Source organism: Caretta caretta, chromosome 13 (genome assembly GCF_965140235.1).
Source record: "Caretta caretta isolate rCarCar2 chromosome 13, rCarCar1.hap1, whole genome shotgun sequence".
NCBI classification, from domain to species: Eukaryota; Metazoa; Chordata; order Testudines; family Cheloniidae; genus Caretta; species Caretta caretta.
The window spans coordinates 8,031,360-8,175,538 of record NC_134218.1 but is presented as its reverse complement, the minus strand read 5'-3'; the positions used below and the strand labels follow the sequence as shown (position 1 = coordinate 8,175,538).

At 43.3% G+C, this 144,179-nt stretch overlaps 1 protein-coding gene and 1 long non-coding RNA gene across 3 annotated transcripts; one reads left to right on the top strand and one right to left on the bottom strand.

Moving 5' to 3' along the window:
* Positions 1 to 49,314: 49,314 nt before the first annotated feature.
* GATA5 (GATA binding protein 5) lies at positions 49,315 to 72,857 on the bottom strand. Of its 2 annotated transcripts, none has more exons than XM_048820538.2 (6): positions 72,332 to 72,857; positions 67,997 to 68,172; positions 54,135 to 54,260; positions 52,693 to 52,780; positions 51,475 to 51,599; positions 49,315 to 50,059 (listed from the first exon to the last, which is right to left on the bottom strand). In XM_048820538.2, exons 1-6 carry the CDS (start codon positions 72,855 to 72,857, stop codon positions 49,904 to 49,906), a joined length of 1,197 nt encoding a protein of 398 aa, XP_048676495.1. In that variant the 3' UTR covers positions 49,315 to 49,903. The 2 variants fall into 2 exon arrangements, with proteins under 2 accessions (XP_048676495.1, XP_048676497.1); XM_048820540.2 differs by having other exon boundaries at positions 67,997 to 68,166.
* Positions 72,858 to 94,031: 21,174 nt separating this feature from the next.
* On the top strand, positions 94,032 to 128,947 carry LOC125622150 (uncharacterized). Its single transcript, XR_012664682.1, has 2 exons — positions 94,032 to 94,228; positions 122,833 to 128,947. It is a non-coding gene; the product is annotated as an uncharacterized LOC125622150 (long non-coding RNA).
* Positions 128,948 to 144,179: the final 15,232 nt, after the last annotated feature.

Here is a 144,179-nt window from a genome sequence, read left to right as displayed (position 1 = left end):
TATTCTCATAAGTCTTTTTGTTCTATCCTTGTTCCTCACACTGACAACATCCTTATTTTCATTTACTCTCAGGACTATAAAGTAATCGTAATGTATCCCAATACCACAACTGAGCAAGATTCTCCAGTCAGGAACAGTCTGCCTGAGTAAACTCTGAACAACAACACTGCATTCTACTCAGAGCATGTAGAAAGTTCCTTTTACTGCATCTCTGTGTGTATAAGCTAGAGATTAATGCAGTGTTGCCAAGACCTGTAATTTTTCTCATGAGTCTCACAATATTTGCTGTTTACCATAATGCCCCAGTTCCTGGAGTCATGTTATTGTGAGGGACCCTTGATTTTTTAATATAGCAAGATTCTAATCCCCACGGCTGCAGAGAAAAACTTGAAAACTTTTAAATCTCATAATTGTCAAGGCAGCCTGATGACTTTTTGGGGCCCAAGTCATCGGACTTCTTGAGGCTGGGTGGCAATGCTGCACTATGTGATGATCTAAATGGTTAGGCTTGATTGACGCTGTCACCTGACATCAGCAATACTATTCCGCCCCTCCCAAGAGTGACGAGGAGCCTTAAAACTTGCCCTAGGAGATGGGGTAGAGCAAGCTACTCATGCTATCGGGTTTTTTTATTATTAAGATTTACATTTCAGGAGTTCTAGAGGCCTCAGGCAGGTCAGTGCCCCCACTGTGCTAGGCACTGTACAAACCACATGGCAGGTGACACGACTCCAGATCTGAATCTGTTTCCTGAGCAACCCTCCCACCCCCACCCCAAGAAAGTTCATATCCAGATCCAAACTTGGTGATTCAGGGTGATTCAGGGTGAAGTTTTCAGAAGACCCAAAGTTACACTTTCATAAGGGACATAGGTGCTTAAGTCATCTAGGTGCTTTTAACATTTTCTCTTCAGTGTCATTTCTAATATGTATTTAAGTTAGCTGGGGAATAGATGAGCCAATGACTGGGATAGTATAACCCTTATAAGAAAATAGCCACTGCTCACGACAGTTTCCTCAAAGAGGATAAGCTTAAAAGTTCCCCAGTCAACGTGAGAGGATGAAAGATCCCCAGACAGCCCTTATCCAGGATGCATTTCAATGGACGTCACCGTGGAAAATGGGTGTACCAGTCACAAAGGCTGATAGACTTTCCTCTGGCTAGACATGGAGTCTTTAAATAAAAACTATCCAAGAGTGTGGGATTGTTAAACACCTCCAGATTCTTTCCCTGCTGCCAGCAGGATCAGCAACCTCCCTTTCTCATGGCGTCTCTTCAGTCCATTTTGAAACCCTCCCAATTTATCACAGCTCAGAGAGATCCTGCTGAGACCACTGGAGCCTGCTGGTTGTCAACAGGGCACCTTATCTTCTAAAAACATTTACTTAACCCTTTGTCTTATAGCCCATGGAACAATGGAAGTGGAGGCTGTGGAATAACAGTACCTCACTGAATGGGTGCCTCTTGCTAACCATACATTAGAACTCCTTTTCTTATTACATGTACTGTGTGTGATTGCTAGCATCTGATTGTTCCTAGGGATTACCCATGTTGGGCCTTTTAATTGTCTTTCTGGGCAGTGACCACTGTTCCCTGGTGAGGAAAGACAATGGCATAGAGGGGTGCACTACAAACAGGAGAAAGGAAAACATACAGACTGCAAACAGACACTCAGAAGCACGTTTCTGTCTTCAGGACTCCGTAGTAAGAAGAGCTGCGAGGGGAAGTTGCTGTATAGATTTGGATATTAAATAGACATTTTGTCAGTGGGCCAAAGTGTCTGTTGTTCCCCCCACACTATAATATGTTACATTGTCTAATGTTAAATCACACTCTATTAGTCTCTAAATTCATGGGAAAGGTCATCTGTGCTACAGTGTAGCCGACTAAAGACCTGTTAAAAAGAACAAGCCTGTTAAAAACATTTGCTTTACCGGATCCACATTGGGGAGAAGGGGGTGGAGGGAGTTTAGTTGTATTTGATCACCTGAAAAAGGAATAAAGTGCAACAGAAAATAATGCAACTGAAGAGCTCTCTGATATAGGAATATGGAGGATCAGATCCTCCGCTGCAGTAGCTCCACAGAAACCATGCCTGTTTACACAAGCTGAGAATCTGGCCTGTGCTGTTTATGCCATGCGCAAAGTGTTCTTTAAACTACTTTATATATTTATTATCATGGAGAGTGGAGATCTTTGCAATATGAAGACATTTCCTCTGTTCCATTTCAGGATAGCAGAAGTTTCTTAAAAGGAACAGGCCCTTTGAAAGAATTACATTTTGATGCAACAAGATGGTCAATTTCACAGGTATCTAGTGAATAATTGGTCTGTAGCTATACAACTGTTCTGAAGTAGTTGTCTGAACTCTTGACCTTTACTTAACAGGCATGGGACCACTTTGCCTGCAGTACTTTACGGTAGCATCTTGCTATCTTAGCCATCCACCTTTAAAGAATAAGATAGTAGAATGACCATTCAGTTCCATGTTGTCAGAGAGGACTCTCAGGTTATGACATTGTGGCTGGGTCCTCTGAAGCGTTCAGCATCCTCAGCTCCCACTGTCTCACAGAATGCACTCAGCCCCTGGAAGGAGCAGGTGCTCACTTACTTATAAAACAAGAGCGTGGTTCGAAGACCAGTGAAGTAAGTATGAGTCTATTGATTTCAATAGACTTGGGATCAGGGCACAAGATACAATAATCTGCTTGGACCATCTGAAGTATCATTAGACCTGGAAGCAAGAGAGGTCGCTGTAGCAAACATGTTTGTCAGCAATACTAGCCTTATTTATTATTAGAGCAGGTCAGCATTTGACAAATCAGACAGACACCAAAGTTTACATTATACAGCTAATAAGTTGTTTGAAAAACCACCGGCCTGAGCGACACAAGTGGTAGCTTGCACAGTGACTGACATCGCTACCACCGCTGTTTGGGGGTGCTTTAATTATGTTGATGGGAGAGCTCCCTCCCATCGGCATAGAGCGGCCACACAAGACATCTTACAGCGGCACAGCTGCATTGGTATTGCTATGCCGCTGTAAGATCTCTAATGTAGACATAGCCCGATTCTTGAGAGCCGCATACTGACTCTACCCGCTGGTTCAGAGTCCAGCTCTGTTAGGTTCGACCCAGCTAAATCCAAGATACTTGTAGCCAGTTCAGCTGAAACTCATTTTAAGGGAGTGGCTCTTCTCCTCTTTCTAGGGAGGTGTCTGTTCTACATCCTGACCTGTAACTAACTCTGTAGTCACTTGACATACAGAACTCCCACTGAAGTCAGGGTATGGCACAATAGAATTGGAGACAACGAAAGGTTGAGCTCATCTGTGTAGGAGACTCCGCTTTCTCAGGGGCCAGTCCAAGAGCGTGGAACAGACTCGCATGGCAACAAAGAACCATCCCAAACCTCACCACCTTCAGCACCAAGTGCAAGGTGAACTTTGACCTCCCTTCGCTAATATAGACCTAGCAGCATGTACATCTAAAAAGTACACTGCATTGCACACACAGTTTGTCTCGGGGAGACAATGAGTCACACATAGCAGTTGTTAGACACTTACTACACTTCTGAAAAGTTCTCAGATACTACAGTGAAGAAGGCAGCATCAGAGCCAGAATAGCACAGAGTCCCAGGTGCCCATAGCTGAGCAGTTCTTTATCAGCGTAGGCAAGTCTTGTATATGATTTGTGTCCAAGTTAACTAAGAGTTCAATGCGTGACAGGCCTCAATCTAATGATGCAGCAGGAATAGCCAAAGAAAAGCAGAATATGACTGAGTTACCGTCAGATGCATTTTCACAGCAACTCATTAATAATCAATATCCTGTCTTCTGTTTTGCCATTAGATTGCAAATATAATGGACAAGCGGCAACATGTTTGAATTCATAAATTGATGCAAATGCTTTGGATTCATTACTGTAATACTGTGACTACATGTGGCTGGGATTTTACATTTTTATATGCATTCATGTGTCTTAACATAGCACTTCATGTTCTCCAGACTATGGCAACCTCAGGGAACTTGGAATAGAGTCAATAATTAACAAAGAGCCTCTTCCATTACAGAGACATAAATTAGAGAGCTGACTCTTTCCTCTGTTTAATTCCAACCCATATTGCTAATGTCTTTGAAGTGGTTTAATTAACCTGCCATGCTGTCCTTGATGATCAATATGCTTTCTAATTCTTCAGCTATATCTTCCATAGGCTATGAAATATTTGTTAAACAAGTGGTAATCCTCCTCTTGACAAGTCCTTCCCACCCTCTTTGGAGGGAAACCATCCAGAGCCAGGGGAAATAGGAGGCTAGAGAAGAGAGTGCGATCAGTCTGCTTTGGAGTTCCACACTTCCAGCCTCTTTGTTACAGTGGTCATACAAAAAGAGCTCCTTAACCTTCCCCAGACATTGTGCATACAGGCATAGACCGGGCAGAATCTGGCCTGGAGCTAGTTATCAGAACACTTTGGAACTTCTGGAAGGCTTCACGGTGTTTGGTTGGAGTGTTGGATGATAGCATTCTTTTAGTTCTTCTTATATTCACACCAGCTGATTCTTACAGTAAGTTTGGATCCAAACCATCCCCTAGGTGCATTTTGACTTCCAACAAAATCTGTCATTGAATCATCATATATGTGCACTAGGCAGGGAAAGTGGAACAGAGACAAATAAGCTGCATCTTGAATAAGGAGGGGTAGCCCTTGTTTTTTTCTGTCCTTTCTAATTAAAGGGCTAAGATGGGCTAAATTTTCCAAGTGACTTTGGTGCTTCAATTTTTGACTGCCCACTGTGGCACCTTAGGGCGCCAGGTTTTCACAGGGTTAGTGCTCAGCACTTCAAGAATCAGGCCCCTTTAGGGTATCTTTAGTTGGGTGCCAAAGAACTGATGCATCCAAAAGTCACTATTCTCTTTGGAAAATTTAGCCTATTTTAATAAGGGAACTGTACTCCCCTAAGAATTTCCCCTATTCAGTCCAGGTCCTACTGATCTTGGATTTGACTCAGGTGGCAGAACCAAGATTTACAAGTTCTTGAATGTAAAGAATAAAAGAAGACTTAATAGATTTTAATTGGTTTCACTGTATGCACATAAACTGACAAAACCACATTTCCATTGATGATAATCAACATTTGCAGACAGAAAGCAAGAAAAATGCTGCTTGGGAACTTATTGGTTTGATTTAAGGGTATTTGCGTTGTATATTTTGACTTGATGTTGACAACATGTGTGTTCTAACAGTTACCAGGCTTTAACTTTTTGAGGACTACATTGGTGTGAACTTGGGACTTTTAAATTTGTGCCTGCAGCATCCACACAGTGGAGTTACAGCATAGCACTTTGGTACACGCTGCTAGTCACACCTCCTTAATCCAAACTGCAGGGCACAGTGGACATGACCTTAGAGACATGGGGATGGAGGAATTCTAGTGCCCAGCCCTCTTCCTTGTTTAGTGTTCCAGGCACCTTTAAACATACAGCTTACAGACCCAAACAGGGCACACCAAAAAGAGGAACCAACGTGGATTTTCTCTATATGCACGTTCATTTTATCTTTTTAGGTGGGCACTAAAATTATGCAAGATGAACATTTGTAGTTTTCAAATGAAGATTTTAAAACTTTGATTACTTTTAATGGGACACTCCAAGAACTATTACAGAAGGAGATGTTATTTAAGCTGCAGCTGAGAGAGTTCTTACCACTGTTCATGTGTTACAGCAGTTGTGTTTGTGTGATGTCAGGCAGGCCAACATGGCCTTCTGGATACCACACTATTCTTAGTAAGACACAGGCACGGAAGGAGGAGGAGACTTTTCAACTATAGTTTTGGAGGCATCTGTGAACCAGTAGAAAGATGAAACTTAGCATTGCACAAGAACAGAATGGTCTCTTAGCAGTCACTCAGACCTGAAGGCCAAATCACTACAAAACTATGATTCAGCCAGGTACTTAAGCATGTGTCTAATCTTAAGCAAGTGAGTAGTGCCAGTGAAGTCAGTGCATTAAGCTTGGATTTGCCACATTGCAGTGGAGAGAAGTACAGGGTCTCTTCAGCGTGCTAAAGTCAAGAGAAAGCATTTCTAGTTGTGATCCAACTCTATCGGCATTGAGAGCTTGTCTAATATGAGCTAATGAACCATGTAGAGGGGTATAAATTCTAGTGCACACTAGCGTGGTATGTACTAACTAGCCTGTATGGACCCTGCTAGTGTGCACTAAAAGTTCTGTAATACACATTGATGTAGTACTGTTTGAAATAGGACTACATTAATACGTCCAAGGGAACTTTTAGTGCACACCAGCAAGGTCCATATGGGCTAATTAGTGCCTAGCATGCTAGTGCACACTAAAAGAAAAGGAGTACTTGTGGCACCTTAGAGACTAACCAATTTATTTGAGCATGAGCTTTCGTGAGCTACAGTTCACTTCATCGGATGCATACAGTGTATGAAGTGAGTTGTAGCTCACGAAAGCTCATGCTCAAATAAATTGGTTAGTCTCTAAGGTGCCACAAGTCCTCCTTTTCTTTTTGCGAATACAGACTAACACGGCTGTTACTCTGAAACCAGTGCACACTAAGAGTTACATCCTTCAAGTGTGGGCCAACACACTATGTAGCCCCGATTTTATGCCATTTCCCGAGCCCCAAAGATTGCTATCATGGCTGGGATTTAATCAGAAGGATAGCTAATAGATATTTTATGGGTTTTGAATTTTAAAAAATACATTTTATTTTTAGGGCCTGTCCTAACTCCCATTGAAGCCAACTGGAATGCTCCAATAGGAGCTGGATTGGACTAGTATTCACTTAACTCTTTCCAAATATATCAGATATTTTCAATGAAAACTGAATTTCTCAATTTACAGAAGAGAACACTTTAGAATTCCAGAACTGTACATTTATCTACTCATGGAACTAATGTTTAGAACTGGCAAAAAGAACATGGGGGAAAAGTTACACAAACATTTAATTCCCCTCTCCCTTCCCCCATATACTGGGTTTTCATTGAAATTCAAAACAAACCTGTGACCCACTCCAATGACAATACTTGTCTCTTACAGCGCTTTCCAGTCAAGGCTTTCCAAGTGGCAGATGGCATACTCACACTGCATCTGGAAGGGAGCCTCCCAGCGCAGATCCACAACATGTATCAATAGGGCTCATGCTAGCATGCTAAAGATAGCTCTGATGTTCCATCAGATGGTCCAGGGCTATACAGGCAACACTTTTTCTGGGTTTGCCACAGACCTTGGCCAGGTCAATGCCTCTGTTCCCCATCTGTAAAATGGGGCTGACATGTCCTTATTTCAGAGAGGTTTTTGGGAGGATGAATTCATTAGTGTTTGTGACGTGCTTAAGACGCTATTGTGATGAAAGGTAAACGGACAACAGGTTACATTCTGAAAGAGGAGCGAGAAATAAGGACATATCTTCATTAATGTACTCTTTTAAAGAGAAAATTGCACTCCATTCTCTCTCTGAGATGGCCTCATATATAGCAATATTATGAACCTAGAAGCGACATTGTTATGGGGGAGGGATGTGAACCGTGGATGTAGCTTTTACAGAGCTCATCCTAAAAAGCTATAAATGTTGACATGCATTTCGTCAATATGCCTTGAACTAAAGAGGACATCAATGAGGAAATCAGGACTCATGAATTACAAGCCCTTTTTTATTGAGAAAAGGTTCCATCAACCTGTTGAAATACCCAGACACATCTGATGTGTTAAACTGTTTGCTGGGAAATGGTCCTTTCCATGTGTAATATGTAATCTTTTATTTTTAAAAATGGCATTAGTGAACTGACTGGTGAAATGGCTGTCAGATCACATCTGGGCGCTCTCACTGTGTTTTGAAGTGACATTCCCACACCCTGGGTAGTGGAAGACATGACTGCACTATGAACATTCCCAAAGACAAACACCACAGGAAAGTCCTGCATGCTTTGGCAACACCATCAGTGTGCCTGGCAAAGATCACTCAACACTGCCTGTCCTCCTTCCATCTCTGCTTTACCTTTTAGTGCCTCTACGATAATGCGAGCTAGCAAGCATGCTCATCGTAATCCTGGCAAGGCAAAGCCAAGTAATATAAATGACTCTTGAGAGAGAAGAACAGATTCCACATTCCAGACGGGTATGATCAAATGTGTCACTCCTAATTTTAAAAGGAGGTGGTCCTAGGAGTCCAGTATAAATCAGAAACAAGATTAGAATGCTCTCCTGCATGTACATCTTATATAATTGGATGGTTAAAAAACATTACGTAAAAGTTGTTTTCAAGTGAAACAAGCCACCTTTTGAGGTTCTTAGGGTGTGGAGTTTCAAAAGACCATATGTGATTTAGGAGCACAAGTCCCATTGAAAAACCAAAGCTTTTGCAAATCCCATCCTTAGTGTTAGAGTGCTTGTACAGAAGACTCCCACACATATAGACCCCTTTCCTCCATTACTAGGAGCTCTCTCTACAGCTATGTCCTACAGGATCAATGAAACCACCCACCAGGAGGATACTCGTCTGACTGGGAAGGATGAGAGGGATATTACTGCTTATTTCAATACCTAGGAGCTGTGTGGGTACTATGGTAAAGAGCACCTACAGACAGGCAGACTCTCTTTTTAATCCTTTGTTCTCCTTCAGGAAGAACTGAGTGGGAACAGAATTATGTAGATTACAAAACTTTCATTTTCTCTAACAGTCAATTGGTGGTCATACAACGCTAAGTTTAAACACACGTCAATTTCACATGAATTATTTTTATCTAAATTAAACAGTGACTGAGAATTGCAAAGAAGGAAAGGCCATTCCACTGGATGTTTTATAACATGCATAAATTAAGCCCTTCATCTCATAGTAGATGTAGGTAGGCCTTATTCAAATGAGCAGATCCAGTGATTTAACTGGGAATATCCATGTGAGCAAGGGCTGAAAGAGGTGGCCTGTAGCGTCAGTAAAGTAATAATGATCACGTCTAAATTTGCTAACCATTATTATATTGCTGCTGTATGGTAAGAGAAGTGCGGAAGCACACCAGCTTGGGGCAATTTTTTGACGTGCGGTTTGATTGGCCGGCCTAGAGAGGGCTGGGGCAATCGCCAACGGAGTTTTTAGCTCTATAGCTGGCACTAGAATCCCTAGGTCCTTACCCATTAGGAATTCAAGGGCTAAGACTGTGCCTGGTTCCTGTGCAGTGGTGCATGGCAGGAGAAGTTTCCATATGCCCTCTTCCTCTTGCTCATCCACGGTTCAGTGTAATCTGGCTCAACAAAGGAGACACAGTTTAGGTAGGTGGTAGCACTGGCTATGTGTAATAATGCTGCTCTGCGTGTGGATTTTCCACACCCCTGATCAAAGGAGTTAAATTGACCTAATTTTCTAGTGTAGGCCAGACCTTTGTAACACAACACCAGACATCATGAGATTTCTCCAGTTGGTAATTAGCTGCCTATTAAAGAACAAACATTAAACACAACTGTATAGGATACCTACAAGTGACGGCTGTTCCCACCTGGCCTATATCCCTGTCACATGAATAAAAGTGAAAGAAGAAACATGTGCTTGAGAAACTTGCACTACAGAAAAGAAATTCCTTGGTATGCTTTATATACTAAGAATTAGGAATTTTGATTGGTAGAAATTTGATCATGAAATGACAGGAAACAAAAATTAAATATATAAGATTGGCAATAGCTTGTAAAAGAAATAATCCCCTCAAAATCAATTGTTATTGCAGCAAATAACAGTGGTTTATTAACTAATCAAATAGTAATTAAATGTCCCATTGATTCCCTAAGGATTGCTGGATGAAATAACAAGGAAGTCTGTAATGAAGCCGGCTTACCCCCTCCCCCCCCAACTCCACTGGGGAAACATCACCCCTCACCTCTGTAAGACAGGCCCCAGGTTGCCTTTGAGCAGAGCTCTTTCCTGAACAGAGACAGTGACTTGCGCCATATGATGTGTGAAGGAATTGTGTAACTGGAGCTGTCAAGAGAGGGGAAACTAGGACATCACTGCATGAGACTTGGATAACGTCCAGTGTTACATCTCTCATGGCTACAGAAACAGGCACCGAGAAAAAAAAAAATGCAGGACATGGGTGAAATTCACTGACTACACAGGGCCACCACAAAGGCTATGAACCACTTACATCCCATCTGAGCTGCGGGCTTGGCTCACCATCTCTGAATATAGTAGCACTTGTATCATAACACTTTTCATCTTCCGTACTCCTCACAAGCGTTAGCTAACTCACCCTCACTAGCCTGCTGTGCTGTTTTGCGGAGATTGCGATCCAAGCTTTTTGTAGAACAATCTGTAGGCTTGCAGGGAAAGATACACCATGCTGATTAAATACCAATGGCCACGTATTCAAAATTCAGTCTGTTTGTACATTTACCCCTTTGCACATGCATGCATTTTCATGAGCAGAGACACTGCTGAAAAACTTGTGAGTGCAACTGGTAGAATTTCCACGTGTATGTCATTGAAACTGAAGCTAAGCACAAATGGAATGCGCATGGGTTGTGTGCGTGTAACCCCTTTAGAGGATGCTACTGAAATAACACGCAGCTCATCCCTGGACTATACAGCAATGGCTACAGAGGTGCAGGACTCCCTTTCCCAGATTGCCTAGGGTGGAGATAGGTTCTGGTAGTGTTACTACCCAATTCTATCATAAGCCACAAGTCAGAGACAAAAGGTTTGGTTTGGCTGTTGTTGGAGCAGAGCCGAGAGAGACTGAAGCATCACAGCCCAGGAGGACCTTTCAACCCTCCACATTTCTACTCAAGGGGAGACTGCATTCTTTTGGGATTTCTGGGACATTGAACAGCATCATCTCAGCAGAGGACAGAAACCCAGGAGCCTGAGAGGGTGATGGTTAGGCTACCAAGAGCCAGCTTAACTGCACATTAGAATCCAGACCAGAGAGCCTCAGGGACAACCTAGCCATCCTTGGGGTGGATACGTTGTAAGAACACTCCCATTTATTTATTTTGATATTGTGCTTTCAGCGCTGCACCACCCATCGGAGACTGAGCCTAAACTCACTATTTGCCTAGGCAGGTGCTGGGACGGCACGTAAGGTGGCTTGCGCTGGCTGTAAATGTTGGGCGGGGTAGAATTTATGTATTGCTGTTTTTGTATTTTATTATCCTGACCCTTTTCCGGTTGTCCCTCATCCTGAGTTCCTCAGATCTAATAAAGCCCGGAGTCCTGTTTTCTCACTCTCGGAACAGGGATAGCTATTTTATTTTGGGGCTCTGTGATTAACACTCTTCTGTGTGAGATTGGGTGTTGAAAATTATCCCAAGGGCCAGGGCCTCTGTGCTCTCTGCACTAGGAGGGGCTTCTTTGGATGGAGGCACCAGACACCCTTATAGGGGAGTCCAGGACTTATGCCACTAAGGAGAAAAGGGAGGAGGCTATGGCCATGTCTTAGTTAAACACACCACATGCAGTAATTACTTCCCACAAATGGCCAGGTTAAGTCCCCATGGAGAGTTTGGCACTTGACGTTCTTACCACTTATGTTATTTACCCCAGTCAAAGTCCACTTTCTGCATTGGCTCATTGTGATGCGAACACAATAATACAAGGACTCCGATCTGAAAGTGCAGCAGCAGCTGACAACAGAAGATCTCTTCTGAACTCAGCCCTTTTCCAACAGGAGGGACATTTACAGGAAGACACTGTCACTGGGTTACGCTAGTACAGAATTGAAAACTCAGTCTATCACATAGCTCTGTGCTGAAAGGTTTTATGTAGAACAGAAATACCGAGGTAAGTAGCATACATTGTTCTGTGTACCTTAAAAATACTACGCTAGAAGGATTAAGATGAACAAAAACCAACATTAAGAACATGTAGCTGACTCCACCCATCTCCAAATTTTTGGACTTGAACAAAAGACAGGTCCTGCCTCGAAATCTGGGGGTTTTGTTTTTGTTTTATCTTTTCCTTGTTTGTATAGCAAGAGGATTTTATATAAGAAAAAATTTGCCAGTTTTTAAACCACCTTTTTTACCCATCTTTATTTTTTTTTAATTTAATAATTTTAAATGTAATCTAATTGTAGAGCCTACGAGCCATGCTCATGGAGGAGACCACAGTGTGCTAGGTGCTGTAGAAATGAATAAATAAGATAGGTCCAAACAAGCCAGTACTTTAGGGTTTGGATAAAATGAGACCTAGGATCCAAATCAGCCCTAGTTTCCGTTTGTATTTCACAGAGTCCCACACTGATGAATTAAACACCTCCTGTTTAGTCCAGGTGTCTGCTACTGCAGCAGCATCACAGAGGCATCACACAGTTTGACACATGTTGTGGTTTTCTGTTGGAGAGAGAGGCCCATGGCTGGAGTGGTCAGATTCTGCTGAGAAGGCCTGAGGTGAATCTACTATGTTAGGGTGGGTGAGTAGAGATTATGCAGCGCCTGCATGCCCAAGGCCTGGTTTTCACTTTTATGAACAAAGTAGTCACTCATTAATGAAAACAAAATGATAACAACCAACTTAAAACTGTAGCCTGAACTCCCTAGCTTGTCATAGCCCTGCTGGGAGCAGCGAAGGCAGTGTATGTGAGAAAGAAATGTCACATTACCTGCTTGGGTAAGTGTAACCACAGCTTACCTGGCCCAACATCAGGTCATATGTTCCTCAGTTTCCCTTCTCATAGTATTTAGTGGGTTCAGGAAGTTGGAGGTTTTAGTGCTTTGGCCAGTTTAGAGCCATCTTCTTCTAGGAGAAGGGAAGTCCAAAAATCTTCCTCCCAGTCTCTTCACTGGTTGACAGGCTTCCCTCAAAAGCCTACTCATCTTCTCCCCTCTACAAGGCACAACACCAATTTATCATCCCCCACCTACATCTCTCTCTCCAAGTCCTTCCCTCATTTGAGAGTGTTACCACACCCCCACAGGGAAGCCCAGGTCAGTCTTCCTTCTCCTCCAGCCTCAAGCCCTGGGACTTTATATCTCCAAGCCCTGTTTCAGTCCTCCAAGGCCTGCTTCCTACATTGCCTGTCTCCAGGCCTTCTTCCCTGCAGGCCTCCATTGAACATCAGGAGCCCTCTCCTGAATTCAGGTTTTTTCTCCCACCTCTTTCCAGCAGACCTTTGCCAGATTGCTACTCTCCCACAGGCCACGTCCCTGAGGAGAGCCACATCTTGCCTCAGCTCTCTCACAGTCCCCAGCTAACCACAAAGCTGGCCTTATATAGTCCTACCCCTATCACCCAGCAGGGCTTGCATCCAACTTGATCACATGATCCTTCTGGGGCCTCCAAGTCCCAGAATGGCTGTCCTTAAAGAGGCAAAACCTTGGCGCAAGGGTGGCTAGGCCTGGGCCTGCCCTTAAAGTGACAGATTTCCTTGGTTTTTTTTTTTCTGGCTCCTCACTTTCATTGGCAAGGTGAATATATGGCAGGCGACACTGTGAAGTTCACCATTCACATACAAAAGCAGGTTTTCCTTAAGAACTATCCCTTCACATGGTGCCGTCGAACTTCTTCCTTCACCACCAGATGGTACAATCTCATTTTTTGAACCAGCTGGATGTATTTGGCTTTGAAGGACAGTTTTTCCCTCCCTCATTAGCTGTTAGTGGTACAGTCCATTACCTCCCCTGACTCTCACCCCAACTCCACTTGGTACAGTCCATCCTTGGTTTGGAGTTGAAAAGCAAGAGATTCAAGTTCTCCCCTCATACACTACTGTCCTCCAGCAGGGGCTTCTTGCTATCTGATCCTCCAGCCTGTGAGCTGTGGGTGTGGGTCTGGGCTCCATTGCTGTGTTTCTTATGGCTGCCTGATCTCAATGCAAGATTGTGGTTCCTGGAATGAACAAGGCCACTAGGAGCAACAGCAGGACCGAGCATGCTCCAAACCCTTGGTTCCATCTCTGTAAGTATGTGTGTAATTGATAATGGTGCACTCCAGTGAACACAGAGGGCTCTTAATGAGATGTAAGCAAGGGAAGAATGAATCTCTTTTTTTCCTTTGTTGTTTCTGTAGGTAAGAAAGCATAGAGGAGCAAGATCTTTTCTAGTGTCTATTAACTTCAGGGAAATAACACCAACCAACAAAGAATTTGGCCCAATGTAAGTAAAAAATAATCTTAAATTCTTATATGGTGTAGCATTACTCCAGATCTCCCTCTTAGCCTTTACTCTTAAGTTGTTTGCTTTAAAAAAAAAATTAAGAAAAAACATTGATATTGCTGGATCTTGAGAATTGTTAGATTAAAAAAAAAGTCATGGAGAAACCCAGCCAGTGAAATTGACTGGAGACAGAGAGGGATCTAGGGTCTCTCACCGCCCCAGGGCCCCACATATAGCATGAAAATGGCAGACACAATTTCCTGACTATCAGACAAAGCAGAACATCTTGAGAAACTAATTAAGTAAATGTGTTGAAACAATACAAGTTTGATTGGGTCTTTGCTCACTTTCCATAGGCAGGCTACTGGCTATTCGCTCTAATAGCTGTTCACCTAACAGCAGGAAGCCTTTTGGCTGCTAAATTAATCCCATTCTCCTGTTTCCATGGACAGCATATTGTTAAGGATTAAACCATCCTTTCAGTGAAATGGTGAAAGAGGAGCCAGAGGATCTTTTATCTATAAAATGATGAGTGCTCCAGGACACTGAAAAATTGCTAAAAATACAGCGATTGACCCCGCTGCAGGGAGATGCTGTAATTGTGTTGGACACCAGTCCCCTATATGGTGGTACCATATTGGATATACCATGCACTCAGAGGTATGCCCTGTTGGGGCTCCAACCACAGGGTCCTTTAGGCTCTGGTCCCCAGGTTCCCATAAACAGTCACGGAGTCTGGTGAATAGCAAAGGCTTGCTTTATTGGGGCTGTCTCACATAAACAGTGCAGTTCCCTCAGCAGGATGGTTAAAAGTTGCTAACAAAAGAAGTGAGCCCAACACTTCACCAGTTCCCAGTCCAGCCCCTTGGGATGTTCCCATACAGAGGAATTAAGGTGGGGCTCCTCGGACCTAGCACCCGGACTACTTGCCGCTGGAGGCAATCAAGGCCCAGCTGGGAGATACCCCAGGCAGAGTTCAGTTCTTTTGTCTGACCTGTTTGAAGCCATCTACATGACCCTAGTATTTGTAGCCTGCTTCTGCTCCAGTCCCCTGGACTCAGCTCTGCGTGAAATTTGGGCCTGCAACCTTTAATTGCCTCAGTAGTTATTACTCACACAAGTAGCACCATTGAGTTCTGTGGGACTACTCACTTACGTAGGGGCTGCTGGATCAGGTCCTACGTTCTTTGCCTTTGTTCTTTTCCTGCCAATTTATGGGAGGCCAACAGATCACCAAATTCTGAGCAAAATGGCCCATGGTTTGCAGCTTTGCGAAGACCTCACAGAGCTTCCAATGCTACTGCAGAATTAAATGATACTGAGTCAGGAGAGCAAAAAGTTGGTATCTGCAGCGCTCTGATTGCAATGCAGAGAACCCTCCCTCTCCCCCTGTAGACAGAAACACAGTTTTGGGCCTGGGGGGTCTCCACAGATAACATCTGGTGAGGAAAATCAAGAGAAAAGAAATGCAAATAAGCATAAACAATGTACATAGAATAAAGGACATGGTCATATTCTAATTAGCTTTCTCTCCCCCCCTCTCTCCCTCCTTCTGTCTTGCTCATCGAGGGCAGGTCTGAAATATCACAAGATCATATTCTAAGAAACGTCCTCTCAGACATGGCACCCTGGACTTGACCCCTGCGGTTCTGGCTCCACAGAGCCTTCTGATCACTTCAAGCAACAGGAACTTCTGTCAGCGGCCGTGACAGATAGTTGCAGTGGGAGGGAAACCTACAGACCAACAGTCTCACAAACACAATGACAGCAGAAATAAAAAGAAGCCAGATCTTTAAGTGTCTCAGAAAAGCCACTAAAAGCGGAATGGAAAAAAGAGCCACTTGGTGTTTAGCACCCAACTGGGAGTTTGCTGTAATAATGGAACATAGTGACAAAGAGCTCTTTCTCCAGGGGATCTGGCTGGCATGCATGTTCTTCTTTATGGCTTATGCTCGAGGATGTGGTACCTCTCTCTTGCACTAAGTACAGAGTTAACCAGTTCTCAGGGCTTCCATTGCCCTGATGTGGATTGAAGAAGTGCTGTAAAGCTTAATCATTCCATAGCTGAAAATAAGCCAATAAATAACCATGAACTTTCTCTCCTCGCTTCATGAAATAAGGAGGAAACCATGGCCTTCCAGACTGACTGAATGCCATTTTGGTGCAGGAATGGGAGGATGCTAGAAAGAGAGAATAAGACTGGCAGACCATTGGCTACATAGTTTGATAGTATTGTCGCTGTTAAAAGCCTCCTAGCTGTCAGCTACTTCCTCTCAGGATGTGCAACATTCCCTAAGAATCTTTTCATATGCTGTATAGTTATACTTGCCTACTGGATTTTTCACTCCATGCATCTGATGAAGTGGCTGATAGCGCACGAAAGCTTATGCCCAAATACATTTGTTAGTCTCTAAGGTGCCACAAGGACTCCTCTTTGTTTTTGCTGATACAGACTAACGGCTACCCCCCTGGAACCTAAGAATAGAGACTAATGCAAATACCCAGCTTGTCTTTTCTTTTTATCTGAGGCAGAATCATTACAGTTCTAAGAGTGAGCTCTGTAGATAAGTGGCCAGAGACAGACATGCTAGATATTTTGAGTCAGCTCCTTTGGTCTGGCTTTGATGAACTCAGGATGGAGGCTAGTTTAGCTGCCAGAGTATCTTTAGAGCAGTAACCATCCTCTAGAGACCATTCTACTTGCTGGGGGTCACTGGAGTCCAAGGTCATCTAGACTGGAGGACCTGAACCAGGGGGAATCTCCAGCTGACCAAATGAGGCAGCCTTCCAACTGTTCTGCACAGTCTGAGCAACTCAAAGCTGCCAGAAAGGGGAAGAACCTGGCCCTCTATTTCTAATTTTATCTCCTATTCCTAGGAAGTGTTCTCTTTACAAGGGCCCCACCCTGCTGTCCATATGTGAGCAAAGCCTCCATTTAACTCAGTGCCTGCACAAGGCCTATGTGATGAGGCCCAAATATGCACTTGCATTCGGTTTTATTTTGGTGACTCTTTAACACAAGGAATATATATATATATATATAAAAAAAGTAACCTCTCTTATTTGTACATCCAAGGAATAAGTCTCCAAGCCCATCAGAAGAATAAATTGCAAGCCCTGTTAAGCAGGCAGTTAACCATGATAGAGCTATCAGGCATGACTCCAATGTAACCCAAAATGTGGCTCTGTGGTTATTAGCATCATGTTATTACATCATTAAGGGAAAAGAGAGCTAAAGGGACAAGTAATAGGACTTTTCCTGTCGAGAAATATGTTAGAAACAGGAGCAGAGAGAACCAAATGCATATTCTTGTTTAAAGAGACACTCACGTATCTTAGGCCTAAAATTTGACCTACACTTACTAAAATTTGTATAGTCTGATGGGGGAAGCTGAAAAGTTTCTTAATTGGCTCAGGCATGCTTCTCTTGGAAGTTAGCCATGGTTTTCACAAAGAGTAAAACTGGGTACAATGACTTTTCTTTCAATTCCTATTTCTCTGTTGCTGAGAAATGGACAAAACCTTCGAAGAAGATATATTAACAAACAGCAACAGGTTTTTGGCATTTCAAGGCAGATCTCCACCTAGTGTAAACTTTCATAGCTCATTGTCATTGACTTCAGTGGAGCTAGGACAATTGATATGGGTTGAGGATCTGTCCCATCACTTTAACATCTAATCTATCTATCTATCACATGTGAATAAGAATTAATGATGGTATTATAGTGAAAATAAAGGAGTATGACACAAGACATTTTTTTCTCTAGTATCGCTGTGAAACAAAGGTCATACAGCAGCAAAAGGAATCGATGAAGATGTCCCAAATGAAAACAACAGATTATAAAGCAGAACAGTGATATGAGGCAAGTTACAGGAGAGATTATAGGGAAAACTATCTATAAGGTCCCTGGTTTATGTCTAGGTTTGTAAGGATTAGATTTTTATCAGTAAATGCTGGTAAACATCAGTGTCACCATGCACATGCAGTCCCATGAAAAAATATTTCCAGGGAAAATAATAGAGATTTACTGACAGGGTAAATAAGAAAAATGCTGCTTGAGAATTTATTAGAGTTTGATTTAAGGATATTTACTTTGTATATTTTCACATATGATGTTGACAATTTGTGTATTAACGGATACAAAGCTTTAACTTTTGAATCTGTGTCTGTCATTGAATAATTATTGTCTGACCCCCGCAATGGTTCCTCACAAATGTGAAAAATATAAATCAATACAAATCTAAACAAAGGCATAAACCCCATAATTTTGTGTAACTGTGAAAATTTAAACTGATAAAAATAAAAAACGCTTCAAATAAGCACTAATTGCCGTACTAATTAAAATCAGACTCTAACAAGTCTGTTTATAACGCTGCCTAATCTATAAGGCTAGACAATAGTCAGTCTCCACCATTTGTCACTGCAATTTAAGTGAGTGTGGGTAGCAGATGAGTCCAGTGATTTGAGGTGAGGCCTGAGAGTCAGGCAAGCCCAGTTCCACCCCCCCACCTCTGCCAACGACTTGCTGTTTGATCTTGGGGAAGCCATTTACCTGCTCTGTGTCCCTTATCTAAGGAGAAACTCCAGTGTCAGTTCTACAGAAGTAGCAAAGGGCAAAAAATGAGCAAACAGGGTTTCTTTCAAGTGTGGTTATAATGATCAGGAACAAAGACAAGTCCGTTGGAGATACTGACCATGACCAGTGAATATGGGTTAGTAAAATACAGTGACTTATGCTTGCTTCTCTGTCTTGTCCCCATTGTCTGTGCCTGTTGCTTCACTATATGCCAAGATGGGCTTTATGATATGTTAGCATAAATGAAATTTAATTTCCTGTTATTAACCCCCCCCCCCCCACGAGCCTATCGCTGTTTTAACAGTAATTTACATTGCTTCCAATTAGCGCTGCCCTTTGGTTTATGGTATGTTGTTTTTCTCAAAAACCTTTGAACTAGTTTATATACCAGTTGAAGGACATTCTCGGGGCTGTTAATAAAGATTAACCCTTTTGAGCAAAGCTGCCCTGATTGTGGCCTGAACCTTTAGCGGATGAGAGCGAAATGGATTCTGTTAAATGATCCTTGGCTCCTTGCTCTTCAAATTTTTCAAGATAATTTTTTGCCCTTATCCCTTCCTTGTCCCCATTTTCCAGCCTTTCCCAAGGAGACAATATCTCCCTGCCATTGCCTTAACTGAGGTGAACTATGTAAGGTCTGTAGTTAAGCAAACATTTTTAGAAGTCAACATAATCTAGAGTGGGCTGTAAAGTGCTGTACAGGTATCAAGTATTATTCTTACTTCGGCACTTGGAACAAACCCCCCAGGTACAAAATAATCCTTTAACCACTTTCAGGAATAAGTCACTTAGCAGCTGCCCTTTCTCTGGTAGATCAAGTATTTGGAGTACCTGAATCTAATACCTCTATATACCAATTGAAAAGAGGAAGATCAAGAGACCAACAGAAGGAGAGAAAGTCCATCAGAACTTCAAAACAGGTGGATTTGAGTGTATTTGCCTACCCCTTCCAATGCTGACTCCCACTGTGTGTGCCCCTTCATCACTGTCATGAACTCTTATGCCCCTGTGTTAGCTTTAGTCCTCCTCTTGTTTGTCTGGGGTCATTGGCTCACCTGTTTACCTACAATAGCTTTAAAAATACTGGCCAAAAAGACGGAAATGTAGAACAGATGATAAAATCAAGTAAGCCCTAGGTGCGTTCCATCTTCCTTTTATTATTACATGTATGTTTTTATTATGCTGTCAAGAAGAAGGGTTATTGCCCTTTTCTCTAGGTTATTTGTTCTCTGTCTTTTTCTAAAATTGGACTTTTTTTTCCCAAACAATTTGGGGGAGAGGGAATTTGACTTTTTCTGCCTTTCAGCCAAGAGCACAAATGTCTTCTCCAAGCTCACAGATCCACGTAGGATTCAAAAGAGAAATGGGCTTTACAACGCAAGTGTTGGTATCAGTATTTTTGCATACAAGGTATGATGATCCAGAATACTATATAGCGTCTTATTAAACAAGGTCACTTTAGCCAGCAATGTGCTGCAGTTTCACACACAACAACAGCAACAGTGAAGTGGTCCAAGCTTCACACAGCATATATATCTCTGTTAAATATTGCAAACATCTTAGTGTGAGGTCTGGCTCTGAATTTCAGAGTCCAGGTTAAATATTACTGTATGCGATGGGGCATGTGATAAGGTGCTATAGGGAACAGACTGCAATGTATAAACACCTTGTATTCTCAACAGCTGGCAAAACCTGCAGCCCACACTCAGGCTCCGATCCTGCAAAGGCTTATGCATGTTAGCTTTACGTGCTGTAAGTAGTCCCATTGTCTACTCTACTTAGTATAATGACAGGTTTCAGAGTAGCAGCTGTGTTAGTCTGTATACGCAAAAAGAAAAGGAGGACTTGTGGCACCTTAGAGACGAACCAATTTATTTGAGCATAAGCTTTTATGAGCTACAGCTCACTGCATCCGATGAAGTGAGCTGTAGCTCACAAAAGCTTATGCTCAGATAAATTGGTTCATCTCTAAGGTGCCACAAGTACTCCTTTTCTTTCTACTTAGTATGTGTAAAATCAAGCATGTGCTTAAGTTTTTGCAGGATCAGGGCCTCGGTCAAAAGTCTCAATGAAATCAGTGGGAATTTTGCTTGGGTAGAGTCTGTATGATCTGGCCTATCGCTTTTACTGCAAAGAACTGTGATAACAATTCAACAATTGCTGGCAACGTTTTTGCTTTAAGAGTTACACATTTCTCTCTAAATGGCTTGAGGTAACACCAGCAAACCATTTATAATGAAGCAAGTGGCCCTTAAAATAGAGCAAACACAATTCTAGAAGCTGTTAGCCATCTATAACTGTAATAAACCATTCCTAATAAATTTCACCAACATATAAATATTATAGAACTCTTTAATAAGCCATTAACAATAAAATGTGTAACTCTTAAGCTCAAGTAAAATCACTAGCTGTGTGGCACCATTGTCTTTTCCTGATTTGTTGTTAGGTAACCCTTAAATTCAGGCATTATTCCAGTAGAAGAGGCTATTAAAGAGGCTGCAACAGCTATCACCACTTAACCCTCAAAGTGTGACACCTTCTTGGATATTGGTACCTTACCTCCCAAATTATGACTGGGTACTGGGCAGTAAAGGACAGAGATGAGCCAAATCTCAATAGCTAAACACCTCGGTCTATGGGAAAGTCTGTATGAGTCTGAACTTCACATACAGTCTTCCCCATCTCTCGGACCTAATATTATTTTGTGGTTTTCAGATCAGATCCCTTTTTGATCCTTGAGTCCCATTTCTATGTGTAGGGGCCACACCTTCATTCTATATCCAGTGCTCCCTTCTATACAAGACTGGGCTAATATTGGATAATTGCCCTGGGTCTTCACTCTCCACTGTGTGAAGGGAGGGGAGAAAAATAAGTAAACAGAAGCAAAACGGTCCCTGAAGCTTCAGCAAGAGAGGAGCAGAGTTAACACTGAATGCTGCCCCACTTCCATAGGCGTCTACAGAAGACCCTCCATATGGCCACCACATGGCCAAGTCTCTGTGGGTATGGGGAGGCACGTAGGGGTGGGAGGAGGCTAGAACCAGGGGAGCAGCCCTTCTAGTCTACAGATATCTTGGTGGCTATCCAAGCAGAAATTCATGCTGCTCCTATTAGCATGTTATCAGGCTTAATTAATTCTTGTTTATAAAGCACTCTGAAATCCTCAGGTGGAAGGAGCTATAGAAGTGCACATTTGTTACTGGCTTGGTGAAATCTAATTATAGAACACATTACCAGTTTGGGGTGTCTTCCCTGCTTGGACAGTCTGCCCTGAGGTTGGTACTCATGGCTGTGAGCTGCTCCAGACAGCATGACAGAAGCATCCTTGATTCTTCAGTGGTGTAGACTAGTTATAGGGGCTCCTACGTCACCCACCTTCCTGCTGATGGCGGAAGGGGCTTGGATAGACTGAAGGAGACATGGCTTCCTTTTGTCCCTTGACTGCTCTTGTGACCCCTTACACGCTCACAAGTCAGACACTCACAAATTTACACTTTTAGGGTTCTGATCCTGAGAGAAGTTGGGTGCCTTTATCTCTCGTTAATATCCGCTTAATTAAACTTACCTCCTTTGTCAAGTGCTTGAAGATCTACAGCTGAAAGGGGCTCTGGAAGAGCTAGGTATTATTGTATTATCATTATTATTATTATGCAGTGGGCTCTCAGCCCTTTTCCAAACCCTAGATGAACTACAACGTGAACCAAATGATCAGGGGTCAGTACATCCCACTAGCTCTCTCATTCCATATTGAGGTGGATGTTTACATCTTGACCTGTTTGCACGGGCTTATTTAGTCCACTAACACAGGCGATTGCTTTGCCTGTAAGGTGGTATATAAAATGACAAGAGTGGTATCCTAAGTGGTAAATACATTGCACATAGCTGTTTCCGTAACTCCCATATATCTGCAAGTGAGTGGAATGGCTGCAACTCTAGTGGCTCTGTGGATATTTATTGTGAAAAAACAGCAGGGGAACAATCAAAGTAATTGCTCTGGGCTGATGTACATGTTTCTAATGAGTTCTGCTGCAGAGGGACTGACTCAGTGTGTCTCCATTATTTACACAAGACACCCATTATCAGTAAGAGGCCTTATTAGCTACTTTATATTGGTTTCTATATCTTTCAGCTCAGGGAGTTTTTGGATTTTCTCTCTTTCTTCTCAGTTAGTGATATGATCTTGTAGTCAATAAAAATCCTTATCCATTTGGTCCTTATCCATCAGATTCTGCTGGCTGCACTATTCATATTTCTGAAAATGCCTCCAAGCAAATATAAAAGTCTGTTTGAATCAATTGGGTTTAGTATTGCCATATGTACTGCCATTCATTAGGAAATAAAATAAGCTCTATTTTATATCACTCATAATCAAAATGTTACAGTCTGAACACAAAGCTTTCCAAATGGGGAGCCTGAAATTGGACTCTTCTTTTTTGATAGGCACAGCAGAAAAGGAATTAGGAGATTTTAATTCAAAAATCATGGCCCAGATCTTCACCCATATATTCATGAGTCTAAACTGTGAGCATAGTCACCATGACCATGCATGCAGTCACAGTGATTTCACATGCAATTTTGTAGCTAGATATCTAACTGGGCATTCACACGTTTCTGCTGCAATTGCATAATCACACTAATTATGGTAGTTGACCAACCTGTAATTATTAGTTCAGTTCCTAGTTTATCACAAACACCACTCCCGCAGCTGGTATTAAATGATGCCCTTTTAAGTAGAGCTGATTAATAGATTGCAATTTAAAGTTTGTTGTTTTTTTCACCACTGTGGAGAATGGCTTTTAGATTAAATGGCAATTTTTGCCCCAAAAATTTTGTGTTACCAAAAAACAAAATTGTATTGAAAAAAGAAAACAAAATCTGCAGTTTTTTTTATTTTTTTCAGTGAAAAGCCAAACTATTTCCAAGCAAATTTTCAATGAGGGCCAAAATAATTTTTTTCAGGGGGAAAATTACCCTAACCAGCTCTATTTAAAGAATCCAAGGAATGAATGAGCCATGATGGTTAAACTATCTTTTTACCCTCTTAGAATGCTGGTAAGATGCTTTGTGCTATTGTTAACCCAGAACTAGTCTGTAGATAAACAGAGCTCTCCAGTTACCAGTGCTGAGTATGGGATATGTTTCATGAGCACTGCATTGACTTTAAATATAAAAGCAAGACAAGAGAGGGCAAATCAGCTTGTATGTTTCGTTTGGATTCAGGGGCCAGATTTACAAAGGGATTTAGGCACCTAAAGATGCAGATAAGTGTCTAGCAGAGTTTACAAAAGCTCTAAGCAAGGTAATCTGGCGAGGTGCTTTTGTGAATCGTACAGGGTGCTTATTTGTCTCTTTAGGTGCCTAAATCCCTTTGCAAATCTGGCCCATACGAACAAATTGGTGGTGGAAACATTTTAGAAGAACATTTGCCATCTGCATGATTCAGATACCCAGACATGTACATAACCGAAGCAAAGATTAACCATGTCTGACGGAGCTGATGTGTCTCCAGCTTTGTGTATGTATAAGCGATAATGAATCAAAACTCTGTTTGCCTTCGAATAATGCATAGCATGATTAATTATATGGAGGAGCGTGAGTAATAACAACAATATTGTATGCTCCACCATAATGGAAACCTGCTCTCTTCTTGCTTTGTTCCTCTAATCTTTGAGAGCCAAATATCCACAGGGTGTTGCTGATTGAGTGGCAAGGAGATTGCAGATGGCTACAGTTTATAAGGAGTATTTCTCTTCCATTGTGTTCTCACGCTGAGTGGATTTAGACAAAAGCTTTTTAGAAAACACAGATTGTTGCTAAAGGATTAAAGGGATCTATAGAAAAAATACAAAGAACCGAGCTAGACATTATGAGCTTGAAAAAAGAAAAGGAGGACTTGTGGCACCTTAGAGACTAACCAATTTATTTGAGCATAAGCTTTCGTGAGCTACAGCTCACTTCATCGGATGCAGTATGAAGTGAGCTGTAGCTCACGAAAGCTTATGCTCAAATAAATTGGTTAGTCTCTAAGGTGCCACGAGTACTCCTTTTCTTTTTGCGAATACAGACTAACACGGCTGCTACTCTGAAACCTATGAGCTTGAACTTACCCCTAATAAACGCAGTGGCAAAACTCCCATTGATATCAATGGTACTGTGCTGGACCATAGTTGATCATTATTGATTGGCATTGGGACACTCTCAGGTAAATATCTATCACTTTGTCACTAAGAGACTTTTAAAAAACCTCTGTAGGCAGGTTAATCATCTCCTCCTAAGACAGGCAAAATCGCACCTTATGAAAACCTAACACAGTGTTCAACAGTAATAGCCTCCAACCCAAAGGTAACAGCTGCAGCAATTTGAACTGCTTCTGTAGGTTACTCCAGCAATCTTTCCAAAGAAGCCCAACACTTACTTCAGTGGGCGCAGGGAGGGTACCGGCAGAAGACCTGCAGGGTGAAATTGTGAAAGACTGGGGCCTCATTTGCAGGCTGCAATAAGCACAGGCTGCTCATTGTGCATGTGTGAGCAAATCTAGTACATGCTTGCGAAGCCATTCGCACACACGGATGGCCTGACTGGCATGGGCATATGTTGCACCTGCGATTTAGGCCTCATTCATGTGGAATTTGCCCCTTGCAATTTCACTCTTTCAGACAGAGTCAGCAGAGGGAGCCGTAGACCCTGTTTGGTTGGTTCATTTTTTGTCCATGGGATTCTCCTGTGTTTCCAGCTAAGCATCCAACGCTTGCTGAAGGCTGAAAGGTGAGTCCAGTCCACAAGACTTGCTGTACGTGCTGTGGGGCAGAAAGGAAAGGAAGTGGAACAGCTAAGAAATCTGAACTGGGAAGAGAAATGAGTCTGAGTGACACATCCTCGTCGAAGTTTCCTGACTTGCTTTCAGAATCAAAGTCCTGGGCACCCCTTTCTCCCACACAATTAAATGGGAACTACAGAGGGGGCTAAGGGAGGGAAAATACTTCCAATTAACAGGTCAGTTCCCCTTGGAATTATATTAGTGTTTTCCTCTATTTATCCTTGTGGATGTCTGTCATAAATATAAAGGGAAGGGTAAACACCTTTAAATCCCTCCTGGCCAGAGGAAAAACCCTTTCACCTGTAAAGGGTTAAGAAGCTAGGATAACCTTGCTGGCACCTGACCAAAATGACCAATGAGGAGACAAGATACTTTCAAAGCTGGAGGTGGGGGAGAAATAAAGATTCTGTCTGTGTGTGTCATGCTTTTGCCGGGAACAGAAAAGGAATGGAGACTTAGAACTTAGTAAGTAATCTAGCTAGATATGCGTTAGATTCTGTTTAGTTTAAATGGCTGATAAAACAAGTTGTGCTGAATGGAATGTATATTCCTGTTTTTGTGTCTTTTTGTAACTTACAGTTTTGCCTAGAGGGATTCTCTATGTTTTGAATCTGATTACCCTGTAAGGTATTTACCATCCTGATTTTACAGAGGTGATTCTTTTACTTTTTCTTCAATTAAAATTATTCTTTTAAGAACCTGATTGGTTTTTCATTGTTCTTAAGATCCAAGGGTTTGGGTCTGTGTTCACCGATGCGAATTGGTGAGGATGTTTATCACGCCTTCCCCAGGAAAGGGGGTGTAGGGTTTGGGAGGATTTTGGGGGGAAAGATGTTTCCAAGCGGGCTCTTTCCCTGTTATATATTTGTTAGACGCTTGGTGGTGGCAGCAATAAAGTCCAAGGGCAAAAGGTAAAATAGTTTGTACCTTGGGGAAGTTTTAACCTAAGGTGGTAAAAATAAGCTTAGGGGGTTTTTCATGCAGGTCCCCACATCTGTACCCTAGAGTTCAGAGTGGGGAAGGAACCTTGACAATGTCTATAGAGAAATCCTATAGAAATCTTGCACAATGTACTTAACACATACAGCACCATGGAGCTTCCACAGGAATCTTTAGAAATCCCTCAGGAGATACTTCCCAAAAGCACATGGAGGAGGTGTAGTGCACAGCAATAAATATTTGTGTTAACTAGTTTAACCTATTTAAAATTTTATCTGGCAAAATGTTGCTAAAAATATGAGTTTCATTCATATAACTAATCCCATTTGCCTGTATATACTATATATAACTTATCCATCTACCGAGCTTAAAAATATTACTGGCAAATTCCTGTCTTTGGGATATTTTTAGTTGCTATTGTCTCCTCTGTCATTTTGGTGGATAGTATTGACGAGGACGTGAAAAGGTTTAGCAAAGCTTTTAGAATGAATGATTTTCAGTAGGAAATGAATGTGGAATGTTAACAGTGATATATTTTTGCATTTTATTTCATGAGTTAATTAGAACTCAATTCAAAAAGAGCTATTATATGCTAGTAAGATATGCACTTTATCTCCTTCTTTAAAGTTCCTTTGGTTTTAATGGAATTACAAAGCAGAATTAATGTATCAGTTCCACTAACTATGCACCAAAAAATCATTTTATTGTGAGTAGAGCTGGGCAAAGAATACATAAGGAATAATTTATCAAGGATTTTGCCTCTTTTGCCAATATTCTGAAATGTCTTTTACTATTCAAAATTATGCCCCATATAATTTCCGCAAATAAACCTTGGTTTATGGATTGCTTGTGAGTTGTTCACACCCCCGGTGCATCTACCAAGCTCCCCTACATGTTTCATGGTGTCCTTGGGGCTCCTGCTCCACAAAAGGAGTTTCATTTCTGTGCTCCGGCTGTACTATTTGCACATGGGCTCCTATAACTGACCTCTCTAGAGTGAGAGTCTGATGCAGAAGGGAAAATATTCCCTTCACTTGACATACCGTACGTGTTAAAATGAAACGGACTGGTACAGAAAAAAGTCTCCGCTTGTCAGTGACACATTATACTGTGTAATGACCATAATCCAATATTAGCGTAAGATAGCGATCCTGGCGTTTGTACAGAAGGTGCTGGAGGTGAGGCTGCACCTTGGGAGTGACCTCTTCTCTGCCCCCACGTTTCCTTTCACCTACTATAATGATTCTTAACACTTTCCAGCTCTGGTCTACACTGTCTGACTGGGCTATTTTGGGGGGGGCAGGGGGAGGAGTTTGTACCCCAGTAATTCTCCCTCCGAGTTTTGCATATGGATAAATGGCGCACATGTTTTCCCTAACGAGAGAAAGGAGCAGTCCAGCAAGAACTAGCCAGATGCTGGCTTCATAGAAGAATGACCAAGAAGGCCAACAAGAGGGGGAAAGCGCCTTGCTGGGGAATTGCAGAGCTGCCTAGGGGGAGGAGATGTGTGTAAATGAATTCTCCTATATCTCACCACACCGTCTTCTACATCTCCCTCGCTCTTCCTTTTCCCTTGCTGAGTCTCAATGGAGCTCCTGCTATCTATCTTTGGTACTTATGTGGCCCCCTATTACCATAGTACCTGAGCACAACCCAAATCTTTTACTGGATTTATCCTCACAGCCCTCGTGTGCGATAGGAAGTGGTTTTATCTCTGTTTTTTTTAATAGTTGGGGAACTGAGGCTCAGAGGGGCTAAATGACTTACCCACAGTCACAGAGGGAGTCTGTGGGGGAAGCGGAGACTTGAACCCAGATCCCCCCGGGTCTTAGCCTAATGTCTTAACCAGTGGATGGTCCTTCCCATTACCACAGTAGGACCCCTGCCTAGCGTCAAGAAAGCCTGCCCTACAGTGATCTCTCTCTCTCTCTCTCCCCGTACCACTGCTGCCCCTTTAAATTAAAAGCAAGAGAACAAAGAAAATAAACATTGATGTTGGAGGAGCCTTTTCCCACTCATTCCAATCCTCACTAATTAGGGACGGGGGAAGTCTTCTGCCCAATAGACCACTAGCTTCATCTCCTTCAGTGCCAAGAGGCCTGCTGTCAGGAAGGGAGATCCGGCTGCACCAAGGATTCCTGCCACCCATATGGAAGCCTCCGGGGGCATAATGACGTTCCCCCCCATGGTCATTCCGATGCGTCTGGCTTATCAGGCTGAGTGTGAAACTTTGGGCCACACTCTGCTTTCACACTGGTGTACGACGAGAAGGGATTGCTAACCTCGGGTGTTCAAAGATCATGCGCCACGTGCCAGAAAGAACAGCAGCCCTACTCCAGCATCCAGCCTCCCGGCCAACGAGGCATGGTGGAAGGATGCTGAGATATATATTTTTTAATATATAAAGCTATCTGTCAAAGTGTTGTATTTGGACATGAATCCGAAATATCCCGCGCCGCATGATGAACTTATAAACATTAAAGCCATATGCCCCGGTGAGGGACGCCGGCAGCCAGCTCATTGCTGCATTCCAGCCCCAGCCTCGTTTACCCAGGGAGCTCTGCTTTAGAATTGGCAGCCAGAGCAGAGAGCGGCAGCACTGGTGACCTTCTGTGCATCGTTAGCTGAGCAGCAGGGTCGGGGAAGGAAATCCAAACCATTTACATGTGCCTTTTAATATTTATCATCCTATAATCTCTTTGGCTCAAGTCAGGATATTTAACGTGTCAGTCACATTACTGTAGCTATTCATTATTACAGTGGAATGAATGCTGAAGAAACTCCTGACCGGGCGGGGAAAGCAGTGTGGGTTGCACAAGGCTAATTCACTCTGCTGGTTTTTTTTACTTTTAATTCAAGTAAAATTTAATCAAATTGGCCAAGCATTTCTAACCAGAAAGTGAAATATGTCAGGTGCTGATATACTGCAGGAGTGGATGGAGGGGGACTAAAGATGGATCAGAACTGCAGTAAGGAGAACCAAAACTGGATCTGAATTCTTCCAAAGGTTGGGTGAGGGGAACTGAAATGCTTAGGAACTGGCTGGTGTCCCTTACAATAGTTATGACCCCTTAGTGAACCTATGCACCACTTGAGCCCTATTGTGAAGGCTTAATGGGAGGTAAGCAGTACATAGGCCTCATGGATAAATGTCACCCTAAATGCATTTTTGGGGCTTCTGAGCTTTAGCTTGTGTCTGCCTGTGAAACAGAGAAACCCTCCCCTGAAATACTGCAACATCTCTGAGCCAGCACTGTAAAATATTTGCAATGAAACTCACCCATTTCCACTGCATGCATCCGATGAAGTGGGCTGTAACCCACGAAAGCTTATGCTCAAATAAATTTGTTGGTCTCTAAGGTGCCACAAGTACTCCTGTTCTTTTCACCCATTTTCATGTGTCAGCATAAACTTGAAAATCAGACTTGTTCCTTGAAAGGCCTGTTGGTAAGGGTCAGCTAGAGCCCAGTCCACGTGCTATGTACCAGCTGAAGTACTTACTAGCAGGTGTGCTTACCGCTGGCTATTGAGCTGACTACCAATTAAAGACTTCTCAGACAGGTAACAGCTACACCTGGGATTAAGGGTTTGCAGGATTGGGTGAGTGCATGATAAGCTTATTGGGAAAAGAGATGCTGTCTCTGTTTATATTTGTCTCTCTCTCTCTCTATATGCCCTTATAGAAATGATAAATATGTGATAACAAAGTCAACAACATTTGGCTTAACATAAAAATTATGTTAAATTCATGATCTCCTGTGACTGCCATATAAAACCAGGTAAAACTCAGTTGTCTTGACTCTATTTAGATTTGTGGCCATTTGCACCCCAATTGCAAAATGAGATCAAAGGGTGTGAATCTCATATGGGAGGGACTGGAAGAAGACACGTAACTCACTCTACTAGGTTGTGGCTCCTTGTCCCCCTCTAGTGGCTACACCTTGAAGGTGTAACTGCCATGTCCTCAACCCCTGAAAGCAACATCATCATTCGTCGCAGGACTCTTAACAGGAGCCTCATGTTAAGATGTTGCAGAGAACACCAAGTTAAGGCAGAGGGACCATGGGGATCTTAGCACTATGTAAAGGTTTTTTTAGGTCATAAATTTTATTTAAAGGCTCTTTCAAGACGACAAGAAAATTTAAGAGGGCAGTTAGCTTCTGGCACGTAGCTGCATAACTTTATTTGAGTATTTCACTTCCTCCCTCGTTCATAAAGTAAACATCTCTGATTTATCTGAAAGTGGTTGTACCCTCCTGCAGTGTTTTCTTAAAAGAGTCAATAGGAGCAAAGAGACATAAAATGATTCAGAGAGCTTGACCCAGGAAAGCATAGGTTTTTCAATTATACACATTCAGGAAACGGTTGAATTCAGCATTTTAGATGGAAAGGTTAAAATGTTTGTGCTGAATTGTATTAAGTCTTTCACCAATAAATCCTGTAGGAAGCTGAAGGAACCTACTCATTCTCAGAACCACGGAAAGACTCCCATAGTTTCAAAGGAAAATGTCCATTAATCACACTGGACAAGCGCACTCTAATAAAAGCTGTTGTTAAATTAAGGCAACTTTTGTTATTAAACATTTTCCAAATTTAGTCTACTTTTTTTTTATAAAATCTCCTTTTTTTGCTACAAAATGATGGAGGATCTTTGTTGCCTTTTAACCCGAAACAGTATTTTTAGAAAGAAAGAGTGCCTGGCTGAGCATCAGGAAATCTAACAGCTTCATTTTTGACAGGGATTTCTTTGCTGCCAGTATGTTGGGGGTGTTTTAATAAGAACAGAATAGAACTTGACCTAAACATCACCTTTGTGTTTTTGAAACAACCCAAGGCACAGTAAGGGCCATGGAGAACTCCTGGTTTTTAAGCAGATCTCCCCATTCAGTCCAGGGAGAGTTCTGCTCCACAGCTGTTGGTACTAGGATAGGCTCCGGAGATACATGGGCTATAGGCCACTGACTGTACTGAGCAACAGCTCATACCCTGCATTCTAGAACAGTTTTTTGCCCTAAGGCAATGGGATTATTCCAGGCTCTTTGCTTGGCTGCTGAACTTCCATGTGCACAACTATGAACTGCAAAGCATTGAGCCCGTCCTAGCGCACCCCTGGAGCTATGCGCCACCTCCTACTGCAGGCTGCGTGCTTTTCAGAGCTCTTCTGGCCTGAGTCTTTGATTCAGTGCCTGGAACACAGCAACAGGCAAACTGAGCTCTGTTCCAATTCCTGCCACTGACTTACTGTTTGACCTTGGACAAGTCACTTAACCTCTCTGTGCCTCAGTTTACCTACCAGTAAAACACAGATATGATCGAGAACTGTCTGTGTCAGAAGGGTCTTGTGGCAAAACTCTGACTACAGTAGGGTCAGGATTTCATCCCTTGTGTGAAAGGTACTGGCCATCTCAAATTTTGGAGCTTGCTTTGAATTTTGAATGTCCCCCCAACTTTGGGGTGTGTTTAGAGATGGGGGTGTGGTTCAGGCCCATCTAGTCAGACACTGTGGTGGTGGGCTGCAATAGCAGAACCTGGACAGACAGGCAGGCAGAATGGAATTCTAGTGACATTTCACTTTATTTCTTGCCAGATGCTTAATTTCTTGCCAAGAATTCAAAATTCCCTTGCAAACCCCACTCTGAAATTATGGTGTCCAGGGCTGTGCAGAACACGGGGTTCTAGGGGAAAGTAATTGACTTTGACACTGTTATGTACCTTTGGCCTTGGGTAAAGATGTCTAACTCACATCATGGTCATTTACCTCAGGCCAGAGCCCTTGATGGTGGGACCATTGTGATAAAAACCTGATGCTCAGAAGTGAGTTATTCACATTTAATATTTTAAATGGCTAATTATTTATAGCTGTATTTTCATATGAGGCAAAATTTCCTGGTTTAAAACTGCTGCCAATTACACTCCTTGGTGTTGGAGTGGCTTGCGAACAAAAGCTGAGGGCTGGAATTCTGAAAAGAGTAAGATGGTAACTTTGGACCCAGGTCTGCAAGGTGCTGAGCATCTCTTAAAAGGTGCTGAGGGCCTTCACTCACTCCACTGGCTGCAGTGGGAATGGAGGGTTCTCCATGACTAACAGGGCTGGGCCCTTTGAAATTCTACCTTTATTACCACTAGAATGTGGAAATTCCTCGGTGGAGTTAATGGGGTCTGCTCTCCTCAGTCACTCTTGACTTGCCCAAGATTCTTACTGTATTTCAGAAAGAAGACAAACAAGAATAACTCAGTGCTGGGAACAGAGAATCAACCTATCCTGGTTCCTGATTCCTGAGAAGGTCTGAGAACCTGCAACCCCAGCTAAAGGCAAAGAGGTTTGTGGGTGCCCCTGGCTTGGAGGAGCTTGCAGATGGAACGATGATGAGCCTAAACCTCCAAGTTAAGATCCAAACCTGGGTCTATGTCTGCATTCGGACTTTGTTTAGTTTCAGATCTGGGGTTCTGGTTTTGATCCAGAATTGAGATATTCTGGGTCTGGCTTTGAGCCGTTACAGAGTTGCTATGGTCTGTGGCTCCAGAACTATTCCTAATTTAAAAGCAGGAGGGTTTTTTCCCAGCTGCTCCAGAACCATCAAGTAAATCCAGTTCAGACGGATGGAAAATTTTGCTATATTCCTCAGCTCAGCCTGCTGAGAACATTCAGCTCCTTTTCTAGCCAGGCATGGTACTGTGCATCCCAGTGTCTCCTGTCCACGGGGTGCCTGAAGTCACTCAAAAGACCACTGTCCTTGGAGCTGTAGAGGCACTAAGGCCCAGATCCTGAGAGGTATTTGGGCACCTAACTCCCATTGATTTTACTAGGCCTAATCCACATTATCTATCGCATGCACCAATCGAAGGCCAAATCCAGTGGTGTTCCATCAGCTGGCAAGTGCCAATGCAGCCATGGCCAACTGACTAGCGATGGGTTGCTTAATGGCCCTTAATCGCTGATGATATAATAGTTTTTAAATGCTCTCAGACAGCAGAAAAACAAACTTCTGCTCTTCTCAGTGAATTCCCGTGCAAGCTGGGAGGCTAAGAGGAGCACTACCATTTATTTTTAAATGCACGACATTAACAATCATCTACTGTAGAAATCTTCCACCCCTGTTTATTGCTGGAGAGTTACTAATCAGGGAAGAAAGATGACAAGGTCAGGCTCTGTGATCACATTCACACTGTGATCTCTGCATATAAATAATCACACTTTCTATAGACACAGCAGTGCGGGCTGGCACACAACAGAGTATTACCAGCAGCATACAGGTTATTCCCAGTGTCAATAGCACTCACAGGCCTATATTCGCCTACAAAACAAACAAAGGTGGATCCGAATGCGCTGCTCCCCCAAAAAGGCCAATTTATGGTGCCATATAAGCATTGGTTTTCCACATTTAAGGCTATATGCTTGTAGATCCTTATGCATACACCGCTTCTATTGCAGCCACTGTCCCAGACAGGGTAAATAATTAACCCCTTAACCCACCCCACCCCCGATCATAGATTTGACCTGTCTATTTCAACCTAGTCTTTCTGATCAAGTAAAGAGGGGTGTGCTTTTCCCTATCAATTATTTTAATATCAATACTCTGTAAGGAAATATCACTTAAAGGCATTTAAACACAGATCACAAGTCAGCTGTTACACTTAATTCCTGTAGTTAAATGCTTACCATTTACATTAATGTCACAATCAGGAGCCATTCGTTTTTATTACACAAGAAGAGAGAACAGATGGAAAGTGATATTTACACCTGAAATAACAATAGCTTTAGGGCTGTTTTCCCCGCCCCCTTTCTTTCCTTAATTGATCTTTCAGGTGGCTCTGCAGGGGTGTTCACTGCATGCAATCTTGCCCTGCAGCAGGGTGGAATACTAATTTAAGCATGGGATAGGGACACAGGCTAGAAATTTCCTCCAGGGTCTTGTTTTTAGGTTATAAAAAGGCTAAGTCTTAAGCTGCAAGATTCAGAACAGGATGCTGAACTCCTCAAAAATATAGGGAGGTTTCTTTTGGGTGGTGGTGGAGTTTGATTGGGGCCCATATCTAAGCACAAGTCAAAATCTGAGCAGGGACGATACTATAACAAATCAGAATAAAGTCTGAATTTCTTCCAGAGATAGTTTGGGTCAGTTTTGTTTGCTCTTCATGGACAGTTGGCTGAGAAAAATTTTCCCTGCAAGGTGTTCAACAAGAAAGGAAAAGTGCTGAGAACACTCATGAAAATATGTTTTGGCACATAAATGCTTGGGTGAATAGGGATTTACATAAGTGTACAGCCATCCTGCCATGGCTTTATGGGATTGGGATTAAGGCCACATCTACACTAGTTAAATTGACTTAAATTACGTTGACGAACATAAACCACTGTAGTTACATTGCTTGTGCATGTTCACACAATGTTCCTTGTGTCGGCGGAGCACGGCCACAGCTTTTAAACCACCATCTCTGCCTGAAAGCATGGATCCTGCACTGCTCACCAGTCTTGTGATAAGCATTATGAACACAACACAGCTGATCCTGCAGTATGTCATGAGCTACAAATCTGAACGGGAATCTGTGCTGTCTGCCCTGCTGTGTGCCATAGAAAGGAACAATTCAGGACGGATGTTGGCATTCACAGAGCAGCTGCGCACAGTGGACTGTCACTACTGGGCTCGGGAAACAAGCACCAAGTGGTAGAATTGGATTGTAATGCAGTTATGGGATGATGAGCAATGACTGCAGCACTTCCGTACATGCAAAGCCATCTTCCTTGAACGGTATGTGGAACTTGCCTCTGCCCTGCAGCACAAGGACACCAAAATGAGAGCTGCCCTAATGATGGAAAAGTGAGTGGAGATCACTGTGTGGTAGCTGGCAACTCCAGACTGCTATCCATCAGTCACAAATCAGTTTGGAGTTGGGAAGTCCACCATTGGGGCTGCATTAAAGCAAGTGTGCAGGGCCATTAATCACATCCTGCTACAAAGCACTGTGACACTGGGCAATGTGAGGAAAATAGCTGGTGGCTTTGCAGCAATGGGAGTCCCTAACTGCGGCGGGGTGATAGATTGCATGCATATCCCAATTTTGACCTTAGGCCATCTTGCGATGGAGTACATCAATGGAAAGGGCCACTCCATTGTATTGCAGGTGCTGGTGATTCACCGGGGTCATTTCACTGACATCAATGCGGGGTGGTCAGGGAAGGTGCACGACACACGCATCTTCGGGAATACTGGCCTGTATAGAAAGCTGCATGCAAGGACTTTCTTTCCAGACCAGAAGATTCCAACAGGGGATGTAGAAATGCCCATAGTGATCCTGGGAGACCCAGCCTACTCCTTACTCCCATGGCTCACAAAGCCTTACACCAGAAACCTTGACAACAGCAAGGAGCGCTTCAACAACAGGCTCAGCAGGTGCAGAATGACCATAGAATGCGCGTTTGGCAGATTAAAGGGTAGCTGTTGCTGCTTTTTTGGCATGTTAGACCTCAATGAGGAAAATATTCCCATGGTCATAGCAGCCTGCTGTGCTCTGCATAACATTTGTGAAGCCAAGGGGGAAAGGTTTCCCTAGAGATGGCGCGCTGAGGTGGATCACCTGGTATCTGATTTTGAGCAGCCAGACACCAGAGCTATTAGAGAGGCTCAGTGGGTGTGTGTGTGTGTATTTGTGTGTGTGAGCTATTCGAATCGGGGAGGCTTTGAAGCAGCATTTTGACAATGAGTCCCAGTAATGTGTCTTTCTGTAATGATTTGAGCCAGGCACTGCTTACTTGCCACCTTGAATGACCTTGTAATGATTTCTGTCTGAGTGTTAACTGCAGTCTGCAAATGTGGCAATTGCCTCTGTGTTGCAACCAGAATTTATGTTGCAACCACCCCATGTAGATCACAAATAGAGAATCACTGTCTTTGTAAGACTCAATTTTTATTGAACAGCAATACAGAGATGAACATTTCTTACAAGGGACATGACAATGAGTAGCACTCTCTGAAATGAGGATCTCACCGCTGTGTGTAAGTCCAGCTGTCATTATGGAAAATGTCCCTAAGGGTGAAGTGCAAGGGGTACTGCAGTGGGCCAAGAACATGAGAGGAATGTTTGGGGGTAGTTTAGCGAGGGCAAGGAAGGTCATACTGTAGGAGCTGCAGGGGGAGTTGAGCATGCATGTGTTCTGCCTGCAGTACAGTCAGGGACCTCAGCATCTCTGTTTGGTTCTCCATGAGATTTACTATCCACTCCTGATCCTGTCTGCTCCCCCAACTATCCATTTGTAATTTCTCAGTTATTGTCTCTCTCCATGCTTGGTGCTCACTATCATCCTGATCCAACGATTGCAGCAATTCCAGAGAAATGTCCTCCTTACTCCTTCTCGTTCACCTCCTGATCTGATGGAGGCGCTCTGCTGGTGTGTAGAAGCTGACCCTCAAGGGCACATCTGCGGAAGCAAAAGAAACAGTACACAGGGTCAGTATTGTGTGGGCACTCATGGTCTTGAATCATAAAAGTTACATGCACTTCTTTCTCATTTTTCCTTGGCAAATGCTCAACACGGTCAGAGCACTAAACATGGTGAGTTTGGCCCGAGTGTGTGTGCGTGCGTGTGTGTGCGCACATGTGCAAGACAGGACAAAGGCTCTGAGTGGTTTCAGAAGGGGATCAGTACAAGCACCTAGGGACATCATTCTGAATACTGGCACCGTTTTCCACAGATAGGGATGATCGAAGCTGAAATCACACTACTGAGGGTAATTGAAGATGCAAGGGTGCATCTCCTGCATATGTGTGACTTCAGACTGGGTCTGTATGGTGCTTGCCTGTGTGCTGCTTTGGTTCCTGCAGAAGTACTTGCCGATTGGCGCAGGAAAGTTTCCTACAATGGGGGAAGAAACAAAGCAGCTCTGCCAAGGAATCTTCGGCAGAGAATTGCAGAGTATCTGCAGGAAAGTTTCCTAGAGATCTCTGTGGAGAATTTCTTGGAGATCTCAGTGTGCATTAACAACTTTTCCGCAGGGGCCCCCACTGCGTAGCTGCACAGGGGAATGTGAAATGTGCAAAAAGTACCTAGTGTTGTTTATTTCGATCCCTTCTCCCATGTGCACCATGTAACAAAATAAAGGGCACCTCTATCTCATGTAACTGTGCACTATCAAATTAAAATGATTACTTACTGGAGCTCCCTTCTCCTGCTTCAAGCATGCCAGAGACAGACTGCTGGCACTGGCTAGACCCTTCCAGAGTCAGAAAGAGGTCCTGTCTTGCCAAGTCACCAGACGAGCCTGTCCCACATCCTGCTCCAACTGGACTTACTCATCCATCACTTTGTCCAGTCCTCCCGAAGGATCCACAGGGCTCTTGGCAGCGGAGATGGGGTGGCTGCTGAGGATGGCATGCAGCTTCTTGTAGAAGTGGCATGGTTTTGGGCACCGCACCAGAGCAACAGTCGGCGTCTCTTGCCTTCTGGTACACCGGCCTCGGCTCCTTTATCTTAGCACACACTGCTGTATGTTCCTTTCATGCCCCTTCTCATCTATGCCATGAGCAATCTGCTCATACATGTACGATTGGATTGGAGCTGTGACTACACAGCCTCCCCTCTCCACAGCCCCAACAGCTCCAGCAATGCAGCGCACTCCGTGCGGGAGCCTGTTTGCTGCAGCAAGCCGGCCTGGTCAGCTGGGAAGATGTGATGTGAGATGTCCACGCTGAGCAAAAAAATTTCCGCTGCTTCCCAGAGGAAGGGGTGTATGCCTGTGTACCTAGCTGCAGGGCAGCGGAGTAGAAACTGCTTACCAGAGTGGTCATGATGGGCATTGTGGGACACCTCCTGGAGGCCACTTAGGGTGACATGAGCAAGCGCAGTGTCTACACTGACACTATGTCGCTCGGACTTTGTCACAAAAAGCTCTATGGCACTTGTCGAGCTGGTAGCAGGAGAGTTCAATCGGCATGAGGAGCATTGTGTGTACACCTCCACTGTTTTGTCGACGAAACCTGACTTCTGTCGACAAAACTGTGTAGGGTAGACAAGTCCTTACCCTCTGAAACAACAGTAAATAAGCACTGGTGAGTGCTGAAGTCAATACATTTGAAGCCATAGTCAGGATGAATAGTCCAGGGACAATCCATAGGCTGAAACACATTTGCATAAACCATTTATCAGCTCATTTCAAGTAACAATTTTCTCCTCCTGGCACTTCCCTTCAACAGTGAGGACAAATCTAGCCCCAGAAGTTTCAATTCAATGAGACTTTATCACCATGTCAAGCTATTCAAGTGTCGCCAAAGTGTAAAAGAGACAGACCCCCAGATATCTGTCAGAGGTAGAAAAGAACTGCCCAGCATAGGGCTACACACTGGTGCTGCAAATGCTTAAGTACGTGTGTAACATTACTCACATGAGTAATCCCATTAAGTCAACGGGACTGCTCATAGTGCAGACAGTTAAACATGTGCACAAGTCTTTGCAGGATCAGGCCCTTACTTTGGAATCTGATCTCCTGTGTCCAGTTGTCAGCAGTGTCTGTTCCTGATCTGCTGGCAGGTTGCTACCCACTGCTATACCATCTCCGCCTTCCCCAAAGATGAGGAACGTGGAATACTCCTGAGCGTGGTGCCTGGCATATTACAAGAACACGGAGGTGGAGATAGAAAAATTTTTCTTGCTCTGTCCGCATTAAATATACTGGTGGGGGAAAAAAATCATTCCAAAAGATCTTTCCACTTGTCTTTTTCTTTCTTCCTGTCTACCTATATATGCTTCTATATTGCACATAATATTTGAATGCCTCCCTAAAGCTTTCAAAACCCAGAAAAGGTCAGTGGTTTAATATTTCTCTCTACTTCCCCTGAGACAATCGGGACTCTGCTTTTTAATCGTTTAATTCTTTATCCCTTTCCCTTTCATCCTCTATTCTTTTTCTCCCTCTCTCATCTCCCACAATCTTGAACAACACACACACAAAAGGACAAGATTAGATATTCGCTTCAGAGCAACATCCATTTACACTGGCCTCCCTTTAGGATTCTTATCAGAAGGTGAGATTTTCCAAAGCCCACAGGGTTGGTCTAACTGTGCTCCCAACTGAAAGGGAAATACAGACCGTCTTTCAAAATCCCACTGTGCCTATGGAAATCAGTCTAACGCCTATGCCTCCCTGGCCTTGATTAAGATTCCAACACTAATTTGTCCTTATTACACTGAAAAAATCCTACAAGAACAGCTTACCCATGCAAAAATATGGCCCTTTAACACTGTCAGGTTCAGTGAGACCAGCATGCCCTGTGTCCGAGATATCTGTATGTAGGTAATTGGGCACTTTCTCCCTTTTCCTAGTTTGCTTTAGATATATGTTACCTTAGGGGCATAGTAACTATCTGCTACACCACTCTTTTGGTTGAAAATAAACAAAAACCCAGGATCCTGAATACAGTAGGAAGGCAGAGCAGGGCTCTTCAGTGTGTACGACCTCTAGCAAATTTCCACTGGAGAAAGCTCAGGCTTGAAATAAAAGCACTTTTCTTAAGGTGCTGTGCGTGAACACACCTTCACTAAGTGCTTTCTGGGCAATTCAATGTAAATTCATGGCAAACAAGAGGTTCTTGGAGAAACACCCCCAGGAAAAAACAACAGTTGGTAAGAAGAATCCCGCCCCTTGCGGTAAAAGGACAATGCTGTTTATCTTCCTCAGCAGTGCATACAATGGCAGGAGTAAATATTCCCTTCAGGTTTATCAACAGCAGAAATAAATAGCTCTGACTCCTAATGGAGCCAATGCATTGGTTTAGAATGTAATGCTGCCTATTTTGCTTTCTTCCTCTCTTTTTGTGTGTGTTGTTTTTAGTTTTTTTGTTTAGCATAATATCCAGTTGAATAGTAAAAGCATCGGGGAAGAACAAGTCCACTGGGGGCTTTGGAAAGCAGGACACAGGCAACAGGAACACAGACCTTCTGGAACTGTCCTTTCTTTCGGACTTGCAGGGAATGAACCTTGGCATAAGTGCATATGTGAAGGCAGTGTGTGGATTTACAAACCATTCTTTTAGCAAAGTTAGGGAACGTGTATGTTAAAGCCCCAGCTCAGACACGCATTTAAAACAGCAGGGGTTCAGTCCAGCTGTGGTGGCCTGACATGAAAGATCTGCTCTCGCACCCATCACACAGGGTGATTGATTCATAATCAGGGCTGGCCTCTGTCTCTTTCCTGGAGCTGACAGAGGCTGAGGTGATGATGTATAGCCCTGTAGGAGATGATCAACAAATAATTAAGCCAAAAGAAAAGGAGTACTTGTGGCACCTGAGAGACTAACAAATTTATTTGAGCATAAGCTTTCGTGAGCTACAGCTCACTTCATCGGATGCATTCAGTGGAAAATACAGTGGGGAGATTTATATACACAGAGAACATGAAACAATGGGTGTTACCATACACACTGTAACAAGAGTGATCACTTAAGGTCACTTAAGAGGATATTCCAGCAAGGGGGGGGGGGAATGGGACATGACCTTTTGTAGTGATAATCAAGGTGGGCCATTTGGAGGGGCATTAGGATCTAAAAGGCAGGTTCATCCCGTGTAATGAGGGCTTCAGGTGAAAGAGGAATTAAAGTGTGAGTGTGTTCCGGGGGGGGGGAGGAATTGGACAGGGCCATCAGAACTCCATGCGGGGTAGACAGCCCCATCAGAGAAATGGATATGTAGTGTAGGTTCAGTATAGACAAACAGGTGGCAACTAGCAATACTAACCTTTGAGCTCTGAGATCCTGTTAGGCCCCTGGAAGTCTTGGGTTCATCAGGCCTCATCCATAGGCCACTGAAACCAATGCAAAGACTCCCACTGACTTCACTGGGCTTTGGATCAGGCCTGTAGTGCAAAAGGAAGTTGGGTGCCATGGTTTGGAATGGAATCCTGGCCCCACTGAAGTTGCTGGGACTTTTGCCGTTGACTTCAGAGTGGAGTCAGGATTTCTCCCAGGGCTGCTCTCGTCCATCTTTCTCAAACCTGCTGTAGTGTGAAAGACAGTTTGCCGGGTTTGTGCAACTTAACATTTCTGGCCCCCTCCTTGATGCCTGGCCTCGATGCCCCCATAACCCGATGCCTGGCCCCCTCCGAGTTTCTACAGACATTTGTCCAATTACAGCCCCACAGCAGAATGATGTCAGGAGAAGCCCAGACTAGGTGCTGCTGGGCAGTGAGAGAGCCGGGTGGGGCAGACTCTCCTGGGCCTGGCTGAGCTGTTCGGGCCCTAAGTCAGGCCCATTAATTCTGCCTTTCAAAACTGGCATGAAAATGTATCAGCAGAGATAGAAAAGTCCAGCTCCTTTGCCGGCTCTTTGCAGTTCAGAGGATGGGAATAAACACACCAAGCAGAGGATATTCCACTCACCTGTCCAGAACCAAAAAGCCTGGCCCAAGGAATGGTGGTTCAGGATTTGACAAGGCTGCATTAGCCCCTGATTTGGCACCCAGCTCCTAGGCTGAATAGCCGGGGAGAGGTGAATGAGCCGTGACAGAAGAAATTCATCTCTCTGTGCCACAGAGCAGCTCTGGAGCTATTCGGCAGCTGCTACTGTACCCTTGAGACAACTCCAGCCCCGCGGCACTAGTAAGCCCGTCCACCCTGCAGGGAGGGAGTGGCTATGGGGCCAATGGCCCTACTCCTTCCCCTCCCATGTTCATTGCTGGGAGAGGCCTCTGGAGATGACTCCAGCTCATACATGGGGCTGCACCTGGTTGTTTAACTCTCCCAAAGCCTGCACCTCTTGCCCAGCATGGCTCCTCTGGTCCCACTGCTAGGAACACCTCTGTAGCTGCAGAAGCCACTAAGCTAACCCACTTTGGAATATTATGGGCCAGATTCTCAGATGGTATAAATGACCATAACTCTCTTGTCTTCCATGGAGCTACACCTATTTACACCAACTGAGGATCTGGCCCTATTGATTAAATAAAGGCTGTCTAACGAGGAGCAAGTTTAACCATGCTTGTTTGTTGGCTAACTCATATTCTAAGTGCCATAGCCCTCAGACAGGCGTTGATTTACATTTGAACTGCCATACAGCTTGCAGTAAAGGGCTTCCTGATGCAAAGCAGTGAGATCATGAACCTCTAGGCCCATTGTAAAAAGTACACCCAATTAGAAAGTGGAAGGGAGTAAACCTTCCGATCAGAAATTTAGTGGCAACTTTCCATTTTCCACACAGAAGAATAAAGGAAACAATTAAAAGAAAGCAACCGCGCTGGTTAGCAATGATTTTATTGTGCTATTCATATGACCCTAAACAAGAACAACATGTGTTTAGCGGCTCGAGCGTGTCATTAGTTACTTGCTGACTTGGTGAAAACACCGTGGCATCTGCAGCAAGTGCAAAATGAAATGGATCGTTGCAGTCGTGTTGTAAACGCATCTGGCCAGGTGACCTTTGGACAATGGCAAGTGATAGTTCAAAAGCAGCTGTGCAACAACACTCAAACAGATGGTTACACACAGGATGACAGGCACACTGCAGTGCAGACACTCTCGCTACCTACCTCTTGGCTACAGCCCAAGCCAGCCAGGGGAACCAGCGATGCTTGTTTAAGAAAGGAAAAACCTACCTCTCAGGTGACTCACTGCACCATTGCAGGCTGGATTAAAATTAGACCATGGGACATGAGTGCCATGGGATAAGGAATAGATTTGCAACGCTTATTTTTGGTGGCATTACACAATGGTCTGGAGTCCTCAGCCAGGACTGGAGCCCCATCGAGTTAGACGCGGTACATACCTAGTAAGAAAATATCCCTGCCCTGAAGAGATTACAATCCAAACAGAAAATACGGATGGGGAATTGCAGGGGAAACAGCAGGAGAGAAGGGGGATGAGGCTTGTCCAAGGGCACACAGCATCAGAACTGGGACTGGAACTCCAGTCATCCTGCAAAGGCCAGCCCCAAATCCACGGGATAGGAGCAACATGCCCCATGGATCTTTAGCTGCATTGAATTCCAATGCCTGGCTCCTGCTCCCTCTGGGCGGCTGCAAACCCCTCCCACTGAAGCAGCAACTCTTCAAAGGTGAACTCCTGGTGAGATTCCTGCTTTTCCACTGGTGGAGATGGCTGCTTTTGACATCATCCACTGGCAACACCCAGGCCCAGACTGTCAAAGAAATCAAAGGGAATTACTTACCGTTGAGGACCTGGGCCTCATAATCCTCCTCCAAACTGGCCCTGTCCTGCCCACAATCCTCCACCGTCTTCCATGGTCTGATGGAGAGAGCTACCATGACACACTGCCCCACGGTCTGCATAGAGCATGGGTCTCTCTGGAGCATTTCCATGACCTAGTGCCCTCAATGCAGTGGCACAGAGCTGGCTGTGCTGCATTTCAGGTCTTGGCCCCCAGGCCTTTGACTTGGTGGCAGTTTTGCGTGCAGAAGGACTGCAGGACCAATTCTGCAAACACTCTGTGCAGGAGCAATTCTCTGACCAAAAGATCTGTTGTCAATGGAGGAAAAAATGTTAAACTCAGCTTAACATAAGCTCATGACTTATGAGGAGAGGCTGAGGGAACTGGGATTGTTTAGTCTGCAGAAGAGAAGAATGAGGGGGGATTTGATAGCTGCTTTCAACTACCTGAGAGGTGGTTCCAGAGAGGATGGTTCTAGACTATTCTCAGTGGTAGAAGAGGACAGGACAAGGAGAAATGGTCTCAAGTTGCAGTGGGGGAGGTTTAGGTTGGATATTAGGAAAAACTTCACTAGGAGGGTGGTGAAACACTGGAATGCATTACCTAGGGAGGTGGTGGAATCTCCTTCCTTAGAAGTTTTTAAGGTCAGGCTTGACAAAGCCCTGGCTGGGATGATTTGATTGGGGATTGGTCCTGCTTTGAGCAGGGGGTTGGACTAGATGACCTCCTGAGGTCCCTTCCAACCCTGATATTCTGTGATTCTATGATTCTATGAAATGTGACAAGGGAGCCTTGTGGAAGGTGTGCATCATTAAGTGCAGGGGACCAGCAGGAAAGGAAAGTTATATCGCACATCACAATTACTTAATTCTTGTCATATCATCTCATTTTGTCAGCCATCAAGCCAGAGAATATCCAGGTTTACGGTCAAAATTTACTGACAAGCAGGCAATAAATAACATTGCTGGAGCCATCGGTGTCAACATCTTGGCATTGTTCGGGTTCCCTTGCCTGCCTTTCAAGTGACACCCACTCGGGGTCTCACATGCACACAAGCAAAAGCAAGAACCCCTTTGCTATTGTCTGTAGAAGTTATCCTCTCGCAACGTCTCTTCAGATACCCCTCTTTTGTATACAGCTCAGGATTTAATTGGTGGTTTGACCATGTTACTAATTTTGCATATGGTGTTTTTTCCACTTGCTGCTTTCAATCAATGCCCAGCCAAATGCATTAGTTTGGGATCAGGAGTGCCTCCATTTTGTCTGAGGCAGGGCCATATGGGCAGTTTGCCAGGAGTGTGAAGGAAACCTTTAGGACTGGTGTAAATTAACTTAGCTGGTGTAAATTAACATAATGCCATTGACTTCAATTATACTGATTTACAGCAGCTGCAGCTATGCTCCATGCTGTGTGAAACTGACCAGATTGCTTCATTCTGTCCCCCTCTTTAACAGGGAAGTAGGACTCTTGCAGATCACAGCTCAGAGCACCAGTTCTCCCTTTTCATAGGAGCGCTTGGGTCAAGATCACAGAATCATAGAAGATTAGGGTTGGAAGAGACCTCAGGAGGTCATCTAGTCCAACCCCCTGCTCAAAGCAGGACCAACACCAACTAAATCATCCCAGCCAGGGCTTGTCAAGCTGGGCCTTAAAAACCTCTACGGACCAAGATTCCACCACCTCCCTAGGTAACCCATTCCAGTGCTTCACCACCCTCCTAGTGAAATAGTGTTTTCAAATATCCAAGATAGAACATTGCATGTTGGGAATCATAGAGTCAGTGGGTCATTGATCGAATGGTAGAATCCTGTCCACCAAACTTTGGCCGCCCCTCTGTTTGCAGTTTATCCAAGCTGCAGTGAAGACCGTCTCACCTACTTGCACGTGAGGGAGAGGGCGAACTTGCAGGGTTGGTACAACTCATCAGGTGAACTCTTCCTCCATCGCCAGGGGGAAGACGGAATCAATGGAAGCTCATGCCATTGGGTCAGTGGGCAATGTCATGAATGGTGAAGTACAAAAAAGTTTTGTGGGGAAGAGGATATTTTTCTGAACACAACTGGCCAGTGCTGAGGTCAAGGGAGTTGGGCTGGTGTTAATGAGAGCAAAAGCTCGCCAAATATTTCTGGGGAGAGGATAGTGGTGAGGAACCGTGGGCACAGCCTAGCAAGTGAGTTAGCCAGAGAGAGAGATAGGAACCATGGATAACGCTAAGGATCAAATTCTGACTTGGTGCAATGCCAGTGACTTCAGATGCCATGCACCTGCTCACACCAGGGCTCAAGCTGATGCAGATACTGCTCTGCCACCAAAAAGCCTCTTTCAGACCAAGAGGAGGCAAAGCAGCAGGAGAGGGAGCAGAAGGCCGCATCGTAGGTGTTTCAAAATGCATATAGACAGATACCCATGAAAAGTGGGGGAGCTGCAAACAAGAAAATCAGGAATGGGAAGGCGCGTCTGATTTTCATAACTCCATCTCGGTGCTCCACAAGAGGAGGTGGGATCAGTGAGTGTGAGTGAGATAGGGCTCACGCGAGGGCGAGTGAGTGCAGGTGGGCATATGCACAAGTGAAATGGTGAGATCTGAGCCGCTCACAGGAAGGTGCATGAGAAGCCCTGGTAGAACACTTTAGAAGAGCCCAGTGGGCCTGGCCCTCCTCTCTCGCACATCAGGGTTACATCAGTCTGATGTCATGGAGCTGAGTGCAATTGCCACTAGCTCATGCTACTGCAAGTGAGCAGAGACGCAAGCCCACTGAAAGGGGAACTCTTTGGCCCAGTCTGCGAGCTGAGTGAAACCAATCAAAAAAGACTAAAGCCTCTTGTGAGCCACACCCTGCTTTTACTGAGCCTCTAAGATCAGTTGGGGTCGGCCACTGGGTCACCTCTCAATTCTGAAATTGGACCAAAGACCAGCCCTTACAAAGTCCAACCAGTGATGACCCATGCCTGCCGATAGTGTGGGCAAGGTGTGTGGGGGTGGAGGCAGAGTGAGGGCAGCTGGCTTCGGCAGTGTGACTGAGCATGCTCAGTGCAAACCAACCAGCAAATCAGGAGGGGGCACGTGACCCAGCATTCCACCCTGCTCCCATCGCCTCCGACTCCCAACACAAAATAAATGACGCTTTGGGCCTATTGCACTTGAAAGCAGAGACCCAGGGATAGCTCACCACCACTACTTGCTCCTCAGCAGATAGAGTAAAACCATGGATAGACTGGAGAATCAGATTCCCAGCAGGGATCAGGGCTTAGAAAGACACCAGCTCTGCAGACAAGTGAAAGCAGCATTGACTGGTGGGGACCAACAAGCAGGGAAAATTTGGGGAGGCTTGTCTGGCATATATCTCAATAGAGAGTCCACTGTGTTTAATGCCAAGCTCAGCAAAGCGCTAAGAGATTGAGGGCCACGTCATTAGGTGTAAATCAGAACAGATGCACTGCTGTCAAGGGTGCTGCACAGATTTACACCAACTGAGGATGTCACGCAGACGGTCTGTTTGGAGCATATTCTTAACTCACTGTAAGAAAGGAGTGTTACAAAGGGGGAAAGAAACTCTTCCAGCCGCTATGCAGCACTGAAGTTTCACCTGATCTGAGACGCTAATAAGACTTTTGAGTTACACTAAAACAAACTGCAAAATATTTTTCACTTAGGGTTTTAGATAAAAGGCTGGATTGAAATCCATAGTCTCTTTAAATGACAGTTAAGGGCAAAGCCAATGTAAGCCTGCAGCTATTTAGCTTCCTAGAGGGAATGGGTATTTATGTCACTTTTGAAGTTAAGCAAAGTTGAAAGGGGACTAATGTTCCCCAAGTTGCTTGGAGCATCTGCTTTCTCTCGAACATGGATTAAATGGAGGAAAAGTTCCATACTCCATTTCAGATGAGACATGATTTGATGCCAGATCTCACTCTCCCCCGATTGTATTTATCCTGTTGTTTATAATAAAAATCGAGTGATCCATTTCTTCTGACAGGAGGAAGAGCGGCTTCAGGAAGCCTTGTACCAGTCTGTTTCTATATTAAGGGACTATTACTTGACAGCTTCCTGACCATAAATAGCTATTCAGCTAGGCAGAGTTTTAATTTAGACGTGAGAAATAAGAGAGTCTGGAAAAGTAATTTTATGATGTTACTCAACTTCTGCCCCCCCTCTTTTTTTTTGCTTTTCAAAAATGGGGTGTCTCTGATCACCCCACAGCACTCACTCTGCTCCACCTGAGCTCACCCCCAACCAAGCACATCCCCTGTGTTCACAAAAGCTGCAAAGGGGAAGTTAGTCAGCTCCCAGGTGCTAAGTGTGTTACAAATGTCACAGGGGTGGCCAACCTGAGAAGGAGCCAGAATTTACCAATGTACATTGCCAAAGAGCCACAGTAATATGTCAGCAGCCCCTCATTAGCTCCCCGCCCCCTGCTCCCAGCGCCTCCCGCCCACCGGCAGCCCCGCCAATCAGTGCCTCCCTCTCTCCCCCCGCACCTCCCGATCAGCTGTTTTGTGGTGTGCAGGAGGCTCTGGGTTGGGGGGAGAGGAGCGAGGGCACGGCAGGCTCAGGGGAGGGAGCGGGAAGGGATGTAGTGGGGGCAGGGCTAGTGGCAGAGCCAGGGGTTGAGCCGTGAGCACCCCCGGCACACAGGAAAGTTGGCACCTGTAGCTCCAGCCCCGGAGTCGGTGCTTGTACAAGGAGCCGCATGTTAACCTCTGAAGAGACGCGTGTGGCTCCGGAGCCCCAGGTTGGCCACCCTTGGACCAGAGAGCTCAAACAGGACATGGTGCATTGACTGGCTCTTCCCTCACTCCTTTCCCCGGGGCCTTGTGGAGGCAAGGCAGCTGTAGGGGGCAAAGAGAGGTGACGCACTGGGGTGAATGTCACTATGTAGCTCCCTACCGCCTCCATGAGGTCCCACCAACATCATTTCCATGGGTTCATGGCAATTTGACTTGTCTCGCTGTTGCACGATCAAGGGCAATACAGAACCCTATCAAAAACAAGAGTACTAGTGGCACCTTAGAGACTAACAAATTTATCTGGGCATAAGCTTTCAAGACCACGTGATCTAAGGAGCTGATCCAAAAGCGCAGGCAAGCTAATTGAAAGGGCTCCCACTGAAGTCAAAGGCAGTCTTTCATTGACGTCAATGCGCCTGTAACTGCATGGGTTCTCCATTGCTGGCAGGAATAAAGAGTAGGAACAATTTATTTTCTCCCTAAAGTTATGACTCAGGATGCAGGCCGTAAATAGACCTGTTGTAGACAAGGCTGCCATTTTACACAGCCAATTCCCAGATCATAATCCCAGCTCTGAGTTCTCCATGTAGGAGTCTGTAAGCCATGCCCATACTTCAGATAAAAGCTTGAAAACATGAACTCTAAACAGTCTAACACCAGAAGGCAAACAAAAAGAACCACACATTTATTAGGGTTAAAAAAAGATCTCATGAATTTAAGCTGAGCTCATGATTTTTAGGGGCTTTACTTGTGATTTTTGAATGCGTGGAGTTGGCAATACTGGAAACGACAACAAAATAACCCAAAAGAAAAAGGACATTTCAAAGGTTTCTTTTATTTTATTATCGGAATCTTTTTTGACCATTTTTGTCACATGGTTTGCCTAAAAAGAAAAAGAAATTCTTTCTTTGGATATAGAACTGGAAGAGCAGCGTGTTTATGTCATGAATGACTCATGGGATCAGTGTTGAGAGACTAAATGCTTCAGAAGCGAATGCTCTATAGAGATGATTGTTTTTAATATAAAACAGCATACGTTTAAAACAACAGGGTCTTTTTTTCCTTTCCTGCTGTGGCCAGTAAACATAAGGAAGGCAACACAGTTTACGTGTTAATAGAATTAAGTTACTTGGTGCTATATTATCACAGTCTTTTGGAAAGTGGAAGAAATTGCACACAGAAGAGTCAGAAAAGGGAGAAATAATCGTGAATAAACATAGATTCTGGGATGTATTTATTTGTTTCATCTCAGGAAGATAAAGGATTCCTCATGAAAAGAGAGACATCCCCTTTTCTTTTGCTTTGGGGAGGCGTCTCCAGTTCAGTTCTGCAGAGTGAAAGCTTTTAGAGGCGTGAGTACCACAGAACAAATCAGTCAGGAAGAATGAACTTGGCCAAGTATAGCCAACATTTTCTAAGCTTTCACTTCCAGCCTCTGAGAGAAATCTGTCTTTGAACACAGAATCATATATGGACTACTTGAAACCTTTCAGTCCCAAAGCTCGAAGGCAGCCATTTCTTTTGCCTCTTATCCGTTAGTTGGGAAGGTAGAAAGGTTGGTCCAGAGTGTTTTATTGGAAGCCTTCTTTCTAGGCCAATGCCAGTGCACACCAAGAGTCCTGACGGAGGGGAATGCTTAGTCCTGACTGTTGAGTCATGGTAGCAGAAGTGAAGGCGTAATCCTCAGGTTCAAATTTGAACTCAGAATGGCCGCTGGCCAGTGTGTCATCCGACTGGCTTTGAGCCTATGAAGATTACGATAAGGAGAATTATTATAAAGCCACAGATGTATTTTAATATATATTTAAAGCAGAAGTTTCAACATGAGAACACTGAGTTACAGTTACTTTTATTTATTTGTATTTGTCTTTGATCAGTGATGCAATAATCGAGCTCTAAAATCGTCTAGCTAATCACTTAGGATGGGATTTCTGAAGAAACCTAACGGAGTTGGGTGTCTGACTTCCATTGAAATGTAATGGGAATTCGATGCCTATCTTCCTTAGGCTCTATTGAAAACCCCAGCAATTTAGCTGACAGTGTTCCAATTCTGAATGAAGGGAATGTAAGATGAACCCATTACTCGCACCATGTCATTAGCAAAAGAATAGTCAGATTTGTCATAATTTAGTAGTATGAATATGACAGATTATGAATATGATAGATTAGACCCTAGCAGAATTGTATGCTCAAGAGAACCCCAGAACTAGACAAGAGGATTGCTTCATTCTAAGACTAAAGTGCCTTAGCAGAGCTCTCTGGAAGAAGCCTGTGCTATACCTGGCTCTACTGATTGATTGATAGATTGAATGTGTCCAGTTTGGAGATCTCTGGGCACATGTATGTTCTTTCTAACCATAACACCAATCACATTTATCAATGTCAACCAAGAACCTCTACTATAAACTAGAGAGAACACCAAATCTCACAGATGGGATCTCAGTCGGAACTTCCCTTAAATTCAGACATATTCAGATTCAGAGGCTTGGTTAGGCCCAATATAAAGACGATGCATAGTCAGAACATTTTGATTTAGAGCCATCTCTTCCATCAGATAAACAAAGCACCAATCCGTGCACCCAATGCAACCCATCCAGGCAAACTCGTGAGACAGGAAATGGGTCTGACACCCAATGATCTCTAGAGAACACTCTTTGCGCTGCACTTTCATGAGTGTTAGATACACCTCTAATTGCCAGCAGAACAATAAAGAGAATGCCATACAGGTAAGTATATACCTGTCTGATTAGAAAGCTGTCAAGAACTCTGCAAGTTCCTAATCTCACTTACACTGGTTTTCAATTGACTCCATTGTGTTATTCCTGATTTACAACAGAGCAAGATCAGAATCAAGCCCAGCGACATGGACATAACGCCCATTGCCATCAGTGCAAGTAGAAGCTGTGTACTCTGTAGAAGGGTAGAACTGGACTCTATGCAAATTATAAAACTTGTGGCCACCCTTTATATCTGTGCCTAATAGTTTTCAGAGCAAAAGGTGCATTTAGGGGTAGAAGACAGGTTGAGGTGTGGATGGGAGAGTCTAATTATGAAACTGGCTTGTTGTAGCAACAGACAGTTAAACTACTTAGTCCGGTACCGGCTAGTCAAAAAAATCAATGCGAACAAATACAAATAGCTCTCTGATCTCAAGCTTTACCTGGGAGACTGACACTATGGTTTGTCCTGGGTACTGTGATGTCACATTGGGTTCGGTTTTTAAAGTGACGGTGCTGTCCGAGTTTGTAATGGAAGAAGGGGAGTTAGTGGCTGAAGTTGTAGACCCTGAAAGATAACGGTTACCAGTTGATAAAGTAGCAGACACATAAGTCAGTTCTCAGAGAAACAGTCATTTATATTTTAATAGCTCCCTGAACTTTTTTAGGGGAGAATCTCCTATCTCATGGCATTGTTGAAACATGAGAGTACTTTTTGTGTGGTAGTTTGTTTGTTTGTTTGTTTCTCAGATAAAACATGGAAAAAACAGAACTGATTGGTAAGTGACACGCTAGAGGTACTTGGGAGGGAGGGAGACACGTGATAGACATGAACGTTATTCTTCCTGGGTGGCCCTTCCTGTCAGAGCCCTGAGACGAGTCCACTCATTTGCTCCCCACCTTAACACCCATCACACTAAAGGCCCCACAGCCTGGCTCTCATCATGCATTTGACTGAAGAGGGCTGGAATGGTTTCAGAGTCCATCAGCCCCACTCTTAAACCAGCAAGAGGGTTGCTGCTGAGTGCAACACGAGGCACTCCCCTCACTGGCTCAGCAGACCATCTGAGGCACTCCCGGCCCCCACCTTTCCCCTTTACACCAGTTACATCCTTGCTGCTGAAGTTGCAGTTCAGGAACCCTTTGCGCAGCATGGAGGCGTATAGTGAAATTGACAAGATCTCTCTCAAGTGCTTCTGAGGGGAATTTTTTAAATCCTCTCTTAACCTTTCCTACCTCCCTCTGCCCCAGCTACTCTTGAAAATACCCGGCTGCCCTACTGCTCCCACCCCTATATACTCCATCCATCCAACAGCCAGGGATACAGTGTCTGCATGTGTCTTCTAAAATGCCCAGCAGTGAGATAGCTAACAGCACTGCCGTTTACATCGCCAACATGAGTGGACACCCCAATGAGAAGAATGGGACTCTCGTCTGAGGCTCAGGGAAACAACACTGCATCAGCTCGCATCTGCAGGGTTTTCTTTCCAGTCATAAAGACTAAAAGACACTCTGTTTTCTTGTAGGAAAGATTAGATTCTGCAGGCGTATTCTGTAGCAGGAATTAACTTTTTAGCCAATTCCATAGCTGTAGAATCACTGACAACACTAGGCCCTACTTAGAGTCTAAGCCATAGGGAGGAATAATAAAAGAACCATACCTGTTGAGGTTTTGCCTTTGGTAATGTTTTTAGGCTTCCTTTTCCTTGTCTGGATGCTTTCCTTTTTCATTGCCAGAGGTCGTGGCACCTTGACACCCACAAAGTTTGGAATCATTAATAGTGTATTGTACTGAGCTCTGCCATGTGTGTTACTTTTATATTTACATACTGTAGCTCATGCAAAGACCTTGTCCTTCACTAAGTGCTATTTTTCTCCACAACAGGCCTTGGCTGGAAGATGTATAAGGCTGAACAGTTGAGGCTTTCACACAAATTTTGTTCTTTTCCATTATTTCCTATTTTCCTTTTCCTGATTTATTAGTGACCTTTGCAACTGTGTCTTATTAAATTACACCCGTGTGTGGGGCACTGGATGTCTCCCAGGGAATGGTCATGGGATAGGGAGATGTTAACCTCTAGGGCACTGGCTCAAATTGGCCCAGGCTGACGCACAAAGTCTGCTTTGTGGCCTATGGACAATTCACTAGAGGTTCCTGCCCTGAGTGGATAAACATCATCAAACCACCTCCACAACTTGGCGCTAACTGCCCTTCTTACTAGAAACCAAGAATCAAATGGGCGTGGAGACTAAACCATCCTGTCTCCTCTAGACATGCCCCTGCCAGGTCTGGGCAGGTGCATAGTCCTGGTCTGGGAAAGTTTGCCCTGCTGCTACCTTGGAGGTACCTGTTCTATGGAAACAGGGAACTCCAGGCTAGCAATCACATCTTTCTTATCTACTACATTCATATTAAAATGTTAGCAGAAACAGAATCACACTTGTGCCCCTGAGATAATGGAAAGGAAAGACGTATTGCCGCCTTTAAAATGAATAGATTTTAAGGCCAGAAGGGTCTGTTATAACCATCTACTCTGACCTCCTGCATCACACAGGCTAGAGAACCTCACCCAGTAGTTTCCGCATCAGGCCCATAACTTCTGTTTGATTTACAGCAGATCTTTTAGAAAGACAGCAAACCTTGAATTAAAGACTTCAAGTGATGGAGAATCCACCACGTCCACAGGTAAATTGTTCCAATAGTTAATTATCATCACCGTTAAACGTGCACATTATTTCCAGTCTGAGTTTATCTAGCTTCTGCTCCTAACCACTGAATTTCATTATGCCTTTTCCTGCTAGGTTAAAGAGCCATCTACTATCAGAAATGTCTTCCCCATGTATGTTCTTGTAGAGCGTGATAAAAATCACCTTTTAACTTTCTCTTTGATAAATGAAACAGACTGAGTTTCTTAAGTCCCTCACTATAAGACGTGTTTTCCAGACTTAGATCATTCCTTTAGCTCTTTTCTGAATTCTTTCCAATTCTTGGACTGGATAAAGCTGCCCCTTCCAATAGGAAGTGAAGGCAGGATATTTTAAACCTGGTGGGAAATGATTAAAGACAATATGGTTTCCTCTGGAGGATAAATTAGCGCCTTACCCCATGGAGTTTCATGTATAATCCACAGGCATTGCAGACTGGCTCTCCTTCTGCATTCCGTCTCCAGAGGGTAGTATTAGTTGTGTGACAGTTAGTGCAACAAAGGCCAGCGCGTCTCGATGAAGACTAAAAAAAACCCCACACACATGAAAAAAAGAAAAGTAAGAGTTTGCATGCAGGGGGAAAAGGAAAAATCTCAAATTACACTGATTTCCTGGACGATGAAAAATGCTGACTAAATGCACAAGATAACAAAATTCACATCAAAGAAATAGCCGTCCAGTGAGCTCATTTGATTTGCAAACGTTCTTTTATGGAGCTTGATAAACCTTGCAAACATCCTTTTAATCCCTTCCACTAATGTTAAACAAATATGTTCCGAGAAATAATATTTCATAACATGGTGCGATAATTTCCAAGTGATCCACTCGGAGGGAGACGAGTCTTATAAGAATTATTATCCATGTTTTGAAAGTAGAAATTTTGCGAACTCCATAGAAAAATGCTGTTGATTTAAATTAACTGTTAAAGTTAATGGGGGCCAGACTGATCTCTGGTGTAAATCATCAGTGGTGTTTGGGCTTGGAACGGGTTCATAAAAAAAGAATGATCCTTTGCACTTCCTGCATCTCCCGCCTCTCATCTAAAGAGCCCAAAGCACTTTCCAAACACTAATTAATTCCAATTTTTGTGGGTGGCTTGACTGCAGGACAAGTCCCAAAGCTAATGTTTCTTTAGCTGGAAGCAGAAACACTTTGTAGAAGCAGCAGGCCTGTCTCTGTCAATCGTGTTCTCAGCTAGTGGGAAATTCAGAGCTCTCAACACAGGGTTTTAGCTTGTCAACTTATGGGCGTTTCATTTTAATGTCTCTTAGCGCTAGGCATTCCAACTATTTGAACAGGAGTCTTCAGTAAGTGTAAAGATACTGGTGCCATATTTAATATCATGGACTATCGCCACATTCAGGTGTTTGAGTGATGTTCTTCAGCCTGGGGACAAAAATGTCAATTCATCACGGAGATAGATGTTGGGTGATGCAAGTAACAAAGAATTCCACATCTGTTTTGTTTTCCCATTATTGCGTCACATCATTACTAAGCATTGTGATAAATTGGGTAAGGGGAGAAGGAACAAAAATGAAACGTTTTACAAAGTTAGTTGTTAAGTGCAGATCAGATTTGAGTTTCAGAAGACAGGGAGGGCAAAGTGACAGAAAGCTCTTTGAGTCACTGGTTGCTAAGTGAAGCAGCTTCAGCAACTTGTTGCAGATCATTATATTTCTTTATACATTATTTATTTTTCAAAAAACAACCTGCCAAAACATAACCCTGAGATGCAAGCGGATTACTTTTGCACAGAAAAGAATCTGATGATGTTCAAAATCTTTCCCTAGCAATTTCTGTCCTGAGCAGGAGGGATGGGGTCATGGATATACCTGGTATAGCTAACCTGGTATAGCTAACCCGGGCAAAATCCTGCCCTCAGATATGCCTCCTTAACTGCTATCGGGCCCCATTTGCTTAGCTCACATCTTGTGTCGAGCTGAGCATCCTCAGGTAACTCAGCTAGAGAAGAAGGAGATCAGCACCTTGCAGAATTGGCACAACCCAGCCTGAAAACAGTCCCATAGTCTCTCCTATCATCAATAGTCCCATGGAAGCAGCACATACTGCAAGCCAATGGGCCTACTCACAGTCGTAAGGACCACATCTGGTATTAAGAGGAGGTGCTTGGTTTTGGCCTAGCTGTCCCCGCTGAAGACTGGGGGACTTCTACCACTGACTGGATGTAGAGTAAGGCCAGTGCTGAGACCTTTGGAAAGTACCACCCTTAAGTGTTATAGCAGGATAACCGATCCAGTACTACCTGAGAGGCTGGACCCACCGCCCCGGATGATCAAGCAGGTCTCATGACATGAGGTCAGACTTGCTGAAATTGTGCTCCTGACCACTGAATTCCAATACTAGGCCTGGCACCAAAGTGGTCTTCCTATCTAGATACTTCTACAGCCTTCATCACCCTCGTATTTGAGGGCCTCAAATCACTAATGGATTTTATTCTCTCCCCAACACTGCGAGACAGGAAAGTGCTATTTCCACTAAACAAATGGGGAACTGGGACACATGGTAGATTAAATGACTTCTCCAAGGTCAGACACAAAGGGTTTGTCTACACAGCACTCTAGTCCACACCATACGGGGGTAAATTTTAGGCTGTGCTAGGGTATCGTGCACTAAATGGCCCGTGTAGACCGTGCTGGTGTGCACTAAAATTTCCCTGGTGCACGTTAATGTGGTCCCATTTCACACTGTACTACATTACTGTGCACCAGCAGGGTCCACCCGAGTCATTTAGTGTGTGACAGCCTAGCACAGACTAAAAGTTACACCCTCTTGTGTGGACTAAAGCACCATGTAGACAAGTCAGGGGCTGAGCTGGGAATAGAAACCACATCTCCTCAGTTCCAGTTCAGTGCCTAACTCAGTAGAAAATCCTTCCTACTCTGTAATCTTTGCATCATCAGTCACCTAGCAGTTTTGTGACAGAAGAGTGAGTAATATGTAACTGACAGCATTTCAGAACCAACTATAAGATAGTTTTAATACACTGTTGTTTCAAATAATTTTACAGACCATGGAACCATCTCCTTCTCCTAGGGAAGTCACTGGGAGCGTGATCAGGCCCAGGGTTACCAAAACACTGGGTCTAAAAAACTTTAAACATTCTCTGAAGTTGCCCATTGTGATTTAACTTTCCACTGCAGCAAGAAAGACACAGTCAAGGCTACTTTTGCTTACTGAAGGACAAAAGGTACAAAATGTTATTACTAATTTCCCAGCAGTTTACTTAAAAGAAAGAGCGTTCTTGCCCTTCCCCACCCCCAATGCAAAGTCCGCCATTGTAGCATTCTGACCTTGTCTAGGAAGTTGTTGACTTCAACATTGTACTCCAGTGTTTATTTATATAAATGTAGCATACACTTAAACAAAAAAGCCCTTCATGGGCTGCACTTGACAGCCAACTGCTGCTGATAAAGCTCTTGGAATCATTCGTCTGAGCATATTTAATAAAATGTACGCTAAAGTTAGCTACATGAAGGTCTAACAGAGCTACTGACCCAAGAAACTCAGAATTAACAGAGGATGGTCTCTCTGTGGAGCTGGCTGACTGTTTGAAGAAAACCACAAAGCCATCAGAAACTCAGAACATGGAAATGAAAGCAGAGGCGTTTCATAGAAAATACCTTTGAACCCCCAGAACATCTCATCAAAACTTGTTGCCACTTTAGATGGGCATGACTGTTGGGGAACTGGGTCATTAGACAGTTTGCTACAGGTGGGCAAATGGTAGGTCTTCTTGGTCAAATGAACCTTTGTGAAACCTCTGAAATCTGGATCACTGAGATGTCTCATGAAACCATACAAACCCAGACGCAAGGCAGAGTGTTGCAAAACACACAAGTCTGAAATCTGCTGATGAAAAACGCTATATAAGAGCTGGGGATTATTAATTTGAGTTCCTTTGCCATTCTAGCTTCGAATGAGCCTAAAACTCAAGGGGTGGGAAATCACATGAACTGAAACCAATGAAATAGTAAATCAAAACACACCATACATTTCGCACAGATCTAGATACCCATCAGTTAACATGGTATTTAAGCTCAAACCCCAAGTCAAGGTCCTCAAAGGATGTTATAAGTGGCATTACCTACGCACGAAGAGTTAAATAATGGCTATAGTTACTCTTTTCTGAAACCTCTCTATCGAATGAACATGCTTTCTCAGCTCAGAATGTGATTGGTGTTATAGATTTTCATGAGAACATTGTTCTTATTATAAGAACAATTTAATCATTTTAATTCCTTTTTTGTTCTTTGTTGGGTTTTTTTGCTAACAGTGCAATAACTTGCACGGAACATATCCATGTGGATATTCATGCTCTATCAAAATTATTTCATGAGGTGCTGCAGTAACCATGTGGTATATTTCTGTGCCACCGTGCAGTGGAAAGTTCTATGTTTGCCTTAAAAAAAAAATTACAACCTCAGTAACTTGGAAAATAGTTGATTCCTCAGAAAGGGCCCAATCTTACAATTAGTGGATGTTTTCACTGAATAAGAACCAAGTTAAGAATAGAGCCATCAGAGAATTGATTTTTTTGGTTTGGCAGCCAAACCAAAAGAATCTGAAAAATATTTTGTTTCATTTGACCAAAACCAATTCCCCCCCCCCCCCCATTTTGTTTTGTTTCATTTTGGGTGTTTTTACCCTTTTAAAAAAATCTAGCTACATTTCTAAACAAAACATCCTATTTTATTTTGAAAATGTCAAAACAAGACAGTTTGACTTTTCGGGGGAAAAATTCTCTGTTTCTTTTTTTGGGTGAAACTGTTCACCAAATTTGACTTGGATTTGCAAATAGTTTTGGTCAACCCAAAACTGCATTATTAGAGGCCTGCATCCAGCCTTTCTGCTGTGGGGACTGACAGATATCAGGCGTGTCCTAAGCGTGCTGCAGGATTGTGCCCTGCTGGAGAGACAGAGATTCCTCCACCTAGGCTGAGAATCCTGCTTCAGGGATTCCGGGGCTTCGGCTTGAGCCAGGGCTCCGAGCTGCTTGTTAGCTGTGGGACAGCATCACAACTTCTGCATTAGCTTAATATTAAAATCAATGGGACTACTCACGTATGCACAATTACATGTGCTTTCAGGATCAGGGCCTAATTTATTATTTTGTAAAGTGCTTCAAGATATCTTGACTATGAAAGATGCTCTATAAAACAAAATTCCGTCCCAGCCCATCACTAAGTAATATAGCTTTCTATGGAAATCAATAGGGTTGCATTCTGTTCATGTCAAAGATAAAAAAGGATAAGTCGCAAAACTGCTGCTTACAGAACATTGCCGTATCGTATAAAAGGGGCTAGCAACTGTATTATTCTTACTTACCGTAACTTCATATACATGACTACACTGCTGTATACAGCACTGCTAAGTATCGTTCCTGCTGTACTACTGTGCAGTCACATTGAAATCTCTAGTGCAAAATATGCCTTTTATTTTAATGCAATTTTGCATAGTAAAAGCAGCATACCCAGCAGGCAAAATAATACATAGTGAAATATCTGTCTAGGCTGGTTACAGAATGAAGCTCATAAGATAAAGCGAACAGAGCATTATTTTACTACAAAGTATATATTTCTATGCACTGTAAGGGAGTGTAATTCAACGGTTCCTCATCTTAACGAGACTTTAGTGTTTCATTGAATTCACTGGTTCAAGTACAGCACTCTTTTACTACCAACCAACTAGTGAAGACTGTACGCAGGGATATTGCTCAGAAAATTTCTGTGCAGAAAACTTTTTTTTTTTTTTAAAGTCTAGGACTTAGCAAAATCAAAGCAAATGTGAAACCCTGAAGCTCGACTTTTTTTTTTTTTTTTTTTTTTTTAAAGCTTTGGGGGTTTAAACAATGGTTTTATGGAGGGCAGGGGGAAATCAGACCTAGGATGGCAACATGCATCTTGAAAATTAATCCTTGGGGAATTTGTTCAGCTCAGATATTTCAAAGTTAATTAAACAACAACAACCACAAGGACCAAACCTGTTGTGAGACTTTAAATGGGAACAAAGGGAAAACAATAGGGATAAACTGGACAAGAAGACATGGGTCCTTTTCCTGGAGTGTACTGAGAGCTCACTCCAGCTCCCTTTACTCAACTATTGGTAACTAACGTAAACTAATGTAGACTCAGTGTTGTTAACAATTGCTTAGGACACATTTCCACAGAGCTTATATCAGTGGAAGGTCTGTTACATAGGGATGGCAATACTGGGCCCCTTAGGCCTGGTGTATTCTTGGAGGTTAGATCAACCTAGCTATGTCGCTTAGGGCTGTGAAAAATTTTATGTCCTGCTGAGTAATGTAGTTAGGTTGACATAATCCCCTGTGTAGACACGGCTATAATATATATATATATATAATAATATATATTATTATATATATATATAATATATATTATATATATATATATATATATATATATATATATATATTATATATATATATATAATATATATATATAATATATAATATATATATATATTATATATTATATATATAATATAATATATAATATAATATAATTGATGGAATAATTCTTCAGTCAACCTAGCTACCTCCTTTTGAGGGGTGGATTAACTACATGGATGGGGAAAAAACCTTCCATCCTCGAAGGAAGTGTCCACGCTACAGTGGCACGGCTGCAGCGTCGTAACTGTGCCGTTGAAGCGGCTATAGTGTAGACATGCCCTTAGAACCAGAGCACAGCCATCCTCAGTTTCACCCCTTTTTGGCCTCCCACTTCTGCCTTATTCCTTGGGGTTGAAACCGGTTTCCCAGGTGGTCCTGATCCTGACTCCAGTGAAGACAATGAGAGTTTTGCTACTGATTGAATGGGAGCAGAACCGAATTATTTTTTCAAGTGATCTTGCTTATGGAGACGAGAGACTGGCTTGTTGCATGCTGGCGGAGCCATTTCCCCATTTGGAGACTGGATTTCATAACTGCAGCAGGAAGTGGTCGTCCAGCTATCGGCCTGCTGAAGGGCCAGTCACTTTGTTTTTAAATCACCAGAACAACCAGTTTTTTGTATGATGACAGGATTCAAATACCAGTAAAAAAATGCCAGTGTGAATCTGACATTAAGGGCTAGATTTTCCAGTGTTCAGTGCCAATCAGCTCCCATTGTGACGCTAATGGCTTGATTTTCAAAAAAGCGCTGCGAGCCTGAATTACCCTGAAAGGCACTTCCAGTGCCTAAATGGAAGCTAAGTCCCTCTGAAAATCTGCCCCCTTAGGGCCAAAGCACTGTGCAGGGGACTCCCACTGAAGTCAATGCGAATTGTACATAAGAACATAAGAATGGCCATACTGGGTCAGACCAAAGATCCATCCAGCCCAGTATCCTGTCTGCCAACAGTGGCCAATGCCAGGTGCCCCAGAGGAAGTGAACCTAACAGGTAATGATCAAGTGATCTCTCTCCTGCCATCCATCTCCACCCTCTGACAAACAGAGGCTAGGGACACCATTCCTTACCCATCCTGGTTAATACCCATTAATGACTTAACATCCATGGATTTATCCAGTTCTCTTTTAAACCCTGTAATAGTCCTAGCCTCACAACCTCCTCAAGCAAGGAGTTCCACAGGTTGACTGTGCGCTGAGTGAAGAAGAACATCCTTTTATTTGTTTTAAACCTGCTACCCATTAATTTGATTCGGTGGCCGCTAGTTCTTATATTATGGGAATAAGTAAATAATGTGAGTGGTGAGTTTCCATAGACCAGGCCCTGATCTTGCAATCAGATACTTTGGTTCACAGGCCTCCAGGTGGATACAAGTGTCTGCTTACATGGAGTTGATTACAGGGGCTGGTCCCAATGTTTTCGCTTTCCAGCTCACAGCATTGAATCGTGTGTGAATAATTGCTTAAAAATTATGAAAAATAGTTACTGGGCATGTATAGCCCTCTGGGGAATGGGTGTTACATGCTCAGTGGCTCGTTAAAATGTAAATATATCAAACCTGACCATTTATTTTCCTCACAAATCCAAATGATATTAGTCTGTAGTAGCCTCCTTGCTCAGCCAAGATTCCTGTTGACTTCAGCTGGAGAAAAATGCACTAGGAATCGCTGCAGCAAAAAGAGCAGCTGTCATGAGCAGCTTGTGTTTTCAAGTGTCCTAAACTGCAGAGATGCACGAGGTTCGCTTCACTAGGAGCTTGACCCCGCAGTGCTTAAATCAATAAGAACTTTGCCATTGACTTCAATGGATGACAAATCAGACCTTATAGGTGTAAAACCCTGTCCCTACCAGGGCCTGCCATGGCCAGAGAAAATCCTTCACATGGTCGTGAATGTTGACGTGAATAGGATACTGCCTGGACTCTAAAAATGAGAGGCTATGCATGCGTGTGTCTGATAAAGGGAGTCTTTGGGATGTGGGAGTGAGGGAGAGGAGCTGTGTGAGAGCTTGCCAGACAGGCTAAGGGCTTGTCTACACTTGTCTACCAGGGGATCAACGAGCGGCGATTGATGCATCAGTGGTCGATTTAGCAGATCTAATGAAGACCCGCTTAATCGACCACAGATTGCTCTCCTGTCGCCTCCTGAACTCCACCGGATCGAGAAGGGTAGGGGGAGTCGATGGGAGAGCGTCTCCTGTTGACATTGCGTAGCTTAGATCGAATTTCCCCTGTAGTGTAGACAAGGCCTAAGACACACACCTGGCCTGCGTGCAGTACCGTTTGCACATGGCCGTAGACCTCTACAGCTTGAGATTTGGGGCTGGTCAGAAGAAAGATTGCTTGTACACATCAGGGTTTATCTAAACATTAGATTAGTTCCATTTGTCAGTCCTAGCTGTTACATCTCTAAAAACTGGCAATTTAAAGTATTTAGTCAGTAATGATTCCCCAGTGCTAGGCAGATGGCCTGTACCAGGAAAGCCCCTACAATGAATAAGTCCTAATACTTCAACAAAATACCTTAGTAGCATATCCCAATGTGGCAAGGCCTGGAGCTTTGAATATATACATATGTAAATACATTACATACCCCAGCTTGGAAATACCATCAGTAATAACAACCTAACAACAGTTCCTCCTGATCTGGGGTGGAGGATTATGGTAGGTAAGTGATGCTGGACATATCAAATGGCTGTTACACATCTGTGTTTTGAGCTCAGAACATGCAATAAGTGGGACTGAGCTCTGAAACCATCCCTAACTTGATCATTTTTCCTCTTATGGAGAGAGCTGGTTGAAAAATTGAATTTCCATCCCATGGGAAATTCTGGGATTTTTAATTTGGTTTTGTCTCAAATCAGGACAAAAAGTCTAAATCTCTGAATGTTCATATCACAAAATATTCTGAGATATTTCATTTCAACCTTATTGAACCCTTTAGTTTTGATAAGATCGAAATTTTTTTTGACTTTATCATTTCAACTATATGCTAGTATATTATTGTCAAAATGAAGCATTTTGATGATTTCCTACTGGATTTTTTGGTGAAATTGATACATTCTAGTGAAATGGTTTAGATTTTGTTGAATCATCATTTTCCAATGGAAAACCATAGCATCAGAAAATTTTTGACCAGCTCTACCGATGAGGCTGTTGCATAAAGGATGGGTGATCAGTGATCAGGCCTAACCCCCTGCAGCATAGGAAATAGCCCTGGCATCCTTAGGCAGCCTGGACATAGTATACAAGTGGGAAGGTGTGAGAGTTAGCCTTCCCTAACTCTATGAACCCTTAATAATGGTGCAACCTATTTGTCTCCATTTCATCTGCTATATGTATTGAAAGGACTCTGAGAAACATCTGCTGTGAAGTCAGTTACACAGTTCTCTCAACAAAAAAGGTCTTCAAAATCAGTGGAGTTGCTCTGGATTTACATCAGTATACCTGAGATCAGAATCTGCCCCAGTATACAGACACTATTCACATTACAGCTGGTTGGAAGTTTTCTGACAGAATGTTTTTCCATCAGAAAATGCTGATTCACTGGAAGCAAAACGTTCCGGGGAAACGTGTGGATTTTAATGAAATTATGTTTTAAAATAATGGGATGGAGCATTCTGATGATGGCAAAATGTTCCATTTTGAGAATGCAACATTTTAATTTCCTGGTTTGAAACAACATTTTGTTTTGATATTACATTATGTGTAATGTAAAAAAGCAAAATCAGAAGGAAATATTTCATTTTTATCAAAATGAAACATTTTCATTCACCTGAAATTAATGTTTTTAAATGTTCATTTAATGGGAAATTTCACATTTTGGGGGGTTTGTTCCATTTTGGAATGGGAAGAACTGAAATCACGGAATTTTCTGTGAAACCGAAAATCCAGTTCCTGCCCCGCTCTAATTCAGACACAAGCATCTTTACTATTTCCAGTAACTGACTTTGAAGGTATCAATAAATACCAGAAAGCAAAACACAGCAAGGCGGACAGAAGAATTACATTTTAAAACAGTTGTTTTTCTTAAGAAATTGGTTATAATAAGAAGTTGGAATCCATTAAAAATCTTATTAAAAATTGGCACTAGACTTCTAAATCAGTTTAACTGATACATGTTAGTTTTAATTTTAAAACAAATCTCATCTGCCTAGATAACTTGTAAACAAAGCTTCAAAGGCAATATGACAGAAAACAGACAATTTACACTGAGGCTCACTAAGCACAAATGTTGCACAGAGATTGTAATTGTTCATAGAAGTATTCTGTTAAAAGCCAAAGTCCCTGCATAGTGACCTCAGTAAGACTTATCATCATGCAAAGGAAAATGGGCTCCTTAGGGATCCCTGAGCTATATGGATCTGATCCTGTAAATTCTTGGTCAAAGCTGTCCATTGACATCCAATGAGAGTTTTACCTGAGTAATGAGTGTAGTATCCTATTCATATTGTTACATTATATCTATAACAGTATCTTTAATACCAAACTACTAGGGTCTTCACCAAATTATTTATCGATAAACCCTAATTCTGCACACACTTGCACACAGGCTTTACTTTACACACATGCACAGATTACGTACACAGTTAAAGTGCAAATGTCTTTGCAGCTTTTTGGAGACATACGTGTAAAAATTAGGGATTTTACATTAGCATTCATACCCTAAGCTCTTGCAAAAAAATCTATTTCCAACTGAAACTTTATATTTACTGGTGTGATATTCCCTAATTTTGGTGGGAGGACTTGACTGATTAAGAGTTTGAGGGATCGAGCCCTGAGCTCTGTTTCCAATCACTGCAGTGTGAAAAGGTGAAACTTTTTACAACTAAATTCAAATATCAAAGGTGAATTTACATGAAAAAGACACACCTTCTCCCCCTTGCAAGGAGATCCAACTGTGATGGAATCCAATGTATAATACCTGTAAGATTAATATTTTAATCTGAAAAGATACAGCAACTAATGAACACAGTAACCATAACCTATCCTTCAGCCAATGCCGACAGCCAGAAATGCACCAGTGACTGTATGAGATTCCAGCCTACAGTATTTATTTAACCGGGGACAATTGTGCTCCCATTTAAATCAGTGGCAAAGCTCCCATTGACTTCAAAGAAGTAAGGCTAGATCAGTGTTAACTTGTTGTTCCATATTCAGCCCAGCCTAAAAAGTAAATTAGAAAGAGGTGATAACATGCATTCTAGTAGATAGATAATCAGCTTGTCTGTCTAGATGCATGCACTACTATATTATTAACCTGATACCATGCCTATTCTATGTGTTTGTGATCATCGAAATGGTTGGAAATGGTGAGGCACATTTAATCTGAAAATACTGCTTAGTAGCATGTCATTTAATTTAATTTAATGTCCTGAGGGCATTTACACTATGGAGAGTAATTGTTAAGATATACTCATTATTTCAATCTATTAAAGGCCTGATGGTCTTTAATGGGAGTTGGGTCTGGTCCTAAATTGAGATCGTAGGCATTTTATCCTTGAGCACAGGCTATTCATTCCCCTGAATCAGAATTGCAAGATCAGCCCCTCCACTGAACACACAAATAGCTAGTGTCCAACAGGCAATGCCTTTGTTTTGGTCAAGGTTTTCACAAGGACAGGCACATGCCACACCACTAGTAACTCCCCAGTTGCATTTTTCAGCTGGCTAATTTAAACATCCCTCAGCCACAAGCTGTCAAAGTGGTTCCTGACTTTGTACGGGGCCCACGCATCCGGTAAACACTCTACTGCCCATGTTTTTACGGTGCTCGCTTGAAAAAAGGCTCCTCTCAGTTCACACCGCAGTAGCCATGATTTCTGACCAGCCTCTTCGCAGAGCCACGCTCAAACAACACACCCACTGACTTCAGCACTGTGGAAGCATCACAGGAAGGTAGGAGCTGGTGACCTGCGTGAAGGGCAGAACTCAAACCTCTTTCTTGGGGAGCCTACATGGGAAAACTTTTCTGCAAACCCAGAAATGCACACAAGGAGCTTTGGACCGGTGAGATGCACACTTAGAGCTCTATGCACAGAACCAGGCCTTTCCTGTTTGAGAGCAATATTAAAAATATCCTCAGCATTCATACATGTTTGTAATTGATCAGCCTGTATCCACCAATGAGTCTGGAGCTGTGAATTCCTGCATTCAATAACAAGCAAGTTAAGTAACTAGGAGGGTCCTAATAGATCTCTGCCTGTCATTGGAAGGGGTCCTTATACACTGGAGGCAGAAAACCACAGCTACTCATCTTAGCATTTAAATGTAAATACAGTCCCATGACATTGAGCCTTTATTCCCATTAATATCTATTTTTTTATTCTCTAGCTAACCTGGCTGTATTTTCCTTCGGTAGATTCTTAGTTGTCTACTCCTTACCTCTAAGAGAGCAATGCATACATGTGCCCGCATGTATTTATCCCAATAAAATACACTCAAAGTGATCAAAAACCCAACAGAGGGTCAATCAGACACTCTATAGATCATTTTAATCTATCTTTGGTAGCCTTCCAAAATATGGTGTGTGTTTTTTTGCTAGGCATTATAGCAGAAAATTTCAGGGGCCTCAAGAGGCAAAACTTTGGAAAGATAATTTTATTATTGACATGAAAAGCAAATTCACTTCTTCTGCACTATAAACACACAATATTCTCTCGCACACAATATTGTTTTAACTGGCCACTGTACACTAGAATCCCAACTAAGCTCAGGGCTTTTTCTTTTCTTTTTAAAGAACAATGTCAAAATATGTCAAACGAACATTGAATAACTTCCCCTGAATTTAAACACAGACTTTTTGTTGATAGAGGGGATAAAAAATATTTAGAGAAAGGCCAGTTCCCGGGTAATGATAAGGTGGTCATATTAAAAACAAAACAAAAAAAGACATGACATAGTTTGCTTCTCTCTTTAGATTCTGTTTTATACAGCCCCAAACATTAAAGATTTCCCCCCGACTGGCAAGAAACCCTGTCATTTGTTTGAAATACGAGGCAAGTGGACTGAGAGAGGAAAGAGGACAAGACAACCCGCGCTTATCAATGTGAATTTCATCCTACCTTGCAAAACGAAAGCACCCAACTGCTCTCAGCTCTAGATTTCGATTAAGGGGTGACACCTCTGTATTCCAGTGTCAAAGACTATGTTTGTAAAAATCAAGCCACTGGATTTCTCTTTGTGGGAACGACTGAGGGGAGAGCATGTCACTCTATTCAGATTCGATAAATCATCTGCCCGAGGAAACATACAAATATGTAAACCTTTGGTTTCTTAGCCCTATCGCTTTCTCTCCTTTCAAATCAGTCCCGTAGGACTACCACCAGTGCTGCAGTAGCTGTGTAAATAGCTAGTTAGTTTCCTTGCAAACTTGCACAGAAGTCTCCGTTTGTAACCAGCTGGTGTCATTTCATCCTTCCACCTTTACCTGCTGAACAGGTCAGGCTGGGCGGGTGGGGTGGGCGCGCTGTTTTTACACCAGCGAATAATAGCTAACGACTCATGAACAATGATTATCATCGTCATCATCATGCGTGACCGACCGCCAGCGACCGACGGCACAAATATGGCTGGGATGATTGCTTAGCACTCACGAGTTCACTTCTCAGCTGGATTCCTCAGAGCTGCAACATTTCAGGGGCCAGACCTTTAATTCTCCAAGCCCCAGAAGAAAGCTCCGAGGCACCTCACTCGCCTCTCCCCCCCCCCGCCCCGGAGCGCACAAACCACCCCCTCTAGCCAGAGCCTGGCGCCGGCACAGATCCCCCACTTCCCTAGCGCGCTGCGGGAGAGAGGGGGAAAGAGATGGGCGGTTTGGGGGCTGCCAGCCTTACCAGCCTCTTCTGTGGCTTGATGAGCGGTCGGTTGATGCCATTCATTTTGTGATAGAGACCGCAGGCGTTGCACAGATAGTGCCCGGTGCCATCCTTTCTCCAGAGCGGGGTGGACATCGCCCCGCAGTTCACACACTCTCGGCCATCCCCGGGGAATTCTTCCAAGTACTCTGAAACTGACCCAAACGCAGCTGGTTAGGCGCTCGCTCCCTTCCCCGGACAAGGTCACTTCCCCCCGGGGATCCCAAGCGACCCGGGCTAGGCAGAGCCAGCGCGCCTGTCCTCAAAGGAACCCAGTTTTGTCTTAAGAGAAACAAAAGGCAAAACGGCATTCCCTAGCCCTTTAAGCACCGATTGCTCTGGGGGACGCTGTGGGAGAGCATTTGGCTGCTGCGCATTCAGGTGCCACTGAAATTTACCTTTAACTGCCTCTCTCTCCCCCCCCCCCCCCCGGGCTACTTTCCTAAATACGATTCTTTGCAAGAGCAAACAGCCCCGGGACACCAAGTGTCAGACACACCGGGGCGTCCGGCTTCTCTTCGGCCAAAGAATCTGCAGAACTTTTCTCCAGCCTTGAGGCTTTTGTCAGCCATCTCCTGGCTCCAGCAAAGGATCGTGCTGTGTGTCTCTGGCTTACCAGGATCCGGCCAGCTTGTTTTCCCTAAACGGCAAATAGTTGTAACATCACTACTGAAAATACCACACCAGTGCGCCACGGATACCGTGATTCGGGAAGAAACTCCGCTGGAAGAAGGGACACGGCCCTGTGTGGTGTGGGGCGAGGGAATCACTACATGGGAACAAGTATCAGAGGGGTAGCCGGCATGGGAAGTGACTGAGAGCGATGGTAAATAAGGATCAGAAATAAGATGTTATGGGAAGATCCCTCCCTAACAGGACTCCCACTGGAGTCACTGACAGTTTTGCCCACCTCCAGATCGCAGGTGAAAACACCACGCGTGAAATCCTGGCCTCGTGGAAGTCAAAGGGAGTTTTGCTACTGACTTCAATGATTTCTCGTCACCGCACTGCATTGGATTGCCCCAGTATGAAATAAATCATAGGCGGAAATAGCTGAGGGCCCTGTCCCAGGGCTATGAAGAGGGGAGTTCTGCTTAAGCAGAGATGGCAGCAGATAGCCCGGTCGGTTTGCCCATCCCGTCAATCAGCCGGTCTCCCACTTTTCATGCCCTCGAGAAGTGTCAGACCCAGGGGTGTCAGCTGCAAAACTCCCATTGACTCCAGCCGCAGCGGGGTCGAGAGAGAGAGAAAGAAATCCAGGCGAATATGTCAGACCAAGTTCTTTTCTGCCGACTCTCATGGGAGCCTGGATTCTGAAGCAGGACCCTTCCCATCGGCTTCACTGGGCTGAGGATCAAGTTCTCTCCATTGCAAAGCACCAGAAGGGACCTGCTCGCAAGGACCTATTTCAGTTACACCCCATCCCTGCTTTTAGCAGCGCTCTAACCTGTCTCCACGATCTGCTAAGAAGGAGAAAGAAGCCCCCGCCCCCTCCCCTGTTTTCTTTTTTACTTAACCTTTTAATGTATCATTTAATGATTTTTTTAAAAAAATAAATATCCCCGACAAGGGGCGATAATGAAGATTGATTTGATTTCATTTCCCTGCGGACTCCCCAGAAACCGCTTCTCATGTGGCTGGAAGCGGGCCGGGTGCAGCCCAGCTCGGTTGTAAAAATAAATGATCGCTATGATGTTATTGTAAGATGATAAAAGGAGGAGGGGGGGAGGGAGGGAACTGGAAGACTTTCCTGATTTCAATCAAATGGTGTTGGTTGCTGACTGGTGGCGACAAGCAGGCTGGGGAAGGCCTGGTGGAATGTCTATGGCTGATGTACAACTTCGGGGGATGCTGGCCTGTGGGTATCAATCACACCTAGAGCTCCGAGCTGACAAATGACAGACTCACAGGGGAAAGGGGGGGGGGGTCAGCTTTCTCGAGTCAATCTTACAGCTCCCAGGACCATCGCTGGAGGAGTCTGAAGTTGTGTATGGCTGTAGACACCACACATCTAATTGGATTACATATCCATACTATGTGGCTATAGAACATACACGTAAAATAAAATGAATATAAAATCAATGTGCTGTGTGTGTACACACGTATATACCCACATACATTCACATCTTTTACACACACACACAAAGATGACATGGGTTTTACACACACACCCATATTTTGCACATGGGTACACATGTATACTTTCCCCTAAGTCCCAAATATTATATATTCATGGGGCACTTAACTAGACATGTCAGAGTGAGATCTGACCCCCTTCTTCCAGAAATCAGAAGGGAAAGTGAAACGTTTTGTTTGCCTGACTGGCTTTGTGTATCTCCCAGCTATGTATTTTTGCTTCAGTTATTTTACAAGCAGGCGATACAGAGCAACCCCTATTATTTCAGTCTTAGTATGAGTTGATTTAAAGCCTCTCCCCCCCCCCCCCGAAATAACTCCCTCCCTCCCACTCTGGAAGAAGCTGTTCTTCGCGGTTTGAAAATTGCCTGTTTTCTTTCCAAATCAAAATGCACTCCTGGTTTAACCTCCTTTGGACCTATTAAAGAAGCGATCCTTAAAAAAGAAAAAAAGTTTGGACTTATTGTTGTTGTGTTAAGGCGCTTCACACTCGCTCACACGATCTAAGAGCAAAAATAAATAACTAAAAGAGATTCTTGAACACTGCATTTTGGAAGGCCAATAGCATACACAATGCATGGCACAGAGAATGACTTTGCAAGGAATCCACATCTCTCAACAGAAAAGAGGGTGGTTTATAAACTGGGGTGATTTCTATGGGATTAATGTTTGCTTTAGGAGCATTGAAGAATTACATTCAACTCATCAGGGGATCCAACTAATGCAGTGGGGGAAAAGATTGTACATTACTTTCAAAGGCAAATAAAAACGATTCCCAGAAATCATAAAGAAGCAGCTGTTTAACGTGCAATAAAAGAAAGTGGGACCCGCAATTTGGAAAAGTTCGTAAGAAACATGGAGTGGAGGCATGTTTCCTAGTTTACTTTGTTCTTACTAGAGAGATAAGATAATTCGATTCACCGCAGTAAAGATAATAAGAAGGATGAGATCCTGAAGTGGATTTTAAAGTACTTTTCAAAACATAATCTTAGGAGAAGAATAGACCCATAAGTTATAAACCAGAGCTGGTCCTATTTATTTAGCAGACCGGGAAGGGTCAGGGGGAGGAGGGGGAGAAGCTGGAAAGTTGGCTAGGACCTTGATTTAAAAGGGCTCTCCGTGTGGATAAAAACGAATTGAAGTGGGTTTTATTGTTCAACGCCTGACTAGATTTCACTGTCTCTCCAGAGGCAGCAGATTGATGCAATTGGGGAATTGTTTGGGTGAAGGCGAATTAGGAGACCAAGAGTCTGTTCAAATATAAACTAATTTACCACAATAAATTACTTAAAAGGGAAGGAGCTATAAATCTGCTCTCCTAATTCAAACACAAGGGCAAGTATTGAGGCGAAGGCATAGAGTCGATATTATAGAAAGGAGAGATCATTTGGGGTAAAGGGCAAGGCGTTTAAACTACCTCCATTTTCCTGTCCTCCAGGGAAATCACTCTCCTTTTTAAACGTGTTCTTTCCCCTTCTTGAGATTATATATATATATACACACACACACACTGGCATTCATGTGGCAACAACCCAGTTCCTGCCTGGAGAGGGGAGGGAACAGCTGATTCCACTACCTGACCCTTCATAGGGTTAAAGATACAGGAGGTCTTTCTAGAGAACCATCTTTTCCTTAAGGTTCACTTCAAACTCAGGGGTCAGATTCTCCAGCCTCATTGCGCCCATTACCTGACTCCCCATTTAGTCCCATTAGCTCCAGCGGGGCAGAGTCAGGAGCTACTTTGATCACAAGAACCGGGCCATGCACGAACACGCTGGGTTCTTTTTTGTCAGTTTTCCGTTTCCATGAGGCTCCTGGCAGCACTTTAGGGAGCGGATCCTGCTGCCCACTGAAGCGTCCATTGGCTCCAGCGGGAGACAGGGTAGGCCCCACTCAAAAAGTGGATTGCCCCCCAAGGAAACGTGCAATGGGTTGGAAAAACAAACCGGCGTGGGTCCAAGCCCTCCCCCCCCCCCCTCAAGCCCCCGTCTTCCTCTGCTAGAGAAGTGGGTGCCTTACAAATCATTTGCATTTTTAAAAATAGTTAAACCTACCCCAGGGCCTCCAGAAGGGAGGGCTCCTGGGAGCCGGGAAGGGGGCGCAGAGGTACCGGGACCCGCGTGCGGCTCAGCCGGGCTGGGCTCTGCGGTGCACCAGGGCCCAGTTGCGGTCACCTACCGAAAGTGGATCTCCTGCCCGGCAAGGCAGCCTGCCTCGTCTGGAGACTGTGCAGGACGCTGCTTTCAAAGTGTCCCGCGGTCCAGGAGGGAGGCATCTCCGGGCTCACGTAGGCAGGGTAGGGGCTGGAGTAGGATCCATTGACCGAGCGCACCAAGGCATTGCCGTACTGCTCCCTGGCCCCGCTGCCCAGGAGCAGCGGGCTCTGGTAGGCTCCCTCCCGGCCGGCGTTGTTGCTGACGGGCGGACTGTGCGAGTAGGGGAAGCCCGAAGACGGATGAGGGCTGCTCGGGTTGAAGGCCGATGCCTCGCCGCCGGTCTGCGCCCAGCCCGGGTGGTTGCCCAGGGGGTGGCTCTGGTGGGCTGTCTCGCAGCCTTGCAGATAAGGCAGGGTCTGCAGCATGGAGGGCACCCGGGTGGTGGGCACGTACACCGGGGAGCTGGCCGACGAGTGCAGGAAATTGCTGGAGTCGTGGGAATAAGCCGATTGCCCATGGTTGGGGGCTAGGGCTAAACTCTGATACATTTTATATCCTCCAAAGTGGGACCAAGGCCCGGGGCAGCCGTGGGTCGGGGAAAGCGGCCGCTCAGTTGGCGCAGAAGTTTTCTGTGGCGTGAGGCTTCAGGATTCCTATGTCCAGGGCTGGGAGTTTGACATGAGAAGCTGGGCTGCTCCCTTGCAGCTGTCTCCAGATGTTCGGGCTCAGGTCAGTAACAGTTCCAGGCACCTGAAACATGAAAGCAGACAGGTATGACTTTTTTTTTAATGGCACAACTATTAGATCATAAAAAAACCAAACCCGTGTTGGTTCGCAGCAGCCTCTTGCACCTGCCCTTCCACACGGACACTGGTGAAGAGGAGGGATGTTTTAACACGTCTTCACGGAAGGAGATCGCAGCTAAACACGACGAAACGAATGAGGATGGGAAGAAGCACCGGGCGAGAATTAAAGGTTTGGATTATTGCCAGATGCAGATCTTTATTTCAGAACTGAGTCCCCTTTTAGTTATTCAGTTTGCCAGTATTATCCATAATAATTCACTCTGCAGAGAAAATTCACTATATTGGGTATTATTATATTGCATAATACAACACACATATCCAACATATCTAATATACAAAACATACAATTATATACATATGCACGATCATATACAAGTATAGCACACATACAAATATATCCAAATGCACGATCATATGCAACATATATAATTTATGTGTATTGTGTATATTTCGCATCATATGTATTGAAATATACAGTGTTACTTATATAAAATACTGGCTTTGCAGGTGATAACACATATTCTGGAGTTTGCTTTACAGTATCTATAGAAACGCCACTCAAAGTCCCAAAGTTACATTTAGGCTAGATACAATAACACAGTATTTTAAACGGGGTACTTCTGTGTTTTAAACAAATGCTCTCAACTTTTGTTAGTACGATTTTTTTTAAAGAATGTCTTCACGAATGTTCTGCTTTCCATGTAAATTTCGCGAAGTTCTCTAATGGGATTTGCTTTTTCTTTACAACACCGATTTGGACAAATAAAAACCCTGCAGTCGTTTTAAACATTTAATATGTTCCTGAAACTGATTCTTGGTTTATTTATTTTTGTGAAGATACATTTTGCAACCGATGAAATAATAGGAATAATCGTTCTATAATGAACACAAAACACAACACATAAAATCAACACTTTTCGAAAAGACTTTCCTGCCATATAAATAACGCCATTTGCGTTTAACCCTGCCAGGAAGAGAGATTCCTGTTCGCTTTCAGCCATCACAGTCTATTCAGGAGCCACAGTAAGAAGTCGCAACACAACCCTACAGCTTCCTCGGTGATTTTAAGAAGTCAGCAAATTCGGTGTCTTTTTAAAAACAACTCAGCAATCGTGGCCGCGCTGTAAATAATGGGCCCCGGTGAAAAGATAACGAGCGCGGCTGCTGCACACAGGAGCAACAGAAAGTGTGGCATTAAACCGATCTTTTGGAATGAGAAAGCAAAGCGAAGAATGCGAAGTGTTGTTAATTCCCCCGGCCGGCCTGCTGCGTAGGGGTGGCAGGGAAGGCTCCTTTCCACATCAGGATTTTGCTGCTTCATCGGTAAGCAGCAAAATAATCCTAATCTGGCCCCTCTATAAAAGGACCATCTGAAAATGGGATTTTTTTTTTCCAAATCGGAGACCACGTAAATCACGGAGCAATATCAGTAGCTGCCTTGCAAAGCTAACAGAATCCCATCGGGAAACCTCCCGACTCCCGAGGCATTATCTCCGAGATAAGGGCAGCTGGCAGATAAATTCGCAGAACAGTACTTACAGTGCAGCGGGGAAGGAGCAAAACCGTGCATGGCTGGGTGGGAATTAAGAAGCAGCTGAATCCAAATCCTCTGGGAAATTCCAGCAAAAAGAGGGACTGGCTTGCCCCCCCCCCCTTCTCCCCAGTAAAGAATCGGTGACTTTAGTCCCCCTGCCCCCCCCGCGCCGCCTTCCCCTTTGAAGGGAGTGGTATCGCTGTGATAGGGTTTGACCCAGCTCCCCTATCGGCTTTAACTGGCTCCTTTCTCTGCTAATCTCGAAGTTAAAGTGGTTCCCTTCGCTTTACAGCAGGGCAATTGTATGGCCCGGATCACGTGACCCCCCCGGCTAGGTAGGCCGTTGTGTTCTCTAAGGATTGGGTGTCTCCCAAAACCAACCTCCAGCGACAAACTTTCCAGGGGAGGGGGAGGCGAGAGACTCCCGGGGAGTGAATCGCCCCTTTAACTCGCAGGGCTGCACAAGGGGCATGTGTTTTAGGTATTTATTTCTTCTTGGAGTCCCTTTTGTCGGCAGGAATTTTGCTGCACTGTTAATGGAATGGGGGGGGGGGGGGGGGAAGAGCGATCCCCTGGCTGAGTCGATTGACTGGCTGGGAGCCACTGGTACGATTAATTAATTAATTCACTTTTTTTATTTTATTTTATTCGTATTATTTTATTAGTATTTATTAAGAACCGGAACGTTTTAGAAAGCTAGATCCTGCCTTTGCCTAATGCTCCGCGGCGCTCACTACACCTGGGTGTCTCCAAAAGCCATGGGTTTACAGGGCAGTTTGTTTGTTTGTTTGATCTAGCGCTGAATAGAAGGACAAGCCACCTTCTTCCTCACAACCCCCTCGCACACTCACTCACTCACTTTTCAGATCTGAAAAGGAGGGAGCTGTTTTGCTAACATGTATCCGCTCTCAGGCATTCGAGTGAAAATACGCGTGGGGTTTATAGCCAGAAAAGATCGCAGGGTCTGGACATTACTTTGAAACCGGTGTATATCTATGTTGAAGTTTCTGTTTCCCGCAGAAATGCGATCAAACGCGCAAGGTTCCCTGTCCTGGTGCCCTCAGTTTAAAGTGCCAGAGGCGAGATGATTTCCCCTCCCTCACCCCACGTCAAAGCACTTTGGTTTTCAGAGTCACTTTGTATATGATCAAGTCTGAAAACAATCTAAAACTTTCCTACCGAGCTAAGAATTCTTCACTGAAATATAGGAAGCTGTGAAGTGGTTTCTGCCTTAACAACAACTTCTATTTAAAAAAAAAACACAACATAATAAAGAAAAGGGGGGAGCCAGGCTACCAGCTTACAAAATCACTCAAAACAACGGCTGAACTAAAGCTTCACAAGTTCCAGATCCGGATAAAGATGTAGCCATATTTTATTCGCAGCGCCTGTGGGGAGAAGCTGGCAGAGCCGAGATTCTTATAGGGCCCTGGGTCATTCCTAAATTTATTTCTAAAACTTGACAATTTCAATAAAGTACAGAACAAACCGTTCAGTAAACTCTTTACCGAAGACCAGGAGTAACCAAGGACAGAATGTAGCTCTAAATAACAAGCCCTGATTGTTTATTATTATCGTTTTTAGTATGAAATAATTTCGAAAACCAGAATTTTAACATGCGTTTGCTCAGTACTTGAAAACATCCCTCTTCTTCTTAGGGACTTGTGGTTAAAGGTGTCGCTGTTTGAAAGAGGTTAAAAGAGCAAGGAGCTATTATTGTAAGGAAAAAAATAAAACAAAATCAGAAACCAGTTTATTGGGAGTGTATTATCAAGTTGGATTTTCAGCCACCTTTTATTTAATACACACAGTTATAAATATTCTAGATTTTCTCTCTTAAGGAACAAGGCTCTTAAATACATATAAATCCAAGTTATAGCTTGTACCTGCTTAACAACATTTTAATTAGTATAGTTATTAATTATTACGGTGAATATTAAAACAGCTCAAAGCTATCACCTGGATTTTGTCCTATAAAGAGACAATGCAGAGTTGATTCGGATCGTATGTAATAAGCAAGGGGTGGCAGGAAATGAAACTTGATTTTATATTCAACATTTTAAGCCCTTTGGCAGAGATTGGTTAAACAGAACCAAGTCCCTTTTCTGTCTCCATCGCTGGGCAGGTTCTCAGCCGGCTTTACCTGAGCGAAACTAACAAAATTAATCTCGGGAGTCATGGGGTCTCTGATTATTTCGACTGCCTTGAAATACCTGTGAAATTCTTTCCCTTCTATGGACAAGGAATTACACCTTAGTTAGCCAAGGCAGCCAGAGCTCATGGTGGGCAACGAGTCCTACCAACGCCATTAGAATCTGTTTGAGACTCTCCCGCCTAACCCCTTTTGCGCAAATTGAAAAAAAAAATCGGAGTTTAATTCCTTATCCCCCACTAGACCCCATTGTTTACTGCTTCCCAACAAACTAGGGACCCGATCTTGCAGTCTCTGCACAGGCAAAACGCCCACTGACTACAGTGGGAAGCCCCACTGCATGCAGGATCGGGCTCCCCCCCTCCCCCCTCCCCGTTTCAATCTGTTCAATTCCTGCATTGGAATTTATTGCTAACATCCTATAATAAAAATTAAATATTAGGCAGCTTTTTAAAAAAATGCGAGTATGAATAACTAGAAAAGAGACACAAATCGACAGCAGGGAAGTAATAAGCCCTGGACGTTATTTCTCCAGTTTGGTTTATTGTGTACTTTTAACTGGGATATTTTATAGTAACAAAAAATATGTTGGAGGCATAAAAAAATCTCCTGTTAAAAATGAATTTGTATAAGAGTGCGAGCTATTTACCACGGAATAATACTGGCGAAACGTGCGTATTTATTTACTTGTTACATTCTAGCTGATTCAGATAAGATTCTGCAGTTTACTACTTATAATATATTCTCAGTACACAGAAAAGCAATTCAAGAAAAAACAACGTATAGAAGATTCAGATCTTTAGCCTGTGTTTCTCATATACACAGCAGTTACGAAAACCCTTTGAAAACACCCTTCCATTAGCCTTTTACGGCAAAACGGTAGAATTCGAAGAGAACTGAAAATATTTCAATGTTCTGATTTTACTATTAAAACTAAAAACATTATTTAATAATATTTTAATTTAAAATCTTTTTGGAAGATTTCTAGGGTAAGCATGATTATAAAATAATATTAAAACATGTTATATATATATTTACTATTATAGTTTATATATATATAAGTTTGTATTGTACCTATTGACATCTATCTATAGCTATATCTAGAGAGAGATAGATGTCAATATGTACAATACAAGCTTTATATATATATATATATATATATATATATATAATCTTTACCATAAAGGAAACTTACATAAAGTGTTCTAAACTCAAACAAACATACACATATAACCCCCCCCACACACACACACACATATACTCACTCATACATGTGGACGTATATATAGATATAAATACACATTCAAACATTATAGATATTAATCTTATGCCTAAACTTAAATCTTGCTGTACTTTTAATTAGATTACTTGTAGATGGCTTTAAGTACCCTCCTTGCTTACACAATTCTATTTTTTGCAGAAGAAGGTTATATTTCCATAAACAAGAGTGGTCTAATGCTCGTGTGTGCGCGTTTAAAGCTCTGGGACGCTTATTCATCATATTGAAGACACATTGGTAGCCATTACAATGGGCAGAAGCAGGTCTACTGTGGTTCTCCATAACTGGTATCAAGTGCAACACAATGTCCTTAAAACTGTGGTCACTTTAAGCACCAAATCATTATAAAAAACACCAGATAGGAACCCACATTTTAAAAGTTTTCTCTCCATGTCTTTCTAGGCAGAAAATATTTTCTATGGAAAATAATTCCTTTGCAAACCCCAAATTGTTTCCATCAGCCTTTCCTAAACGCTCATAATTTCAGTGGTTTAATACGATCCTAAAGGAAAAGAGGTTCATTCACATAGTTTAAGCTACAAAAGTGTGTCATTTGTCAACGGTATATACACATCACCGCATATATGCATACGGAGTACTCACATGTATGAGCATATATACATTACACATGCATGTTCCACACACATTATATGTATAATAAACGCGTGTGTATATGCAGATGTGTATATACTTGTGGATAATTTACATGAGTTTGTGTATGTGTGTGTATTATATATGGATACGTCCCTGTAAGTGCACACAGCGTTAGTATTATGTAAGTTTGTGTGTAGATGTGCGCGTATTATGTATGTTTATACCTATGTATACACAGTGTTAGAATTATGTTTGTGTAGATGTGCGCGTATTATGCATATACCCGTGTACAAGTGTGTATACACAGTGTGTTGGTATTGTTTGTGTATATATCTGTGCGTATTATGGACGCAACGCATATATGATATCAGTATGTTTGTCTATATTGTTAGTATGATTTAAGTTAGTGTATGTATGTGTTTAAATAATGCATATACACACGTGGTCGCTATGTATTTCTATGTGCACGTTACTTTGTGGGTATATAGCGAGTCTATTTTTGAGACTGTGCTGTCCGTGTCTCTTTAAAAGCCAGCTGCGATTTTAAGTCTCAAGCCTTATTGTACTTTTAGAAACCGGTCTTTGCAAATGTTTCGGACCATCTGCTTGCTGAAATCTGCAAACTCCTCAAACTTCAACCAACCAACCAACCACCCCCACCCAGAAGGAGCCCTGGGACGTGTGGCGCTCATATTGACCACATAAAGATCTTGTTCTGCTAGGTGGTCCGTAATCGCCGGGACAGGACAGAGCTGAGATACAGTCAGCCAAGGGTCTGCAGGATCTGTCCCAGGTTACGTGGGGGGGGGGGGCGCTTTTAAAAAAGTCTCGAAATATTGCTGAAGGAGGAGGGTTCTGGATCCTTGTCAGAATTCGTCTGCGACCCCCCAGTCCGTAGCCCACGCGTCTACCTCAGATGTGGTGCAGACTCCCGGTCTCTTCCCAGGAGTCGAGGCTTTCGGGCGTTGCAAGAAAAAGAGCACCGGCCCGTGTGCTTCCTCGAAATTCACGGGGTCCCCTGTACAATGACCCGCTAGGAAAGAGAAGCTGGGCGCACGGAAAGGTAGAAGGAGCTCGGGTGCTGGGAACAGAGCCCGGGGCTGGACCAGACACACTTCTGCAGGGTCCAGTTCTCTTTAAGATCTTGCCATCCTTACTAATGGGACTGACCCCACTGGCTTCCGTGGGACAATCTGTGGGAATAAGGATTATTCAGGCTAGGAATGGTTTGCAGGGCCACTGTCAAAATCCCAATGGAACTGAAATCAAGAACCTCTCCGAGCGCAGACCTCACTGTTCCCAATCAGGTTTGCTTGTCTGGGCTCGAATCCATGTTAGCGTTTAAACGGAAATCGGTACCGTTTCCAAGCTAACCAGTTTGCACCAAACTCAGAAACCCTCAATCCTGAATTTCTGGGGGGGGGGGGGATGCAAGAGCCCAGCACATCTGGAAAGAGGAAAGCACATGGGGGCTAGCACAGACGTGTGAGCCAACACAGGGTCCCTTCACTGGGATATCTTGTAACCGCAATGGTTTATAATGTAATAACGCAGTAAGGCACCTGGCAGGAGAGATCAAATAGCTGTTTTATGGATCTCGAAAGTGAAGTTCAGCGTGACAGCTAGATCCCACGTGCATCGACCCTGTCCCCTAAGCAAACATGGACTGGAACTTGGCAAGGCTAACACAGGGTTCAGGATATTTCACACTCGTGTGCCTGGATGGATAGAGAGATTCCAGACCGGGCGCTCCTAGTGAAACCTAGGGGGACCTGTCCGTACAAATAGGCAGCGGACACAGAGGGTCAGGCTGATGGGCTCTAGAGCAGTAACAATCCCCATTTCCGCCCCACCATCACCGCTAGAGCCCATTTCTCCCAATCGCTCTATAAGGATGCAGCAGGCTGCCCTAGCCAAAGGCACCTGATCAGACAGAGTAGTGTCAAAAGAAGACATGACTCTAAAGAAACAATGAATGGTCGGAGGGGGACAGGGCAAAAGGACACTTTTCCAGGGGAGGCAATCTCCTCTCTCTGTGTGTCTCTGTATTTCTTCAGCACCCCGTTGCTTCCACCCAGCTGGCTCTGGGAGAAGCAAAGACTCATATGAACGTAACTGTCGGATTCAAACACACTCCTAAAAAAGGGTGACACCAGGGCGCCACCCCGGGCTAATTCCGCGCTACTCTGGAAAGGGCGAGGCGACTCAATGCCAGGCTAACTCCCCCCTGCGTGTTCTTTGCTTGTCTGAGAACCAAGCGCTTTCCCGAGCTCCTGTCCGTGGCCCTGGCTTGCGACCAGGGACCCCCACGCGGTCCCACCTGAACACTGCCCCCCCCTGCGAAGCAGCGGCCCGGAGAGACGGGGTGCTGCCCTTGTCACTGGAAAGAGGCGAGGCGCTGGGTTGCCTGACAATTGGCTTTCTCTCCCTCCCCTGTGCGGGCACATCCAAACGAAGACAAGATCTGCCCGGGGCACGCGCTTTGCAGGGCTGCCTGGAAAGGCGCAGGGCTGGAGCCTACCTTCCCGGGGCAGTCAATGGGAGTTTTGCCCCAGCAAGGGTTGGAGCGTGAGGATTTCCAGCCTTGCTCCTTCCCCGAGCTCACGACGGTTGGTGAAACAGCTTTCGGGCTGGCCGTGAGACCCCTCACAACAGGAGCCCCGAGAGAGCTCCCCCGTGTCAGGATGTATCTGAGAGTGGGGGTCGGGGGGGGGGGAGCAGAACAAATGTATAGATCCTGTCCAGATCTTCTTATAAACGCCCGGGGAAGGAATCGACAGCGGATTGGCGGCGATCCGGATCCGGAGTGGGTTCAGTTCAGTGCCAGGACAGGGTCCTTGCTGACAATGTTCCCCCAGAGCTGGCACCTTTGTGCTCATGGAAGGGATCCAAGCTCAGGAATGGGCCTGCGGTTCCGCTCGGCTCATCAGCATCCATTGGGCTGTTGTACTTCGCAGCCAGGGCTTCATTGCGGGGGTGCTAGATCAGAGGAGAGAGAGAGAGGAAAACGACCCGGCTAATGCGGGGCTTTGTCCTCCCCTGTCCGTCGAGCAGGGCAGGGTCTAGGGAAGGCAGTTTGTGTAGCTGGATATGGTCTATGGGGTATTTAAGAGCGGGTCATTTGGACCTGAAAACAATCGCTATGGAAGCAGCGTGCGAAGCAATCGCAGCTCATCCAGCGGGGATGTCACCGTGTGGAGAAGCTCATTGGATGTCAAAGGAGAGACAATTCAGGCTCGGGCTGGGGCAGGCTGCTGGTTAAACACCAGACAATACCTGTGGGGACTCCCTCGGCCAGCCAGTCGTGCTCAGGAACCCACCCGATCGTGTCATGCAGGGATCGACACGGATCTGTGCTGACTTCTCTCTAATGAGAGCAGGATCGGGGCCTCGGGTGGCGGAGATATTCCCGGACCCGTGTCACACTTGCTAGGGGTAGAAACACCTTTGGGGGCCGCTCCTCAGATGGTGGAAATGGTCAGAGCTGAAGTCAATGTCAATTCACACCAGCTGAGGCTCGCCCGCTCCTTTCCTTTGGTCTTTTTGCAGAGCGATCAGAGCAGCCAAAGATGCGGGGGAGGGGGGGGGCGGTACCCAAACGCCTTAAAATGCAGCCCTGTTAGCAAAAGAGCATCCAGTAACTCGTGCAGATTATTGTCTAGCTGCGGTAAAAAAAAAAAAAAAACCCAAACCAAACCCATCCCCAGCATTAAGTGTAATTCACAGCTGCTTGGATGCAAATCCCACTAGTGTTGAGGAAGAGGAGAGAGAGATTTAGGAGCTGAACTGTCCAGGTGAGTTTTTTTCAAGGCTCTGGGACAGACTGAGTGGCGCCCCCAGACCCCGTTGTCCTAATCCCCCCCACCCCCACTTCCCTGTTGATTTGTAGGATATTTTCTGACCCTAGACACCTGAGGCATCCGCTACAGGAGTAGGTCACTGGAAGGAGGGTGGTGATGGGAAAGCGGGGACGGGGGGGTGGGGGTCAGGGGACATTCCTTCCAATTAAGGTGAAAGGGAAAGACATCAGGAGCCTTTTACCGAAAGGAGAGAGAAGCGGGGGAAAGAAACACTGGTGGGTTTTAAATTTTAAGGAGTCAAACTCTCTGATCTCGCTTCAAGTCTGGGTTGGAGGGGCATGCGCTGAATGAAGAACAAATGCAAAAGAGATTTTCCTTTCATAAGAGAAGTCACCCCCAATAAACCAAGTAACGAATACAAGCCCCCTCTTTCTTTAGAACCGAAGAGATGCCCTTGGGATGAGGTTAGGGAGCCAGCATCAGCCATGGCTGAGCAGAGTGGAAAACAACGCAAATCAGGTGATGTGCCCTACTGATCCATACGGTTTCATTCCACGCAGCTGCCCAATGAAACGGAAAATCCTTCAACGCGGAGCGAGATTAACCCGCCGTTCGCTCCGAATCTCAATTCACTTTAAACAGAAAGCCTTGCGTGCAGAATAGCGCGCCCCGTGTCTTTTAAACAAGTGAGAAATGGAGCAGCAGGAAGAGTGTTCCGAGCTGAAAATGCACCCAGCAATCCTATCTGTGTCTGCTTTATCTAGAGCTCAAATAGTTCACTATTGGTTCCCTAATGTCACCCCAAAAAACCAAATTCAAATCCAAATCTACACCAGACCAAAGGAGTATGTTGTCGCTCCACACTGAAAGACTTTGCAGGTTCCTGGAAAGGATTGTACACTTTTAAACCTTTCCCAAACTTTCCAAACCAACAGCCAGCGCTGTGTAGGGGACACACTGTACCTCGATCCGCTTTTCTCTTCCTGTCTAAATTAAGTGGAAGGGAAACAAACAGAAAGATGGCTTCAGGAAACACTTATTTTCAAAAATTCGTTAGCCAAGTCTTGCTAAACTCTGAAATGCGCCCTCTCTTTTGCTACGTTGGCCTTCAATGAGATAAGGAGCATGCATGATCTTATTTCTCGTTTCTCTTGTACAGGAAAGCATTTCAACAGCTTTAAATAATAAAATAGGTATCTTTTCTCCAGCCCCCCCGAGCAGTGATCAAATATCAATTAAAGAAACGGGAACCAACATTTTCCCAACAGGGTAAAGCCGCAGAGAAAGAGTTACCTTTCGATCTGTTTAGAGCGAATTCTTTGTCTTTTTCACACGGTGTCGATCTCATTAGGTGCCAGAGTAGCAGCCGTGTTAGTCTATCCGCAAACAGAACAGGAGGACTTGTGGCACCTTTAGAGACTAACACATTTATTTGAGTATAAGCTTTCCTGAGCTACAGCTCACTTCATCGGCTGCCTGCTCTTGATCTCAGGTGCCTAATGCAACCTGCAAGAGAGGTTAATTTCCGCAGGGAACACTGGAGAGAAAAGCAAGACAAAAGGCTTGCTGGGAAGGAAGCCTGGTGGGATGGAGGAGAGCAGAGACTGGGCGAGGTGTGTGTGAGGACTAAGCTAAAGCAGCCCCATCAGCTGAAAGGGGAGATCATGGGTTTGTGGGGAGGAGATGCAGGACACTTAAGAGAAGCCGCTGGAAAGGGTTAAACAAACAACAGGCTTAATGGGAAAATATTTATCTTATGTTCACTGCATGTAGCCAGGTCTCAGGGAGTGTGTGTGTGTGTCTCAAGTATTTTTATGTCCCTCAAAGATGCCTTTCCCCCCTTTCTAAGAAGCTTTTTCTCTCCTAGAATAAGTTCACATATATTCTTTCCTAATTCAGCAGAACTCCAATGGCAGGGGGGAAATGGGATCCTCCACAGGTTTCAAGCAGTTTATATCGTCTGCTTCTCCTCAGCTCCTGGCTACATTGTACACCAACACTTCCGCACCCCAAAGCGGGCGCCGGGTCACAGATAAAGGGGTAAAGCATTTTCCCAAGTAAGGACTACTTTAATTTTTAGAGAAACAAATTGCCTGCCAGGGACTAAGGATTTGTGGTTTGAATTACACATGGATCACGTGGCACAAAGTTATTCCAGCCTTTCCACACTGGCCCTGGCTTGTAATTTGCATTAAGAATTTTGTTGATAAAGAATTTATGTAAGATTTCAAACGCATCTTTGCCCCACTCATGAGTGAATATCAGATAGAGACTTTCACAGCAATCAAGCTGTATACATCTAAGGGAAGTTGGGATGGAGTGTGAGCAGAGTGGGAGTCCGTTATGATCATTATTAAGGGAATACAATAAAATAAGTAAAAAGAACAGGAAGACTTGTGGCACCTTAGAGACTAACAAATTTATTTGAGCATAAGCTTTTGTGAGCTACAGCCCACTGCATCTGTTTGTGAATACAGACTAACATGGCTGTTACTCTGAAATCAAATAAGTGGTAGTGATAATCCTGCGCTTATCCCGACTGATTTTCATCTCGTAGAACTTTGCAAACATTATTGTAACTTTCCACTCTCCTGGTGAGATAGGTAAATACTCTTGTACCCATGCTCCAGCCAGGAAAATTGAGCTACAGTGAAAGGTGAAAATCATCACCCCCATTTTACAGACAGGGACACTGAGGCGGATTTGACCCTGGGAGCTGTTGAGCCCCTCAGCTTTGAGCAAAGTCATTGGTAGACATGGGCATGCAGCTCTTCTCAGTAGATGCTCGACATTGTGCAGAATTTGGCCCAGGCAGCTAAAGGAACTGATCCTGCTCCACTGAGGTCCATAGGAGCGCTGCCATTAATTTCAAGGGGAACAGGATTGGGCCTTGGCCCTGCCAGCACTTAGATGTGAAAACTCAGTGGGACCTTTCTCTTGTGGCTAATGGTACCTCTAGGTATAAGGGCTTGCAGGGTTGGGGCCTTAAGGGCAGAGCAAGTTATTGACAAAGCTAGAAGTAGAATCCAGGAGTCCTGCACTCAAACCCCTCCTTTCCACCTGCCCACTCTACACCTTCCACCTGCGTGTGTATGTGGAGGGGTGGAGGGGAATATTTCATGGTAGCAAAATGGAAAATACCAGACTTGTATCTGTTGAACCCTTCAGCTGGTGCTCAGGATCCTCCAGCGGCCCTTCTGCCCGGCAGAGCCAGCCCAGCGAGGCAGGGAGTTGTGGCTGCTCACTTTTAGTGCTGTTCCACTTACATTTTGGTTTCCACCCTGCACAGTCTCCTCCCCCCACCCAAAGGCAATAAATGAAATGAAGAAAAAGGAAAAAAAAAAAAAAGGCTATTTTGGTATATTAGCCTCCTTGTGGCCAGGTGAAAGGTTAAATTCACATGATTCATTGGAGGCTGAGAGACAGCACTTTGTTGCTAGGATTTTGGGGAATGCGGAGGGCTCCAGTGCCGGAGTCTGAGTAATCTTTAAGGGAGAGAGCCAGGCTCCTGTCTGACGGCTGCAGGCCCAGCAGTTCTGTGTTTCATTTCAGACTGTCACTCTCCTATCTCTCAGCTCACTCCCAGCTCCAGCTTGCTGCCAGATCTTGGGAACTGTTAACTCAGACAAATTTATAGATGGAAAAAGAACAGTTAGCCATTGTTCAGTGGGGCGGGGGTGGGGGAGAGAGCAGGGCTCCAGTCACCTAAGTCATGATGTAACATGGTTATTACATGGCCCCGGGGAGACATGCCACGGGTCTTTCTCCTCTCTGCCCCATCAGGGAAGCTGCCACCATTGCACAGCTCCTAAAAATGGGACTTGGGCTTTGAAGCCACTTAGGCGCTTTGGAAAATTCTGTTGTAAGTGACCAGTTTCTCCTTGCCTGGCGTCTTGGGGACAGGACTCAGAATTGCTGATTCTCGCCAGTTTTATCATGATTTTTTTCGTAAAGTTTTAATCACTGGAGTCATGGGATTACCCCAGACTCCCAGCTTTCATGGAAACAAAAGATAAGTTTCTAGCCAGAATTGTTACAGAAAACAGCTTGACAGTGTGACACAGGCTCAAAAACTAGAAGGCAAATTTAAAGACCCCCAACAGGCAGGGTAGGTTAGTGGTTCTATCACTGGACCAGGAGACCTGGGTTGTATTTCCAGCTCTGCCCCTCCTGCTGGGTGACCTTGGGCAAATCACTTCACTCCTCTGTACCTCAGTTTCCCCACCTGTAAAATAGGGATAATGATACAAACCTCTCTGTAAAGGACTTTGAGAACTGTTGATGAAGTGCACAATATATTATCTTTTAAAGGTCTTATGATTTTTTGGGGTGGGGTGGGGCCTGACTCATGACTCATGATTTATGAACAATTGGGCTTGGCAATGCTAGGAGAGATCCCAGGCTAATGGGGGAAATTTTGGGAGTCTCGTGTTGGACTGTTTGCCTTGTGTCTCTGCCCCTTACTTTTGTTTGCATTTATCAGCCTCTTAGGTGAAAAGACACTTCTAATTCTAAACTCAATCAGGTGTCTGGAAAATGGAGCTACATTTTTTTCCATCTTTGTACATCATCTCCAGCCATGTAAGGTTATTCTCAACACAATTGTACATGTGAAGGGTCTGGCTTCGCTGCTTAACATGGGTGATTAACAGTCAGCTTGGCCTACCTCAGTGTGAACATTCGCACAGCAAAGCCCTACCCATGTTACTGGGTATTCACTGGTTCTGCACTCGCCCCAGGTGTGTCTGGGAGCATATTCCATAATTTTTTGGGCCAAGATGCTCTAGGATTCTTGCCCAGTCAATTGTGTCAATTGCAGAGAACGTGTCTGTCCTGCAGGGGAATTGTGGGAAGGCACTGGAGAACTGTCATCACTCAAGTGATTCAGCCTGCATCTGCTCTGTACAAGGGACAGGTTCCAGCCCAAATGAAGATGGAGCCTAGGTTCTAATTCACAGCCCAGCAGGGTAAGCTTGTCTGGGCTTAAAGTACCTACAAACCTGGGCCACTAGTTTGGGCTAAATCTTCTTCCAAATTGATGGTGACTCTGCACTGCTGAGAGTTGCAGAAACCTATATTCATCCAGAAACTAAGCAGATACGACTCTGAAGAGACAGAAGGAGAAATTAAGTCCGCTCCCATTTTTACTATCACTTTCCTCAGTACATTTTAACTATCGTGTAGCTGGACACACACATGTTCACATTATAAAGCCTATCAGCTGTTATAGTAATGTTCATTCATTATCTAAAGCATTTGTCACATCCATTCCTAAGAGAACTTATTGAATTAAAGCATTGACATTGCAGAGACATACACACACACACAAACATACCCAGGTCTGAGTTCAAATCTGGTGCAAGTCCACTGATGTTACTGAAGATATCCCAGAGATGAATTTCAGCAATGTCTTTACCGTGGGCTAATTTTCAGTCTACACCTTTCTCCTCATTTATTTTACAAAAGATAGAAATAATTTTCCGTGAGGGAGAAGTGGCACCCTGACACCTCCTGAGCAAGATAAGGCTGAGATAAATATGCAGTGCAGCTATCCCTATCCATTGTAGCAAAATGTAACGTTCTTTGCAGTGCTTGGCCAGATGATTTTTATACCTCCATGTCTAACACGTTTTTCTGCCTTAGCTCCTTTACCTACATTCTCAGACTAATGGTTTTATTTCTCAGTTTCTCCAACACATCTCGGCTCCTCTGGCTTTGTCCAGCACATCCTCCAACTACATCTCTAAACCGTTTTCATGGCCTCACTACAGCTTTTTGGCTGCATCTCTCACCTGATCAAACCTCATTTTTCAGTCCCTCACCACTGACATCTCAACCTCACTGACTGCATTTTTCATCTCCTTTGGCAGAAAGACATAACTTCAAGGGGTCTGAACAGACTCCCATGGAGGGAGAACAGTTTGGGATGGCTATTCCATCTATACCAGTGATCTAAGTCTCTCTGGCTAGCCAGAGGAATATATCATCATGCAATATGCTGTCTTATCCTCTTCTAGGCAAGCTATTGTTTTAGTGAAAACAGTTTCATTCTGTCCCAAATTCTCTAGAGTGCACATACAAAACTTATGTTCATGCAAGTCAAGGTTCATGCCCATGGGACTGGCACTCTATGGCTGACACACTGGGGTACTGAAAAGGGGAACTCCAGTCATAAATGCTTGAGCTGCTAGATCTTATGCTAAAGAGCCATGGCTCTGTAGCTGGGGACAGTAACAACTAATAGTCCTTGCGGATCAGACTAGAGGAGGACCTGTAAAACACACTGACAGAGGGTTACACCCCCCCACATAACCTCTCAATTTGTGCACATGCTGTGGGCACTGGTTACACACAAGTCAGGAGCGTGCAAAAGTAAACATGTACCTTTGAACAACTGGAGCCCATAGTGGAGGTTCACCGCAGATGGAACTGCATCCCCTAACACAGTGGGGTTCTGTTCTCAGCAGGGGAGTCTAGGTGCTACCATAATACAACCGCTAAATAATAAACATTTGTCATGACAGAACGAGGATCCTCCCTGAAGAAAAGACCAGCCTTGTGTTTTAAAAACAGTGACAAAAGTCTTCCTACTGCTTATGCATCCCCACAGTCACGGAGCTATATCAGCCACAGCCAGTTGATACAGCGCTCGCCCATTTAGAGTAGCAACCTGTGTAAACTGCACACTAATGCCAAACACCACTCACTATGTGGCAGATGCCAATGTTTTAACGGTCACCCTGGCATGTACGAGGCACGGGTTCCAATATAGAAATAGTTCTGTTTATAGGTCCAAATCCAGACCCTAGCCCAGGCTGTGCACAGGGGAAAGAATCTTCTTCCAGGCCATAGAGGTGCTCCGTGATGGCTACTGTAGCTGTGAAACTGCAAATAGCCCATGTGGATCTAATTCAGCCATCTAGGGTTGGGACGAGGATGGAAAGATCAACCTGAACAGCAGATCCCCATGCCATCCCTGCATGCCGACATGCACAGATCTGCCGTGGAGCTGGGCTTTATAGCGGACAAGGTGGACACATACCTTAGGTGACTGTCCCTAAATCCTGCTTCCTCTATGTGTAGTAAAAAGAAAAGGAGGACTTGTGGCACCTTAGAGACTAACCAATTTATTTGAGCATAAACTTTTGTGAGCTACAGATCACTTCATGCATCTGATGAAGTGAGCTGTAGCTCACGAAAGCTTATGCTCAAATAAATTTATTAGTCTCTAAGGTGCCACAAGTCCTCCTTTTCTTTTTGCGGATACAAACTAACATGGCTGCTACTCTGAAACCTGTCTATGTGTAGTGGAGCCACTAATTCAGTGGCCGGCGCACCTCTGTGGCTATGGAGGCAGGGCCAGGAACTGGCGCTTAGTGGACAACTTTTAACATCCAATAACTCCCTCCTGCAATTCCACAGAGCCAAACTGAAGAGAGTCATGTGTCACTAAGGGCCAATGGAACTACCTATGAACATGCTCAAGTGTTTGTAGGACCAGACCCTAATTCTGTTCCTCATGAAGGAAAAGAAAGTTAGTAACCTGTTTGTTCCATCGCACTTTAACTGGACCAGGCTTTGCTTTCAGCAGCCAAAACCCTCCGCCAGGTATTCAAAAATCTTCAGCTCAACATTTGGTTGGCCAATCATTTCTAAAAGCAAGGTGCTGGGGTCACTTATGCCAGAACCTTATGCTAATCTGCATACAATCATTACCGTGAGTTGAAGCTGAGGTCACCAATGAATAGTGTGTTTTAAGAGCTTGTTGATCAAACAGAATTTACAGACCAGGACAGTTATTGACAGGGCTGACAAACGTGCTGTTGCAATGATTTACAGTCCAGGTGTGTGTTGTCAGAGCAAGATATTTACCCGAGATTCCAAGAACAGTTAAATTTTAATCTTTAAAGACCTTTCCTAACTAGGGCTTTTCTGCAATGTCTTGGGAGGTTCACAACTTCTGGTCCATTTGCAAATTATCATAAAAGTGATCCTGAGTTTCAGAACTTTCAGGGGAAAATAATAGCAGATTTAGTCATTTATGATGTTTTTAACGGATATGAAACTTGTAAGGTGAATTGACAGAGGTGGCCTTACTCTCATTCCAAAAGTATAATTCACCATCATGCACTGCCTAGAATATATGCCCATTAATCGGGATTATCTCTGAACATTTAGCAGGCTGAGAATATGGATCCTGGAGACGTCAGCAAGAGATTTCATTAGAAGAGACACCAAGTGCTTGGAAATGGGAAATGTATTCTATTCTAAACATCGGCTGCACTGAGGCTGACCCTAAGACTGCACAGAATTGACTGGAAAGACAAAGAAAGCTGAAAATGAAAACTCTGTTCATATGTAACAGACTCCATTTATTGCAACAAAATCTGGTTTAAAAGTCTCCTGTAGTTTTTTTAACATTCAGAATGGCAAGAACTCTTAACTCCGAATAGTCAATATTTATCTCTGCTGATGTGCAGAAGCTTGCTACATGACCAGAGCATTAACAAATTTCCTGTCACATATTGCAGAATATTTATTACTATCTCCTAGGCCTTACTAGATACTTCAGTTTTGCAAAACATGCCGTGGATGAGATTTTCTATTTAAAGTTAAAAGCTCCACTCCAAGAATATTTAGGGATTTTGTGCTAATTTTTTTTTTGTTATCAATCCTTCCTTTATGTTATCTAATTTGCCTACTGGGTAAAATTTAAAAGAACTCCTAACCGTCAGTATGAAAAGAACCCAGCAGGCTAACACTGACTAGGTCCTCAGATCTATTAGCTGTAAATTACTTTAACATGAGTGACATCACACTTGACTCTTGGTAAAACAGTGTTAAGTTAGTGGGTAATAAAACAGCTTGACACTAATGATGGGTTCTGGGTGATAAATTACTGTCATGATCAGATAAGGGTTCTTGAGACTAACCTTGAACTAAATCTGGTTTGTTGCTACATCTTGTGTGCAGTGTTCTAACTGGGAAGATTAAGGGCGAAGGGTCCAATCCTGCACACCTCTCACAGACGTGGGCTTAATATTCAGAGTAGACATACTCTCAATGGTCTTACTTTTGCAAGTAATGATTACTCACGTAAGGAAACATTTGCAGGAGCACTTTCCGTCCCAGACACTGGGGATGCTCATATGAGTAAAGCAAGGAGGAGGAATTGGCCCTAAACTTGAGACCATCAGCCCAGTTCTGCAGTCCTTACACTATTGACTCCAATGTAGGAACTTTGCTTGAATAAGGACTTCAAGACCTGGATCTCTGTCTCATATTATTTATATTTAAAAAAAAAACAATATTCAAAATAGGGGCCTGATTCTGCAAGTTGCTGAGCCCCTACGGGGAGTTGCTGAGTACCCTCAACTCCCATTTATAGGTGCAGGAAGTGTTGGATGAAATTTCTTGGCCTCTGCTACACAGGAGATCTGACCAGAAATCTATGAATCCCAGAGAGGTCAATAAGAATTGAAGGCACTCAGCACTTCACAGGATTGGCCCCTAATTCATTAGGCTTGTTTTCCTTTAAGAGATTTGGGGAAAACTCTGTATACAGAGCTCTGAGCCAGCCAACGTCAATGAAACCACATGAGATTTGGAATGTTTTTGACATCTATTTTCTTTGGAAACTAACCAAGGTGTTCTTAGGAAACAGCTTCACAAATTCTTTTACATTATTATTGTTATTGGATGCTTGATTTTAATTTATCATTCAGGTAACAGGCTTTGTAGATGGTCTGTGTATTAGTTCTTATACAAACTTCTGTATTAAAACATTCACCTGAGTTAAATTTCGTGCTTAATGCATTATTGTTCCTGCCCTTTATTATGACTGGTATAATCCAGAGAGACAAGGTGGATGAGGTAATATCTTTTACTGGACCAACTTCTGTTGGTGAAAGAGACAAGCTTTTGATCTTACACAGAGCTCTTCTTCAGGTATAATCCAGGCATACTTCTATCTTTCTCATGTTACAGAAGATTGTAGATTTCAATGAAGAGTAATCCTCCATATAGAAATCCACATACTTTATTAATCTAGGATAGACCTAAACTGTATTTTAAGATGTGCCAGTTTTAACACAGGCAATAATGAATTTATAATTCTGAAAATTACTAGTGCAAAGTGTAGATTTTTACCTCAATGCAGCATTGCTTTGAAAATTAAAACGTATGGGAACACCTTATCCTATGAAGAATGAAAATTATGTAATTCATTAAGAATAGTCAGATGAAGGAGGCTTCAGCACAGCCTGCTTCTCTTATAGTTTTCATCATCTACATCTGGCAAATAATAGCTGGGTTACTGAAATTTGAACTGCAGTACATTTGAGATGCAACTCGTGTGTTCCCATTTTTTGGTCTTTGCTATTTGAGCCCTTTAGACTTGGGACTCAGAAACCGAGGCACCCCCCAAAGTCAGAGGCTACTTTTGAAAATATTAACTAAAAATCTAGAAATAAATATATTTAGGCTTGGAAAGATTACATTTTTATCAGTAAATGTGGGTAAATGTCCATTTTGCCATACACATACAAACTGATGAAAAAATATTTTAATTGATGATCATCTAAATTTACTGAGAGGCAAAGGAAGAAAAATGCTGCTCAAGAACTTTTCAGAGTTTGATTTAAGGATAGTTACTTTGTATATTTTAACATGTGATGTTGATAATTTGTGCTGTAATGGTCATAAAGCTTTGACTTTTTGAATCTCAATATCTACAGTCATTAAATAATTATTGTATGATCTCCCCATAATTTCCCACAGCTGAGAAAATTTAAATCACATAATTTTGCCCAACTGTGAAAATTTAAAAATTGAAAAAAATAAAAATAAACATTGATATTAGCTAGCGAAATTATATAAAAAAATTAAATTATACAAAATCTAAATATACTTTTTATAGTCCAGATGCTGGTTAGTTCTCCATTAGCAGCATTCCTGAGAAAGATGACAACAAGGTCCAAGCAGTGCTTGGATCTGGATCCTAAACCCAGGATTGATAGTCTAGAGGCCCTCCTAAATTGAGCCATGGAGGTACATTGTGGGCCCCCGGAATGTCTATTCTCATGTTTTTACTAAACAAAGAAAGACTGACCTGAAACAAAAAAAACCTTGTTCCGAATACCCTTGAACTTTGGGATGTATGAAATTATCTTAGGTGAAATCGTCAGCTTGGGTGGGTCTCTATCAGGGACTTCCTCATCGCTGTTCTGGTTCTGGCTTTGCATAAGAGCAACATTTTGGCAGATCTGCACATATAGCTAGAGCTTTGGAATTTCTACTATATTCTGCCTTTGATTTGCCCAGCTTGGCTGTGGGCAGAGGGTTCATATTCCTTCTTCTGACAAACAAGCCCGTAAACATGTCACACATATGCTCACAAACATGTCTCGGCTTAAATGGTTTTGTCTATGTTGTGCCTTCCTTGTCATTGCTTTACCAGACATAACACAGACTGACAGAATAGAGTCACCGTGATTAGCATGGGAAGGAAGCAAACAATCTCTGGCTGCAACTACAGTCTCCAAAGAGCTTATCAAACATACGCATGAGCAGGAAATGCAATACGTTGTCCCATTTCTCATATCATATTCATGACTGTTGCAATCACAGAACACATGTACCCCAGCAATATGCTAGTACCACCAAAAAATAAGTACTTATACGGACGAATGGAATGATCGATCCATTGATTTTAATGGAACTACTCATTGTCAGCAAGGATATCAGCATCTGACCGTAAGTAATAGACATCTCATAATCATGCTATATAAAAAAAATCTAAGCATGCTGATTTGTGGGAGACTGGGAACTGAGATATTGAATTCAAGGATTTTCAAAGATGCTTACTCAGGTAAGTAATCCTTATTCCTATGTGTAGTCAATGTCTCTACTTGTGGGAGTAAGGATTACTCACATGAGTAAAGGTTAGCAGGGCTTGGCCCCTCTTCTTTACTCTTTTGCATAAATTAATTCACCAGTTCTTATCAAAGACGATCAAGCTTTCAAAATATTGCCCTGCACAGCTACAAACATTGTGTCTAGAGAATTTAATAATAAAATACATACATTCTCACCCAAAGTCTAATATTTTCTCTAAACCAACAAGCCATACAGCAAATGTTGGTAATAAATATCTGTACTTGGTATAATAAAAGCAATGTTTATATTTTTGACAGAATGCATTTGTGAACTTACAGTCATTAGAGATGTAAACTGAAGGCAATAAGATAACCTCCTTCCCAAATGTTCTATTTATTTCTGTAAAGTAATTTGTATGATTTATCTTATAGACTAAGGTTTATGGTTCACTTTGAACTGGAGGTTCTTAACTCAACGATTGCCTGTTTGGGCCGAAGCATGTAAGTGATGGCATGACCTAAAGTGTGAGATGAAAGGAGAAAGACAAAAACAAGGCAGGCTTCTGGGATTTTGACCATTATTTCTATATTCCATTGACATCTCTGGGTTAAATATTTTCTTTTGGAGGCCAGTATGATCATTTCATCTGGATACCATAGATTTGAGCAACTAGAAAAAGCTCAGAACACTAGCATCTTTAGTAAGATATGCAAGGATGCATACAATAGAATTCAAGGGGGTGAAATGCTAGTTTTAGACATAATTCCCAGTTTTCACATCTCATAAATGGGCCTCCATATATTCTGAGATTCATAGCCTCAGAATTTGTTGTGGAATTCACACATCACTGCATTCACACTTCACTGTAGAATTTCTGCTTTCATTTAAAAAATAGTTTCTAACTAACATGGTTTTGAAGATAACGTTAAAAATCTTGGAGTAGAAATATAAAGTCAGCTTTATCTTCTTAACTTTGCAGAGAGTCTGATACAATACTCCTGAATGAGTGTGAACTGCCTCATTCATCTGTGGCTGTTAGCTCTAATATCTAAAAATGGAAATTAACATATGAAAACGTGAAGAGAATGTGAAATAAACAGAATATAATATAAAAATAAACAACCAAGGGGCTCCTGTATTGATTGTATTATTCATTTTTGAATTTAATTCAATGAAACCTTCAATTTTGAAAATTTATCTGCAGCTGTCACAGAATTTTGACAATTTCCAATGGAGTCCTGTAGATTCTAGGGCCCTTGTTGCAGAATTTGGGTTCAGCTTGCTGCCAAATACACAGTGTCTTGGTCAGACATTTCTAAACAATTCACCTTTTCAGATTAAATGATCCGTGCTTGGTCTCTCTGTCAAAAGGTGAATGGGTGGGATTTTCAAATGTGCTCACCATTGGTTTAACTCTGCTCTGACTGAAGTCAAAGGGAGTTTTACCACTGATTTCAGTGAGAGGAGAGCCAGGGCAAAACTGAGCCTTTTTGAAAATCCCACGTCATATTTCTGCAGAGCATGAGGAAAATTGCTTCAGCTGTTTCTCAGATATAGGAGAATGAGAAAGAAAAAAAAATCTTCCTTTTAAAAAAAAATGCACCCACTAATCTCTCTCTCTTTTTTATGTATATAACCTGGATTAAATAAAGACGGCTGACATTTGAAAGCTGAAGGCTGACATGCCAATAGTCCTCTGTGGGGAGCAGCATCTCAGCTGGGTTTGAAATAAACAGCCTGGTTTTGATTAAACAAATCTATAGAGTTGAAAGTTATGTGCTGGGCATGTGCAAAGCAACACTGCATGAAGTCAACACAGCCAGAGATACCCATTGAGCATGTGCAGGCTGCTCAGGATTGGAAAGGGGGCATTCAATCCCATGAACATGGCCTAAGCAAGGCCTTGCATTTGCTACTCAAGCCCCACTTAAAATCACGTCTTTAGGGCTTAAGTGGCGTATATAGTTGTTTGAGCTCTTTGCCTGGGGCGAATTTGACCATAAAGGCCAAATCCCCCTATCAGTCACAACTATGCAACTCCACTGATGTCAGTGGGCGTGACTGGGCACTAGAATTTGGTCTGAAGTGAGCACTTTAAATCCAGGCAAAGAAGCAACAGTTGGGCTTTTCTCCTCACTACTGATTACAATTGTTGGGAGATATTCCTGTTCTCACATGGAATGGGGACTTGGCTGCCTCTGCCCCTTCCCCCATTCCTCAGACCAGTGCTTGTGTGCTCTGTGCATTTAGGAATCTGAAGAGGAGGAGAGGTTGGGGACTAGGATGAGAAGATGCAAGTTTCCTCTGGACCAGTGGAGATTCCTCAGGAGGGGTAATAGAGCCTCATTAAAACACAATCCCTAGAGTTTCAGGACTGTGCCTCCCAGAATGGCCTGGGGCCTCCAGAGATTCAGAAATATGGAGTAGGTGACTAGAGATGCACCTCCTGCCTCCTCTGGCTGGCAATCAGGTGCCAGGCACTGGCTTGACCCTCTCTTTCCACATTGGCAAATAAGTCTCAAAGACAGTTCATAGCCTCTTGTTTCATTGCTGGGTGGATGTTGCTTCTCATTTAATCTCCTGTCCTTAAGAGGGGGTGCACAATTTCTGTTGCCTCTTGGCTTGGCTGGGTGCACATGTCAAGTCTACTCCTTGACTCTGCTCTGGGTACATGTAGCTTTGGGAGCTGGCAAGTGGCCAGCTGTACAGATAACATAAGTGGAAATCACACCTTGCAAACTGGAATATTTATCCACCCAGAGCAGCAGAGAGAAAAACATTCCACAAACGAATGCAGAGCACAAAGTAGTACTAGATACATTATGTGAAGTGGATGGAGTGTCCTACTTCACCTACAAAGCAATCAGCCAAATAATGGTGGCTTAACCATTTCTTTGCCTTTCTGGAGATAATTCGGGATATCCAAGGTCCAGTTCAAATGGCTATTTAACATAATGGAGTTGGAATTGTTGAAAAACATTTCACCCCAACCACTGTGATTGAAGGTACATGCACCGCATCAGTTCACTCCCCACCCCTGAAATATTACAGTGCCACCAACTCTACTAAAGGAGAGAAGAGTCTTCTTCTGACATCTTTAGAGCAGCACCCTGGGGCTGTAAACAACCTCAAGGGGTTGGGACAGGCATCCCGGGTGCAGGTAGTGTGTTGGGCCACTGAAGGGGGCTCGCTGCTGCCTTTTAATTCTTCATGTGCATCCTGTTGACGCGCATTAACAGTCCGCTAATGTGCTTTGATTTAGTCTTGTTTCAAAGACAACTAGATTAAAGCACTCTAACGACCAGCTAATGCACAAAAGTGGGGTGCACATGAACTGTTAGACTGTGGCAAGCTAGCATGGACTAGATTCACACCCCAGCTTGCCGAGGTTTTCTTGTTCATGTAGACAAACTTGAGAGCAGTTTCAGCTCCCGTCCTTTCCTACAAAACATTTTAATTTAAATCAAACCACATTTTCTGATGAAAAATTGTTTCACTGAACATTTTTGACCAGCTGTATTCATTACTCTCTATGTATTGCCAAGACATTTGCATAATATCAATTATCTGCATCAGTGTTGTCCAGTGGATACAGCATCAAAATCAGACTCAGGAGATCTTGCATCTACTGACTCTGCCACTGGCCAACATTGGCCAAGTCATGTCCCCTCTCTGTGCCTCAATTTCTCCATCTGTAAAATGGGGATAATGATACTGACCTCCTTTGTAAAGTGCTTTGAGATCTACTGATGAAAAGCATTGGATAAGAGCTAGATATTATTATTAATTATTATTACTACTATTACGGCTGGGATTTGCACACCCCTAACTCCCTTAGTCTCTTTTGAAAATCTTGGTTTATATGTCCTTTGTTGGGGAACATTATTACATAGATTTTTTCAAAACTAGATTTTTGTCATTGAATCAAAACACATTGAGTAGGAATTTCAAACCTTTCTTGTTGACCCATGGTCTCTGGCATCTTGGCACTTTTTATGCTAACAGTAAAGAGAGGGCATATTTATGCCTGCCTCTGAAAGTTTCCACTACATGCATCTGATGAAGTGGGTCTTCACCCATGTAAACTTATGCTCCAATACGTCTGTTAGTCTATAAGGTGCCACAGGACTCTTTGCTGCTTTTAGTAAAGAGAGGGCGGATGGTCCAGTGGTTAGAGCTTGAGAGACCTGGGTTCAAGTCCCACCACTAACTTTTTTGGTCAATTCACTCAGTCTTTCTGTGCCTTAGTTCCCCATCTGTAAAATGGGGACAATAGCATTTCCCTATCTCACAGGGATGTTGTGAGGTATCATTTAAAGATTGTGAGGCACTCATATGCTATTTCAATGTGTCCCAGGTTATTATCTAAGATAGGGAGCAAACTAAGCAGAATATTCAGGGGCACAAATAGCTAGGTTCAGAATTTTGGCCCTCTCTACCAGTTCTTAGCTGTCTGAGGTTAGGAAGAAATCTTCCTTCTGGGCAGGTATCCCATCATTGTCCAATAGGAGGTTTCTTACATCTTTCTCTGAAGCATCTGGTGTCGGCCACTGCTGGTGAGAGGATAATGGACTAGATGGACCACTGGTCTGCTCTGATATGGTAATTCCTCTCTGTCTATGATCAGCTTATTTGAGAGCAATAGAGTAGCCTAGCATTCTGGATCATGAACTAGTTTGAATCTTAAAGTACAAGAAAAAATAGAGTTATCAATCGAAGAAGCAAAAGAGTGAACATAGACTACTTTAGGCAGAGGAGTACAATTTAAAATACGACCTTTTGTATTTTGAAAAGCTCCAAACAGTAACAACTTAGGGGGTCTTAACATGCTTTTATAATTTAGCACCAATGTTATTTCAGTCATTGGTTCCACTCCTGCCACTGTATTATTCAAGGGCCTGATTCCAGGCCATATTATACCAACAGATTTTAGGCAGATTCCCTACTGAACTTAGCGGGAGTCTAGATTGAGTAAGGATTGTGGCATTTGACCCATTATCATCCCTACATTAGCAGTATGAGGTTCTCTTTCTCCCAGATGAGAGGGTCGGAAGCATTCATCTCGTTCAGCATTCTAACATACAGATTCATTATTTGCATGCACAGTTACTGGATTTGTATAAACATCACTTCCCATACAAACCAAGCTGTAGATGTCACAATTGTGACACTTCGGCATTTTGAAAACTACAAATTTTTGGGTGGTAAAATTTTGTGATAGTCTCTCTGTGCAAATCCGCAAAGCAATAATGTGGAATTTTGCACAGATCCGGAGATGAAAAATCTGTGCATTACCGTACCCCTGTCAGGTTAACATTACTCAGGATTCTGGCAATGTTTACCATACAATACTGATATCTACATGACACCTGGCTCTAACCAGTACTATTATTATTCACTCACTCTTGAGAGCAATAACATTAATAAAAATGCACATTAACACTGCTGTCTCTCCCCGCCTTCCCCATCCAGAAGATAACCACCTGCCATGGAGATCTTGAAAAGCGCTGGTTTATACCCTTACTAAAATATGTGGGAAAACATATAGACTTCAATATGCTTTAGATCAGGCCTCTCTATTTGTTTATAAAGTAGGGAACAGGCCTTCTGGGAAAACGAATATGCTAAGAAAGCTATCAAAGTAGTGTTTAGACAGGGTTATCAGTTACCAAGCAGGAGTGAAATCCTGGCTCCACTGAAGTTAATAGGAGTTTTGCCATTGACTTCAATGGAGGATTTTACTGTAGGATGATAATATACAGGGAAAGACAGGCTGTGATTTCTAACCTAAAAATCAGGGGAAAGAGTAGGATAATATATCGTTTGGGGAATGTTTTGGTGAAATACTTTGCTGAGGAGATACCACAGTTCTCTCTTTTTCTTCTTGTTCTTCTTCTAGATACAACCCAGAGCTACAGAATCCAACAAAAATCAAGCCAGATCCCAGGCATAAAAATCTCAGCAATCCTCTGGGGGCAACATTTTCCATGCACTGTCTGTAGCTCGGGGCCCCAGTTTGTATTCCACAGTCATTTACGACACAAATTACTGTGTCTTTATAATTGTCCGTGCACAGCTCACGCTATGAAATCCATATTTACTATGACTGCTACTTCAGGATGAGAAATTCTTGAATCCCACATAAAACTTTATGATGCTGAATGTTCACAGAGCTTCAGGGAGGGGAATGCCATAGAGCTGCAATGTTCCTAGATGAGAGTTCTTGGCCAGAGGATCTGCAGATGGGCAGATCCACTGGGCTCTTGCCTAGCTGCTCCCCTCCATGCCAGTATATTCAGATCTGATACACAGTCCACCTCCCTGCTTCACAGGGCATAGATATCCCTGCATCCATATAGGGGAGCTGCAGGGCTTCCCTAGCTCAGGAGGTTGCATGCAGGCTCTTTGCTAATAGGTGGATTTCACCCATACCACAGAAAGTTAGAGGCAGCATTATAAGAATCAGCCCCAAGTGTACAGCACTTGAGATTTTACGCTGGTAACATTGGGACAAGTATTTACAATGGAACACCTGTTTCCCTCTGTTTTTACTCAGATTTGATCAGCTAAACAAAATAAAAATACAGAGAGCCGGACCCAGAATTCTGAGAGTTGCCTTTACTTTTCCCATCAAAATGTACCTTTTCTATTCTCAGGGTAGTTTGGTGATGTAGAGATATTTAAAGGTTTCAGAGTAACAGCCGTGTTAGTCTGTATTCGCAAAAAGAAAAGGAGTACTTGTAGCACCTTAGAGACTAACCAATTTATTTGAGCATGAGCTCATGCTCAAATAAATTGGTTAGTCTCTAAGGTGCTACAAGTACTCCTTTTCTTTTAGAGATATTTAAAGACTCTTTAAAGTTATACCTTTTAGCAAGCAGTAGATTACGTGAAGATTGCAGCTCCTAACTTTGAATAATTAGTAATAAGATGGTATTTAATGGTAAATTCAGGGGTGACAGTAAGCCGGTACGGGCCGGGCCAAGCTGCTGATGGGGGGGTGCAAAAGGAGCAGCTGCCCTGGGTCTGGAGATTTAAAAGGCTCGGGGGCTCCAGCCGCTACTGCAGCAGTGGCCGGAGTCCTGGGCCCTTTAAATCGGTGCTGGAGCCCTGGTCGGTGTGTGCCAGGCAGAGCGGATGGGCTGGCTGGGGGAGGCTGACCCCTCAGCCCCGCCTCTTCTGCCTGAGACGCTGGCCCCCCTACCAGTAAGTGTTGAATGTTACTTTCACCCCTGGGTAAATTGCCATGAAAATGCACTAAATCAGGGGCAATCAATTATTTTTTGTCAAGGTCCAAATTTCTTGGTCAAGGTATAGTCAAGGTCCAAACTCCAGAGAAAATAATACAGAAATAACAATGGTAATAAGGAAATAAAAAGATTTTGCCGTCTCTGTAAAAGTGTCTGGCAGTCTGGATTTGGCCCCCCATCCACCTATTGACTACCCCTGCACCAGACCCAGGACAGATTAGCCTCACAGCAGGATACAACACGTATTTAATATAGTTGCTAGATAGATTTCCCTCTTCGATTCTAGATGGAACTGAATTTTCAGTATTTGTGACGTGATGGTCTCGTTTGTTGGTATAGTGCCCTTTTCTTCGGAAGGGTTTTTTGTATGGAGTTCTGAGCAATGAGTTGGTCTTTGACCTTGCAAACACTTACTCAGCTGGGTCCCGAAAAGCACTTAAGCATGTGGTTAACTTTAAGCTCATGAGTGATCTGATTGAAGTCAATGGGACTACTCATGCACTTAAAGTTAAGTACATGCTTAAATGCTTTGTTGATTAGGGTCATACATAAATTTTAAGCACATGGGTAGTCGATGGATTGCTCACGAGTAAAGTTAAGCACATGCATAAGTGTTTGCAGGGTCAGAGCCTTATTTACTGATTCTGTGCAGAAGCCACCCTACAGTGTTGCCAGATCTGCACTGGACACAATGAACATGTAAGTTTCTATAACACTGGTTGGATAAACCCTATTCTTGCTTAGGACATGTACTTAATTTTGACTATCTTGGCCTTATAATAAAATTGCTCAGGCAGGGAGGTTGAGGCTTAAGTATTAATGAATGTGATTAGCCAGTCCTGAAATCTTGTTCTATCATTACAGCAGCTATTAACTGGTAACCCAACAGTGACCCTATCAGGCCTGTCCTTGACAGCCACCTTCCCTAGGCTGACCTGAGTGTCTCTACACCCAGGGATGCAGCTGATAAGCACAAAGGCAATGGCTGCTTTCTCTCCTTTGGAGTGACCTCCACCTGACCCCGATCTTGGCAGGTCACACAACAAACATTGCTGGGCATGAAGAGTCTAGTCCTTCGCAAGTGGGAAGGGACAGCACAACTCAAGCACTCTCTAGGCAGAGAGAGGCCATTATGCCCAGAAAACACATCCCCGTGGTGTTTACCAGGGAAACCAATGGGCTTTGCTGCTGGTACCCTGGCAGGGCAAACCTCACATAAACTATAGTACTTACATGGCCCCCATTACTGGCATCTGAGTGCCTCACTAGAGCTATCTGTACAACAGAGAGGAAGGGAATTACTTTATTCCCATTTTACAGGCAAGGAGCTGAAGCACAAAGAGGCTAAGTGACTCGCTCAAGGGCAGACAGGAAGTCTGTAGCAGAGCAGGGACTTGAACCCAGGTTTCCCAAGGCCTAGGTGAGTGACCTAACCATGAGACCATGCTTTTTACCCTCAGACTTTATTTTCATTGTTGGCCACTGTATCTCTCCTCAAATGTCTGGTGCCAAATCCTACCCTCAGGCCACCTTCCAGGAGATGAACAGGGGTAAATGATGGCAGAGTCTGATCACTAAAAATTAAGAAAAATAACATTTTATATATAAATTATCTGCCCCAGGAGGTCCTGGCAGAATCCACATAACTGGGATTGAGGAACAGGAAGACTATTAGTATGACATCAATGATACCTCAGGATATAAATGGGACAATAGAGGTATCCAGCAACTGGTAGGATTGGGGCCTGTTTGTCAGCTTACCCCCAGCTTTGGAGACAAGAAAGATTTCTCCTGTCATGGTAGATTGACAGAGACCATTTTGGTTTTGCTTCCCTTCGGAGCACTAAGCATGCACCAGATTTGGCCCTCAGAATGATGAGACTGTTTTAATATCATGAGGGTTTGTTTTAAAAGATATATTTTTTCCTTTTAATTGTCTTCAAGTGTTTGAACCGGTAGGGTTCATGTTTTCAAGTTTTTCCTCTGCCACAAGGCGTGTGAACCTCTCCTTTTTAAAAATGAAAGTGGAGATTCTCATATAATAACGACTCCAGGAGCTGGTGGGGGGGCGTTAAAGAAAAAAACAATATTGCAAGATTCATGATAAAATCATGAGAGCTGGAAACATTATCATCACAAGCAAATACTAAACATCAGAAATGTAGTCCAGAATTCCTTCCAGTCACTCTAGTCTTCCTAGTATAGGGAAAGATTTGAATACTTACTATTATTTGTTTTACAGAAGCACCTATGTTTTACAGAAGCACCTATCTTGGCCTTATAATAAAATTGCTCAGGCAGGGAGCTAAGCACTTTATAAACAGACAGGAAGAGAATCTCTGGCCCAAATAGTTTCCAATTTAAATAGACTCAACAGACAAAAGTGGCATCATTATCCCCGTTTTATACATGGGGAGCTGAGGCAGACAGAGATTATGCAGATTCCCCATGGTCATGCAAGTAACCTGTAACAGAGCAGGGATTGAATCCAGATCGGTGACAAACCAGGAGTTGAACCCAATATCCCAGATCAGTGTTTTAACAGCAAGATTATTCCTTTTACAGGAACAGACATTTTTATATTATATATATTGCACCATAAAAATAAATAAATAAAAATAAAGCCAATATATAAAAGCCTTTTAAAATGTCTAACAAAAAAACATGTGGAAAATGCACCTGAAGGTAAAACAATACAGAATTGTTTCCATGAAAGAATCAGTCTGTTACAGAAATGAATTTTCTGTATGCACAACCAAACACTTTAATAGAAAAGAAAAGTCTTATTTGTGGAATAAAAGACTGAAAATAATACAATTTTAGCGCAACAAGGGTATTTGTTGCATTGGTTTTCACTGTCAAACTGCTTCAGAAAGATGACACTGTCTCTTGTACGACCTAGGCATTATTTTTAAAAATCCCATTCATGCCTTCAGACGTAGGCTTTCCTTTTCAATGTTTCAAGCAAACTTTTCCAAAAAATCTCTCATTCTCATATCATTGCTCTGATAAATCGCTGAAACAACAAACTGAAACATTAGGAACCGTTGACTCAAGGAGTTTAACATTTTGAATCAAGATAAGGATTGCAAAGTCTCTGAAAGCAACAATGGTTTCAAATGCAAGGAAAAAACCAGGGATAATTTGCAAAGGGAATTTACAGCTAATGGAAACACAGCTTGAAATATTTATTTTGCTAGCCTACTGTATTTTCCCTCTTGGTTTTGTCCTGTTCAAATAAATACTGCCCTCTATGGCTAATGAACTTTTTGGTGCTTATCTCTTTGAATAATTCCATGTCCTTGGACTAGAAACCTTGGAGCTTTCCAATATGCCTATATTTATATGCTTTGCTTATGTCTTACATGAGCCCATCCTGAGAACTCATGGGTCTCATTTCTGAGGGCAGCATAGATGAACATGTGAAAAAAGTCTGATGGTGTCAAATTGTCTTATAGTATTTGGATTTGCTTTAGCAGACTTTTTGGCCTGATAGCCACCTCTCCCCTCACTGCATAAGTCACTCTCATTAACTTTATGGGGAGATGCAATGGAAGCAAGCAACTGGAGGACGATGATCAGAAGCTAGGCACTTTGAGCAGGATGAAGAACAGGAGTGCTGCTCTTCAGAAGTGCGTGGCCTTTTGAGAGCTACTGGTCTACTCCAACATCCCCCATTGGTAGTATTAACAACAAAAGGAGCATGGCTGCAATATTCGCATTGGCTGTTATTGACAGGTAATATCCATGATAATTCCTTTGACTGTCTCAAGTCACATATGGGCTAGCTTGATTACCAGCCATCCTGTCAACCACTCCTTGGTGTTTTGAAAAAGAAAACATGATGGCTGAGCAGTGTTTTCCAGTTCCTCCCCACCTTGGGCTGGCCATGACCTTTTCCTTGACCAAGTGTAACTAAGCTCCTATGTAGCAGCCATGGATGCGTTGGAGGTGGCTACTTGGCATGGGACTCCAGCCATTCAGTTGCCTTCCCATACATAAACTCTTTGCTCCCTGTGACCCCATTTCCACGTGCTTTCCTCTGCACTGAACAGTATGTATGCCTTTGTCTCTTAAGGTTTAGCCTGTGAGGAATTAAGACTTTGGAAAGATCTATGGACTCCTTTTTTAAAAACAGGTTCAGAACCTAGGACATGGTTAATGAAGAATGGAGGAGAAAAATTAATGACAATAAAACATTTATTCAAGCTTCCCCACCAATGGGCCACAACCTTCTTCTGCACCTCTACGGGGGAGAAAGTATTTAACTTTCAGGCCTATTCCAATCTTGCCTTCCCTGAGGCCACATTTCACACAGACCACTGAAAAAGATGGTACCATTCACTCCCTACTGACCTGGACTGGATTCAAACCAATAATTGACAGGCTTCAATGTTCCATTACTAGTCCCCAGAACCAGCCAGTTCACTTTGATTCTATTTCTCATCTGGAAACCTATTGAGTGTATGATGAGGAACCTACTGGAGACATTCCTGTTTAGGGAGTGAAGTAAGGGGCCAGTTTTTAAAAATCTAGGCCACAGGTGTCACAGTGGAACTTGCTGGGTGCTAACACTTCCTAAAATGTGATCCTTATTTAGGGCAACTGGGATCTGAGTGCTTTTGAAAATCTGGGCCAAGCTGTGGGGGCTGAGCACTTGAAAGTCTGACCCACTGAGTCTTATTAATGTCAGAAGAGAGGGAAGATCCTAGGTTCCAAATACTTCAGCCCTGGTGCTATCCAATTCCAATGTAAATGGAGGCACAATATATTCAAGGATTTTTAAACAGATCCTCCTGCATACGGGAAGCTAATGGGACAAATTCAGCCCTGTAAGAGCACATGCGGCTTCCTTAGCCCAGTGAGTTTGGAGGTTAACACACAAAACTCCTTTCCACTCACAGCATTTTTGTTTTCACCCCATTTATCTTGTTTCTTATAAAGGAGACCTACGAGAAATGACTCCTCTCCGTTGAAAAGCGGTTCCATAAATACATGAATAAATCTGCGAGCACACTTCAGACTTTGAACCGTGGGGCAGAGGAGCCCTGAATGGTGTTTTCACAAGCTCATGATTAAGCTCTAGCCCTTTGTAAACTTTTACGGTATTGCCATGGACGTGGCAGGAGCAAATAGTCTGCCTCATCAGCAATTACAAACACTCAGCGCGGCAGAGGCGACTGGAGTCCAATGTGAGGCCGTGCATGGTACTGCCAGTCACGGAGCCTGTTGACTCACTCTCTTTCCACCCATAAACCCCAAGTGACTTGTACTAGTGGGGCCAGGGACACAGACAAGGGCCTTCAAGTGGCTCCAAGGATAGGGCATCTGGGCAATGCTGCTGCTTCCCTAGATGTGGCTCTGAGGCAGCCTTATTGACTGGTTAAATCCTCCACAGATCAAAGCAGGCCTGAGAAACTCTTCCTAATGCTTCTTGAACTATGCTGACCTTTTCCTCTGGAACCTCTGTTAACTCTGTCCCATTACTCATTGTAAACAAAGGGAAGATCCAAAGAGAGTTTCCACCGGCCAAGAATGATGGGAAACTTTAGGAAGCTTGTGAATGATACACAGACAGATGACAGGATTTAGGAAATGGCTGGAATTTAGACTTACACAGACGAGTCCGTGTCAAAACTTCTTTAACTTCTGGCGAATCAGGCTTGGGCCCTAGAATTGGACCTTCACTGCAACACGGAAACTTTGGAGATATTTGGATATGAATGTCATAGCTCAGTTTGTCACTCTAACCGACCAAACTGGAATGCTAAAACCAACCCTTCAGAACAGCAGGGAAGTGAACATCATAGCTTGGTTTGCCATAACGCCAAGTCGCAACAACCCTGAACTCTGAGGGAGTCCTGATTCAGCTCAGGATCTGGCTGTGAACTTTGCTTTGGAGGGAGAGCTGAGTCACAAACATTACCCTGCTGAATGAATGTATTGGTGTTTATCCCATCCTTCACATCTTATCCTCTTTGGAAGACACACACACACACACACACTTTGCAGACTTCAGTTTATGCTAACCCCCATTATGATCAATTACTCCTGTCATAAAAATACCTTTTTATATAACACATCAGAAAAGTTTGGTTCTCAAGGATGGAATCATAAATAAAGGTGGAGTATATGTAATGTTACATCAAAAGAGGGCAAAACACTTGATAATCAGGGGTGTAAAGTCACGACTAAACGAGGGCCATGATAACTTCCTCCCAGCATGCTTTGGTGGTTCAGCGGTTTCCCTTTTGCACATCTCCCTTTTAAGACCAGGCTACAACATGACCCTGGCAAAACTTCCTTCCACAAAAGCCCCCAGAACTTTGACAGGAAGCATCACGAGACATGCAGCGTTGCGATGATTAGAGCAGGTGAGAGAAAGTCAAGAATCAGGGTGGGTCTCTATTTCTGACTCTGCCAGACCCGCTGTGGAGTGGCCACAGAAGAGAAGCAACCTCGGCTCCCCCTGTGGGGACACTGGGAGATTCTCCCGTGCCATGGGCTACTGAAGGGTGCAGAATTGTAGGGGTATAAGGGATGCCTACACTTAAACCACTACAGCGGGACAGCTGAGCCACAGTAGTGATTCAGTGTCGACACTACCCATGCCGATGGGGGTGAGGACAGAGATGAGGAATGCCTTTTTGCTCAGCAATAATTCCAGTAAGGTTGCGTCTGATTTTAATTGACCTTTAATTGATCTAATTTGCCTCCTTTACAACACACATTCTCTCCCACCCCCTTTTTAAAAATCTTCCTAACAATACCTTCTGCGAGGGTGGAAAACAGAGGTGTGAACTTTGGTATGATGTTCTGGCAACATGGACTTTCCCTGTTTGGTGAGTAAGGGTATCATGGGGTTTCCCCTTGCCCCTACTCTCAGGGCAAGGGTTCTCAACAAATATTGGCCCCTATTCATGGGAACTTGGGCTTGGCTAGAGAAAGCCCCTCTTCTGTGTAAATCAGTTAGCCTTTGAGCTTTTCCTGGCATTGGCTCTCTCCTCCCCCACCCACCCGCATTCTGGCCCTGATCCCAGGAATTCTCCCAACACAAAATGTTAAGCCTAATATGAATTCAAAGAAAGTGTCTCTGTAAACCTCACAAGCCATGCTGCCCTCCCCCCCCCCCACAGCCCCCGCCCCCAGCTCCTGGTATCTTTGTGATTAACTTCATGATTTAGGCTTCTTGTGGCTTTGACATTTCCCAGATGGGAGAATTTGGGGATAGTGAAAAGGCAGAGGGAATTTGTTAACCTGTTTGTGTTATTTTATATGGAGTTGCAAGGGGTGTGTGTGTGTGTGTGTGGGGGGGGGGGAAATACCAACCCCTCTAATCTTCTGGTTTGAAAGGTGTCTCACAATTTACTGAAATGTTTGGAAGCCAAGCCTTCAGTCCTAGATGGTGAGATTTGCACAGGTAGAGATGCGACAGTGGGAAGATTCATACTTGAAATCAGGAAGAGTGTGGATTACAGACGTAACCTTGAAAAGCAAGAGGGCAATTCAGACCTCCAGATCTGTGGACATATAAAGGGAAAAAGCCTTTTCCCCAAGAACACCCAGGGTTGCTTTTCGCAAGGCTGCTAGTGACCTCTGCTGTTTTATTCCCAGTCAACCCTCATCCAGCAGTCAAAGGGAAAGCACATGCATTTTTTATGAGTCGGATGAACTGTGATTATTGGCCACAAGGTGCTGTATTAATAGAACTGCAATTGCCGCTGTGGGCCTGATTCAGGTCTCCCTCCGAGTGACAGACGTTCTTTAACGCCATCTTCAGGCAAAGCGTAAATACTGCCGAGATCAAAGAACTGATTACTGCACCGGCAAAGGAAAAACTGGCCTATTTAAAAACCAGAAAGGGCTGCCGCATAGCTTCAAAAGAACAGATATAGCAAAAGACCTGAACTCGCGAAGCACTTAAGCACTTGCTTAATGTTAAGCATGTTCCATGGAAGCCCTGCTAGAACGCTGAAGTCGATGGGACAACTCCCAAGCTTTAAAGGGAAGCATGTGCTTACAGGCTTTGCTGGATGGGTGAAGAGTGCTCAGCAGCTTTCAGGGTCAAGCACATAATGCTCTTACTTAACCAGGACAATACTACAAAATAATAACTTAATCATAACAACACCCCCCCCACACACTAACCCGATCCTTTTGGGGATGTTTGGAAAAGGGGAAAAAAAAAGGCAAAAAAAGGCCAAGGCCCAAGTTCTGCTAGGCTCTCCAGTCAGCCTCCCTGACATCAACGGGTCAGAATGTGTGTCCAAACAGAATTCAGCCCTGTGTGTACTAGGTGCTAGTATAACATTCCTGCATTACCATGGAAAGGCCAGCAATTCTAGTTCATTTTGGACAGCAGCTGAGCTTGGCGATCTCAGTGTCCTGTCCAATTTGGAAGCAAGGTAGTACGGGCCGCAGTCAAGAGAGGGATCAGCCTGAATCAGAGTTCCTAGGCTGACTTAAGGAGAGAAATTTTTCTCCTTATTCATGAATACCTGTAATATTTATCCATCATCCAAAAGGATAAATTATAATAATATAATGTATTATTATATAAAATAATCTGTAATATTTTCCAAATTAGGGGAAATTTTACATTGCAGAAAGTTTTGCAAACTCTTTTGCCTTGTAGGCTACAACACAGCAGAATTTAAAAAGAAATCGACTTCCATGCTGAATTCAGTGTTCTGGCTGAGTCACATGAGGCTGTGACATTTCCTAAGCAGTTGGGCTATATTATATTACATTACTAGGGTTCAGATGTAGGACAGCGGCCTGAAAAAACTTGGGCCCCAATCCTATCACGCTTACATACATGCTTGACTTCATTTCACTCAGACTACTCGGATGCTCATATTTAAGCATGTGCATAAGTGTTTGCAGGATGGGGCCCTGCATTGTCATCATTATTTGTATTGCAATAACACCTAGGCACTCCAGTCACAGATAAGGGCCTCATTGGGCCAGGTGCCGTACAAACAAACTCAAAGAGACAATCCCTGCCTCCAAGAGCTGACAATCAAAGTGGGGATAATTTGAATTCCTTTCGCTTTCTGAGACCTCTCTCCGGGTCTCTCCTATGCCTTATTTTAATGATTCAAGCCCCAAGGTTTGATGGCTGCCTTAGAAGCAGCCATGCACACAAGCTTTACACACAGGTTCAGCATCCCTAGAATTGTTTCAGAAAGAGGAAGAGTCTGGAATGGCTGCTTTCCTATTGATGAAAGCAATTGATAGAAATGAAGTTCTAGCCCAGCCAATGAAATCCCTGCCAGTTCAGATCACAGATGTCTATTTGCCTCGTCGGCCTATTGTTGTGGGATTGGTGGTACAGATGTTGCTGATCCTGACAGGATCGTTATCACCAACAGTATCCTCCCGTCTAAGAGCTGTTTTTACTCTGGATCCAGCAACGCCAGCATTGGGGAATGGAGGATGAAAACGACATGGCCCTGTCTGCCATCTGCACACATCTGGAGCAGACACTGCCCCTCTCCTGCAAACTGTTGCTTGTGTTCTTCTTCCGCCCATGAATTTTTCAAAGACCAGGCTTTGTACAGCTGATTTACAGCAGTTTTTAAAGCAGGAGAGAGACTAAAGAAGCTACCAATTATGTTGATGAAGAGCCTGGCAGTAAATAGTGTCTTTTTTCCCTCTAAAAGAAAAAGACACAGAGAGAGAATTCAGCATATTACCAACTTCAAAGCTAATAACAGAAGTGAAGTGGGACTCTGACCTTTAACAGCCTGCCTGTTAGGGTGGATTATATCATGTCAGCAGCCATCTGCAATATAAACTATACCTGGCTTTGATGAGGCCCTTATAGACCATTAAATGGATAGAAATACTACAGGGACTTCTGTGAAAAAGGAAACCATACAAATACCAAGGCATTAGCTACACAGCACATGGTAACAGACAGAATCATGCCAGACCTTGGCCGAGTTTCAACATTTATTGTAATGGCTAGATACTTACTAAGGATGTCCCATGAACATTAGTGAAGGGAAATCTTTGCCAGGTAAAGAGCCATTTAAGTGCTCTGCAGTATAAATGCTACTGGGATTTTTGACTAAGGTGCAGGTTTCTACCAGGCCTTGCATAAACTCGCAGTGCATTTGTTTGCCTGGGAAGTCCAGAACACGGACTCACAGGGTGACATCATCCCTAGTGCGAGGTACTGGAGTTGTACCCAGCATGCAAATTTGCCCACAATTACTATTCCGGGTCATCATTTTAGGGCACATGCCGGTGTGAGAAGTTGGGGGATTGGGTAAGCGGGTGCACATGCTAGGCAGTTTTTGGACACCCATGGAGAATTTGGGCCAGTAAAGTCTACTGGCAAGATGCATCTTTCACGAAAACAGAAGGGCTTCTAGTCCCTGCTCCAGTAGTGAAAAGTCCACTGTGACTATACCTAGGCTTTGATGGGGCCCTTATGGGCAATTCAATGGATAGAAATACCACAGAGCTTCCTGTGGAAAAGAAATCACACAAATACCTTGGGGTTATGGGGGGGACAGGAGACTCTACCTCAGCTCTACCCGCATGCTTGACACCAGCCAGTGCTGTTCCACATGAGGAGAGACAGCCAAGGCAGTTGGGGAATACGCTGATCTGTGCAGGTACTACCCCCCCCACCCGAGAGTGCATCACCTGCTTGTCCCTGGCGGGGGAATGCTCCCATGGAGCAGCGCCCCCTTCCCGTAATTTTGGAAAGATTTCCCTGATTTCAGTGAGCTTTGGATCAGATCCCAAGTTCTTAAGGTGGCTATAAAAGCTAGCATTTTGCTAGGCTTCAAATTTCCCTGGGTTTTGCGGTCATCTCGAGGCAGGGGAATGGTACAGTCTAAAAATCACCAAGCTAAATATAGCAATAGCTACTTCCAGTAACATATTATTCTAAGTGTCCAGTAATTAAAGCTAAACGAAAGTGGAATGTCTGTGAAGAGTACATGCAATCCCCACCATGAATACAAAATGAAGTCATTAGGATCAGTGGCATTAGAGTGAATGCCAGGTGAATTCAGAATGACAATGAGCCGGACCCTTGAACTATGAATAGAAGCAGATGCTTCAGGAAAGACACATGCAAAAATGCTTGTGGCAAAGTGTCTTAATGGAATATCCAACTCCAGTGTTATTAAAGGGGAACGAAAGGGAAAATTCAGCTGAGATTTAATTATTTGAAATATTAAGTGATAATTGCCGTGAGAGCTGCAGGGGTGAGTCACAATAAATAAAATGAATCTAGCCTCACCCCTTTCAGTTCTCACTTTTCCCACTTGTAGTTTATGATTCTCTTATGTTTATTAGTCTCAGTTATTTAATGAAGAATTTGTCTAAATAGCTCTTGGACCACAGATTGTGCAGGTTTGAGGTTCAAAAATTTGAGCGGTGATGGTTGGTTTTGGTGCACACAGTATTTTTCCTGTTCTTTGGCTGGAGGAGCATAACTCTTAGAATCAGGTTTCCAATATTTACCTAGAAAGACAGAAAGTTCCATAGTGGATCAGGCCAGTCAGCCATCACGTCCAGTATCCTGTCTCTTACTGTGGTCAGTAAAAGATGCTTCAGAGAAAGGTCCATCCAACTATGGACAATAACAGAATAATCATTCCAAGAGGAAAGCTTTTTCTGACTCCTCCATTAGAGTTGGGCTGATGCCCTGACGCATGAGGGTTTATACCTCTTCTTTAATTTCACTAATTTAGAATTGTAAAACTCCCCCTTCCATTAACATACTCGAATGGTCATTATTGTCATGAACATTTCTGTTGTCTCTTGTCTTATACGTAGATTGTAAGCTTTTCGGGGCAGGGACTGGCTTTTTGTTCTGTGTTTGTACAACACCTAGCACAGTGGGGTCCTGCTCCATGATTCCAGGGAATCTCCACCCCTGGAGATTTTTAAGAGCAGACAAACACCTGTCAGGGATGGTCTAGATAATACTGAGCCCTGCAGGGGACTGGACTAGATGACCACTCGAGGTCCCTTCCAGTCCTAAGATTCTGTGACAGGGGCTCCTACGTACAATGATAATATAAATAATAAATAATTTTACTAGCGAAAGAAAACACTTGTAACTCACATGCTGTAAAACCATGTATCCCACAAGAGACTAGCAGGCATTTATTAGTGCACAGCTGAGGCGGCTATTTGATGCCTTGTTGTTTTCTTGGCAATGCATTGTGATGTCATAGAAATGATTGTTTAGGGCTAGGCCTGAGCAAAGGATGGAGCATGAACTGCACCACCCTAGGAATAGCCCTGTGAGGCATCGGGCCTCAGACACATCCCCTTTCATAGAATCATAGAACTGGAAGGGACCTCAAGAGGTCATCTAGTCCAGTCCTCTGCACCCATGGCAGGACTAATTATCTAGAGCATTCCGGATGGTGTTTGTCTAACCTGCTCTTAAAAATCTCCAATGATGGAGATTCCACAACCTCCCTAGGGAATTTATTCCAGTGCTTAACCACCCTGACAGTTAAGAAATTTTTCCTAATATCTAACCTAAAACTCCCTTGCTGCAATTTAAGCCCTTTGCTTCTTGTCCTGTCCTCAGAGGTTAAGAAGAACAATTTTTCTCCCTCCTCCTTTTGACAACCTTTTATGTACTTGAAAACTTATCATGTCCGCTGCCCGCACCCCCCCACCCCCAGGTCTTCTCTTTTCCAGACTAAACAAACCCAATTTTTTCAATCTTCCTTCATAGGTCATGTTTTCTAGACCTTTAATCATTTTTGTTGCTCTTCTCTGGACTTTGTCCAATTTGTTCACATCCTTCCTGAAATGTGGCGCCCAGAACTGGCACAATACTTCAGTTGAGACCTAATCAGCGCTGAGTAGAGTGGAAGAATTACTTCTCATGTCTTGCTTACAACACACCTGATAATACATCCCAGAATGATGTTCACTTTTTTCAACATTGTTGACTCATATTTAGCTTGTGGTCCACTACGACCCCCAGATCCCTTTCCGCAGTACTCCTTCCTATGCAGTCACTTCCCATTTTGTGTGTGTCCAACTGATTGTTCCTTCCTAAATGGAGTACTTCGCCTTTGTCCTTATTGAATTTCGTCCTATTTACTTCAGACCATTTCTCCAGTTTGTCCAGATCATTTTGAATTTTAATCCTGTCCTCAAAAGCACTAGCAATCCCTCCCAGCTTGGTATTGTCCGCAAACTTTATAAGTGTACTCTCTATACCATTATCTAAATCACTGATGAAGATACCGAACAGAACCGGACCCAGAACTGATCCCTGTGGGACCCCAGTCAATGTGCCCTTCCAGCATGACTGTGAACCACTGATAACTACTCTCTAGAAACAGTTTTCCGACCAACTTTGAGGCACAGTTCCCTCCATGCTGCTCCCTTGCTGTAATTTGCCTTATATCAGCAGCAAATCAGGACACCCTCTAGTGCTGGTTTAGCTGTGCTGGCTGGTGTATTGGGGTTTTGAACCCAGCCTTTCCCCATTCCCTACCTTTCCCCAGCCGCCGGCTCCGGGTTTGGGGTGGGAGAGTTGTGTAGTGACCCCAAGACACCAGATGCTCAGATGGCAGGAAATGGTATGGCTCCACTGACATCAATGGATTAAGACTTACACTAGCTGAGGATCCGGCCCACGGTCCAGGTAGCCCATGCAGTGCTATAAAGGGGTGGGTTTTACTCTCCCCTACTCTTTTGGTGTAGGCGTATAATCCAAGACACAATCTAGCTCTGAATATTTATTTTGCAGCAGTGCCTAGAGGCCCAGTGCTGAGGCCCCCACAGCGCCAGGCACTGCCCAGACATATAGGCAGACACAGCCTCTGCCCAGGGAGTTTATAATCTAAGGACACCGGAGTATGAATAATTGCAGTGCAGGAAGGGAGGCTGGCTTGTCATGGAGAAAAAGCTCCTTCAGAAACACACGTCTCCAGCAAGAGCAGGGGAAGGAGGAAATTGGCAGCAAAGTAAATTCACTGGAGGCAGGCAGCATCTGAAAGAGAGGGAGTGAAACTGACAGGTGCAGATGCACTCAGCAGGTACAGATCATAATGTGTCTGATTCAAAGCAGGGGAGGCATTGAAAATATAGCACAATAAGGTCCTGGTCACAGCTGGGGCATCTAGGCGTTACAGTAATATAAATACATGGATCAAAACTCTTCTGCCTTACAAATGTTGGAAGACATCAGAATAACAGAATGAAAATAAGGAAATGCAGTTTTCCCAGTATAAGGCCCCTTTCAGCACATGCGTAGTCCCATCATGTGTTTAAATTCTTTGCAGGATTGTGGCCTACATTTCCTTAATATTTCTGGATTCTCTAATGTGATGGATCCAAGGAAAAGAATTTAGTTTATGATCTAGTATTTTTCAATACACAGAAAGAGCCCCTTCATTTCTCAGGAGACTCATCATTCTAAGTTTTATTTAACACTCTCTCTCTTTCTTCCCCCCCCACACCCCTTTTCGAGCCAGGTGTTGGGTACTGAAAGCAATAACTACATTCCTATATAAAGCTGATTTATAAGGAAAACTCACCAGTTTACAGTCTACAAGTTAAGGGTTTAGGGTCCTATGTACTAACAACGTTTCAGTCATCAAGGAGTACAGTAATAATGTTTTATTGAAATGTCTGATGCTTCCTTTCCAGAAGTACCCTACCATTACTGTTATGAAATACACAATGCTTTTGCTTCCAGAAGTCCTACACATTGAGCCATAAAGACAAACATGAGTGATCTTGAATCTTCTGGGGCTTTATGGTGTTATAAAATATGTTTTATGTGCCAATCAGCAGTGGCAATTTATGAACAGAGAGGCTCCAAAAGATATAACATCAAACTATGTATTTTAATATAGTTTGAGAGAATTGTAATGCCTTGAATGACATTTGCTCTCAGCGCACATGGAAAATGAATAGAAATGGGGGGAGATTGATAGCTTATTTCATCAGTAAGGGTCTTCTGTGAGATGTGTTTTATGAGTAATACAGACAATAACTAGCTGGCTTAAGGAAGAGGATTTATTTGGCTACGTAGCTACCTCCTTACAGAATGCTAACGTTTCCTTACGGCTCTGGCTTGTGTAATTTTGCTAGTAGCAATTCCAGGGTTTTTTCACTATTATAATTATAGACAGTGGTGTGTACCAGCAGTTTTTATTAATGTATCATTTTATTTACGAGATGCATCAGTTACAAGAGAGCCCTATCAGGTAATACTGAAATGGCCCATTTTATATGCAATGCTTGTGAAATTAAAATAGAACTCCTTAAGAAGTGGAAGCAACACCAGAGTCACACAAGAATTAGAGCACGTTCTCCGTTAGGTATCTGTCACGTTTAAGCATCCTGTCTTTGAGAGTACATTGAGTATTTATTGCCACTGCCGGATTACAGTGGATTTGGTGTCTTTTGGTAAATCTTATTTAAATGTTCCATTATAATTTAGCTTTAGCTGAGCACAGTCACAAAACAAGATATTCAAAGGGATACATAGAATTCATTTAGGGGATAGCAAGAAGCTCCGCTCTGGATCAGTGAAATCCTGTCCAGGATTTAGGACTGTCCAAAGTGTTCAATAATAACTCTGTACTGCTGTCAGGCAAATACAGAGAGAACTCTTACAGGGCATGAAAGCATGTAGTGTGCATGGAAGAGGAAATTTTACTGACATAAGTTTGCAGCCAGATTTTCAAAGGCTAATGTATTGATGCTCCTATACTAAGACTTTTGCACAGGTAAGTGGACACCAGTGCAGATGGATTTTTGAGGTCACACGTTTCCATACAGAAAGGAGCAGCCATATACTTCCAACCAGAATGACCTTGATTTTAGATCCAGAGAACAAAAACAAGAATGAACAGAAAAAGTCTCCATGACAAAAGAGAAAGTGTTGCCAACTCTCGTGATTTTATTGCAAGTCTTGCGCTATATCGGGTTTTCTTGAAGCCCCCACTCCAGGAGTCAGGTGATTATGGGAGAATCTCAGCTTTCATTTTCTGGGTCTCCTGACTGTGGAGGAAAAAAACAACTAGAGAACAGGAACCCTAAAAGGTTCCAACACAAAAGAGGACAAATAGAAAGACATTTTAAACAAACAATATTTTAAAAAAAAATCACATGATGTTTAAGCCAATCTTGTGAAGTTCTGGGACTTAGCTCATGGTTCTTGAATGTTTGGGGTTTGCAGCACTGCAGAGATCACATTGTGTGTGTGCACATGCGTCTCCTTTAAATAATCTGCAAGGAAATACATTAAAAATGGCATCCTGTCTCTGCAGACAGAAGAGTCCCCGGGGAGTCCAGGGTTAAAGGTACATGACATAGGAAAAAAGTCTAAACTTTACATGGGTACTGCAATTTGCTTAGCTATTTATCCCTCTTTTGGGAACTAGATTGTCAAGGCTGCCTGCACATTCAGGGGTTTCAAATTCAGATCGCAGAGATATCCCTGCAACTCTCTGAATTCAATGCAAAGGTCTGCCTCATCACCACAGGAACCATCTGCCCAGCTCTGTCATGGACGATATACTTAAACAGAACCCACTGCAAAAATTCTAGGGCAAATTACAACTCAATCTTTTAAAAATGAACGTGAAATGGCAGTCACCAATGACGAGAATTTAAGACTGGAGTCCTATGGTCAAAGGAAGCCACTCAGACCTATTGGGAGTTCTGGCAGCCATGTTCTGGGGGCAGTTACAGTCTTCTTATCTGTCAGCCTGTGCTTTTTAAAATGCTGACACACCGTCATTGATCCTAGATATCTAACAAAAGCATTGTGTCATTGCACCTGCGATTTGGCAGATTAGCGACACAATCTGCTGACGCCACGCAAATGTCCTCATGCCACAGTGTCTTTCCAGTTCAGGCTGGATTCCCTGAACAATGTGGCTAGAATATCTGAACCAAAATCCAAACATTGTTGAGTTAGCTCACCCCTTTTTTAGTGCAAAAAGGATGAAATCCTAGCCCTATTGAAGTCAGTGGCAAAACTCTCACTGACTTCAATGAGGCCTGGATTTCATTCCATAACGTGTGCCCTGATGTGTTTCATGACTTATTTCTATTGAAGGCCCTTTAATCACGATGCCCCTATTTGACTCTATTGTCCTTATCACCTGTCATTCCATAGTAATTAAGCATTAACTAATATCTCCTCCTTGAAAAGCGCAAGCGAGTTTTATTGTCAGGCAGGAAAAGGCTGCATTGATTTAGAAGACACGATTCACATGGTAATTTCCATGCTACCTTAAAAATCAGTGCAGAGTGCAAAGTGATCTCCAGAAGGTAATAAACGAGATGCAAAATCACTACGATAACATAAATCATGGTGGATTCACTTGGTATTAATAATGCGTATGCCATGGGTACGTCCAAGGGAATTGCTTTGTAATTCAGTAGCAGCGCACCATTATTTTAAAGTATTATGAAAGTAAAGAGGAAAATGGGATTCTTTATAGCATATGTGAGACTGTTCTTGTGTGTGGAGTGGGAAGAATGGGAATAGGTAGGGATTTCTGGTGCTATTGAGATTCACGAAGCACTTTCACGCTGTCCTTTCACATGGGACCTTTTTGTACAATGTCTCCTATGGAAAATCTGTGCTTAAAATGGAGAGAAGTGGTCTGGGTAAAATGAGAACCAGCATAAACCTTCTTTCCTGATTTGCACCAAGCCAAAACCCTCCTTGAGGCTCAATAAGTCTGATTAAGTTAAAAATAGTGAGGTGTGTCATGCATCTCTCCATCTGGAAAAAGAGCCACACCACCACCAGAAAAGCTTATAAACCCCAGGAGAGAACCTGCTTCTTCAGACTGTTGCATCCAAAGGACTTTGGACAAGCTCCAAAGTTTTGAAGGTTTTTCCAAACTATCCACCCCTTAGAGGCTCACCCATACATACTTAAAGCTGCCTTCACTTACAGTACGTAATATGTAATACCAAACAGGAAGATGAGATGAACCTGAACACAAAGGCTGGATCTAAATCACTCAAAGCCATTGGGGAAGGTCTGAAATCCAAACATGGATACAGACGTGGCTAATGGCCTCTAATTTTATAATTGGCTTAACTAGAACACAAGATCCAAACCACCATGAGCTTTGGCATGGTCAAAAATCCAGACCTGGAGCTAAATTCTGCAGCCTAACTCCATTTTCAATAGGAATAAACCCTGCTACCCATTGTACCTGGAGGTTTCTTACCCCCTTTCAGGCCTTGATCCTTGGCTCTGGCTGAGGAGCTCACTACACAAAATGGGGCTTGTTTTAAGCTCAGGTTGCATTCCCTTGACCGTGGGCTGGTCCCAAGGGTAATGGAGTGGCAGTAGAGCAGCACTAAATTTACACTAGCTGCCAGGAGGCCAAAGGGGCCATTACAGCAGCTGCGATGCAGAGACCTCATAGACACACCCTTTTCCCATAGCCACAACCCCCATGCCAGCTGCAGGGAGGGAGCAGTGTAGGAACTCTTATAGTAGCTGTATTCCACTAGAGGATCCCATTATGTAGGAATGATCTCCAGTGACTGGCTACACTGGCTTTTGAACTGCTGCGGGCTAGTGAATTGGCAGAAAAGGGCCCTAATTGGCTAGTGAATTGGCAGGATTGGGGCAATTTGTGAGCCTCCCTCTCCCACATTCAAACCAGTTTTACACTTTTGTAATACCACGGACATCACCGCAGTTACCTGTAATGTACACCAGTGTCAGTGATTGGAGAATCAGGCCCATGGAATCTGAAGTCCGTGTCCCCCTCCCCCACCCCACTAGTGCAAAGACAAGTGTAATCCCAACTCCCACTGATGTGAATGGGAGTTTCGGGTATGGAAAGGGGGATTAGGCTTTTCTGCTAAAAATGCAGTGAGTTATACACCAGCTACGTGCACTGTAGTTCATTAGAGATTTATTAGTTGCTCTCTTCTAACATTTTTTTCTTCTTCTTCTTCAAAAGAAATGAGAGCATATTTCATTAGGTAGGATTTATTTTATTTTACCAGTTGGGCATCAGAGCTAAAAGCACTTTAGAAAGAGAATATACTTTGCTGGACAGAGGTGCTGCAGTCAATCAAAGTCAATAAGGAAACTGAGCTTTTGCCAGAAATAAGATGGGGGGGGGGGGCATTACCGAGAAGCCGGTTTTCCAGACCAAAAAGGGCCCCTTTTGCAAAGCAGTTGTTAATCCAATTCTCTACTGGGGACAATGGCAGGAAACATACCCCCTATAATGGCTGTGAGAAGTAGAGACGGGCTTGCCTCCATCCTCTGGTTTCTGCAGCCCCCAGTCTGCGCTGTCTGGTCTGGTCTGCTCAGGCAGAATCAATAAAAAACAATTCCTTTTACTTTCATAGTTTAATTTTTCCTTGTTGGTTGTACGGGCCAGTATTCCATCATTCCCCTGGCTAGACCAGATCACAAGAACTGTTGCTCTCAGTCTGGGAACACTGTAGCACTAACAAGCTCTATAGATTTTTCAGTTAATTTCTAATTTTGGGAATTTTCAGTTGGGACAACAACTTCTAAGCAAAAAGAAAAGGAGTACTTGTGGCACCTTAGAGACTAACCAATTTCTTTGAGCATAAGCTTTCATGAGCTACAGCTCACTTCATCAGATGCAGAATTTGTTAGTCTCTAAGGTGCCACAAGTACTCCTTTTCTTTTTGTGAATACAGACTAACACGGCTGCTACTCTGAAACTTCTAAGCAGGATCCATTTAAGGTAACGGTATCTGCGCGCACAGACAAAAAGGAATCAAAGTGTGTGAGGAAGGTTTTAACAGCCAAATCACCCCCCAAGTCCAATGTACCTATGACTAATTCAAAACTGATCCAAAGAATGCAAATTTTAACTTTGCAGGGTGCGGCAATGTTTTGCTATTTCTTTTTCCATGCAAAAGATATTCTGTTGCCAACACAGACAGACCCCCTCAAAGACAGATTCATCCCTGAAGCATACACTAGTTCAACCAGAAGTTAATGGGCTTGATCCAGGAATTAGTGGGTGAAATTCTATGGGCCTATGTTACGCAGGAGATCAGACTAGATGATCACAATAGACCAGTCTGGCCTTAAAAGTCTATGAATTTATGAAAACCAGTGTGCTACTGCTCCCAGAAGAGAAGCAGAAAAGTATGTAGACCTTATGGCTGTCTCCTGAGCTCTTTAAGACTCATCATTCCCTTGTGTCTCTCCAAAATGTAACCTAAAGTGACCATTCCTGCAGTAATGTTCAAGTATAAATGTGGGGGCAGGGGAAAGACCCACAAAAATGTTATTGAATCATCTTCTCTTTTCTTTCCAAATCAAAATGTCAAACATTTTCAATGAACTTCTGAAATTCAAATAATTTCAATCAGGGTTGCAGCTGGTTGAAACAAACACACCCACACCCCTGCACCTTTTTGGGGATCTTTTTGCCCCATTCCGGGGGGCAGGGAGAGATCCAAATACTAAATCTGAAGAAATGTTTGGAAAATTCCAACCAACTGGGCTCAGAAGTTCTATTTATTTGGGGAATTCTGTGTTTGTAACCTGTTCTGTCCTGAGGTCCTGTGAACTATGCCTAAAATTAGTTCAAAGTCCCAAAAGTGTTTGTCTCTTTGTCGATCTGCTGGTGGCCATGGAGCAACTACTGCAACTCCCTCATCAGAAGTTTATTTTTAAATTTACATCAAACTCGGGTAATTCTTTTCACATCTGGTTGTATTATCCTGCATGTACTGTCGATTCGTGTGGTCTCTTTTGATTAGTAGAAATGGATGGCATAAACCTCAACCTAGTAACTTGTTTTCTTACATCCAAGAAGATCTATAAACAAGGTTTTCCTCTGGGACTACAAAATCTTTAGCGAAGACCAAGCATTTATAGGAAAATTGGAACAGTGTTTCTCCAATGCTCTTCAGTGATTTTTGAAAGACTGTATGATCCTGTATTTCCGAGACAAAGTACAAGTTCATTACATTTTGATTTTTGACCAATGAATTAAATTACTCATGTGCTTAAGTGCTTTGCTGGACTGAGGCTTTAGATCCTGAAATGATTGCCCTAGAAGCACAAAGCATTATTATTAGGAATAAGTACTTGATGGTTAGCATAGAAAACAGATGGTTTGCAAAAGGGATCTGGGAAGCTGGTAACCCAGAAACTGGGATAAACTAAATGTCGAACTGAGAGTTGGAATCTGAGCTGCTGTTAGCATTTCATTTTAATACTGTTCCTTCTCTTCTCAGGTATTTTCATTGAAGGATTCCATTCATACAACAGGCAAGATGATAAAAATATCAGCACCTTGTATTATGCAAAATGGAGAACTACACAAAAGACCCTGATTCAGCAAAGCACGGAAGCATGTGCTTAACTTCAATTACAGCCGGAATCCCACTCAGATGTGAGCTGAACACATGAAGAATGGAATTTAGTAGAGCTGAATCAGTTCTTTCTAACACGTATCTATCTGGGATCTCCCCCCTAGCCTTGGAAATAAAGTTTGAGATAAAGTCATTAATTAATGCACAGGCAAACTATTAACATCCACTGATTGCCAGGCTTGATTGTGATTTCCCTAGGATCTGCTGCCAAAAAAGGGTTTCTTCTTTGGTGCTCAAACTGCAACTGGCTCAAGAGAAATAACGTGCTAATTCATCACGAGACAGCACTGAATAGCAAGGCACTTTCCATTTTCTAAATGGCACCTATTGCAAAACCATCACTACAGGCACATCTGAGGATGTATTTGAAAGTTGGGTTTTCTGTGTGGCTGGGCCCTGTGTTTGACAACCTCCAAAATACCTTTAATGTTAGCTATATGCTCGCCTACCCAAAGATAGCCGGGTAGTTGATGGAAAAGCTAGTCTGCTTGCCAGTGTATTTTCTACCCATCATCAGGTTCTACTTCCCAACCACATCCTCCCAGGGGAAAACTTTCTGTTCTGATTTGTTTTAGATCTGCTTTTGTATCTGCCCTTTGATGCACTGAAGTCAACAGAAGTCCTGTGTGCATACTTCCAAAGTCAAAATTTGAAGAAAAGGGCCAGATCCTGAGTCAGTGCAGTACATTGAAGTCCATGGAGCTAGATTTTACATTAGCTGAGGATCTAACCCAGTTATTTACATTGACGTCATTAGAACTATGCTGATTTCCACCAACTGAGAATGTGGGCACAATAATTCTGTTTACATCAAGAAAGCTAGGCAGATTTTCTCCAGTGGAAGATCTAGACCCTACTGTTTTTACTGAATACATGCTCCTAGATTAAAGTTCAGTCCAGTGTAAAATCAAATATCTCCAAAGTGTCCTGTCTGAGAGTAAAGCAAGTTTTAGAGAGATTCTTTGCTATTTCTGTCTACTAACACCTGGAACTTCCCTGGTCAGTGAATTACAGCTCCTAAAGTAAATTAACCCTCAAACCTTGAATCTCAAGGTTTTATGGAAATTCTTACTTGGGTATCTCCCTGAGCTGGAATAACTCCCATACACATTAATGGATGTTAAGTGATACAATGAGATAAGAATACACCCCAGTGTAAGGAATGGCTGAGATAGCTCAGGGGTCAAGTGAAATTGTGCTCATCTGCTGGCCATTTAAATCTTTTTCTTCCTGGGTTTGCTGTCTAGAATTCTCTTTTTAAAGAGGTGTAAACCAGCCCCCTATTTTCATCAGGAGCCAAACAAACTATTATCCAGTGTCCATCAGCAGATAAAAAAAGACAGGATCTTAGGCATGCCACTGTATTCCTTCCTAGAATAATGGAACCCCCAAGTCTCACTCAAATTATTACAAATTACCAGGAAGGCAGAACTCCCTTCATTATAGCAACAATGCAGGAAATGAGCACACCTGAAAACTACTCTACTTGATTGACTTGGAATCATAGAACCATAGGGTCAGAAGGGACTGCAAGGGTCATCTAGTCTAACCCCCTCACAAGATGCAGGATTTGTTCTGCCTTGGATGGTTTAGACACATGGCTATCCAACCTCCTTTTGATCGCAGTCCTTATCTTCCAAGTGCTCCATGGCCTAGGCCAAGGATATCTACATGCTTACCTAGATGCTTATTTTTTTCCTGTCATTTTTCACCCCTTTCCCTCAAAATATTTAAGTCTAGTTCAGAAACTCCTGTACCAGAATGAAATTCTGATTTGGTGATCACTTTCTGAATGGTCCAGTCCATGACGGTTTCTGCAGCATGAACTAAAGGCTCCTTGGCTCCTGTGCTTAAAGCAATTTGAATTTCCTAATGAGTCGGCATGAACTTTGGCATGCTTCCAGATCACTGTTCATTCTTAGCCTAATGGGAGATTGATGTGAAGCGTGAGAGATTTTACAAGTCAACCTAGATTGGGGCGTGCACGGGAGTTTCAGGGCCAAATTCTGCATGGATTTGCAATGCCATTGACTTGGAATTAGCTAGCGCATAAGTCAGTGCAGAATCATGCCCTTTTTACTTTAGGGCAACTGTAAGGCACAGATTACTATGAACAGATAAGGCACACAATTTACTATGGGCCTGAGTCTGATCTTACTTACACTGGTGTCAATCAGAAGCAACTTCATTGAAATTAGTGGGGTTACCTCACTGTAAAATTGAGATCAAAAGAGAGAGAGGAATAAAGTGGGAATTTAAAAGTGGTAATATATTGCAATTGTTGTGTTGGGGGGGGGAGAGAATCTGATGAGACTAAATTATTATAAGAAAATTAAAGAGTATTAGTACTGATCCAGTCTTAGGAGATACATTTTGCCAAGAGAACTATAAACTTTAAAAAGGGTGTGGATTGTTTTATAAAATGCTTCATGCTGCAGGTTATAAGCAAATTCTTCTGAAGTAATACCTTCTTTCCGGCTCTGCTGTCAGAGATTTGGATCAGCACTAGACACTTCAGATGAATTCCTAGCCCCAATGAAATTGATGGGAGTTGTGCTTTTGACTTCAATGGGGCCAGGATTTCACCATCTCAATATTGTACTTTGTTGCAGTGCTGATCAGTGCAGCAAAAAGCTCCCAACGTTCTTCAGTTATAGCAGAACTGCCTTGAATGTTAGTGGTCTAATTCCACACTGCTGGAGTTTATATTTGAATATAAACAACACAGACTTGTTGAACTCGATCACTAAAAACACATAAGCTTTTTCTTTGGACTAACATTCTGCTTAATGGAGATGTTAAGAAGGGAAATGCAATGTCCCACTCCTACTAGAATTTCAATATGCCAATGAATCCTTATAACACACCTCCCTCCCCATTAAAGGATGAAATGATCTAACTATGTTTTGTCTGGGCATTAACATCCAATATTTATACACACAACATTAGATATTTAAATAGATATGTAATAAAAGAACAAACCTCTAGTCTACTAAGAGATGGAAGAATAATAAGTGGCCTGTTACTTGAAAACTGAGATACCCCGGGACATCTCTCAAAGTGGGTCTGTTTAAATGGATAAACACTGAAGATCTGTGATGTACCGGATGCAGCAAGGCTGGGTGGGTGGGGCTTCTACTGCAGTTGCAACTTTAGCCATATAAGAACGCAGATTACGCTTCCCTCTCATTAATGGCCCTAGTCAATGTCAACTAAGTTATTCCGATTGACAGATCTATGAAATACTTGCAGAATCAAAAAACTATAAAACTGATAGCAATGCAGTAGCACCATAAAGCCATAATGTTTGTGTCTACTGCAATCAAGTCTTTTAAAACCTAATTACTTCTGGGTGATATCAGTCCTATTTTCATGTAAAATCACAGTGGCATGCAACTGCCTGGCAAAACAAAAGAAAACAAACGATGCACTGTAATAATGGAGAAGTGAAGGATCATTTTTAATCTGTCAAGAGAGCTCCCACTGATGAAGTTTAATATAACTTGTTAAAACACCTAACAAGCTTGGCAGTGATTAAGTCGTGTCCTTTTGCCTCTGGAAATGGGATCTCCTCTTACCAGGTACAGAGTGATTGAAATAGCCCTTTGCAACCTGTTGAACTGCACATAAAGTAACTTCTAATGATCTCGGTCCACTTTGAGCCATAAAGATTTAGAAGGAACAATATTTTAAAAATGATCAAGTTATAGACTTTTATCAGTGAGGATAGAACACCTCAGTGGAGGAAATTAAACAGGATTAAATTGTCTAGACCTTCTGCAGTTTTCATCACCCAACTCGTAGTAGCAACAAAATGGTACAGTTTAGCAGAAGTTCAAGGGATAACACTACTGAAATTAGTGGATGGACCCCCTTTGACTTCAGTGGGCTTTGGATCAGGCCTCCAAACCTCGCATAGCTCAGTTTTTACTCAAATCTTACTTAGCCAAGCTCCCACTGAAGTCAATGAGAATTTGGACTACATAAAAATCTCAGGATTTGGTTCTGAATGGATCCCTTGCTCTATCTTTGACGTGTAAACAGTCCCCAATATCATAGTATTGGAAGCACCATATAATCTTTAACCTATTTATCTTCACAACACACCTGTGGGATAGGGCAGTGCTATTATTCCCATTTTGTATCTCTGTTCCCTATCTGTTAAGATATTTAAGTACTTAACTCCTATTGAAATGAATGGGAATTAGATGACTAAATACCTTGGAGGGTCTGGGCCAGAGACACGAAGTGAATTGCCAAAGGTCATACAAGAAGTTTGTGGTAGAGCAAGGAACTGAACTCCAGTGTCCAAGTTCCAGACTAATACCCTAACCCTTGGACTATCCTTATCCCCTGATCACTACAATGCTACATTACCACCAGATTATCACTAAAGCTATTCTTTCCACGGGGACAGACATTCACGAGTTCCCATAACGGGTCTGAACCTTGCAACTGACGGTGGTAGATCCTGCTGTGTTTTGTTCCTCTGCCTTTTACGGAGGACACATTTTCAGAAGGCTCAGGGCCCTCCTTTTAGGGGACTTAAGTTTTCAAGGTTAATTGTCCAATTTGATGTCTTTAGTTCAATAAATAATTCAGAGTCAGTTTACATCCTTCCATGTAAAGATGCCTACTGAGAATATAGCAAGCAGTCATTTCCCTTGCTGCGATATTAACTAATGTGCTAAAGGTATTTCTCTCATTTTGGAAACATTTATGCTGTTCAAGAGGACATGTAAATGAAATCAGAGTTCATTGGTAGGGTCATAATTAACACAGCCCAAAGCTATCAAACTATCGATTTCCAAAGTTAGTCATCCGCCGTCTTCCTGTTCTCAGCCACTAAACTTATTGTAACAATAATGCTGTGTCTTAAGTGATAACCCCTGCCATAGCTAGGTTTCCAGTTTAGCAGGTCATCTTATCAAAAGGATATCCAGAAGCCTGTAAGATCTTTGGAGAGGAACTGTCTTTGTGTTCTATGTCTGTTCAACACCTAGCACAAGGGGCTCCTGTTCCATGACAAGGGCTCCTAGGTGCTACTGCAATACAAATAAGAATTCAGGTCTGGTTTCATCTACATGCTGAGGACTATACCTTCAGTGGGTGTAAACCAACATACCTGCATTGAAGGTAGCAGAGCTCCCCGATTTCCACCAGCTGAGAACCTGATCCTGAGTTTGGTTTAGTTGTCAGATTATTACAATGAGTTGTGTTGGGCTTAACTTGCTGGATGGGATGTTGTGACGTTGCACTCCATATGCTTTATGGAAATATGCTTATGAATATGACATATCTGGAATATGCTTTATGCTAAATACCCCTTGTATGGTGTCATTAGAAAGCTTGTAATCTACTAAGTGTGTTCATCCTATTTGTTTGCATGTATTATTTCTATATTTGGAGAAAGGAGAATAAGATATAAACTTGTATCATTGATGTAAACATATTAAGGGAGGCCATTAAGGGTGTAAATGACCTTAGTTACTTGAAAGCCTTCCTGTGTACATGTGGGCCAGCCCATGGGAAATGGAGACGAAGGGTCTTACAGTAACATGTAACCATGTCACCGGATAATGAAATCCATCTTAAACTTTTCCATTTAGAAGGAGGGTTGGGGGCCCAGAGAGAAAAAGATTCCTGCTTTGTGCCAAAGCTATAAAAGGGGGTGGAGCAGGACAAAAGGTGCTACCAGTCATGAAAAAACCCCTACCTGAGATGTCTGCTGGAACTAACAAGGACTATACCAGGGGAAGGATTGGGCCCAGACTAGGAAGGAGTCTAGTCTGTGAAAGAAACTTATTGGAACATCTTTGAGGGTGAGATATTACCTGTAATTACCTGTAGTTTCTTAATGTATTAGGCTTAGACTTGCATGTTTTGTTTTATTTTGCTTTGTGACTTACTTTGTTCTGGCTGTTGTTACTTGAAACCACTTTTTATACTTAATAAAATCACTTTTTTTTTAAATAAACCCAGACTAAGTGATTAATACCTGGGGGAGCAAACAGCTGTGCATATCTCTATCTGTGATAGAGAGGGCAAACAATTTATGAATTTACCCTTATAAGCTTTATACAGAGTAAAACATTGATTTGGGGTTTGGATCCCATTGGGAGTTGGATGTCTGGGTGCTGGAGACAGGTAACCTGCTGAGCTTTTTAGTTAAAGTCTGCAGCTTTGAGGGCATGGCCCAGACCCTGGGTCTGTGTTGCAGCGGGCTAGCGTGTCTGGCTCAAGAAAACAGGGTTCTGGAAGTCCCAAGCTGGCAGGGAAAATGGGCTCAGAGCTAATTTCAGCACATTAGGTGACAGTCCCAAGGGGATCTCTGTGACCAAACCCATCACAGACGTAATAGGAGTGTCTCTCTTTAAAGAAAGCTCCCCCTCCCAAATGGCAACAGCGTGAGTTTTGTTCCTCCTTTTGGAAATGGTTTACATAGCTAGTTTCTCAAAAGCGTTACACTCTGTTTCTCCACAGCTTGATGAAAGGATACACCTTGGTGTAATGTTTACCAGATTTTTGAAAGCTGAGCCCCACTCAGGAAAATAAAACCAATCACACCTCTGTTCTACCTGGCCACATTAGTAGTGCAGCAAGTGGGAAATCTGCACTGTCCTTGTTCCATGCACTCCTTCCCTGGCTAGTCCTTCACCTCCTACACTTTGGGGAAAAAAGCTCCTTTAGTGTGCTGGAGAGCATCATTGTTGCGCTACACTTTGGCTTCTGCCCTGTATTGGAAAGAGGCAGGATCTCTCTGAAATGCCAATGTTCCAATGAATATTGATTCTTCTAATTAATATCAATAGTACTTATGGTGTAGAGCAGAAACTGAGCTGTGTTGTCCATTCCACATGGCTGATTTTTAATGCAGGACTCAAGTGACTCAATTGTAGCAGACAATGCCTTGTTTCACATTAGCATCTCTGTTGGCAACATTTCTGGAGGGTCTGTGGTATTGCTCCTCCTGGTAGAGTTAGGGTCCACCTGGTGTAATTTAGAAGAGCCTGCAGGAAGTTAAGTTGGAGGGCTCTGGGGATGGGAAACAGGGATAAAAATCTTTATGGCATGGAGAACTAATGAGTTAATGTTTGTGCAGTTCAATGAAAAGGTTAAAAATTCGACATAAGTGGTAGCTTTTGATTGCTTACGAAACACAAGCATTGTGCCCATTCGTGGCACCCGAGGCAATAGCTCCATTTAGAAACAGAGGCATTGGCATTCTCAGCTTGTCACCAACACTGCTTCAGAATTCCAGAGCCAATCAGCAGCAGTGCAGCTCAGCTGACAGCACTCCTGGCTGGGGGTCAGGAGGTCATGGTGGGTCCAAGTATCCGTTGTAATTGGGATCATTCCCAATGCTGTCCCTGCACTGCAGTGCCTATGCAGAGTTCTTAGCGGAGGGAGAGTGATTCGATATCAGGGCTGCTGTCCTTTGAATAAAAGGTCACCTTGTAGAGCGTGGTTCATTGGTGGGTGTTCTGCCTAGGCACTGAAAGGAGTATACACAGCGTGTGTGCATTTATAACTTCACCATGCGGGGAATCAGACGTTGTTCCAACTGAAGTCAATGGGAGTTTTACTATTGCCCTCGGTAGGAACCAGATTGGGCCCTAGAGGTGAAAATCATCCTTGTTCGGAAAGTCAGTACAAGCCTGTGCCACACTCAAAACCTATTTTAACTCTATTCTGAGGGCTGAGGTAAGACCAAAGTGGTGCACAGCCCTCGTGTGTGCTTTCTGACTGGGGTGAGTTAAACCCTCTGAGCAAGACCATTGTTAAATTAAGTCTGAACTGACAATATGCAAGTTGGGGTCTGAGCTTCTGCCCATTCTTATCTGGGCCTCTTTTGGAGTTTTTTTTGTAGCTTTAGTCTATGGATGCAAATAGGCGGCACCCTTCCTATATTCATTCAACTACCTCAGTACCTAATTGCACCTATGGGTGCAATCATAAAGGAAGGATGGTCCAGTGGTTAGGGCACTAGTCCAAGCTTGGGAGACCCAGGTTCAAATTCCTGTTCATTCACAGCCTTCCCATGGGACCTTGGGCAAGTCAGTTAACTTCTGTGTTCTCTATCTGTAGAATGGATTTAACAGCACTGCCCTATCACACCAGGGTGCTATGAGGATAAATACATTAAAGATTGTCAGGTGCTCAGATGCTACAATGATGAGGGCCATATAAACACCACAGATAGATCAGTTACTTGGATGCCTAAATTACTTCAGCTAGGTCTGCAAATAATTGTGTGCGCAAAATTGTGCCCACAACTATTCACACCTGCAAACTGCAAGCATGATGAGTGGCCAAGTTTTGGAACCTTGGTTCTTGGTTTGGCCAGCTGTTCTGAAAACAGTGGATTCAATCGTTTGTACCCTCACTATATTCAGGATGCATCTGATCAAAGCTTTTTAAAAAAAGGTCAGCACTGCAACATTATAAAATATGATAATAATTAAATATAATTTCACTGCTGTGGTATACATAACCTTTAACATGGAGAGGTCTAAATATTCCAAACATGTCCAGTATATTGTAATTTTTGCATCATTTCACATTACTCACAAGGTACATTAGGTGGACACTGAAGGATGAATTATTTTCAGCAAGACATTTTTGTGGAGTAAGTACATTTATCTTATGGGGAGAGTAAAAGGAAGAAAGATGGCATTAAAAATGTGTAGATCCGAGTTGAACACATCTCTTTTACAGAAAAACCATGATTTAAGTGCTCTCTGTTACTAATGTTTAATAAAGACATAATTCAGATGTCAGGCTGAGGCTGTGTGTATTGAAACTATGATTTGGGAGAGAATGACATGGACATTTTTCAGTTCAGCAGCTCTTCTTTAAGCCATTTGTCTGAAGGTCTAAATTAGCTTTGAAACATTTTATCTTTTATAAAAAAAGGTATTGATGAGCAATTATATATAAATCAATTATTTTAGCTAGAGTACCTGAGGGGACAAGAGTTTATGGAAATAGGTCTTCCTTGACCTTTTGTCCTCTAAGGATTATTTATGAGAAGAATGTGGGTTTCTGTAGAACCGAGCAAACATTTGCAACTAATAATTTATCCAACTAATGTAGCCTTTTTCGCTGCTTGTCAGAGCCAGAGGCAAATTGTGGTTTCCTTGAGTGTATTCATTATTGGAAATATATGTTGTGAATATTTTTTAAACTGGATTGTTCTGAAACAATTCTCTCAGAATATTTGATATTCAACACATGCTGGGTAGTTGTGATTGGTCAGAAGTCACATGGTATTTCTGAGCTCTAATTGGAGGAAGCTGAAATGACTCCTGGAGTGTGAATACTTGTGCCAGCAAATTAAAGATCAGTCTTCTTTACCTTCTGTAAACATCTAGACACAACTTTGAAATTTGCTTTCTGCAAATATCCATGCCAGTAAAACGCAACTGCACAAATGCATTTCTTTTTCTGTTCAGTTTCTGCAAACAATCATATCCAAAGCAAATTCATTCAAAAACTCCAGCAAACATTAGTGGAACATATTTTGCAGTATTTCCCCAGTTCTCTAGGACTGACTAACAAGAAGCCAGGTCATAAGTGATCTTATAACTAAAAACTGAACTGAAAGCAACAAATCCAAAAATTACAATTTAGGATTACAGGAACGCCTCACTTAACGTTGTAGTTATGTTCCTGAAAAATGCGACTTAAAGCAAAATGATGTTAAGCAAATCCAATTTCCCCATAAGACAATGTAAATGAGGGGGTTAGGTTCCAGGGAAATTTTTTTCACCAGACAAAAGACTATACATACACACCCACACACCCACACCCTTACGTGCAAGTTTTAAACAAACAATCTAATACTGGTACACAGTGATGATGATTGTGAAGCTTGGTTGAGGTGGAGGAGTCAGAGGGTGGGATATTTCCCAGGGAATGCCTTACTGCTAAATGATGAACTAGCAATTGGCTGAGCCCTCAAGGGTAAACTCTCACTCTACAAGGCAGCAGGAAAGGAGGGAGGGTAGACAGAAACACCCTGTGTGTGTTTGAGAGAGAAGGAGAGAGAGAGAGATGCACATTTCCCCTTTAAGTATGAAGAGTGGGGTCAGAAGTACAAGGCCTTGTTAATTAGATCAGCAAGCTGAGACCAATAAGGCAGCAACTCCCTCCCTCCTGCTCTACCGGGCTGGTAGCTACTGCCATTCTGCAGCAAAGGCTAAGAAAGGGGGGGGGGGGGGCAAACCCTGAAGAATGAATTAGTGACTTGCAGGTTGTTCCTCTCTGTAAATGTCTGGCAACATGTACATGGTGATGAAAATACCCCAGTGTTCCCCCTGACAGGAAGCTGACATGCTACCACTGGGATCAGAGCTTCTGGAGAGGTGCCAGCCAGCTTTCCTGAGCTGGAGAGCAGGGGAGGTTTGTGGAGGACAGGATCCCAGAAGAGCAAGGCTCTCAGACTTGTGAGTGGAGCCCAAAGATGGATGACTGGGACAAATCTCCCCCTGGCAGAATGACTTTCCTGGGGATTCATCAGCATCTCTGCATGCACTGGAACAGAAATGGGAACTGTAATAAGGTGACTAGACAGCCACACGTAACTGGGGCAGTTGGAGGAGAAGGCACAATCTTCTTCATGCTGGCAGAACAAGGAGCAGTGGTCTCAAGTTGCAGTGGGGGAGGGTTAGGTTGGATGTTAGGAAAAACTTTTTCACTGGGAGGGTGGTGAAGCACTGGAATGGGTTACCTAGGGAGGTGGTGGAATCTCCTTCTTTAGAGGTTTTTAAGGAAGGCTTGACAAAGCCCTGGCTGGGATGATGTAGTCGGGGATTGGTCCTGCTTTGAGCAGGGGGTTGCACTAGATGACCTCCTGAGGCCCCTTCCAACCCCAATATTCTGTGATTCTATGGAAGATGGGGTAAGCGGGGTGCAGGAGCAGGGTGGAGGGGGACACCCTGACATTAGCCCCCCTCTTCTTCCCTTCCGCCCCTACAGCAAGCAGGAGTCTCAGGGAGCAGCTCCAAGGCAGAGGGCAGGAGCAGTACATGGCAGTGGAGGGAGGGACAGCTGAACTGCCGGCAACTGATAGCCTGCTGAGCAGCTGCTCCACAGGGAACTTAGGGGAGCTGCCAGTCCACCCTGGTTCCAACCACCCACCAGCTAGCTGCAACAGGCTGCTCTTCCTGCAAACAGTGGACAAAGCTTGCGGCTGCCAAACGACATTAAAGTTGTGCAATGCTCCCTTCTAAACTAGCAGGTTCCCTAATTGATCAGCAACGTAAGAACGAAACAACGTTAAGAGGGACGGCTTTAAGCGAGGAGTTCCTGTATTAACTTTATTCCCCATGAATAGTCCCAACTCATGGGAGCAATCCTACTGAACTTCAATTGCACTGCCTGCTTGGGAAAAGATTACTCACTTGAGTGAGCATTGCAGGATCCAACCCTTAATTTCTGCATTGTCTGATAACATAATACCTACTCTGTCAACCAGAGCAAATGAGGGGACTTAAACACTTCCTCCTAAATTGTGCTGTATGCTCCCCAGCCAGCACCAAGGATCTGGGCCCAGAACTTTACCCCAGATGCATTTATATTAGTCTGAGACACAGGATGGAAGACAGCAGTGGGGTACAAAGTGTTTCATATCAGCACTCTGTCAGTGTCCTCTCAAAAGGAGGATGTAGGGATTTAGTACGAAGCAAATAAGCCAATTTTCAAGTCACCCCCTGAATGTTTCACAGAGCCCGCTGAGAAGCTTGTGGACAGTATTATATAAACTTGGCTGCTTATTCTATGTATCTCTATCAATAAACAATTGTTTTGTCTGGTTCAAAGTTATTTTTATAAAGCAAGTGTTGAAGACTTTGGAGCTGCCTGCTCTAGCTAAATCTGGACCACTAGAACAACACTGGTGCGAACCCCTAATACAGATTAAATATCCCAAACCAATGCAAAGTGAAGCTTGTACCAATGCAACAGACTCTAATATACTGCTCAGGCAGCACAAAGGGGCTGCTGGAACAAAACTGAGAATCTCACTCACCAGCTACAGCAGCATTATCTGCTTCAGGAAAATAAAACCAATCACTTCAGCCCTGCCACGCACTGCTGATCTCTGCATCATTGCATTCCCCCAAGAGTTGCTCTCCACACTTTGGAAAATGCTCATTTAAATGTATCACGGGCATCTTCTGATTTAATATCCAAGGAGAAGAATGAGACAATTCACACCTCAGAGCTATTGTTTCAGACTCTCTGCAAATTCAGTCATTAGTGACTTGGTTACACTCAGATTCTGTTTTGAAGGTTTTAATGCCAACTGTAACAGCTAGAAACAAATCTGGTTTTTAAAGAAAAGCTGAGTCTATGGAGAAGATTTTAAGAGGCTCGTCCTCCTCCCCCTATGCCTCCACACTCTAGGAAATGCTGATCGACAGGTACTACTGAATATGCTGAACTCCTAACATCCAATACTATGAAAGGGACCAAAGAAAACCACCACACCAAATATTACGGCTCCATTAATGGCGCCGTTAACCACTTTCATAACATCTTTCTTTATAAATCACGATTCAACGCTTGATTTCAACAGCACGCCTCATATTTCATTAACACTGCACTGCAAATTGGAACGCACTCCACCTAGTGCAGAGAGGGACATCATAAGCTGCATACAGAATGGGTAATATTTAATCTCCCATCACAAACCAGTGCATTGACGTACAAAAAATTGAGAGAGTGCCTGTGTGTACAATGTTTGAGCACAGGTAATACATTCCGCCTAGCTGCATGCCTCATGTGGTTTCCTTTAATGAAAAGATATTCGTCCTCTACCGTCCGAAAATGTTGTGCAACGTTGCGGGGTACTGTTAAATGTGTCTCCATTTGAGAGGTGGCTTCATTTCAGGGCTGGGAGCTGTGATCATGGACAGCCCCTGTATATTGGCTAGTTTTAAAAGTGCTTTCGGATCCTTCTGAATGAAAATGTTTAAATGCAAGTTCTTTATCCTTAAGGTGGTTATAAATTTGCAAGAGACTTGTAACGCAGGGTGATTTTTCAAAGATTAAACTACTAAAGCTAGATATTAACAGCACCAGATCCTCAGCTGGTGCAAATCGCTACCGAAGCCAATAGACTATGCTAATTTACACCAACTGAAGAATAGCACCATCTGATATTATTTTCATTTAAAATTGGACTTGCAGCTGGAGCAGAAACTGGTGGAAATTTAGTCCTCCTAGGAGTACCGAAGCCTGAAGCTACAGGGCAGCAAGGACCCTCATTGCTCCTTTCCTCGGGAAGTGCCACGCAGCAGACTCACTGCAAACAGCAGGCCATCCGTCAATTAAACTCTCTTTAAACTTTAAGGATATAAAAGCATATTTAAAGTATGGCACCATTACTTTCTTGTCTAACCTGAGGGGAAGTCACTGACTGGAATCCTAGCGGAGACTGTTTAAATGTTAGACGAACAATTAAGTGGGTTCCCACCATGTCCTTTCAAAACCCAACACAGCCCCCCATCCCAAACCCCCCCCCGATGCCGCCCCATTTCCTCACACAAGTGCAGACAATGGATCCACTGGTGCAGCACTGGAGTGTAAAAAACAAGAACAGTTTAATTCCATTGGACCCGGCTCCAATCTCACACCTATGTGAAACCAAATTCTTCAAAGCTAAGGGAGCGCCATCCTTGTCATGCAGGATCAGGACATTATTCCAGCACAGCATTTAAGCATGTGCTTAACTTGAATTATGAGACTAGCGCCATTGACTTCTATTAAATGGCCACAGCCTGTGGAGAAATTAATTCAGTGGGACTGCTTATATGCATAAGTGCTTTGCAGGATCGGGGCCTAAATAGGATCAGAATCAGGTTCTGAGACTTTAATGGCATTATACTGCTCTGAGAGGAGAATCAAGCCCAAAGACACTAGGCTGGGCAGGGCCCTGTAAACTGTTCTTCTGGCTGCAATTTGGACAGGGATCCAAGCTCTCCACTCCAGCTTGCTAATCAGTGTATGATATTAAGGCAGAATCAGTAATGACAGATGTGTAAACTTTTGCATGGAGGCATGCCAATATTTTGCATACTTACACAGAGCTTCCATAAATATTAATGCGGTGCTAATATGTGAAGTCCCACCAGCTGCGTCCAATCTCAGGGGATGCTTCAACTATTTATATTCACAGTAATGAGCAAGCTGTTATTATATCATCAGTCTGAGAAGGCTTTGGAAGATGTCTCACTATGAATTAGTGAGCAGCTGAACCATATTTGGAGCCATGAGAGGCTATGTAGAATCAATGGTCCCGGCTTCCATTTTGAATGAAGCAGGGACAGGACAGGGGAGAGGGAAAAAGGGGACTGGGATAAACCATGTTAGAAAGATTAGATTGCTAATCTTTAGATTAGCAGAGATTAATTTCAAGACCACAGGTTTTGGCAGAGGCCATAGAATCCACCTGCAATGAGCCATGCTCAGATGGTATTGCTCCAAAGGCAGCAGGCATTTAAGTTACATTACAAAGTAATAATGTGAGTGGCCCAAAAGGCACCAAAATCATAAGATGCCAAAATTCTTATTGGAGAGTGGGGACAGTCTAGTCTGGTGACTAGAGCAGGAAACTGGGTAAGGCATGTGGAAATAAAGGAAAACAGCTCACGTTCAGGGCATAAACTGACCACCCCCATGGGGCAGGAGGGATCCCTTCTCCCCTTCCACTTCTAGCAATCTACAATTGCAAAGACACAATATAGGACTTTTTTTGACCTTTCTCTGAAGTCTTAGGCATTAGTGCAGGAGACGTGACATTGACCTTAGTGGTTCACAGTGTTGGATCTTCCATGGGACTCTATTCATTTGGCACTATTCTGATACAGGGGGCTACATTTCTTTTCAGGGAAAGATGAATTGGAACATCCAGCCAATTATCGACTACCTCTCTAGGTTATTTAGAGCTGAAAAGATAAATTCTGTCATCCCAAAGGCGAGGGCTTGAGAGGTAAGGTTCATAGGGCCCCATTCCTCAAACGTAATGAGCACTGCAGTTTTGGATGTGAAACCCGCATGTTCTGTAGCTTCTTGGGTTCAGTCCCACAGAATCTAGTCTGCATTCAGATTCTCCAAGAGTCCCTTTGCATTTGGTCCCAGTGAGCTCAGGTATGCATCCCACAGCACCTCAAGCCATGCTTCCCTCCACAGCCTATTCTGACTGCCTACCTCTGAGCCTTCCATCACTGATAAGCTTTTAATTCGCTGCCCTGTGCCCAAATGATTCAGACGGTAAGATGCTCAGGGTGGGGACCTTGGCTAAGATTTTCAGATGTGGATGCCTAGAGCTAAGCTCCCTGATCGATACTGAAGCCAATGGGAACTTTGAGTTCTTACACCTTTGAAATCTGGCTTCTTTCTTTAGATGCCTAAATGCAGACTCAAGAGTCTCACTTTGGGATCCCATTCCCTGAATATATTTTATATTGATATTTACTCCTCATTGATAAAGCCTCCCCTTAGCACGAAAGGCAGGGAGATTACGTGCAAAGCTTATACTTGCATCGTGAGTTTTTCTAAAGTTCATGGGTGTTCAACATCTGCAGTTTTGGTTTGGGGTCACCTATAGGATCTGATCCAACTCCCACTGAAATAAATAGGAGTCTTACCACTTGATTTAGTCGGTGCTGGATCAGGTTCCTAGTCAGCACAGATAAAACAGGAGAAGTGTACATCCAAAATCCTCCAATCACCACTGAGCAAAGAAATCCCAAGACTGTTACACAACATACTGAGATTATGAGGCGGCAAAAAGTTATGAAAGGGCATTATCTTCCTAGCAAACAACTGCCATTCATGTTGGAATCCTGCGGCCAGGAGAATTGCTAAAGAAGATGAGCCTAACAAAGTGCAGACTGCTCACTTTAATCGGTGCTGGAATGCTGCTGCTCTACCTGATCTGAGACTCGGCACTCCCTTCTAGGGGTAAATCTGGGCTTCTGTTGATTTGATCAGTTTCAGACTCCAATAGCATGCAAATGAGGAGTCAAAATTATACTGTACCTTTGACTGTATTATACTCAGGGGGTGCTGGAACAATTTCTACAGTGGGGGTGCTGAGAGCCATTGAACCAAACTGAAAACCTGTATGTAATGGGAGCCACTTCAAGCTAGGGATGCAGCAGCACCCCCAGCATCCCTAGTTCCAGCACCCATGTACACATCCATGTGTCTTCTTGATACCAGCTAAGGAAGGTCAACATGGCACTTTTCCCTCTTTAAAAATAAATCTAAAAACAGTTTGTAAGTGATATAGATTTTCCTTTTTGGAATGACTAACTTTCTTCATCCTATATAGTGGGGAGCAGTAAATTGCGTTACAAGGAAACCTGGTCATAACTGAACAATTGATAACAGAGATGTGAAAGTTTACGCCTGTGATAATAAAAAGATTAGTTTCCTCTTCATGAGGTGGGGCAGGGGCAGAAGAGGCTGGACATCAGGGAGTTCCTGATGCCTTTATTATTTGTAGGCTTGGCTGAATTTGGTGTTTTTAAATATAATGTTGACAGATAAAAACTTTAAAAGCTTAAATATTGACACTGATATAATCTATTTAAATGTTTACAGTTGCAGGAAATTATAGGAGGGTCAGAATGGGTGGATAGGACAATAATGATTCAATGCCAGTAGCCACTGAGATTCAAAAAGTTACAGCTTTATATACAAATGGTCAACATCACATGTCAAAATATACCAAGTCAATATCTTTAAATGAAACTCTAGTAAATTCTCATGTAGTCTCTCTTACTTTGCCTCTGTAAATTTCAATTGCCGATGGAAATATTTTCTCATCGGTTTGTGTGTGTAAAGTGAAGTCAACATTTACTGACACAAACCTAAGCCTTCCATGCCGAATTACTTGTAAATCCAAGAACCCAGCCCCTTTGTGCTAGGTGCTGTACAAACATAATATATGGTCCCTGGACTGTAAAACTCAGGGACTAGATTGAAATCAACAAACCTTACTGCAAAAGACATGCCAGATAGAAACCCTCCACAGATCTAAGTTAAAACAAAGGAACAGAATGGACAAAGGTATGATTTCCAGTATCCCCGTGAGAGCAGAATCAACCCTCCATATAAAGTATTTGCCAGCAGATATAGACCCATTAGGATCCAACAGGGATCTCAGTGCTAACCCCAAATTAATCCATAACTCTAGGAGCTATCCTCTGCGTTGGGTCTTATTGCAGAAAGATTACTGTTAGGACCTGAATCTTTCCATTGACTTCAATGGGGTTTGGAGCAGGCCCTTAACGAGCTAGGCTGTCACTCAGAATATTATGTACAGTCGTTAGGACATGAATTAAAGCCTTCAGATTGAATCTGTGTCTGTTCCATTACCACCTTGGCACACTCTCCCTAAAAATTGGAGCTAATATCTTTAAGAGGACGCTCTGCTTTAGTACAAATTAAGGGGTTTAGTCTGGTTTATACCAGTATATTCAAGATTTCTTTTACAAATGTGCCAAAGCCATAAAAAGACTTAAATCACCTCTGTCTTCCCACCCCTTTAGTAAACCATTTAATGATTTTTTTTTAATCTTTTATTATGCACTCTGTTTCTTACGGTATCATTGTCTCTATCTTGGCTAGTTTATTAAAGGTAATTGGTATGGAAGTCCCTCTGGTTCTTCTGTTATTACAATTGGCTGGGTCTGTATGGGAACATTATCTTAACAGAATATATTTTGCTGTACATAAGAGATTTTTTGGATGAAATTAATAATTATTCAGATGTTTTTCTTACAGCTCATTTTAGTAGCAAGACGTTGTCAGCTTCCCTTAGAGTTAAGTAAGAGACAAAAAGATGTAAGAGCCATTGATTCACCTTAGGGAATACTTTGGAGAGATCAAAAAGTGCTAGTGTTCAAGCTGCTTCCTGTGGGAGGAGCATAGTAGTACAATCAATCCATGAATGCATTGTAAAAATCAATGCTCTGTATAATTAGGGCACTCCAAGGGTAAAAAAATTCCTTTTCAGTGCATAACAAGGCTTTTGAAGGGTGGAGATCTTAAAAGCTCCTGAACAAACAAATTTGAAATAAGATTCAGAGGAAGGGACTATATATCTTGGGGATTGCTGCAAAGTGACAAAAGCTCTGAAGTTATTCTCACATATGAGACGATCTGCTCTGTTCTCAGCTCTGTTATCCAATACTTTAAACTACCGATTGCCATCAGCTCACCTTGTTCTAGCTGCTTGCTGACAAGTCTTTTGAATACGGAGATCTTTGTGTGGGCTGTTGGCAGCAGGAGCAGGGTGTGTGTATATGCAGGATGCAGGGCACTTGGAAAAATATCTACTCAGAGACACAGAAACCAAACAGGTCAGGCATATATGTGGGAGTAGCAGCTTCAGGTCTGCACTCAGTGGTCAGAGATCCGCATAACTGCTATCCCCTTCGGGTGAACAGTGGAAAGCAGAGGTTGAGCTAATCAAGGGTTACCCCTGTGTAACAAGCAATCCATGATCGGCTGAATCAATGCAAACTCCTTCCTGTCCTTGTCTAAACGCAGGGGTCAGCACTGGTGCAGGGACAGCAATTTTTGAATTGGGGCTATTCCCAGGTGTAGAAAAAGCCACTAACCTGTCGTCCTCTCTGCCTTAATAGCGTGTGACACAGTTTCAAGGTGAAACTCTTGTATGCTAAAATTATATTCTGAGTGTTAAAACACCAAGGGCTGGCATGTGATGAAAAGCCCTCTCCCTGCACGATCCTCACATCCAGCAGCACAGAGCTGTGTGACCGTTGCTACCGGCTTCGGGAGTAGACTCCCGAGCAAGCACCACTTATGGAACATGAAAATATAACTGAGCATAAGTGTTCAGGCTCCCCCCCACTCCCAGCATGCAGTGCGCCATCACTAAATTAGAGAGATCAAATTAAAAATGAAATCCCATGAGCTGACTTTTTTCATGCCGTAGAATGGGCCAAACACAAAAAAACCCCAAACAAACTAAAAAAAAAAAAAAAACAGTCTTGTAGGCCACATCAGACCATTTTGTAAAACAGGTTAATCCTGAGAAAGGCTGTGGCCCAAAATTATCCTGGCTGAAGGTGTTTATTTAAATGAATGGCATTTTCGATTTAATCTGCTGTAGTTCCTAACGGTGCGCTCTGTGTTAATGAACATGTACTAGCACTGACAGTAAGCCCCGGACAAGATCAAGGCTCTAGAGAGGAAGGATGGTCCAGTGGTTAGGACACAAGGTTAGCTTGTGGGAGACCAGGGTTCCATTCCCTGCTTAACCATGGATAAATCACTTACCCTCTCCCTACCCCACCTGAGAGAGGTGTTGTGGGGATTAAAGACACAATCAGCCACTACAGTGATAGGGGCTATCAGTCCCTTAGACAGACTTTATGGTTAAAACCTTGGATTCCACATACAGCCAGAATAACGGGGCTTCCTGTGTTGGGGAGGCCACATCCTAGGGCAGTTTATGAACTCTCTGCAGTTGCTAGCCGAGGTGCCCAGGGAGTGGGGAAATTCCCCTTGAAAAGGTGCTGCAGAGATCCCTCAGGAGACCTGGCCTATGGCTGACTTTCACCATACATTCCTAAATATGAAAAATTATCTTTTACCCTGTGGGTCACCACAGGGCAGAATAGCAGCACATACTCTAATACAATTAACAACAGGCAAATCTCTGAAAGTTGAATTCAGGTTCAGTTTGGGTGCTCATCTGAAACATCTCAACATTATTCAGATCTCTTGCCTCTGGAAAAATTCTTCTGGAAAGAGCAAGTTCTCTCCCAAGGTTTCAGGCATTTATCATTCCATTTCTGCATATTAACCAGAAGTGCCAGAAAGGAAACATCCCTCTCTCAAACATTCAGACCCTCTGGAAAAATTCTGTTTTAGAAATAGGATGGGCAAAGTTCTGGGAATGTGATTCAATGAGACTGGATTCTTCTATTTTACAAGTGAACTTCAAGCACAACATTGTTGTCTGGGCTTCTCCAAAGTTTGGCTGCACTCTGCTCCTGATTCCAGCTTTGCATTCGACTCCTTCCCAAATTCTAGAGTTGAGATTCCCCCAAGTAGGGGGTTCAAATCCAGGGTTTGGATGTGGGACAAATTTCTACATTTTTCAGAACTGGCTCACCTATTGCTAATCGTTCAGTGATTAGTTGGGTGAGCTTGTGCCACTGGGCAGAACCCTTCTTTAGCTGTTTCCCAAAATTATCCCTGGACAGGCTGACACCTGGGCAAGCTGACAGGCTTTTATCAGGCCCATATGACTGAAAATATCTGTGTGAACTTGTCCCATTTCTGCAGCCTTTACTCCCACTGAGTTGGACGTACGTCAGGATCTCTTGTACTCCATATTGTCCGCTTCCTTCTCACCATAGAGATCACCACCCAAAATAAAATAAATCTGTTTTATTTGTGACCTAAGGCACAGTTGAACTCAGTTCTTCTAATGAGAGAAGCTACATCGCATTAGCCCGCTGTGACAGGGTGCTGAGTGAGAAGCACTTAATCCACCCCTGCCACTCCAGCCCCAATCAAGGGGAATGGGTTGGGGCTGGTTGGATAGCCCTGCTTCTGCCTGGTAATGGGCAGCACCTGCCAGCCTCATTAGCCAGGGCTATAAAGGCTGGGAAGAAAGAAAAAAGAAAGAGCCAGGCACAGAGGGAGCTGGAAGTGGTTTGGTCTGGTGCTAGCCAGGCCTGCAGAGGGAAGAGTTGGCTGTGAAACCTGTACATAGGTGGAAAGTGGTGGTGGGAAAACTGTAAATAAAGAACACTGGTGTTGCATCAAGCTGAGGCCTTCCTGACTAATTGGAGAGGGCAACGGGGGCTGAAACCAGAGGGGCCCAGTGTGCGCCTCGCTACACACACCCTACCACTTAGTCTCACTTTCTGCATGTTCTAAAGAATCTTGTCCGAATGAAAGTAATGATAATGGAGAATAGCCTTGCTTCCGAGTGAGTGGGTGCTGCCCATGAGGCCCTTAATAGAAAGGAAGTCTGGAACTGGTGCCACTAAGCTAAAGGTGATCCTGATCCTCTGTGTTCAAAGCTGTCACAGAGTTCCCCTTTCTGATCGTTTTACCTATGATATATACAGTGAGAAGCAAACTGCCTAGGAAAGAGCAGGCATCAGATCATGCCAGCCAGATGATGTGCCTGCCAATTCCCTAATAAAATT

Excerpts from the sequence above, each read along its gene's own strand:
- GATA5 (XM_048820538.2), bottom strand. The coding sequence starts at position 72,857 with ATGTATCAGAGTTTAGCCCTAGCCCCCAACCATGGGCAATCGGCTTAT. Across the intron at positions 52,781-54,134 it reads TATACATGAAACTCCATGGG|GTGCCACGACCTCTGGCAAT; the intron begins GTAAGGCGCTAA and ends GTGGGTGTCAAG. Across the intron at positions 50,060-51,474 it reads CCATAGTGTCAGTCTCCCAG|GCTCAAAGCCAGTCGGATGA; the intron begins GTAAAGCTTGAG and ends TAATCTTCATAG.